The 144179-nt window shown below is 43.9% G+C and overlaps 1 protein-coding gene and 1 long non-coding RNA gene across 7 annotated transcripts; one reads left to right on the top strand and one right to left on the bottom strand.

Annotated features, from left to right (window-relative positions):
- Positions 1–24641: 24641 nt before the first annotated feature.
- Positions 24642–143012, top strand: Adra1b (adrenoceptor alpha 1B). 4 transcript variants are annotated; one of them, XM_063268387.1, is made up of 5 exons: positions 24642–24795; positions 84736–84802; positions 85322–86463; positions 89368–89435; positions 141867–141989. In XM_063268387.1, the coding sequence occupies exons 3-4, from the start codon at positions 85515–85517 to the stop codon at positions 89433–89435; spliced, it is 1017 nt and encodes a 338-aa protein (XP_063124457.1). In that variant the 5' UTR covers positions 24642–24795; positions 84736–84802; positions 85322–85514; the 3' UTR covers positions 141867–141989. The 4 variants fall into 4 exon arrangements, with proteins under 4 accessions (XP_063124457.1, XP_038941093.1, XP_063124458.1 ...); XM_039085165.2 differs by lacking the exon at positions 89368–89435 and having other exon boundaries at positions 141867–143012; XM_063268388.1 differs by lacking the exon at positions 141867–141989 and having other exon boundaries at positions 89368–104049.
- LOC108352076 (uncharacterized) lies at positions 36701–123061 on the bottom strand. Of its 3 annotated transcripts, none has more exons than XR_005490142.2 (5): positions 122162–123061; positions 120769–120904; positions 73832–73948; positions 59359–59501; positions 36701–40896 (listed from the first exon to the last, which is right to left on the bottom strand). It is a non-coding gene; the product is annotated as an uncharacterized LOC108352076 (long non-coding RNA). The 3 variants fall into 3 exon arrangements; XR_005490141.2 differs by having other exon boundaries at positions 122171–122993; XR_005490143.2 differs by lacking the exons at positions 36701–40896; positions 59359–59501; positions 73832–73948 and adding an exon at positions 98330–98472 and having other exon boundaries at positions 122171–122981.
- Positions 143013–144179: the final 1167 nt, after the last annotated feature.

Raw genomic sequence — 144179 nt, 5'->3', positions numbered from 1 at the left:
ATCAAAGCAAAAGACTTTGTACAATTAGAGGCTCTCACCTTTAATCCCAGAACTCAAGAAGCAGAGGTAGGTGTGTGTGTCTCTATGAGTTCTAGGCCCTGGTACCACCAAAAGAACACATGTTGTGGCCATTGTGATTTGTTGCTCACAAGAACTAGATGACAAGACCCTTTCGCTGACGAGACTCTACACTCTGGTTACAGGACATTGAGAAATCAAGATGGGATTGAGATATAAGCTTCCTCTCTAGTGGCTAGTTTTCACAGGACCAGAAGGGACTGCGCATGTTCATAGGGAAGAAAAAGTCATAAATGGTCTTCTGTGATAAACCCTGCATGTTACGACACTGTCCTGCTGGACAATGAGTACACTGGTCCAATAGTGGCATGAATGGTATGGGTGCAACCAAACACATCCTTGCTATATTGGAGGTCCTCTACACAGGAATGAACTTAGGCCTGGTACTGTAAACCCAATCAAAGCCTATAGCTGGGGAAGCCAGAGTCATGACAGAGGAACCTACTGCTCCTGTTTTACCAAACAGACAGGTTTCTCCTGTCAAACTGCCTTCTCAATATTTGAGTTCATACCCGCTGATTTTGTCACTACCATCTTTGATCAGAGAAGCTCCTTTTTGCTGTGGACAGTGGTTACTGCAAAAGCTCAAAGCCTGGTCACAGTGCATTTAGGATTATTGATGGCTCAGCCCTAAACGCACATCTATGTCACAGAAGAGGGATGGAAAAGAATGAATGAACCAGAGGCAGGGGTAGAGCTCTATTGAATGCTATGGTCTAGGCCTGACGTGACTGATGCACTCATGAACTTGTAGTAACTTTGATTACCTTCATGAGGCTGAGCCTATAAATATTTTTTTTCATAGGCGATGGGGAAGCTGGCTAGGCCCTACTCCTTTTTAGGGATCTGTAGGTGATTAATGGTTACAAGTTACCAGTGGAGAGGTATTTTCTTCAGTGGTGTAGCCATTGGTGAGTTGCCCATGTTCCTGCAAATAACCCCTTACCCATGTTCCTGTGAGTAACCCTAATGAGTCTCTTGGGTCACATACACTCAAAGAACATGGAGGCAGAAGAAGAACTAATTGAAAAAGGATGGAGATCAGAGGGAGTTGGGGAGGGCCAGAGAAACACATTATTATGTATAATTAATATGAACTAATAAGGAATCAGAGAGAAGGCTCAGTAGGTAAAGGCGCCTGTTGCCAAGTTTGGTCCCTGTGCCCCATGTAGAAGAAGGAGAGAACCATGAGACATCCTCTGCCCTCCACACACATACACCGTGGCCTACGCATACCTACATGCATATAAATAAATAAAATATAATAATATATACTACTAAAAATGAAATAAACACATAAACAAACAAACAAATAAATAAACAAATCTAACGAAACAGCTCAATGGACAAAGCACTTGGCACATAAACATAAAGAGCAGAGTCTGGATTCTCAGAACCCATATCAAAACCAAACGGATATGACAGCTGCCTGTAATTCCTGTACAAGGTATCATGGAGCAATCTGGCTTGCTAGATTAACTGGGATAAGTGAGTTTTAGTGAGGTTCAGTGAGAGACCCTGCCTCAGTAAAATACAAAGTGATTGAAGAAGACACCTTAATGCCAACTTTAGGCCTCACAGGAAAGTACACACAGATGTTAACACTATATATGAAAACATATACACAAACACAACACACACAAACACACACACACACCCTAACCCTCCACAAACACAACACACACACATATACACAACACACCTACATACACAGACAGACACAACACACACACACACACACACACACACACACACACTTTAATAAGTAGCATCCCTGGAAATGAATGTCCACCCCTATAAGGCCCTAGAACAAAGGATAGCTACCAGGAGGTCATCAGCTACAATGAGCCACTCTGCCTCACAAAGTAAATAAATAAATAAGGAAATTAGATCATTTTCAGGGTTTTCAAAGAACTCAGGCAAGGCACGAAAACAACTCAGAACTCTGAATAGTGTTTGCTTTGGCGCATGTGCAAGACATGCCTTTGGGTTCCCTTTTTTTTTTTCATGAAAGCATCCTCAGGAGGAAGAAGAAATCACTTTGATGACTTTTCACAGAAGCAAAAAGGGCAATGGGAGAGCATCTGTCCACTGCAGAGCAAAGGTTGAATTTGTGTGGTCATGAAGTAGCCTTTGCTTAACAAGATTACATCTCAGAGTGAGATCAGTCCAACAGAACTAACTAATAACAAACAAATAGTTTTCTGCCCACATTGAGTGGCTACCAGCCCCTGGTGTAAACATTATACTCCCAGTCCTTCTCTATTTTGTTCCTTAGTAGTCTTGTTTTCAATTGCCTGCTTGAGTAATTGACTGGTCCGTTGGTTTGTCGATTGATTGATTGATGATTGATGGTTGATTGATTGATTGATTTTTGAGATCACTCTGGAAACTGAGCACCGGACTCAAAGCTTTAGTATGAGTGAACAGTCTCCCCCACTCCCCATTTGCAACTTCTACAGTATCCATCCTTGTAGGGAGACCAGGGACCAGGGAAAAGAGAAGAATTTGAGAAAAAAAGAAATTTCTACCTCGGAGTAGACTTCAGAAAATGCAGGTATAACCAGGCTGGGACACTGTTCTTGAGAATCCCAAATGTGCACATTTTCAGCAACCAGGGAGGTTTAGGAGTAAGAGGAATGGGCCTCTAGGGACATCTGGGAATCAAGAGACTACTGTTCCCATCCCTCAGAGGACTGCTGAGCCCCCATCACCTGTTTCCTTGTGATTCAGGCATATCATCAAATAGTCCCAAAGCTAGCACTGTGCCTCCAATGGCAGGATGCTTGCCTAGCATGCACAAAGCACCCTAACTACTACATAAATCAGGTGTGATGGTGCAAGACTGGAATCCCAACACTTGGGAAGTAGAGGCAGGAGGATCAAATGTTCAAGTTTGAGATCAGTCTGGGCTACCTAAGACTCTGTATCAAAAGACTCAAGAGAAGGAGGAGGATAAAAGAAAGATTAAGGAGGAGAAGAAGGAATAGGAGGGGAAGAGGAAGAGAAGAAGTAGGAGGAGGAAGAGAAGAAGAAGAAGAAGAAGAAGAAGAAGAAGAAGAAGAAGAAGAAGAAGAAGAAGAAGAAGAAGAAGAAGAAGAAGAAGAAGAAGAAGAAGAAGAAGAAGAAGAGGAGGAGGAGGAGGAGGAGGAGGAGGAGGAAGAGGAGGAGGAGGAAGAGGAGGAGGAAGAGGAGGAGGAGGAGGAGGAGGAGGAGGAAGCCAAGAACCTAGATTTGGTTTGCATTTAAACAGTTTAATTTTTAAATTATAGTGACTAGTTGGTTTTTTCTAAACTTCAAAAAGCTCCACAGAAACCTATTCATGCATCTGCAGTCTGCAGGAGCTCTGTACCCTGTCCCTGCAGTAACTTCAATCACCAAGCTTGAGCCATGACTCCACAGTCGACACTCCAATCTGTTTCTCCCAAAAGCTATAGATCTGACCTTGTCCACCCAAGTCCTGCTCTCTGCTTGAGGAGGAGCAGTGTTTTGGTTTTTTTTTTCAGGTTTTGTTTTTGTTTTTCTTAAGATAGGACAAATAGGATTTAAGACCCTAAAAAGCAGTAGAAGGAATCAACAACAAAGACGAGAGGAAATCAAGTAAGTTTCTCCTGCCTGATAAGTAAGCCATGTGAACTCAAATCCCTCCTTTTAGCCTAGGCTTAAACTCAGTGTCAAGTACACAGTAGACAGTAAATGTCAGGGAAGTAATGACACAATGGATGGACAGGCTTGCAGGATCATGTAGTTGTCATGCCATCTGTTCTGTAACGAATAATGCCCAGGCTCTATAGGAGAAATGGTCAGCCTCAGAAACGGACAGGCTGAAGCTGATGAAGTCGGGGTCAGATTGGGAGAGGGGGAAGATAGAGAATTTCAAATCACTTTGTCTGAGTCAGAGTTAGGGTATGTCACTTGGAGACAGAAAGTCTGTATTTGAGTCATTGCTCTCCTAATTAGGAACTCTGAGATTTGGGACCAATCGTGAATTCCACATGGATGCAATTTCTGCATCTGGAGACAGAGACCAGGAGTACAGAGTTACCAGGGGTGGTGGGGGTGGGGTGGGGGAGTGAGTAAGAGAAAGGATTTTAAAGTGCTTTGTAAACAGAAAATCAGCCCAGGCAGGAGAGAGGGGAACAAGAGAGTCCAGTCACGCAGAAGCTGGTGAGTCAGAGGGACAGTTTGGGGCCAGAATGTTTCCTGAGCCATCTGCATCACTGAACTGTCAAGACAGCTGTTGGTTGAGCCTTGCCTTGAGTCACCCGAGTAACAGGTGTCTGGTTCATCCAAGGCTTGACTCCAACCTCGTTGGTTGGATGGCCTAGTGGGGATAAGCTCAGGAGTTTGGCCAGTAAGTAAAGTGAGATATGACCGAAACCAAAAGAGAAAGCAACGTTTCTCCACCTGGCCCAAAGACATCTGGAGCATGTGTGAAACTCAACCGATCATCTGTCTCCAAGGTCCACCTGTAATGATTCTACCTGGGCCTCCATGTTGGAGAGGAAGGCTCACAAAGGCACAAGTGCATCCAGAGTATGAATTATTCATGTTCACAGCATGTGAGTTTACACAGATTGTTTAACAAAAATTACGTCTGGCAAGCACTTTTAAACAATCACAGAATCTCTGGTTTTCAGTAGGAAACCAGGCAATAAAAGTCAGCAGCAGGTTGAATCCCTCTGCCCTTAGCATCAGCAGCCAGAGGCCAGATAAATGATAAAGGACATGAGTCATCATCAGAGCGGTGTCACTTTGGGCCACTTAACCTCTCTAAGTCTCAGCTTCCTCATGAGAATATGGAAATAATAATGGTCGCTTTCGAGAAAGGTTGCTGGGACTAATGTGTCTGCAAGATGCAAGCTACAAAGCTTGTCTCGGGGGAAATCTTAGCTGCCAGCTAACATGTCTACTTCTACAGAAACCTAAGAAGCCAAGCTTAGGTCTAGGCCCTTTCTTATGGAGATACAGAATATTCTAGATGGTTAAAAGTGGAACTTCCACCTAATCAAAACTATTTAGAATGGGACCTGGAAGGATAGTTCAATGGTTAAGAGTGCATACTGTTCCTGCCAAGGACCTGGGTTTGGTTCTCAGCACCAACACCATCTGACTCACAACCACCAATAACTCCAGTTCCAAGAGATCTGACACCCTCTTCTGGCTACCAGAGGCACCATAGTTACATGCATGCACGTGCACACATGCACACACACACACACACACACAAGCATACATATATACATATAATTTTTTAATGGTCTGGTTAATTTTGTATGATATTTTTATATACTTCCAAGATTTCTTTATAATGAGGTAAAAAATGAATAAATAAATCTTTAAAAGAATATGATGAGGAGTGACTAAGAAAAACATCTTCAAATCCCCAGTAAGACATACACACTGTCACGCACATGAATGCATACACACACACACACACACACACACACACACACACACACTCTCACAGACACACATATACACATACACACACTTACACACATACACACATACACTCACACACATATCACATGCACACACATACATACACACATACACACCACACATATACACTCACACACATACATACACACATACACTCACACATACATACACACATACATACACATATACACACACATACACACATACCCTCACACATACATACACACACACACATATACACCACACACGTACACTCACATACACACCACACACATACACTCACATACACATATACACACACATACACACATACCCTCACACATACATACACACACACACATATACACCACACACGTACACTCACATACACATACACACCACACACATACACTCACACAAACACACACACACACAGCTCATTTCCTTTGAAGCCACACCCTATTTGGAAGGCCTGCCATAAGTTCCTGGGAGACCACGAGGACCTCTTTTTTGGAGAGTGACAAGCCCCCCAGGGTGGCTGGGCTGCATCTGTTTTGCTTTGCTTCCTATTCGTCTTGTTCCTATTCGTTCTCTCGCAGGAGGGTTTGGGACTTTACTTGATGAAAGGTTTTTCTGTTAATAAAAACAAAAGATTCACTCAACCTCTTCACTGTAAAAACTCAGAAGTTAAAACCTACAGAGTAGTAACTGGTTCAAGGACACACTAGAACCATCCAAGACAGAAGCCTGTCTCTGAATGCTTGTTAAGCATAAATTACAATTAGTTTGAATTATTAATTATTGTGCAATTATTGCCTCTGATGCAACCCTTCTGTTCTCAGGTCAGGGCTCCTGTTTTGTGCAGTCTATTCTTTCTCTTATAATACACAGGTAGAAAATGTCTTTGTCCCATCCAGAGGGAAAGGGAGACCCTTCCCCACAACCCTGTGAACTCACTTGCCTGGGATCTGTAATATAAACCAAGAGACTTCATCCTATTGGTTTTCACTGATATTCAAGCTGGTTCACATACATACAAACCACAATAAATAAAGGAGGGAGAAAAGAAAGGTTGGGAAGAAACCATGAAATCCTGAACAGAAGGGTTCTGTGTTCACACTGTATTTACTCCCAAGAAAGTCATTAAATTTTCAATGTAATATTCCCACATGTGTATCCCAGGCAGATGTTGAATATTTATCTAAGCCAGGACCTGGCCCCAGCGCTGAGCACCTGTCTTCTCAGGTAAGTCTCTCAAGAAGCCAAACAGGTAAATAGGATTATTTCCACTTTTTTTTTTTCAGACAAGAAAAGGCAGAGACTGAAGCAAGTAGTCAAGGTCATAAGACAGGAAAAGACACCATTATTTGGAAATGGTATCCTCACTCTTAATCATCCTGTTGGTCAACTTTCTGTTGCTGTAATGAAATGCCAGAGGTAATAAACCTAAGTGGAAGAAAGCTTTATTCGGGCTCACAGTGTTGAAAGTTTCAGTTCAGGAGAGCTGGCCCTGTTGCTGTCCATGGGAGCACTGAGTAGAAGAGACCCAGGAGTCTTGCAGTTGTGTACAAAAGAAAGAGAAAGAGGAGACCAGCGTCCCACAATCTCTTTCAATGGTACCCCACTCACCAAAGACTTCCTCCAAGCATTTTTAAAGGTTATACCGCCTCTCAATGGGAGCCAAGCTGCAGACCATATTTTTAATATATAGACCTTTGAGGATAATAAGATTCAAACTGTAGGGTGCCAGCAACATGGTTCAGCAAGTAAAGGTCCCTGCTGCACAAATCTGGTAGCAAGGAATACTTTTTCACTGCACTTAGATGTGAGCTAGGTATGTCGCCAGGGATCCAAGAAGTTGCAAAGATCTGGTCCAATACTGGAAGAAAAGTAGCCATATCTATCTCCAAGAGCTCTACTTGGAGGGGATGCTCAGAGGAAGTTTGAACCCTTCTATTCTTCTTAGCTATTCACCTTAGAAGCCATCTCCCCAAACTGTGTCTTCTGTCTCCTGACTATTAATGGTGGGGAAAAAGCTTGCTCTTCAGGTCCTGCACCTCACCTAGGCAGCACAGTAGAGCTCACCATGATGATAGGGGCATGGGTGGCCCTAAGAGTGTGAGCATGGGAGAGCTGGCCCCACAAGTTTGTCTGCTGTGTGGTGACATGGGCAAGGGAAAGATGCTTCCCCTCTGGTCCCTTGCCATCAATGGCAGAAGGAGAGCTGACCCTGAGATCATGAGACTGGAAGAGCTGGCCCTGCCCTGCACATGCTGAGATGAGCTGCGTAATTATGGGAGAGCCAGCCCTGCCTCTTCTCTGCTAGGCACTGTTGCGGATGAGGGGGAGATACTCTCCTCCCCTACTTCATCTCTTGCCATCTATGGCAGGCAGAAGACCTGAACCCCAGGTTATAAGATGCTAAAACTGGCCACATCCCTCACCTGTTGCAACACTCAGGAGAATGGGTCCTGCACCTTGCCTGTGCAGCAGGATAGAACTGGCCCTGGTAGTAGGAGTTGCTGGTAAGTAGGCCCTGAGGACAAGAGAGTAAGTAGGATGGCAGGCAGACTGACTAGCTCGGATATCTTTCAGGCCAGATCAAGGGCTTTAAATTGACCCATTCAACATCTACCTCATTGATTAACTGCTGGGGTGCATGAAAGTGTCAGTCCTACATCTCCAAAACTACAAAATCTCCATGACACAAGGGCAACAAGATATCTGAGAGGAATCCCAAAGAGCGCAGAAACCAAGAGGCCTCATATCAGACCAACAAGCCATGGCAATGAACGTTTGCAAGCAAAGAAGTGTGACCCAAAGGGTATACTGTGGGACACACTTTGACACACTACAGTTTCCACAAGATTCTTTTTCTCTGTTGCGGGGTAGGTGAAGGGCAGGTATGAAGTGAGGGGACAACAGGAGGATTGGGGTGCATGATGTGAAATTCACAAAGAACCAATAAATAGCTTAAATCATAAAATAAAAAATCTTGCTTTTGCTCTTGTTCCTTGCTCTGTCATCAAATGGATGAAGACAAGGGATGGAGAGGTAGCTCAGTGGTTAAGAACACTTATGGGTCTTCCACAACCCCCTGTAACTCCAATTTCAGGGGGTTCATCACCCTCTTCTGATCTCTACCAGCATTGCAAGCACATGGTACACATGCAGACAAACTTGAGTATGCACATAAAGTTAAAATTTAACTAATTTCTTAATGGAAGGAAAAACTACCTCTCTCCTAAAGTGATCACTAATGTATACAATTGTTTCAGAAGCTGTCACTTTGAACATGGCCCTACAGCCTGTGGGAACTGAACTCACTAGGGGACCATCTCCAAACCCTCAGGAGACTCCAGTCACATGGCATAAACCCACCAGCTTCCTTCCAAGAAACACTGTGTTATCTAGATCTTCTTCCTGCTTCCATGAAGGCGATTGGGAAAAAAATGCTTCTTGACACATCAGGGATGGAGCCTAGACACAGACATAAGGCCCTCTCCAACCAAATAGCCAGCGCTCCTCCTCAACCCCAGCAATTGGCTACTTGATAACCCATGTCTCTACAACATACAAACAGTGGCAGGACCTGAGAAAAGGGCAGCAATCCTTTCCAGCCAACTTAATGCAGCTTCTTTCATTAAAACTAAAAGAGGAGCATGGGGGAGGGGGACAAAGGGAGGGAGAGCGTAGTTAGGAGTGCACATTGAAGGGCTTCAGGTGAACGACTTCCTCCTTCCCCCAGCAGTTTGGGTCTGCGTCATGCATAACAACCATTCACGTTGTCTTCCTGCTCTTGAAATGAATCGACCTGTTTCCTTGAGCAAACAGAGCAATTGCTGCCACACCTGGCAGCATAGCCTTTCATATTCCACCGCAGCTTGACAAAGTCTCTCACAGAACAGCCTTGCATGCCTGTCTGGCTGATGAAAACATGCAGCATAAATGCAGAGGCCATGAGTCAATGGGACTGCTGGAAGAGGAAGTCAAACATAACATTCTCTGTGTAACGAAGGTCCAAGGCCCTCCGATCTTAATGGAAAACAGCTCTCTCTGGAGCTGGACTCAATCACAGTGGTTAGCTCATCCCCTAGTGGAATTCCACTCACAAGGACTGGGAGGCTTAGACCAGCGGTTCTCAACCTTCCTAATGCCCTGACCGTTTAATACAGTTTCTTGTGCCGTGCTGGCCCCATCTATACATTTTTTTTTGGTTGCTACTTCAGAACTATAATTTTGCTACTATTATGAATCATAATGTAAATATCCTTGTTTTCTGATGGTCTTAGGTGACCTTTGGTAAAAGGTTGTTCAACCCCAAAGGGGTTGGGATCCACAGGGTGAGTGAGGTCCTCTGCTCTAGAGAAACTCCTACTCCTATTCAGTTTTCTCACTTTGTGGCATGATATGCCCTGACTCCTGTGGCCTGTGACTTCCTGTGAGAGTGACTTCATGCTCCTAACTAGGATCCTCTGATGGCCAGCTTGCTTAGCTGTGACTGAAGACCCAAGGCCCTCCACGCTTCCAAAGACTGAAACACGTATCTGCTGACACGCATATGTCTGATTATGCATATGTCCTTAGTGACATAGTCATCTGTAAAGATATAAATCTATATCTTATACGTTATGCCTGTGAGGGATAATGCAACCAAGAACTTTCACCTCTCATTTGCACTTGTTACTTTGATCTTGCTGAGACAAAACCACTGACAGACACAACTTAAGAAAGGAAAGCTTGTGGTGGCTCTTGGTTTGAGGGGATACAAGCTCAATTTGCTGTCTGCTTTGTATTTGATCTGGGTGTGTTTGGTGGTGCTGCCTGTGTTTGGGCAGAATCATTTCTCCTCAGTCGAGCATCTCTGGAAATGCCCCTAAAGATATTCCCATAAGTGTGTTTCTTAGGTGATTTCAAATCTAGTCAAGTTGATGATGACGATAACCATCACAACAGATTTTTCTTTCCCTCTTTTCCCAGAGTTTATGTCTGGGATGCATAGATGTGCAATGGAACTAACTCTTCTGTCCTCAAATCAAGAAAACACCAGCCGATCCTAAGAGGATTTTACAGGAACCTTTTCTACTCGGAGGCTCGTCTTTCTGTCCCAGATCCCAGTGCAGGACTAGCTCGCACTTGGCACTTAGTAAGTATTTAGCAGCCTAGTCAGAAGCTTGATTAAAAGGCTGACTAGACTCAGAGACATTTTCAGGTCCTTGGCCCTGCTTCCTTGGTTAAGCAGAACTGGAAGGGACTGCAGCCATGACGAATAAGCATAGGCACCCATGACGCTGTAAGCTCCACAGAATGGATTAGGGTCCCTTGTCCCTAACCAAGCATTCAAGTGCAAACTCTTCATCTGGGCACGGACCCTAGAAAGCACCAGTGAAGGGATTTGGAAGAGAAGTAGCTAAAATAACATGCGTTAGTGTGCAACTCAGTGATACCCCCAACGGGCTTCCCAGGACGCAGTTTCACACAGGCCCCCTGGCTGCCTAAGCTAAGGGCCATTTTCTAGGAACTCCTACCTGTCTAGTGAAGGCTACTGCTGCACGAGCCAGCCTCCAGCATTTCCAGAGAGCCCTGCACATTGAATACAGTGTTGCTGCAGCACGAGGAATTTGAGGGGCAGGGTCCTGGGTATGTGCAATTAGAAGCTGCTGAGTAAATCACAGATCTCCAGAGGCCAGGGCAGGTTCACAGGCACAGCTAAGGCATCTGAACTCTCTAGGGTCTATAGACCACAGCCTGGTGTGCAACGCGTGCTATAAATAAATAAATAAATAAATAAATAAATAAATAAATAAGTATTGGTTGGTTTATAAACTTCTCTCGCTTAAAAATAAAACAGGAAGCCACTTCTTTCAAGGGAAATATGTAAGCAAAGTTCAAAACATAATAGAGATTAAAGAGGAATTCCCTGGGGTTGGAGAGATGCACCTGCGGTTAAGAGTGCTTGCTGCTCTTGCAGAAGACTAGAGTTCCGCTGTCAACCCCCACATTGGGCAATTCCAGGGGTTCTGGCTGCTTCTTCTAGTCTTCCAAAGCATGCAGACACACATGGCAAAAACTCACACAGACAAACACGTATACATAAATAAAAAAATAAAGAGGAGTTTCCTGAGCTAAAGCTAAGAGCCGGGTCACCCTCCCTCGGTACACAGAGCCCTAGGAGAGGAGCATGGAACAGTTCAGAGCACAGAGGGAAATCCCTCGCTAATTCGTTCTTCTCACTTTACAAATAGGACCTTGAGAGCTGCTATGAGTTCTTGCTAGAAGTTAATAGTAAGCCAGGAGAATGGAGCAATGAGGGTGGACACCACGTCTGAACTTGGAAAGGACAGCAGACTCCATGGAAGGTTCTTGGGAACCCTGTCTGGGCACTGAGAGGTTCCTATTCAAGCCAAAAGTCACAACCCTCCTTCATCTCCAGAAACATATCGTCATTCATGACAACATGCCAGGGCCACATGTTAGCAGCCATTCGTGTCAGCACAATCATTGTCAGCGTCGCAGCATCTCTTTTCTTAGGTGCCAGAGAGATGGTCACTTGGCCGGGAAGACTCCATCCACCCGTGTGGAAGTGGGTCTCCTCACACCCTCGGAAGGTGTGCTGAGCACGGCATCTTGCGAGAGTAGCCAGGAACGAGCTCCCAGAGAGCTTGGAGTCCACATGTTTGTCGGGCGAAAGCCAAGTTTGAGGTCAGGAAGCTGGAAAGGACAGTCTATTTTTCTGGACAAGGAAAGAGAGCAACATGGAAGGAGCTCGCCTTGCCTTCCAGGAGCTGTTAGGTTTCTGACGGCAACATCTGGATCAAAAACATGGCGCCCACCCACCCCTACCCCGTGAAGCCAGACCTTTCACTGCCAATACTGAAATTCTCAAGCCAGCTGCTCTTCTTCCAGGCCTGTCATTAGTCCAACTTGTGTGTGAGGCAGCTAAACCACCTACTGGTTTTACGGATCCATGGGTAGGGGAGAAATCACCTCACTTTGTCCTTACGCAAAGCCCAGGTGTTCCCTCCACTGACCTGGCAATTCTTTTTTTTTTTTTTTTTTTTTGGTTCTTTTTTTCGGAGCTGGGGATCGAACCCAGGGCCTTGCGCTTCCTATGACCTGGCAATTCTATAGACTTACTATAATGTGTGCTCCAGTGATGAACTAAAGTTATGTCTCAACCAAATATTTTTTTCAAAAGAAAAATAACAAGGAATGACTGTAACAAGGATAAGCCCCAGTGGGAATCAGCACAAAGAGCTCCATTCTCTGAAGGGAACACTGATGGCTCATCTCAAACAGAACAACTTTCCTGACCTTCACATTTTATTGATTTATTTTATTTTGGTGTGGGTCCATGGGTGCTGTGTGCATGAGCATGTATGAGTGTGCAGGCACACTCATTCAGACATACACGTGGCGGCATGAGTTTCACATTTTCTTCCTCAGTTGCTCTCCACATATTATTCAGTGAGATAATCTCTCACTGAACCTGGAGCATAGCATTTTAGAAAGTCTGGCCAGCCACTGGCCCTCAGGATCCACCTGTGGCCACACCCCCACTGCTGGAGTTACAGAGGCACACCTCTGCTCCTGGCTTTTATGTTAGTACTAGGCATCTGACTCAACTCTTCATGTTTGGACAGCAAACTCTTTACCCACTAAGCTCCAACCACAGTTCTCCTCTGCTTTTACAGATGGAACTTGGAAGCTTAAAGGAGGGTGTGGTAACCGTTCAAAGTGAATGGTCTCCATAGACTCATATATTTGAATGCTGTTTCCCCATGGGTGGAACTGTTTGGGAAGGATTAAGAGGTGTGGCCTTGGTAGAAAAGGTATGTCACTGAGGGCAGGCCTTTGAAGTTTCAAAAGTCTACACAATTTCCATTTTGAGTTCATTCTCTTGCTTGATCATTCATTCTCCCTCCCTCCCCACCCCCTGCCTTGTGCTTAAGGATAGAGATGTAAGTTTTCAACTATGGCTCCAGCCTAGCAGCTGCCATGCCCCACTCCATAATGTCATGGACTCTGACCCTCTGGACCTGTGAGCCCCAAATAAAGTACTTCTTTCTATAGGTTGCTTTGTAATGGTGTTTGTCACAGCAATAGAAGAGTAACTGAGACAGGGGTTCTTACTTGGTTGAGACCATGAAGATATTGAATGGAATGTTCACTGCTAAAATGCCAGCTTTCTCTCTTCCAGTCCTGCAGGTTTTTCTTTTCATACATGTATTATTAGTTCTTTGAGAATTCCATACAATGTGAACATTTCTCTATATCAAGTGAAAATGAAGCCTTTTCATTTATATTTTAGCTCTGCTTTTGTTGCTCTTTTTCTTTCTTTCTTTTCCCGTTTTCCTTTTAGCTCTGTGTCTAACCTATAGATTCTCACAGAATGCTTGCTAAATGGAAACTGTTGTTGTTTGAATGAGAATGGCTCCCAAGGTTCATAGGTTTAAATGCTTGACCTACAGTTAGTGGAACTGTTTGAGAAGAATTAGGAAGTGTGTCCTTGTTCAAGGAGATCTGTCACTTGGGGTACACATTGTGGTTTCAAAACTCCACAACAGGCACAATCACAGCCTCATATTCATATCCATTCTCTCTCTCTCTCTCTCTCTCTCTCTCTCTCTCTCTCTCTCTCTCTCAGATCAGATTTGAACTCTCAGCTACTGCTCAAGTTCCATGCCTGCCTGCCGTCTACCACACTCTCCATGATGATGGTCAGTCATGGACTAACTCTCTGAAACTTTTTTTTAAAAAAGCCCTCAATTAAATGATTCTTCTATAAGTTACCTCGGTTATGGTATTTTTCTTTTAGCAATAAAACAGTAGCTAAGAAAGTAGCTGAGGCAGGGGGATCAATCCTTTTTATTTGTTTTAAATTCAGTGGGGTTTTTAATTTGGAAAAATTTTGCATCTAACTTCAAGGATGTCCGTCTGTATTTCTTTTTGTTGTTGTGTATCCATCTGCTTTGGGTATTAGGGTAAAAATAGCTTCATGTTAATAGCTTGGTAATGTTCCCTTTCTGTTTTATGGAATAATCTGAATTGGTATCAGTTCAATATGATAAAAATTCACCAATGAATCTGTCTAAGCCTGAATTATTTTTAGGTTGGAGATTTCTAACTATGCTTCAATCTCAGTTTGTTATAGATACTTAAACTGTTTAATCTCATCCTACTCTAATTTTGGTAGGCCCTGTACATCTAGAAACTAATTCATTTCTTTTATACTTTCCAACTTGGAAGAACCAACAATTTTCTAAATTTCATTAGATCTGTTTTAATTGCCCTTTCATCTCTTATTTTTTTGGGCCTTCTCTCTATTTCTTTCATTAAATTTAACTAAGAGATTGTCAATCTTATCTTTTTGAAGAACTTTGTTTCATTGATTCATTGTAAATATTTTTCCATTTCATTAATGTTTGTTCTAATCCTATGACTTTATCCCTGCTTATTGATTTGAGGTTTAGCTTGCTCTTCTTTTTCTGGAAACATACTATGCATCATTAAGTTATTTATTTTAAATTTATCTGACTTCTTTCTTTATTTTATTACACATTGATGGTTTGCCTGCATGCGTTTCTGAATGAGGGTGTCAGGTCCCCTGGAACACGCATTACATACAGTTGTAAGCTGTGGTATAGGGGCTGGGAATTGAACCCAGGACCTCTGGAAGAGCAGCTAGTGCTCTTAACTACTGAGTCATCTCTCTAGCACTGTTCTGATTTCTTAATGCAGACACTTAGATCCATAAACTTCTCTCTTAGGACTGACTTTATCGTATCCCAAAAGTTTTGATGTGGTGCTTATATTTTTTTCCATTTGATTGTAGGGTTGTTTTTTATTCTTCAGCTGAGCTAGCAAGAAAGATTATTTATTGCACACAAGATACATTTGGGCACATTGAGAACAGAGCTACCCAATGCCACAAGTTCACAGCAAGGCTCATGGGGACTATTTGGGTTGTAAGCAAGACAATCATTCAGAGATGGTCTCACAAATGGTGAAGTTCAAGATCTATTGAGATATATTATCAGTAGCATACAGTCTGACAACTTATGTGTGCAGGCCTCCAACATCCTTTATTTCTGCTTCTTCAGCCTCTACAGGTGCACAAGCTGGTCTACTTGGACCTCTGCCTCACCTTTCTTCTCTTGCACATCAGCTTGCACATTATCTTCTTCATCCATTTTGCTCTCCTGGCACAGAAGTTTAATGGGAGGTAACACTAGGACAGAGAGTAAGCCGAAGTGTGTTATTTCCTTCTGGCTTCCTTCTAAAACCTATTTGTCATTTGGTGGCGTGTTATTTCATTTCCATGCGTTTGTAAATATTTGGGCTTTCTCTTGCTGCTGATTTGTGGTTTTATTCCATGTAATCAAATACAACACAAGGAATCACTTCAATTTTTCCATATTAGCTGAGACTCACCTTGTGCCCTCATCTATTATCTATTCTGGTGACAGTTCCATAGACTCCGGAAAAGAATATGCATCCTATAGTACTCAGATACAGTGTTCTAATATGACTGTTTTAAGTTCATTCGATCTATTGAACCATTTAATTCACATAACCCTATTATTTTTTGTCAGGATGTCTGTCAGTTAGTGAGAGTAGGTGTGGAGGTCATCTGCTATTGTTTGTGCTAAGGCTAACCTTTGGCTTTACAGCTAATAGACTTTGTTTTTATGAAACTGTATACATGGCGAATGTGTTTAGAAGTGTAGTATTCCTCTTAGTGGATTCCTCCTTAACTGTGGAGGTTCTGCCCTGACCTGCAAAGCAGGAGTTGCCACATCAGCTGTTTTTGCCATCACAGGGGGAATTTCACCTCCTGAGTTGGGAGTTGGCCTAATAATAAGAGAGATCTGGGCTGAGAAGTGGATTTACGTCATCAGTCACGTCTAGGGGTTGGGCTTACCGTTTTTGCCTTTATAAACCTGCTGCTTTGTAATAAAGTTGATCCTTGATCAGAGCTTTGTCTTGGCCCCATTCTTCTCTCATCCCTGTCCTTTAATTCCCCCCCTTCGAGGTACCTATGCTGACTGGTAGTCTTGGGACAACTACACTTAACCAGTATAAAGTGCCTGTGTTTATCTTTTCTTGCTAGTTTTGTTTTGAAGTCTATTTTTTATTCAGATACTATTCGATTTCTTTAGCATACTTTTTTTTTAGTGTACGACTCCAAGATAAAGTCTGTCTTCTGTGGTTAGGAGCTTTTACTGGAAACAGCAAATAGTTGGTTACTGGTTTTTTTAACTCTCTAAATGGAGTCTAAAGGTCTCCATCTTTTAGGATAATAGAGACTTTTAATATTGATAGTTATTACTGGGAGCTGTGTGTTTGGTTGCTTTCTTTCTCTTTTGCCTACCTACTATTCTAGCATGGTTTGTTCTTTCCTGTGACTTTATGGTTAGATTTATCTTTCCCTTCAATCTAAAGAATTCTTTCAATATTTTCTGTAGGACTGATTTAGTGGTCATTAATTCCTTTAGCCTATTTCTATCTTAGAAAGTTTTTTTTTTAACTATGACGTATAGTTTTGTTGGGTATAATAGTCTGAGTTGGTAGTTGCTGTCTTTAGAACTTTAAATAGATTTGCCAAGGTCCTCCTGACTAAACATTTCAGGTGAATAATGTGCTATTAGTCAATGAGTCTGCTTTATATATGACTCGGTTTCTCTCTCGCTGTTTTTAATATACTTTTACTGTTCTATATATTCAGAATTTTAATTATAATATGATGAGGCTAGGATTCTTCTTGATCTTATCTTTTTTTTATTTTTTATTTTTTTTATTAACTTGAGTATTTCTTATATACATTTGAAGTGTTATTCCCTTTCCTGGTATCCGGGCAAACATCCCCCTCCCCCCTCCCCTTCCTTATGGGTGTTCCCCTCCCAACCCTCCCCCCATTGCCGCCCTCCCCCCACGAGTCTAGTTCACTGGGGGTTCAGTCTTAGCAGGACCCAGGGCTTCCCCTTCCACTGGTGCTCTTACTAGGATATGCATTGCTACCTATGAGGTCAGAGTCCAGGGTCAGTCCATGTATAGTCTTTAGTTAGTGGCTTAGTCCCTGGAAGCTCTGGTTGCTTGGCATTGTTGTACATATGGGGTCTCGAGCCCCTTCAAGCTCTTCCAGTTCTTTCTCTGATTCCTTCAACGGGGGTCCTATTCTCAGTTCAGTGGTTTGCTGCTGGCATTCGCCTCTGTATTTGCTGTATTCTGGCTGTGTCTCTTAGGAGCGATCTACATCCGGCTCCTGTCAGTCTGCACTTCTTTGCTTCATCCATCTTGTCTAATTGGGTGGCTATATATGTATGGGCCACATGTGGGGCAGACTCTGAATGGGTGTTCCTTCAGTCTCTGTTTTAATCTTTGCCTCTCTCTTCCCTGCCAAGGGTATTCTTGTTCCCCTTTTAAAGAAGGAGTGAAGCATTCACATTTTGATCATCCGTCTTGAGTTTCATTTGCTCTAGGCATCTAGGGTAATTCAAGCATTTGGGCTAATAGCCACTTATCAATGAGTGCATACCATGTATGTCTTTCTGTGATTGGGTTAGCTCACTCAGGATGATGTTTTCCAGTTCCAACCATTTGCCTACGAATTTCATAAAGTCGTTGTTTTTGATAGCTGAGTAATAATCCATTGTGTAGATGTACCACATTTTCTATATCCATTCCTCTGTTGAAGGGCATCTGGGTTCTTTCCAGCTTCTGGCTATTATAAATAAGGCTGCAATGAACATAGTGGAGCACGTGTCTTTTTTATATGTTGGGGCATCTTTTGGGTATATGCCCAAGAGAGGTATAGCTGGATCCTCAGGCAGTTCAATGTCCAATTTTCTGAGGATTCTCCAGACTGATTTCCAGAATGGTTGTACCAGTTTGCAATCCCACCAACAATGGAGGAGTGTTCCTCTTCCTCCACATCCTCGCCAGCATCTGTTGTCCCCTGAGTTTTTGATCTTAGCCATTCTCACTGGTGTGAGGTGAAATCTCAGGGTTGTTTTGATTTGCATTTCCCTTATGACTAAAGATGTTGAACATTTCTTTAGGTGTTTCTCAGCCATTCGGCATTCCTCAGCTGTGAATTCTTTGTTTAGCTCTGAACCCCATTTTTTAATAGGGTTATTTGTTTCCCTGTGGTCTAACTTCTTGAGTTCTTTGTATATTTTGGATATAAGGCCTCTATCTGTTGTAGGATTGGTAAAGATCTTTTCCCAATCTGTTGGTTGCCGTTTTGTCCTAACCACCGTGTCCTTTGCCTTACAGAAGCTTTGTAGTTTTATGAGATCCCATTTGTCGATTCTTGATCTTAGAGCGTAAGCCATTGGTGTTTTGTTTAGGAAATTTTTTCCAGTGCCCATGTGTTCCAGATGCTTCCCTAGTTTTTCTTCTATTAGTTTGAGTGTGTCTGGTTTGATGTGGAGGTCCTTGATCCACTTGGACTTAAGCTTTGTACAGGGTGATAAGCATGGATCGATCTGCATTCTTCTACATGTTGACCTCCAGTTGAACCAGCACCATTTGCTGAAAATGCTATCTTTTTTCCATTTGATGGTTTTGGCTCCTTTGTCAAAAATCAAGTGACCATAGGTGTGTGGGTTCATTTCTGGGTCTTCAATTCTATTCCATTGGTCTATCTGTCTGTCTCTGTACCAATACCATGCAGTTTTTATCACTATTGCTCTGTAATACTGCTTGAGTTCAGGGATAGTGATTCCCCCTGAAGTCCTTTTATTATTGAGGATAGCTTTAGCTATCCTGGGTTTTTTGTTATTCCAGATGAATTTGCAAATTGTTCTGTCTAACTCTTTGAAGAATTTGATTGGTATTTTAATGGGGATTGCATTGAATCTGTAGATTGCTTTTGGTAAAATGGCCATTTTTACTATATTAATCCTGCCAATCCATGAGCATGGGAGATCTTTCCATCTTCTGAGGTCTTCTTCAATTTCCTTCTTCAGTGTCTTGTAGTTCTTATTGTACAGATCTTTTACTTGCTTGGTTAAAGTCACACCGAGGTACTTTATATTATTTGGGTCTATTATGAAGAGTGTCGTTTCCCTAATTTCTTTCTCGGCTTGTTTCTCTTTTGTGTAGAGGAAGGCTACTGATTTATTTGAGTTAATTTTATACCCAGCCACTTTGCTGAAGTTGTTTATCAGCTTTAGTAGTTCTCTGGTGGAACTTTTGGGATCACTTAAATACACTATCATATCATCTGCAAACAGTGATATTTTGACTTCTTCTTTTCCGATCTGTATCCCCTTGACCTCCTTTTGTTGTCTGATTGCTCTGGCTAGAACTTCAAGAACTATATTGAATAAGTAGGGAGAGAGTGGGCAGCCTTGTCTAGTCCCTGATTTTAGAGGGATTGCTTCGAGTTTCTCTCCATTTAGTTTAATGTTAGCAACTGGTTTGCTGTATATGGCTTTTACTATGTTCAGGTATGGGCCTTGAATTCCTATTCTTTCCAGGACTTTTATCATGAAGGGGTGTTGAATTTTGTCAAATGCTTTCTCAGCGTCTAATGAAATGATCATGTGGTTTTGTTCTTTCAGTTTGTTTATATAATGGATCACGTTGATGGTTTTCCGTATATTAAACCATCCCTACATGCCTGGGATGAAGCCTACTTGGTCATGGTGGATGATTGTTTTGATGTGCTCTTGGATTCGGTTTGCCAGAATTTTGTTGAGTATTTTTGCATCGATATTCATAAGGGAAATTGGTCTGAAGTTCTCTTTCTTTGTTGTGTCTTTGTGTGGTTTAGGTATAAGAGTAATTGTGGCTTCGTAGAAGGTATTCGGTAGTGATCCATCTGTTTCAATTTTGTGGAATAGTTTGGATAATATTGGTATGAGGTCTTCTATGAAGGTTTGGTAGAATTCTGCACTAAACCCGTCTGGACCTGGGCTCTTTTTGGTTGGGAGACCTTTAATGACTGCTTCTATTTCCTTAGGAGTTATGGGGTTGTTTAACTGGTTTATCGATCTTATCTGTTTAGTGCACCGAATACTCCCATTTCTGGGTTGACATCATGTTTCCTAATTCAGGGAATTTTTCTGTTATGATTCTTGGGGGTAGGGTTGAAACAAGATCTCTCTATGTAACCCTAGATGTCCTGAAACTCAATATGTACACTAGGCTGCCCTTTAGTTCACAGAGATCTGCCTGCTTCAGCTTCTCAAGTGCTTCAAGTACAGACATTGCAATGTCGTAATCTTTTAAAAACTCTTTTCTAAGCCGTTAAACCTAGGTTGCCCGCCTCCTTCCTACCTTTTATCCAGAGACTTGGTTGTTTGTTTGCTTGTTTGTTTGTTTTGTTTTGTTTTAGAGCTATGTATAGCTTGGAACTCCAACTGGTACATTCTTACTATCTTTTCATTGTTCAACTGATCCAGCTCTCCCACCATATCTTCAAGTTCTACTGTTCCATTCTTTCATGATTCTATTGGTGAGACTTACCAAAGATTTTTTTTAATTCACTGTTTTTCATTTCCAGAACATCAAATTTTTTTTCTGCATTTTGATCTCTGTATCTAATTCTTTCATATCTTTCATTGCCTTCCTTATCTAATTCACATGTTTGTGCTCTCAATGGGGAACATTATTTTCTTCTTTGATTTCTTTGAACGAATCACTATATAATCATATGTAAGTAATCATTCTTTTGAGTTCTTAGTCTGGGGTTTCACATAATTCATCATCACTAGATGTCATTGCTATAGGGTTAATAACCTTAGAAAGAATTTGCTGTCTGTCTTTTTTGTGTTTCTTGTGTCAGTGAGTTGGAATTTACACAGATGACAATGGTGTTCTCTGCTTGGTTTATTTTCGTCCGCCATATTCTTTCATTTGAAATATTTTCAGTGTTCACATAGGACCTTGAAGCAGTGGTGTTGAGTTTGCAGTACAAAAAATAGTTCTGTCTAAGACGGTAGTTCTCAGTCTCCATCTCAGTTCAGCACCCCTTTGGGCATTACGTATCAAATATCCTCATATTAGATATTTACATTACGATTCATAACCATTGCAAAAAAAAGTTTTGAAGTAACAGCAAAATAATTTTATGGTTGGGCTAATCCCAAGATGAGAAACCATATTAAAGGGTCGTAGTATTAGTTAGTTAAATAAATAATTATTTAATTAATTAACATCAATTAGGAAGGTAAAGAACCACTAGTCTGGAAGTGCAAGGTGCCTTGTGAAAATTCTATATTACTCCCTGCATAGACTATAGCCTAGAATGACAATCACAGCTAGTTAGAATACCTCTGTGCCAATGCCATACTTGCCAACTATAACGCTGGACCACTTTGACTTTGATAAAGGTTGAAGGATAAGCAACCAAGAACAAAATGGATTTTACTTGAATTTTAGTTAATAGATTAAAAGTGAGAGATGTTAGGTGTTGAGGATAATGATTATTAGATACAATTTGAAAAGAAAAGGTGGGTAAAGTGGTCAAAAAGAGGTTAGAATACTGCTAGGGTTCGTAGATTTTAGAGACTGTTAAAGCCATAGAAATTTATAACCAATAATTAGAGGGAAAGGTGATATAAGGATGAAAAAGAAAAGAAAAGAAAAAACTTGGGACTAAGAGAAGGAACATGTGAGGTGTGGCTACAGATACAGTCATAGACTGGATTATTCTGGATTTTCTCAGTAATAAACTGAGAAACACAATCAACAGACATAAGACCTTATGAAGCAATATACAAACGAATGCAAAAACCATCATGGGACAAAAGAGGGAGGACTGAATACTATAAAATAAGAAATAAAATGAGTATTTATGAAGTGTATTGCTGGCACGGTCATGCCAAGTTGAAAAGTAAAGTTCTCAGAGTCTTCTGGATCCAGCAGGCTTTCCGTGGCGCTGCGCCAGCTCCCTCTTTTATTCGCTTTCTCTGTGCCAGGCACTGTGCTCTGAGTCTCGGACCTTTACACCAAATCAATATAGCAGGTTTTATTGTATTGTTGAGAAACCCAATGCAAGAGGGAACTGACTGAGTGACAGTTCCCAGAATCACGCGGCTGATAAAGAGAGTCAATGGGGCTAGGATGACAGCCTCGTCAGTAAAATTTGAGGCATGAGCAAAGACCTGAATGCAATCCCTACAGCCCTCGTGGGGTACTAGAGAGGCTGAACCAGGAAGCCTTGAAGCTTGTGCACCAGCCAAACTTGGTGAGTTCCAGGCCAATGAGATGCTGTCTTGTTTGAAAGGGCATGGTCTGACACTTGAAAACAGCTGAGCTTGTTTTTTTGAGCCTCCGTGTATACATACAGGCACATTCTGATTCACACTGTACACCTCAACATACAAACATATACAGTACACATATTTCATACTCACACACAAGATGGGGGCAGGGGGCGGAAGGAAGAAACTGAACAGTGCTTCCTGACTCCTAAGTGGGCACTTTTAGGGGCCCTGCACACCACAGATTGAGGAAGAGTTAGGCATGAACAGGCTGACACTCTCCACCTTGTTCTGTAACGAGTCTGTTTTTTGCATAGGTAAAGACCTAAGAGTTCCAACCTGCAGGTTGGAGTAGCATGAACCTAGCCTGCTCCATTCCATCACTCCTTCTGACATTTCCCTAACACCTGTCCATGGAGTTCAAGCACACTGCCCTCATGAGAATCCTTTCCCACACCTCCAGTCTACTTTACATCTGTCATTCATACCTACCTGACAATCCAGGAACTTCGTCAGATCCCTGAGGAAGAGTTGGAGCAAACTGATGGTGAAGTGAGAATAATTATAGCGATTAGAAACAGTATTAGATTTCTATATTAGAGTTCTACAGTGTTAGACTTCAGTTTCTTATTTGCATGATTGATTGATTTTAATTTAAAACTTTTATATTTTATTTTATAAAATATTTTATATTTTGATCATGCCTCCCCCTTACCCATCTTGCCCCAGCTTTTACCCAGCTCCCTACCTGCCAAAGTCTCTCTCTTTCTCTAGACAAACAAACAAAAATTAAAACCCCATAAAACTGAAAGCCAAAACAAACAAGTGAAAGACCAATAAGACAAAAAAGTCAAAACAAAACAAAAAGTACACAATAAAATAAAATAAAAAGCATAGAGTGTGTTTTTTGTTGGCCAACTACTCCTGGGCACAGGAGAAAACTAGTTACTTTCCCATTTGGACATTTCTACCAAGACCTGAGGAAACACCTCACTGTACCTAGTCTGGCAACCAGTCCTCTAATCTTCAACACAACCTTGCTTTGCCAGTATTTGTGAGCAAGCCCTGACTCCCTCAACTGGCTCAGCCTTAGTCAAGAAGTCAGCAACAGACACTCGATCCAGTATGCTCCAAAACCTCTTGAGTTGAAAAATGCAATACAGGTCAGCTGTAATGGTGTGTAATCTTGTAATCCCAACTCGTGGGAGGAAGAGACAGGAAGAGCAGGAGTTCAAGGGCACTCTTACCTACTCTATGGGCTACATTAGACCCTGTCTCAAGAAAGAGAAGGGAAGAAGGTGAGAGGAGAAGAGAAAGGGGAGGGGAGTGGAGGAGAGGGAAGGAGAGGAGAGGAGAGAAATAACTGAAATAAAGAAGAAAGGAAAGGAAATATACAATGTTACCATTTCTCCGTAAACAAGGAGCTAGACCTTCCGTGGCAGGAAGCCCAGGCTGTGCTGAGGTTAACTTATCTAGCTCAGTGGTTCTCAACCTTCCTAGCTGCAACACTTTAATACAGTTCCTTATATTATAATGATCTCCAACCATTCAATTATTTCCATTGCTTCTTCATAACTGTAATTTTACTACTGTGATGAATCATAAAGTAAATGTCTGTGTTTTTCAATGAGCTGAGGTGACCTCTGTGAAAGGGTCGGCTAATCAACCCCCAGGTAGAGCACTACCGAACTAGTTTCTCCCATTCTAGCTGTGTGGCTTTGGGCAAGTCATTTCACCTCTCTTATCATCAACTTCTTTACCCATCAAACCATGCATAGAATAGATCAGCCCTGACTCTTGAATCACCGAAGTCCTATTTTCTTAGGACCTACTAAAGAAACAACCAGTTGGGTAGTGTTTCCTCCCATCGATGCTTTTGTCCAATCATTAACCAAGAGAGTGTTTCTGCAACCTAACAGCAAAGTTCACTTAGAGCGAAAAGAAGAACATTGGGGGGATAGCAGACATTATAGGACATCTCTGCGGACCTAACCCTGGGTTGGACTTAGCTTCGTGGCAACAGGGAATCTTCAGGATTGTCTCAGAAACAGAATTCTCTTTGGAATGAACACCTTCGGTGAGTGCAAAGCTGTCAGCTGGTTGGGGCAAAGACAAACCTACTTTTTGAAACTGGGTTTTTCGTTTGTTTTCTTATGAAATTCGTCTCAATCGCTTGCTTTTCTCTCTTCGTTATGTAACCTTGTGGGATGCGGTGGCACAACCAGAAGTGAACTCTGAAGAAAAAAGTCAGTGAGTACAGCAGGCAAGCTTCAGATGGAATGGGAGGTTTTGCATGAGACATAAAGGAGAAGTGTATTTACACATGGGTTGTCGCCACATGGGTCGTTAATTCCCACAGTTGCTGTCTGACTCTATCTCGTGGCCTGGTTTCTCATGCTGGACTCACCAGAGAGAGCTATACCCCTCACCACTGCAGTGTGCTTTCCCAGAAATCTTAGAAAGATACCATGGTCTTAGTGATTTCACGGATGATTTCACGGACAGTTGAAGATGGCAGCTTTTGTTTCCTGCTTAAATAAACTGAGAAAGCTTCCTCTTGGTCCCCAAATTCCTTATTTTCAATATGCTTGTCTGTGCTGCCTCTGACTCCTGTGTGTTAATTAAACTCCCCTTATGAAACATACTTTCCTCCTAAGTCCCACACAGGAAAATCCACATAGCCCCAACTGGGGCAAGCCACGAAGTGAATTCTCAAATAGGAGGCCCTTATTAAAATTGATTTATCTAAATTATTTCTAAGGTGGTAGCTAGGTGTGATGAGGTTTCTTATAAGCAGGCAAATTATCTTTTTCTAAAGCCATGACACAGCTAAGCTTCCCAGGAACAGCAAACAGAGTTTTGTGTTCACTCAAAAACTATAGACTTCCAAGCACCATGCTAGGCTGATAAAGCAACCCATAGATAATAACTCTACTTATCCTTGTGTCTGGTCATGTATACAGTGACAGGCACATAAAAACCATTTCAGAGATATAAACCAAAATGAGAGCTACTCTTAAATTATAAGGGCTTTGTCCTAAGTCCAACAGCAAGAAAGTTCCAGAAAAGAAGGTTTCTTCACAAGTCTGAGTTCAGATTACTTTTAAAGACACCCTACGGCTTTTAAAATTGGGAAGTTTTGACCAGGAAAAGTAAGGAAAGGAAATCTCCTTCACTGAAGTTCTACTGTGGGAGGAATCGGCTGGGTTGATTCCTGCAGGAACTGGTGAGCAGGTGGTAGAAGAGAGAGGGGTTTCCAAGCAGAGTCCATGAGAGGAGCAGTCCTACAGGTCAGCTTTAAAGTTCTCCCTGTCATAGCTGGAGAGGCAGCTCAGCGCTTAGTAACACTACCTGTGCTTCCACAGGAGCCAGCTTCTTTTCCCAGCGCCCACATGATAGCTCACAACTGTCTGTCACTCCAGTTCCAGGGTATCTGACACCTTTACACAAACACACATGCACAGAAAACACCAATGAACATATAAAACAATAAATAAATAAATCGTTAAAAAGGAAGTTCCCCCTGTCTGACCCAGGGATGCCTTGCAGAGGGTTGGCCCTCAAGAAATGTCTTCTTACTCTTTCTTCACTTCTGCTCAGAATCGTTACAACATCCTCTTAGAAATGTTACCAATAATAGACATTCACCTCACTGAAAAACTCACAATTTCAATGATGGTGCTTTGAACCCTGGGCTCTGGGATGCAGCAAAGTCTCAAATGGTCCTCAAGATCTTTGGCTTTTCTTAGGGTGGTGGCTCCTATTATCTACCTTGTTAATCTCATTTCACCACAGGTCCAAGAAACAGTCCTTTCTCCATTTTCTATTTGTGGGGTGGTGGGTGTGGCTCAATTGGTTGGTTGGATGCACAAGGCTCTGGGTTCAATTCCCAGCAGCACATCAACTAAGAATGATGGATACAGACCTGTATCCTCAGTACTTGAAATATGGAGGATGAAGGACCAGGAATTCAAGGGCACTCTTGGCTACATAGCAAGCTCAAGGGCAGCCGGGGCTGTGTGAGATGTGAAAATCTATGCTGAAGTTTTCGAATTCACTGATGACTGTCCAATGGCAGTCTGGGGGGTGATTACACAGAGCATAACATAGCCCAGCTGATTAGTTCACTCTTTGTGGCTCTACAATCCTCCCCTCGAATTACCCTTGTGCCTTCTGCACTGATGAACAGAATTTCCTCTCTGTTCAGACACAGTTAGACCTGAATCTCAGGATGGACTTGCCAAGGGCTTGTTCCTGCACCAAAGTGAATCTCTTCAGAAAGTCTTTTCTGATCAACTACTAAAACTAGAAAGTTTCCTCCTGTCTCCTGGTTCAATACTGAGATCAAAGATGAAGATCACTGCTTATTATCTGCAACATTTCTTTGGCAAAATGAAAAGCAGGGCCTGTGAGGATAGCTAAGTCAGCACAGTGTTTGTCGCTCACTATACTGGATGTGAGCAAGCTTGATTGGTATCTAGAATCCACATAAAAAACCACAGACACAGTAGTGGCACGTGTTTGCCAACCCAGAGCTGAGAAGGCAGAAAATGTGGCTCCCTGAGGCGCTCTGACCAGGCAGCTTAGCCAAATTGGCAATCTCTAGGTCAATGAAAGACCCTGTTTCAAAAAGAAACCAGGTAGATGGTTCCTGAGGAAAAAGCAATGGAGGCTGATCTTTAGCATCTGTGTGCACATACATGTACCCAAACATGCATGTACACATGCAATAGATGGATGGATGGATGGATGGATGGATGGATGGATGGATGGATCTATGGCAAAAAAATCTAACCTAGAATGCTATAGAGGATATTTTTATTCTGCTCCAGGAGTTATGTGTAAGTATTCCTTTTTTCTAAGTTCCCCAAATTCCTCAGCACTTCTCTTTAGACAGCAGATATTCTTATCTCTCATGTAAGGAACCATCCAGGGATCTATTTCCATTCTACCATGAATTGCATGGGGTCATTCAATGAATACTTTTTGACTCAGGAGCCTTTATGCCTGAGTTTAAATACCAACTTCTTTTCAAAACTTCCTAGCTATAAAATCTGAAGTGCAGTATCGTCAATGCATCTTGATTTCTTTATCTGTAAAATATGTTTTGAGGGGTTGGGAGCGGTGCTGGGGGTGAAACCAGAGCATCATATATTCTAGGCATGTGCTGTCGCTTAGTGATACACTCGACTCTCTTATTTATAAAAGGGAGGAACAGAAGTTTTAGCTTCATTGTGTTGTTGTGGAGCTGTAGAGAGGTGATCTATGAAAAGCATTTTGGGACCAGGATACACAATCCAGTGTTCTCACAGCAGTATCATGTGATCTGTGACCACTAAAATAGATAACAACAATGTATCTGAGCTGAACATTGGATCACCAGAATCAAGGACATAGGAATGAATATCACCTTTCCAGGGTTATAGTCAGTCAAAGGGCAAAAGGGCATAAAGGGTATTGAAAAGTGGCATGTGCACGCGTGCGCACACACACACACACACACACACACACACACACACACACACACACTGTGAAGGGAAAAGATTCCATGACAACACATGACAGAGATGGAGGGGCGGGTTCCTCTAGATTGGGAGGAATAAGAAGACCTCATCAAGGAACTGCTATTTAGCCTTTCTCCTTTCCATAAAGTTCAGGACCCAAGCCAAGGAAGTGGGGCTGCCCTAGGGTGGCTCTTCTTACCTCAATCAACCAAGTCAAGGTGGTCTCTCATGGGCATGTCCAGAGGCTTTTACACTATATGGATCTAGAGTATGTCAAGCTGACAAGCAGGATTAACCATCACAGTTGAATATTGATAAGGATTGAAGCGTAGTTTGTTTGCATCTGAGATCTGCAATCTTGTCACATTCTCTCAACCATCTCACGATGGATTTCACTGACTTTGTCCAACAGCTGTAGTCAAGAATTAGCCCAAGGTGCTAAGTGACAGTTTCACAAATAATTAGCAAAAAGGCCTACTGTGAATTCAGGATATGGACTCTGTACAGGATGTAGTGGTTCACCACTCATAACTCTCTTCAGAAAGGAGCACACAGCTAAAATTGCTGACAGCAAACACTTATGACATTTAAACTTAGTCATGTCAGCTGCAGACAGGGCCAGAATGGGACTATTCAACACTAGCCTTGGTCTGTAACTGCTAAAGATTTTGCCACAGAGGCCCACTGGGAGACAATTCTAGTGAGGATGTTGTCTCAACATCTTCCTCTGTCCTCTTTTGCATGCTCTTGTTCCTCCAGATCTCCATTCCTAATACCAAACCCTGCTCATAGCAAGCTTTGGTAATTTCACTGTTCCCATCTTAGCATAAACCCCTGCATCCACATACGGTTACAAGTGTTGCCCACTATGGTGGTGACCATGGTGGACATAGTTTCACCAGCTTTTATCTTTACACTGATGTTAAAGTTGATTTACACTGATGAATGACGATACCAGCAGATGGTAAGGCTTATGTTCTTGATGATTGTTTCCTGCTGCCCTCTCTGGAGAACAAAGCACCAAGAAGTACATAGAGCTGTTGGCTTTTGACCTTAGCACTTGTGGTTTTATGGAGAGAGAAAACTTGTCTTCTGAACAACTTGCTATGCTGGTGGCATGACTCCACTAACTTTGAAAACACTGTAGTCTCAGTGTAAAATGGACATTTGGCCCTCAGATGGTGATGATGAGTCTTGATTATAGCACAAGAACTTGGTACACATCATTAATGAGGTCATACCTGAATGGGTGATGTCTAGTGGGAGTAAGTGGGTTGTCGAGTACTTGGATTTCTAAAGGTCTATTTTGTTTCCCTCCCCTCTCCTCATCTTCCTCTCTGTTCCTCTCCTCTCTCCATCCTCCCGTCCCTTTTGTACACCACCAAGGAGGCCAGTATGCTCTACCACATGCCCCTTAACACAATGTTCAGCCTCACAATGCACAGTCCCAGAAGCAACAAATGACTGTGGATTGAAACCCCTGAAACTGAGTCAGAATAAATCTTACCTCTTACATGTCTTTTCTTTCAGTCACCTTGCCACAGTGACACGTGACCGATACAGATGTATTCTTGGGCTCCTTAGCAACTTTGACTTGTCCTTTAGACATAGCCAAGTTGTCCCTGAACCTCTATATAATGCTCCATCTGATAGTTCCAGGGTGCTTTCAGAAGTGCTCATATCCACTGGTACCTGTCACCTCCTATAGCCATGATTAAAAGCCCAGAGCCTGACAGAGTTTCTAGAAGCTGTCAAAACTATTCTCCTGCCCCTCAAGAAGGATTCACCTCCAGCTCCTGCACATAATATTCCTTCCCAATGGAAAAAAAATCTTCATTTTCTTCACTATTCCAGCTCACCATGATTGCATCATATGGCCACAAGCTGCTCAAACTCTGTAACCATATAGGGGAGCTGTGTCCCCCCCCACCCCCACTCTTCCTCCATGACAACTAGTACCTGCCCTTTGCCTTCTTTGGTGTCAGAACTGCACCCATTATTCAGAGATTCGTTGGCATTCCTTCCAAATTCCTGGAGCTGTTAGTGACTCATTCCCTCTTGTCATTGAGAACCATCACTGTGCTGTCCATGGTGCTCTCCATGAAGTTCCTATTAGCTGTTCTCTGATGCACAGTGTCATCAAGGGACTCTGAAGACTTCATCTGGTGACCCAGAGGCAAACCTGATGGTCTCCAGTATTATAACTGACAGGGTTAAATTAGACAACCTGCTTAGCCCCTCTTGGGAACCAGGTTCCTGGGTCATAGGACATTTCATTTGGGTAAGGGGATATCATGTCTCTAGCTACCCAGGCCTTCCTTAGAGAGACCTGGTTGAACTTTCCCACCAAAGTACTATTGACACAATGGCCCTTCAACACAGGCCTCTTACTGCAGTGTCTTTACATTCTCTGGGAATGTTTTCCTTTTTCTAGTAAAAAAAAAATACTATGTGTCTTCTTGGCACTGATAAAGCTGTAAAAAATAGAAAAGTCCTAGAAATTGCACTCAATGCCCTAGCTTCATAGCTGCTGTAGTTAATCTTCATTGACAATTTGACTGGGTTTAGGCTCATGGAAACATAGCTCTGGGTATTGGTATGAGGGTTTTTCCAGAGAGGTTTGACTAGGGTGGGAAGACCTTTGTGGTGGTTTGAATATGCTTGGCCCAGGAAGAGGCACTATTAGGAGGTGTGGCATTGTTGGAGTAGGTACGATCTTGTTGGAGGAAGTGTGTCACTGTAGGAGTGGGTAATGAGACCCTCCTCCTAACCACATGGGAACCAGTCTCCTCCTAGTGACCTTCAGATGAAGAGGTAGACCTCTCAGCATCTCCTGCACCATGCCTGTCTGGATGTTGTCATCCTCCCGCCTGGATGATAATGGACTGAACCTCCAAACCTATAAGCCAGCTTCAATTAAATGTTGTCCTGTTAAGAGTTGCCTTGGTCGTGGTGTCTCTTCACAGCAGTAAAACCCTAACTAAGACAACCTCTATTGAATGTGGGTGGTACCGTGCCATAAGCTGGGATCTCAGACTGAATATGGAGGAGAAAGAGAGCTGCATGCCAGCATCCATTTCTTTCTATCTCCTGATTATGGATGCAAAGTGACCAGAGACATCAAGCAAGCTCCTGTTTCCATGCCTTCCTTCCATGGTAGGCTCTAACCTTGAACTGTGAGTCAAAAGAATCCCTTCCTTCCTCAAGTTGCTTGTCAGTCACTTGGTCGCAGCAATGTTGGAATAGAGATACATTCCCTCCAACCCATTGTGTTACTCAGCAATTTGCACAGACACAAGGCTTGTTGTGACTCATGGTTTCAACCCACTATTGTTTGTCCTATTACTTTATTTTGTGGAGACATAGTTTACATGGAAGAAGTCTATGGCAATGGGTCTGGAATTAGGCAGATAAAGCCAAGTACAACTGTGATCTTTAAGCTAACAGTGCATGGACGTGTAGATTTGGTGCCCATAGTACCTCTTCCATGATAATTTAAACATGCACCTCAAAACTGGGAGACACCACACAAAATATCTAGCTTCTGGTTTCTTCTAAAATCTAAAAGCATCTGGTTTCAGTGGCGTACCATTCCAGAGTCAGAATCGACCCCACCAGCTGTAGGCACTCTTTGACAAGAGACTCCCAGTCTCCAACTAACCCCTTGTATACACTTATACAATATATATTGTCCTGACCCTACAGATATGTGCGTTTGAGTCTTTTGAATTAAGACAGAAAAGAAGGAAAGAGAGAGGACCAAATAAGGAAAGCTTTCTCCATGTGTCAGTTCAGCTGCTTTGGGACAGGTGTGATTATGGAATCCTGTTGCTTTATTTAACAAAAGTCAACGTATTGATGACCACAGGGTGAGAACGGGGTTTGAGAACACCAAAGCTCTGAATCTACTTCTCTATGCTTTTTGCTTTAACCTTGGCTGGCAGAGCAGCTGCCATAGCCTCAAACCCTATGTCCTTATATGACGATGTACAACAAAAAGGATCAGCGTATTTCTAGCCATTCCTTTGTCTTCTCTGGAAGCAGAAATTTTCCAGAACATTATAAAAGACTGTGACTCAGGTCCCATTGGCCAGAAGTGGACTGTCTGGCTATCCCTAAGTCAATCACTAGTGAATAAGAACAAGATTGCCGTGTGTGAATGAAAACACACAGAGTCCGTCCCTTGGATCTAACAGAGAGGTCCATCTTAGCACATGGCTGTATATACAATCTGGTGGAATGTGGAAGGTGGCAGATGCTTATGATACCTACCATTTGGGGAAGGCAGAGCCGTAGGGTGTCTTAATGTTCTATAACAATTGGGATCCTGGGGAAATCTGCAGAAGTTGAGAGACATGGTGGGATAGAGTTAAGGCCTCTTTGTCTTTTCTACATGACTTTCTATATGGTATAACCTCTTTTATTTTTTTTAATGAATTTGCCCACCCTTCCTTTCATCCTTGGGATCTGATGCTTGTTTCAGATATTTACCAGCCAGTAGAAAGCAGCTCCCCATTCTGTACCTGTTCTAGAATTTTCCATGTTTTCTTCCCCTAAGAGGTGGAAGACCTTTGGAGTAAGCCTGAGACTGTGCTTTGGTCTGAAGGTCAGTTTGTCTGCTTAAAATGCTTTTCCGAAAATACAGTAGATGTCTTAGAACAGGGGGGCTGAATCATTCACTGGGATTCGATGCCTGGCCCTATATCGTACCTCAGCTCACTCACCCTCAGGCAACCCAGAGCTTTGCATCCTAGGAAACAGTTGTCATATAAAGATATCACATCTGACACTACGTGTCACACATCTCCTTATCAAGTCACCCTTATAAGACGGAAGAACCCAGCAAAGCTGTTGGCTATGCAAGGCCCTGGGCAGCAGAAGGACTCATTCTGAACCCCTTCCTTCACACTGCACCAAACTGGAATGTTGTCCCAGGAGGCTGTCCTTAGGGAGCCCTCCAGACTCTCTGGCTGCTATGCACCCAAGCCAACAGCACATCCATCAAATTCCAAAAACTGAAAGAAAAAAAATGATTGTTTCCATGCTCTGTGTCAGCACCATGGTCTCTAGCTTCCAGGATTCAAATCCTTCATCTCATCAAATCCTCTTGACAAGCACGCAGCCACAAGGGCCAAAAATGGAATCCAATCGTAATTCTTTACTAGACGCTTAGATTCATGAACCTGTTTAAGACTCTCCTTAACTCTATAATGCAGGTCCCATACTAACTCCACTTTGTAAGCAGGGACCCAAAGGTGAGACAGCTCACCCAAGGCTGCCCAAAGTAGCCAGGAGCCAAGCCGTGTTGTAAGTTCAGATCTGCCTAGCACAAAATCTGAGCTAGAATTACTGTATTCTTCTCAGTCTAGGAAGAGCCCAAATAAAGGGTTTTTGAAACCCTGAAGGCAAATAATGGGCATTATGTCATTAAAGTGATTAGTCTCTGGCTGAGCATGTGACTCCATAGGGAAACTACTTTTTCCATGTACAAAGCCCTGGGTATGGTCTCCAGAACCACATAAATTGGACATAGCGATACATGACTATAGTCCCAGCACTCAGAAGGTGGAAACTGAGGATCAGAAGATAGATCATGCTCAACTACATAGCCTCAGCTGTTTAGCAAGTCTGAGGCCAGCCTATGCTACATGAGATCCTGGATATATATATATTCATATATTCATATATACATCTCTATATATTCTTATATTCTTTTGAGAAAAAAATATTGATTTGCTTTTGGGAAGGTGATTATTCTCCCCCTCCTGATTCTCCCTTCTCCCTAGAGCTTACCTTCCTGGCCCTCTTCATCTCTATTCTTCCTTGGGAACAACCTTAAGACACAAGGAGTCAGTTGAGTGTCCTATACCACAGATGAGTGAATTTAGGTATCTTCAGATGCTATGGCCAGGATCCTATGGTTTCATTAGGTCCTAAAATTAAAGGAGGAAACTTCCAGGCAAGTCCGAATGCCAGGGTGATCTCTAGGTCAAGGCTAACAGGCTCAGAGTGACCCATTGGGATCAACAGTCCAGAGTAAGTAGCAGAGTGTTGCCTAAGCCATGTTCATGGCTTGCAGCCAAAGTCATGGTCCAGGGTCACAGCTTGAAGCTTGCACTGAGCAGCTTGTGGCCAGTCCAAGAGTTTTCTGTCCTTGCTCAGAACACAGTTCATGGTACACATGAACCAACTAACAGCAATGAAAAGGGAAGAGCATGCACATCCTGAGCAGTCTTTTCTCATCACTAAGATAACATACATAGTTGGGTGTATAGTCCGTCATGGTGGGGAAGGCATGGCAGTGGGAGCATAAAGCACTTAATCACATTGCAGCCATAGTAAAGAAACGGTACTCAGTTCTCCCTCTCTCTCTCTCTCTCTCTCTCTCTCTCTCTCTCTCTCTCTCTCTCTCTCTCTCTCTCTCTCTCCTCTTTTAGCTTCAGTCCAGGACCAACAATTAGAGTTGGTCCTCTCAACTCAATTAGCCCAGTCAAGAAACTCCCTCATAAACATGCCCAGAAGTTTGTCTCCTAGGCAATTCTACATCTTGTAAAGTAGACAATGAACAATAACTGTCACAGCAATCAATGAACCAAAGTGTTACTGGATGACAGTGGCATCTCACTCCTCTTAGGCAGCATGTGTTATAGTGAGCTACCCGTGCTGGCATCATCTTTAATTTTTGCCATGATCCTCAGAAATCAATAGGTATCCATGACTCTCCATTTTATAGATGAACAAAATGAGGCTGCAGGGATTGGATGATCTGTCAAAGGTCTTATGGTGGAATAGGCAAGAGTAGAACCTTGGGCTGTGTCCTGAGAGAATATTGTTTTCTCTGTACTATATACCCTACCTAAGAGCTGGAGCTATGAGGCCTTTGTAACTAAGAAGTTGACAAGATGACATGTGTGTCCCTCCCTGAGCTAACCTCTTGAGTACCGCCTGTATCAGGAAGAGTCCTAAGCAATTATGAGTCATAATGTGTGAGGCCCAGGGCCTGCCCAAAATGCTCAATGCTCAACAGCCCACTCCTGATCTTCTAGAATTATTCAACATCTGACAGAGGATGGGGGAGACAGCTCATCCAGCAAAGAGCTTGCCTTAAAAGCATAAAATTAGAGTTCCATCCCCAGAATCCAAATAAAAGAAAAGCTAGGACGGTAGCACACATTTATGAATCCAGCCCTGAGACAAGCACCCACTGAACAGCTAGCCCAGCCTACTTGGCAAGTTCTGGACCAATGAGAAACCCTGTCTCAAAAAATAAAGTCATTGGCAGGAACAAGTAACAGATGTGGTTGTTCTCTGGCCTCTGCCTACACGTATACACATATATGCATACCTACCCCCAACACACCACACATACACATACACACACACACACACACACACACACACACACACACACACACACACACACAAAACCCAGCAAAAAGGCATCACCTCCTCAGGAAAGCAGGACAGGTCCCTGGGTGCATATTTCCCATGTCACGTGTTCTGTTTCTTTCAGAAGCAGGACAGAGGTAGGGCATCTGGATGTAGGATTAAACTGTGTCATTTTGAATCAAAATGGCATCCTTCCTGATCAGTGGCCTCTGTCAACCTAGAAAAAATTCTATTGTTTGAGTTTGGGAAAGATTTGCTCAGATTAGCATAGAGATTGCCTGGACCCTGGGGACAGGGGCTCAACAGCTGATAAAGGAGCAGCTGGAAGACAGTCAGCTCAGTTTCTACGCTTGGCTTCACCACCCTGGAGTGACACAGCAATTCTCCAGGTTCCAGCTCCTAGAGCAACAGGCGCCTGCCTGCAAGAGAGCACAGCAGTGGGAATGACATCTTTCGGTTATCCAATCACTCTTCATTGGTAGGACTCCTTGGGAATGATTTCCGACTCCCTCTTGAACAGCCAGGGCTATAAATAAAGATCCCCAGAGAGACTGAATCCTGCCCTTCATTCTGGTTGCCTCTATGACTCATCCCACAAGCCAGTTCTTCATTCATTCCCCTGATTCTGAGGGGAAAGTGAGTCAGGTGTGGAGGTCAGAGCCACATGTGACCATTGTCCCTGCATCCCATGAGCATCCACTTAGGTACAGGCCATGGGAACTCATGCGTGTGTCTGTGTGCACATCTGCGTCTCCTGTGACAGGTTGTTTAATTTTAAAGGAGCGTCTCTCACACAGATCCAGAATGACAACCATTAGCTAGGACTCCCTGTGACGTCACAGAACCTTCTCTGCAGAACTGCCCTATGCTAAGCAAGGTGAACAGGACGTGTTCTCTTGTGTCTCCATGGACTGCCGTTGCTTAAAACAAATAAAATCCCTGAGTGGGGCAGCAGAGCTCGAGGAAGCAATGCATCATGGAAAGCAGAGCCTCTTCTGAAATAGAACAAGGAAGGCCTTGATTCCTGGGACCTTCTTCCAGCCAGGCTCTCACTGAGCCCTGCACAACTATAACCTGTGTCTTGTCCCATTGTCCAAAGATGGCAAACCCATCCCAGAGAAACTAAACAACCTTCCTAAAATCCCTCAAGCTATAAGGGTTTGCAGTGAGCTCTCCAAGCAGGAATTTGGGGTAGAGTCCAAGTGACCCTTTCATCTCAATGTTCAACAAATGCTTTCTCTACCCCTCGGACCTGTGAACACCCATCATTCTGTTCCAGGGTAGAAAAAAGTGCAAAGCTCAAGGCAGGCCTTCCACCACTGGGATGGAATGAGTGCTTGAGGCAGGCTAGTTGCGAAGCATAGCAGTTGATTTCGCTCACAGCTTTAGAGAGCATGTCACCTTCGGTGGCTCAGCTCTAGCTAGTGGTACATGGACATGGTGGAGGGCAATAATGGAGGTCACTCATGCAGAATCGAGAAAAGGGAGACTAGGAGGGACCACTGCTGGTTTTTGTGACTCATTCTCCTGAAACTTTACCATAGGCTATGAGTGTCCTCGTAAAGAGTGTTCTCCCTCTTGAGTTGAAGACTTTCCTCCAAGCTCCACCTCTTAAAGGTACCATATCTCCAAAACTAGAAAGACACAAGCTTTCCATCCAGGAATCAGTAGGGAACAGTTAAACATACCCAAACTGCACCACCCCTCCATCTTTACTCATTGCTGAACTCCTGGAAGTGCTGATTCCCAATCTGCCCCCTTTACATCTCTACCCATAAGCTTTCTAATGTCCTCTGGCAAGAGAGACACCAACTCTAATTCCTTCCCCTTATCACTGCTTTTCAAATAGCCAGTGACAGCCACTGTGCCACTTCCTCCCTGAACCAGGCTCTCAACCATTTCACACGTGAAAAAATTTCAAATCTCCAAATATATTTGCTCATCACTGTATCCCTTGGACTGGGACACTGCTCCACACTGCTGTCCAGTTTAGGTTAGATAAATGCCAGTTGGGAGGATGAAGGGAAGAGCAAGCCCTTTCAGGGGTGGAGGGGGGAAGCTGGCGCCATGACTTACTGCATGAAGTCTTTTGTCTTAATTAAGGACTGGCTCGAGGCCAGAAGAAGAGAAGTCTCTCCTGGATGGTTCAGGAAAAGGTTCAGGTTGGGTGGAAGGAAGCATCGAGCTCAAAAGAAAGCTCTATGTGGGAAGATTCCACAGGCTTGCAGATCAGTATGAGAATGAGATCAGTAGGAGAAGCTGCCTCCCTCTCCTTTGCCACTCCCCCTCCCTCTTTCCCATTCCTGACTCTATCCCTGCACTCCCTGACTCTGTGTCTGTCTCTCAGCATGCTGCTCATTGTCCAACATGGCAGCTGTCCAAAAGCCATATCCCCACACAGCTGCATAGTCACCCAGATCTAACAAACAGAAGCTCTGTGTCTTAGGCAGGAGAAACTCCTTCTTTGGCCAGACGTGGCCCAGGTGTACCCCTAGACCAGTGAGGTGGGAAGAAATGACCTAGAAAAAAACATGACTGTATCTCATTAGCAAGGCTGGCTGTGTTACAGGAGAAGGGAGGTTTTCAGAGGGTATGTATGGATGAAAAATACTTCTTACAATTTGGGTCCATGTTTTGCCACACTGTTGGGGTACTGGGCAGACGCGAAACACTAGAGTACATTTACCATGAGCTGCCACTGTTGAGTGCTGGGCTTGAGCGAATACCCCGCTCAGGAGGTGGGAAACCGGAGCCTAGGATGTAGAAGGTTGAAGCTGGGGTTCCCAAGCTCCCAGGCATTCAGTCATGACTGAAAAACCACACAGAGGAGTCAAGAGCAAAGGGTTGGGGGCCCATGAGCCTATGACACTGGAAAAGGATGAAGACCAGGGCTGGGGGGATGGGGACTCCAGCTTGGCCCATTTATGATTGTCCTTAGCTTAGCAGCAGTTGTCTGGGAGCACAGAGCGGGCTTCTGCAGGAGACTTAGGCTGCAGCTCTGTAAGCAAAGGCCTGTTCCATGCTCCCCATGGCAGATCCTTGGTCATGGAAGAGACAGTCCTTGATTCCAAACTGTTTATTGATTGTTCATTGGAGAAAATGGGAGCATACCACCTCCTCAGAGTGGACCAGAGATTAAATACCTTTTGCAAGAAGGAATGTCTGAAAAAGGAAGCTTATTGGTTAAACCCTCAGGACATCTAGATACCTCATTAGCATGGAGAGCTCTGTTCTGATATTCATGGCCTACATGGGGAGTGTGCTCATGTGTCCCAGGCCAGGAATCTATTAAGGAACAGGGAGACACCTACTGTCTCAGGTGGGTGCCTGGATGTCCGGGACAGTCCACTGTCCCACCTTACAGAAGTTTCTTTTAAGACAGTCTCACTGCATCATCCAGGTTGGTCTCTACTTCAGGATCCTCCTGTCTGAGCCTCTTGAGTACAGAGATTCAGAAATGGCACCTCATTTCTGGGTCTTGTGTATTTTTTAAATCCCAGTATTGTAAATGGTTCTGGAGAGCTTATTATTATGACTGGATCTCAGAGAAACATTTTCCTTTAGCACATCCAGACATAAACCATGGGGGATTAGAAACTGTCCAAACCTCTTAAGTGTCTCAGATTTAGATTCAGGGGTCACATAGCCCTGAAAAACTTTACTGATGGCCGTAGGTAGCCTAGAGATGCCCTAGGTTCCCCACTTCTAGGACCACAATCTTCTGGACTTGTTTATAGCCCTTTAGCATTTTGTCAATAATCCTAAGGATCCCAAGAAACAAGCAGTGAATATAAAGCCCGCCCACATCCTTCTTTCCTGGATTTATAAACTGTGTGGGTGCACTCATGGATGGGGAGTGGGGTACATTATGTAAGGGACAATGAATACGTGACTGTTTCATCAAAGAAATTAATAGCATTATAAACTTCATGATACCTTAGACATTACTAGTCATGCTGTCACCAAAACATCAAACGCTTCCTCCGACCTTTGGAATCTCACAGAAGTACCACCAGGACCAAAAGTGAAGGAGACAGGAATCAGCAGGGATGCAAGTTTCCACCCTGGAGCATCCTTCTGGCTGTCCTATTGCTAGTCCTACATCTTTGGTTGCCACGTGTGGTTTTGCTATTTTATAGGCAAGGAAACTGACAGGGGAAAAATGAAGGAAGGTAAGCATAGTCACACAGCCAGCTAGGCTCTGGGTGGCATTGCTTCCCAGCTGTGCCAGCTCCCAAAGCTCCTTTTAGGCTAGCACAGGTCATATTGAGACAAGAAAGAGAACAGTGATTCTTGACAAGGACAAGTGTCGTGACAGCTAACCATCTGTGCCTTCCACCTGCGGCGAGGTTCCGGGCATTTACTTCTGATGTTTCCGTGGTTCAGTAGCCTGAGCACACAGCTGTACTTGGCAGTGTCCAAGCTGCTGGACAGTGAGGAATTGGAGGCTGTAAGTCTCTGTCTCCCTAAACTGTCAAGCTTGCTCCTTGAGAATCTGTTTTTCTTGCAGTTACTAGCTAACTGGTAAGCGGGATAATAGGATAATTGTGTTGCCATGAGCAGATTTCAATCCTAACAAGAGGAAAGAAGGAAATACCAATGAACACTGACTAAGAGGAAGTGTCAAGGAACTCTCCAAGCCCCATAGCAGGAAGGAATGATGACATCAGGTTAACATTGCAGAGATTCAAAGTCAGGGAGGGAGGGAGACAGACTAGTTGAACTCGTTCGCACAGCTACTTCGTAATAGATGCATATTCTCTGTTGGATTGGCTGCTGTTCGATTTAGGTTCTGTGGACCACCTTGTTTACTGTTGCTCTTGAGCCAAGTCTTGGATGCCATGACTACCAAAGCTGTCAATCAGAGGCTTCACTTCCAGTCCCACCTGTGCCTTCTCAGACCTCCACTTCAGCATCATAAGACCCAACTCCTATGAGTTCCCCAAGCAGAGTTTCTTTGTGTTATGGGGGTCTTGCCAGCTGATATTAGGATTCTTATATTTGACTCACACGTGCAATTTCTTACCACGAGTTCTTTTCCTGAGAGCTTTGGAGGGATATCTTTGGGGGTTGGAATTGAAGGAAAGATGCAGAAAGTGTAGCCTATAAAATTCATATCTCTGATGTGTCATCCAAGAATTGGACACAGTCTAGGTAATCCTTACCTCCATTGTGGTTGAAGGATTTTAGCTAGAGCCAACAGCCATTTCCAATATATTCCTTTACCAGTGCTCCTAAAAGGTCCATGGGGACTTCATATAAACAGAACCTCTGTCTCGGAGTTCCTGCAGCAGGACGAGAATTAGGCACATTCAGTGGACTTGGCTGTAAAATCATTCAAATCCATAAACCTCCAAAGTCACTCCTTATTTTAAAAGTTCACAATTCTTTGATGAAGCAAGTGGAATTTGTTTCCAAAAAGAGGTTACTAAGCATCTTACTCAATTCACTCCACCAGATTCTGGAGACTTCTGGCTGATTCTTGCAAGTAATCCCATGGTGCCGAATTTCTGCCACTTGCCTGGAAGTTTATGACATCAGAGTGCAGGGTCTGACCTGACCCCGTGAGGGAAAATGTTATCTAAACTATGAGGCAATACCATCACATCTACCCTGAAAGCCAAGCATCCCTTTCTGGGTGCCTCAGGCCAGTTGAACAGCAGACGATGGGGTTCTTTGCAGTTGACCAAACTGACTGCCACAGACAGAAGTGGTCTCAGCCATCTGCTCACCAAACAGCTTTCCCTGTGGCTGAAAGCCAACAATAAATTAAAAAGGAAAAAAATCAATTCAATTATCAGTGTGGATCTAAGTTATATCTCAGGGTGGGGTAGCAAAAACTAATAGGTTGTCCCATGCAACTGAGGAGTATTTATCCAACATTCAAATGGCATCCAATTCTGTTTAGGAGTTTTTATGCAAAAATGGGAAATGGTTTTTCATCAAGCCATCTACATTGATCCTTCTTAGAAAATATAAAAAGTAATTTTAAAAAAGAAGAAGAATGTGTTAACTATACAATCTGTGTCCATAGAACACAAAGGAACTAGTTCAGCGAGCTACAAATGTTCAAATACATACTCCTGCAACCAGAACTATTTGGGTCTAGGCTTGTCATCTCGGGTGGAGGGCAGATTTGCAAGCTAAGGTGGGAAAAGATAGTTTGTCACATACCCAATGGTATCATCAAATCGGTTACACAAGACACTGGTGTGAGTGACAGATGTTGAAATCTTAAAATTAATTCCCTTTGGCTGTTTCTTGAGTACTTGACTATTCCACCTAAGGTATTTCTAAGGGGATAAGAAACTTGGAAGCAAAAATGGTACATTTCGAGTCTTTTCTCATGAGAAGAGGCAGGGACCAAAATTAGCCCGGCCCACACTGAGAACTCTGAGTAAGATCCGAATCACGGACTTTTGAAAGTGAAAAGAGACTGAAAAGCAAGCCATCTGTGATGGTTAGTGTGAACTATCAATTTGATAAAATCTGGAATCATCAGGGTGATGAGCCCTATAAGCATATTTAAGAAAGATTATAATTATTGCACTAACAGAGGTGGGAGAGAATTGCATTGTGGGTGGTGCCATTCCCTAGGCAAGATCTTGGATTTCGTAAAAGAAAGCAAGTTGAGCCCTTGTTCACCATCCCATTCTTGATTATGAATGCCATGTGATCATTCCCATCAATCCCCTGCTGTTGTGCTTGTCCCTGCTGTGATGGGACTATCACCTGAAAGGATGATCCAAAAGAACTTGTTCTCATTAAGCTATTTCTCAGAGTATTTTATCAAATCAATGGAAAATGAAACTAAAACACAGCCTAATGCATAAATTGATTATAATAACAGTAGTAATAAAATAGTAGTCAACAATGTAATCCCAGATGCATGTATTCTAGCACTAGGGAGGCTGAGAAAGGCAGAATGCTTTGAGTTTGAGGCCAGCCTGGGCTACATAGCAGTGGTATACCAGTTTGGAATAGACTGTAAGAGCTTGTGTCAAAAAATATTATAATTATAATTAATAATAATAATAATAATAATAATACAAGTAATTTTATTGAAGAAAAGGCACAGTTAACCTAAAGCATTTCTACCACACAATCATGTCCTCAAAGCTTTCACAAAGGAAAAGAAGCAGAAATAGAGGAATCTCAAAACCTGAAAGGTGTTACCTCTCAAGAATACCAATGTCATCAGGGACAGGCTGAAGAATTGATTCTGACTAACCAGTATGAAAGAGAAATGTCTTCTGCAAATGCTGTTTGAGCCCATGAAAGGGAAGAATGGATGAACTCAGACTAAAACGATTAGTGAACTGTAAGTGTCTGCAGTGGGTACGGTATATATTTTAAACTAGTGATGATATATGCGATGTTCTTACATTTTAAACCAGACTTAAAAGGGCATCCACAAGCCTGTGAAAAGTACGCGCAGATATTGGCCAATGTGAATATCCTATCTGCAACTAATGTATAGTTCAGAAAACGAGGGACATGTATAAACAGAAATAAGAGGAGAGGAAAGGGAAGGAAGGGAACAGAAATGGGAGAGGGGAACACAGAGAGCAAGTCAGCCTGGATAAAAAGCAGATGAGATTATCTATATGGTTCTAAAATCATGTAAAAAATGAACAGAAAAATTGTCATCCTAATGCATGTGTAAGGAGTTCATGAAGATGTGCTGCATTTGGAAACACTTGGTGATTTCCAGTTCTAAACATTTGGACATTTCTTGAAGGAATGCAGGTACCCCTTACAGACAAAGTTTCCTGACTTCTGATACAAACTGACAAGTTGTATCTTCTGCTTCATGCACTGTCACTGTATCTGATTAGAACCAAGACCAGTCTAAACTTGAAAATGTTAATGTAAGAGATTAACTGAGATACATTAATTTAACCTATTATGAAAGGAACTCCACTGCATGTAAGATAAACATGCTCGCACAGCTCACACCTCAGAATCTAGCTTAAATGCAATAATAATTCAATGAGACATGGGTTGTACCACAAATTTATGATTTTTTAAAATGTATGAAGTCTTTGCTTCTTCGCTTCCACCTTTAACTTGGGTTCTAGATTGGGACCTAACTAGGGTTGCTAGGGTTGTATGGCAACCATCTTTTTCCATTGAGCCATCTTGCTGGCCCTAGGAAATCACACAGACTTTCAAAGATGAGGATTATTTTATAATCTTTAAATAGCTAGGGCTTAAGTAATGATGGCTCACCTATAACCCCAGCTGCAGGGGATCTGACTTCCTCTTCTGACCTCTCAGGCACCTGACATGCACATAGCCACATACAGACATGCATACACCCACATACAGGCGTGTAAAGAGACATGCATGCATGCACCCTTTAAAAACTCTAAGCAATTGTTTCTACTATTAACAATTATTAAAACAAGTTGAGAAATGCACACAGATGTTTCCTGGTGAGCGCTATGGTTTACAGTCTAGAAATAGACAACTAATATTTAAAATCAACAGGACTTTATCTTGGCTTCACTTCATTTAAACAGAAACAAGAGAAAATATGTATTATGTGAAATCAACTGAAATCTCTTTGATGTAATGAGTTTTATGCCAACTGAAAAAAACCATTGGTGATACCAATAAAATTATAGTAAAAATATAGTAATTTCTATATACTCGAAATTGCAATGCAATTAAAGTCTGAAGTTGGGAGCTGGAGAAAAGGTAAACCAGAGTCTCATATTCCACCCCAGGCAGAGGTCAGTAACATCAGCAAAAACAGCAACCAGTGGATCTCATCTAGACAACGCCAGTGTGTAAGATGATCATGGGGCCTACCTAAAACTCTGAGATTCTTGTTAAGAATAGGAAGAAACCATCTCACAAAGGATAGCAAAACTGGTGCACAGGGAGACTCAGCTAGAAAACCTTGTTATCCTCTGAGATGCCATAAAGGTATCTGTGGACGTTAACTATGCTACGAATGCATAAAAGTCTCTTCCATTTGCAAAGTAAAATGTGAATAAAAATACAACAAAAACGTGATATACGATGTGGGATACTAGATACACTAACAACAGAGTACTTGCCAAAAGCATGTCACTTCTATTTCCTGGAAGTCTTCTATATGAGTTGTGAGAATAGATGGGTAGAATAGAACCCTAGAAAGAATAAATGATAGCTGTTTGAGAAATGGAGGACAAAAACTCTTCAGAGAGGATATTTGATGCATTTGTCAAGATGGCCACCACCTGTAGCAGATGTTTCTCTGATACTTGCTTTTAACAGAAGCCTTTTCTGTTATTGAGATGGAGAGATGGCTCAGTGTGGCTGCCAGGTTGACTTCACCCTTGTCATCCTCCCATGTTAGTCTCCTCAGTAGCTAGGACTAGAGTTGCACAACACTCTTGCTGGATTACATGTAAGCCCATTCTTGAGGTTGTATAGGAAGACTCAATTTTAAGAAATCTATTCTCACCCACATAATCTATTAAGTGTGGTACAAGTTAAATTAAAAGCCCATTTTCCCCCAACTTAGCAAATAACTGTAAGTGCCCACTGGGCAGAAAACTGTGACAGCACGAAGGAAATGATTCATGAAGCAGTGAGATAGATGAAGCCAATGTCAATCCCACCATTCTGTTTGCCTCCATGTAGGCATGTCCCGTCACTCCAGTGTCCAAGTTAGAACAACAGCAAAGGAAACAACGAGGTAGTCTTTAAAATACTCTTTTCAAAGACACAGCAACAACAAAGTCCTTACGAGTATAGAATACTGTTTTCAAAGACACCTTACAAGCGTTCACTTTGATTTATTGGTTTCATTTATTGATTGTAGAGATTTCTATCATGTGTCTAGCCAGCAGCCATATCCTAATCAATTTCCCAAAAGCTCATCTGTTTTGTTTAGGCCTCCAACCTCCCTCCTCACAAACCTCTGGCAAAGCGATGGCGGCTTCTAATTGCAGGGTGAGCACTAGTGCTCAAACGTCTTTTGCCAATGATAGGTTAGAATAAGCACATGACACACTGGTCAGTGAGGCACAAAAAGGTATTTGTGCTTGGGTTCCTATTTTCTACGAAATGTTTCTTTGTTCCGAATAGAGTCCTAAGGGAGACAAGCTGCCCCTTCCGATTCATATAGACATAGCTAAAAGCCATGCTCAGGACTCGTGTGAGCATCCTGCTACCAACTGAAGTTGTGCTGCTGAGGCTCAGGATTATAAACTAGAAACAGAGGAAGATGAGGGCTCTGTGTATGTGTGTGTTCATGTGTATATGGGGGAGGATGGGAGTGCATGCACCACAGCGTGTGTGTGTGTGTGTGTGTGTGTGTGTGTGTGTGTGTGTGTGTGTGTGTGTTCATGGCATAGTACACATTTGGCATTCAGAGTGTTTGTCCAGCCTTGGGTGCTTGTCCTCACTTTCCACAATATTGAAAATTGGGTCTCTCTGTTGTCTGTCCCTGTGTACACCAGCTTTGCTGGTCTGCAAGCATCCAGAGATCTCCTGTCTTGCCTCCCATCTTTTTGTAGGAGTACTAGGATTGCAGGCACAATGACCTCATTGAATCTAAATTTACGTGGGTCCTGGGGATTTGAACTTAGGTCTTCACAAGTACTTTACTCTTAAGCCATCTCCCCAGTCCAGACACAGGCTCTTAATAGCATCACTGTGACAGTAACTTAACCAACCCTAGAGATGGCTTCTTCTTCAACCTCTGCTCACACAAAGTCACCACACTTGCATTTTGAAGCCACTTGGAGTAGAAGGTTTGACTGCAGCCAAAAAGCAGCCTAAATTAGATGATGTCGTGTACCAATTACTACACTTGGTACTCTACAAACATCCTTCCTTAACCCTTGTGACAACCATGTGAGATGGGTAATATACTGTCCCTATTCTATACAGGGCAAATCTACAACCATACTGCTCTGAATATATCCCATCTCTTTCTTCTATGCTGGTGGGAATAGACACACAAAGCTTGAAGAGATTAAATAATTTTGCCCTCAACCTGCTGGTCAGTGGTGGAAATGAGGTTCAAAACTGAAACGGAATGCCTCGAGGATCACCCTCTTAGCCTCCACTCTACACAGCCACAAGATGGGAGGAGGGAGCTTGTCACAGGAAGCACTATCAGTCAATGTCATCTGAGGATGGAAACCAGATGCAGTGTCCCTCTAATGTTCCTGTGACCATGATCTCACTTTGACATGCCCTACCCTGAAGCCTAAGCAGCCCTTCTCATGAGGCCCAGAGCTTTGTGGCTTGGCCTGCTCTGCAGTCATTTCCCTATCCACTTGTTCTGTGTTCACCTCTCTTTTACCGTCTTTTCTTCTTCTGCCTCTACAACTATTCATTGACTTTTTGAGGCTAGTGGATAGACAAGTCGCTCTTTCTGGAGAGTACCTGTAGCAGCAGCATTGAGCATTCTGCCTATGGGAAGTTCTTACCAGCTAGGGCCTGGAAGAGAAGCTGGCAAGTTTCCCATGCTAATTGGCTTCCGTCTTGATTCAGCGGGTCTCCTGAGCTGTCCAACAGACAGCCCAACAATCTCAAGCATAGAAAGAAAGCAAACGAAGGCCTAGTTGTCAAGAGCTCCACTCTGGAAACCTCAAAGACCTTGGGTTGTTCCTGAGCGAAGGGACATACTGATGCTGGTACTATCACTATGCTAATATGATAAAAGCATGGTGCATTAACCTTGCATTGTGGAGTTCTTAAGATGGTGTTACAGTACCAGGGCTTATAATTGAGGTATGGCTTCACTCTCATGCCTGCTTTCAGTTCAGCTACTAGCTAGATGATAAATCCAAAGCCAGCTGGAGAGATGACTCCATTACAAAAGCATGAGGACCTGAGTTCTATCCCCAGAAGCCACATGAAAAGCTGCTGTGTGCCAGCATGGTACACACAGCTTGTGCCCTCAGTGGTGGGAGGTTGAAACAAACAGATCTAGGGTCTAGAGCCAGATGTCTATCCCAAGCAGAAGCTCCAAACAAGTGAGAGACTCTGTCTCAAAGGAGGTAGATAGCATCCCTTAAAATGATATCTGAAGGTGTCCTTGTCCTAACACACACACACACACACACACACACACACACACACACACAAAGGGGGAGGGAGGGGGAAAGAGAGAGAGAGAGAGAGAGAGAGAGAGAGAGAGAGAGAGAGACTTCTCTATGCCTACTTAGAGGCAGGATCTAGGAATGTAGCCTGGCTGGTGGAAAGTTTGCCTAGCTCAAATGAAGCCCTTCCTCATGAACCAGTTTGATCGTGCACATTTGTAGCCCCTGTGTTCAGGAGGCAAAGGCAGAAAGATCAGAGATTCAAGGTTATCCCCAGGTATATAGTTAGTTTGAGGCCAGCCTGGACTACACGAGGCCCTGTCTCAAAGCAAAGAATTAACAATTATAAGAGTAGTGGAATAGTCAGTGTTAGCTCTAAGCATACTACGTGACACAGTGATGTACCAGGGCCTTCAAAGATAGCAGTATTGACTGGATGAAAGACAGTGATAATGGTGGTAATGGCTGGTGATGATGATGATGATGATGATGATGATGATGATGACGATGACGATGACAATGATAAATTTAATGGACCAGAAAACAAGTGATAGTCCGTATGGTCAACATTTCTCCTCATTAGCAACTTAGAGCAAGTCTCGGCCTCATTAGAAGAGATTCTGTCTCTCATTTGTCTCGTGGCCTATGTTTCTTCACTCCTTAATGAAAGCACAATTCGGTACAGAAACACACCCCCCCCAAAAAAAAGTCAAATGTTTCCTCTGTGGCTGCCTGCAAAAGTAATCCCCATTGTGTCACACCGACGATCACCCATCAGCACTCAAAGGAGTCGATCAGTCAGCTGATGAGCCAACCCAGATAGGGCTCATTTCAAGAGACCTTGTTGCCAACAGGAAAACCAAGCCAAGTGCTCAAAGACATTGTGCTCAAGTTCATGGAGAAAAGATGTGTTCTGTCTTACACAGATCCCCCAGTATCTCATTTACACACATCACTGAGTTTTGTACTTAGAAGAACAAAATATGTGTGTCTTTTTTTAACATGATTTTGGGGAAAATTTGCATGCAGATTTATAAATCTACTAATAGTTAGAAGGCCATGTTCCAACTACCATTTGAGTGATGTATGGCAACGTATTGAGCGGCTTTCATCCTCACTGTGTATGACTGAGATGTTCATCCTCTGGGGAGACCTTGAGATTTGGCAGACATGTCAGCAAATACTTGGGAGTTAAGGAGCAGTGGACCTAATTCTACAATGTCCACCCTTCACAGTAATGAGCATATCTAGTTCTCTTTTCGAAACTGAACATTCAAGTCAGTCTACATGCAACTTTTGAAAGTTCAGAAATCACAGTCCTAATGAAACACACTAACTCCTGCACCCCAGAGGAATCAACTTATTTGCCCAAGATTATAGAGCTAAATACTAGCCAATGTTGGCTAGAACCTCTGATGTCAAGATTAGCACACTGGCCTAAGAAAAGCTATCAGAGGGCTGACAAGATGGCTCAGAAGGTAAAGATGATTGCCACCAAACCTTACTATCTGAGTTCAATCCTTAAAACCCACTCAATGGAAATGGAGCACTGATTCCCCCGAGTTGTCCTCTGACCTCCACACATGGCCATGACATATGTGCCCACATATATACACAAAGATAAATAGGTAGGTAAGTTTATGATAGATAGATAGATAGATAGATAGATAGATAGATAGATAATAGATTAATAGATTAGCTAGATTGATAGATAATAAATAGATAAAAATAGATAGATGATAGATAGATAGATAGATAGATAGATAGATAGATAGATAGATAGATAGATGATAGATAGATAGATAGATAGATAGATAGATAGATAGATAGATAGACAGACAGACAGACAGACTGATAGATAAATGATAGATTATAGATAGATGGTATCTGATATAGATAGATGTTATATAGATAAATAGATGATAGATTGATAGATACATAGATAGACAGACAGATGAGAGGGGAGAAATGCTATTCAATGTGTCTTCTTTAACACATACACTTGTAGTCTTCATAACCCGCAATGTAAACAAGCTCTCCTATCACCTCCCACTGTAAGTGTGTGATGCTGCTTTTGATCCTGTCGGGTGAGAGTAGTATCAGAAAAAATTATCATTGGAGAAGTGATACCAAAGTTAGGTTTTACATATGTTTTATACGAGTTCATCAGATAGAGGTGAGGCAGACAAGCATTCTAGACATACTTTTTGCTATTAAGAACTATGCTACAGAAGGATATTGTTTTGAACCAAATTGGGATATATATCAGAATGTACTTAGGATACTGGAACCATACTGGGAATTTCAAGTAGAGGGGATTTGTTCCAAGTAACTAGTTGCAAAGTCTTGAACATAAGAACGTAAAGAGGAGAGGATCCGGAACCAAAGACTGGGGTGCCCGGAATGCAGCCAGAGCAGAATAAACACAAGACCATGCCATTCTGCATGCTCATAGTGTCAGAAAGGGAGATGGAGCAGGTAAGTCAGAACAATATGCATGACTTCTCAGACCAGCACCAAGTCCTTGTGGCTAACACTGAAACTATCCGAGTCAGTCATTCCCAGAGCCCACATAAGGAACAGCAGCACAGAAAAGCCTTCAACTTTCTGGGATCTGTGAGTTACAGTAATTCAGGACTCAATACAACACAAGACATGGAAGGCAAGAAAGGCAACTAACTAACACATTCATATTTTCTAAGTGCAACATTCCTCCTAGTACTGTCCCTGGAGTTCTCAAATTCAAGGCCTGATTTCCATTTCACCTCACAACCGCACGTCAATAGACAAATGTACCCAAAATCACAAGTCCAGAACAACGCAGAAGTGGACACGTGACATTTCTGTCTGCCTAGTACTTGACGATCCTAGGAGTCTCCACTTCCCAGCTTCCTTACAGCCGGGAGATGGCACACCACCCATGTTCCACCAATCACACACATCTGTCCCTGGTGACCAAAAATAGTAGAGGTGGGGAAGTTCTATACCAACGGAGAAGCCACACCCAGGTTCTTAGGACCACAGTGGTGGTCATTCCGGTGACTCCATCTGGGACTCAGAGATACCCACATTCTAGGTCTATAACAAAATCTCACATGCTGGTTCTTTCTCTAGTTTTCCCAATGAAAAGCATTTCAGTAATCTCATCTTCTGCCTGAATCGTAGAGAACTGTGCATTTACAAAGAGCCTTACTGAGCATGACGTCTTTGTTTCCGGCCACACATATGGCATCTTGAAGCCCAAAGCTGTGGTTCCCTAAGGGATAATGAAGGTCCATCTCCAACATCAGCAAAGACAAATGAGCAGTAGCAGAGGACTAGGTAATGCCATGGAATTTCCACAAGTTCAAGCTATGGGAATGTGCAGGTTTCTTTCAGCATCCAGGGATCTAGGCCCATGCTGTTTCAGCCATGACCGCAGGGAAGAGTCCTTAGGACATTGAGAGGCATCTCAAAACCTAATGGCACTTTTGAGTTGTCTTCCTGTCAGACTCACAAGGATTTCACCCACCTAGAAAGTTCTTAACTATATACTCCTACTTCTCTCCCAGACCCTATCTGGCCACAAACTATTCCCTTCAAACTCTGAGCCCCAAATTCCTTCCAATATCAACCAAGGATTGTTTGAGGAACAAGATCCTTTCCACCCCCCACACTATCCTGATATGAGATATCATCTATTAAATTGTTCCTTTGTAGCTCTACCATGTATATGCCCAGTGGTTGATGCTATCTGGAAGAGAGTGGCTCAGCTGAAGGCAGCTACTGAAACATTCATGTGTGGGCCCTAGATTCCCTACAAGATGGCTACTGGCTTCCAAGAGCCAATAGATGCTGCATTTCCTTCTATAGTCTACCCTCAGAAGGCGCTACTTCTGTAGTTTCTATTAGACAAGCCAGTTGCAAAGATCTGCCCTTATCCAAGAGAATGGAGACCCCTGCCTCTCTGGCAAAATACAAGTCATGTGATAAAAACAAGCCTTTAGAGTGAGAGTCAGTCAATGCCACCATCTTGGATAGATATTTCTGCATAGTCATTTTCAGTAATCTCCAGGCTAAAAAAGACCATTTTGAGCTCACTGTCCTTGGTTCATGTGACAATTCACTCTTGCCTGTCTTCACATATGCACCCCACCACCAGAGTCCAGAATTCCTGATACCTAACTGCCTTCTAAGTGGTTGGGGTGGGGGTGGGGGGTAAGGAGGAGTTTTCTGCTCAGTGAGATTTATATGGTCTCCTGGCTTCTTCTGAACAAAAACAAATAAATGTCATAAAGCAAATGTCATCTCAAAGGGCTCCCTGTTACAAGCATTAACTCAACAATCCTCATTTCAATAACCCTCCGAGCCATACACTGCTTTATAGTTCACACCACACTTCAGCTTGCCTATGCCCCTTCAATCAATAAACTCCAAGATGACTTTTCTGATGGAAAGGTAAGTAAATAAAAATGCATGTGATGTTAAGTACAAACGTGGCTCAAAAATCGCTCACACTGTACTTCCTCTGCTCAACTTCTGCCTTCCGAGTTATATTCATTAAGACCCAATCCCTCAGGGGTGGACACCTCGACATAAACAGTTCCAACAACTTTGCTGAGGAGGGGAGGGAACCAGGTGAGTCAGTGGTTTATACCACCTCACAGGGGCCGTTTGGCCACAATATAGCTAATGCTCCCGAGCTAAGAATCCTGCAGGAAGTGGATAATTTGAAGGTGGAAAAGCACCAAATAAATTGACTTCTCTTTTAGCCCTCAGGCAAAGCATTGGTGATTCATTACTTAGGGGTTTCAGAACTCTCTGCAGTCTCGAGAGGTCAGTTCCTCCACTGCAGACTAGGCCTGCCTCCCAGGAAGACAAGGGCAAAGCTGTGCTCGGAGGGGCCAGTAGTGAGTCCAGACTCCCAACTCTTCACCCAGTGTAGACACGCCAGGTCCTGATTATGTGGGGAAGAGCAGCTTTGGGTCTCGCTTACTTGCCTAAGAGCTTAAGCATTTGAAAGAGGTTCCTTTCAATGACACAAGTAGTATTCCTTGAGCATACTTGGTGTGGGCCGTCACTGAACTGAGGGCTTCTCCCTCGGGCATTATTTGTTCTGAGAAGAATTAATTAAGCAAACACATGTCTTTGAATACCTACCAGGATTATTATTTGATGTATTATTTAATGCTATTAAAAATGTAACAGAGAAACAGCTGTGGGGGAGGGGGGTTTCAGAGTCTGGGGCAGTCACAGAATCCCACATTGGCGATTCTAGTGTCTTTGATGACTTGAGGTGCTAATGCATGTCCAAAAGTTTGGCAGGTCAAGCTGAGTTTGGTGTCTGCCTTGGTAATCTGTGGACTAACTGGAAAGAGAAAAAAGTGGAGGGCCTTGAAAGTACCCAAGCTACTCAGAGGAGTGTCAGGCCTGGGTTTTACATCCAGCTCTGCTTCTTCCTAGCTGTGTGTCCTTGGGTGTCCTTCACCTCTCGGATAAGAAGGAATGATTTGTGAGATCATGCTTCTGACCACAGGAAGTAGATACTCAATGCTTACTGAGAGTAAAGATAAAGAGGAGAAGGTTGGGTGAAAGCAAACAATATCTGCCTTACATTCTTTTCCCGGTGTTGTAACAAAACACCCTGACCAAAGCAGCTATGGGAAAAAGGCTCTTTTTAGCACACAGTCCCATAACAATGAGGAAATCAAGGCAGAGGGAGCTTGAAGCAGCTAGTCATGTTATATTTGCAAGCAGAAGTGAGTGATAAATGCAAGCTACTGCCAGCATTCCTACATTTTTACAGGTAAGGATTCTGGTCAGGGAATGACTCTGCCCATGGTGGGCAGCTCTTCCCACATTAGTTAATATAATCATGGTAACCCTCACCGGTATGCCCAGAGGTCCACCTGCCAGATGGTTCTAGGTCCTGTTAAGCTGATAATTCACACTAACCATCACAGTGTCTGACTTACCAAATATTTTTCTTTATGATAATATTGAGTAAGACAAGCTCAGTAGAAACTGTACTTTGATTTTTACTTGTAATCATTTCTCAGGATGATGATATACTATGTAATACCCTCTTAATACTCTGAAGTGGAACTATCCAGAACTCAGTCTCTTTGTATCAAGGAGTAAAGTCACTGATCTTCTGCACATGCCTTGTTGCTAAGTGATGGTGGTCCATAGGTTACATGTATCAGATGCATTTCAACTTACAATAGTTTCAACTCAAATTTGGTTTTTTGGGATGTAACCCCATTCTAAACTGTGGAGTATCAGTTTATTACAAAACAAAATGGGAAGTCAATATGAGCCAACACCTCACAGATAAAGACTAAGGATTATACAAAGGCAGAAAGACATGACACTAAATGTCAAGAAAGATGAAGTTCATTCATTCATTCACTCATTCATTCATTCATCCACCTATACATCCTTCTATTCAGTAAATATTTCCCAGGTCCTTGCTCCATACAAGACACCTGTTGTACTGAACAGGGTATGGGGGCAGGACTATCTAAGAAAGTTGGACTGACTGACAGCACAACTATCATTCCAGAAGGAAAGTTCTGGAAATACAAGTCCAGAGATTTGGAGGCTGTACTTATGGGTCAGAAATCAAGCTGGGGGTTTGCAGTTTCCTACAGTTGTAATACCCCAGCTGGCACAGAATCTGCACTAGGAATAGGGACCTTAAGAGGCAGATGGATGGGATTAGAGCGGGCTCTCTGGGTGATTGTCTCCAGTCAAAACTGCGCCCCACCCCCCATGGACCCATACCAAATCTTCACATAGCCCAAACAGATAATACAATAGGCTAGCCTGACAAAAGCAGCAGCTTGCTGAGCTACCAGTGTACCCCTTTTACCACCAACGGACATGAAGCTCTGTAGAAACATGCCTACTGAATGGCTCCAGTCACAGATGCAAAGTGCCTGCTTTAGGCCAGCTCTGCTGGGGCCCTCAAGATACAGCCTTAAGTCAGCAAACAAGACCCCTGCCATCTTTGTTCACTTGTCTGGGAAAACAAACAACGTAGAAGAAGCTGCAGCATCTTATCAGGAGACCTTGTCACCAGTTGTTTGGGAGATAAAGACTTTTCCCAGCCTTTGAGAGACTGCCTGATATGTTCAATACTAACTCATGTGTCCTATGCTGTAGCATCTGGGTCAGCACTCCAGTCAGATGTGTTAGCAGTTCTGCAACTGTGCGTGGAAATATTTACCCTGCAAGGAACGAAATCAGAAAACAGAGAGTTTCACACCTATGAGGTCTGATTTTTGCTACACAGACTGCAAATGGATGGATTGGAGAAGTAGCTCAGTTGATAAAGTGCTTGCCTTGCATGTGTAAGAATCTGAGTTCAAATCCCCTGAACTTGTGTAGAATAAAGTGAGGCCCAGAGGAAGTAGGCAGAGATAGGACAGTCTCTAGAAGTGCATGTACCAAGTAGACTGACCTACATGACAAAGTTTCATTTCATTGAGAGACCCTAATTCAAACCAAAAATGAAAGGGGCCTGAGAAGAAACACTCGAAGTTGTCCTCTGACTTCCATGAATGCACACACCCACAGGCACATGTGTGGCACACACACACACACACACACACACACACACACATACACACACACATATATATATACACACACATATATATATATACATATATATATATCCAAAACCATGAAAATTTATATTCATGTCATCTTTATATTCCTAACATCTAATTTTCAAGGCATTTGGAATTTCTCAGCATCATGGAGCGCAACTGTAAAAGAGAGAGTGTTAAATAACGGTATAAGAAACGGACAGTATGAGGAGGTAACACCGTTGTGATAAGGTGGACTGGAAGCATCATGCAGCATGCTCCCCTCATGTCGCCCTCTAGGTGCCTACACGGTCATGTGCTCACTGTCCACTTGCAATGTCGGAAAGAGGCTGATACCACTCAGAACCTCATTCTAGGTCCGAGCTCCCTAAGCCTCCAATCTGAGCGTGCACCATGGAACACTCCTATGCAGCTCTTTGCCAGGCCTCATGATTCCCCTTTAAGTTCTAAGGCAGGGGAAAGGGAGTCAGCTAGAGCAGGGAAGGGATCTGTGGAGGGCAGCGGGGAAGAATTGAACACACAATGACACGTGTGTGCGTGTGATGACACCGTGACAGAATCCATTACTTTGTGCTCTGACCTACACAGCTCAATTCCCTTTTAAATTAAATCCTTTTATTTCCAATTTGCAAAATTTGTTTTAAAAGGAAATAGGACTGAAAGAAATGCCACAAATAGAAAGATGGTATCTTTGCAAAACACTTAAAAATATACACAGCCTTATAAAACTTCAGTCCTTTCCTGGCACTGCCTCCGTGTTATCAATGCAGACCACACTGTGAGGACTCCTGGCACAGGCCAGCAAGTGGATTGGGCCAAGGTGAGTCTAATGTCACAAAGCTAGCTGAGATCCACACCGTGCTACTCCACACCATAGGCTGCCTCCTTCCCTCCCATCTTCCCCACATCAGAGGGGCAGAGAAGCCCCAGGCCAGGCAATTCCACTGCCTCCAACTCTCATGTAAGGAAGCCAGTCATGCAAGGGTCTCAGTGGTTACCAAATACAGCCAATTGGCTGCCTCTAAAGCTTCAGTGTCAACCACCTGACACCTTGACATCAGCACCCTGTGTTCTGTGAACCCAGACAACAGAAGGGAGACCAAGGACCAGAGACAGAAAGAGAGACAAAGAGACTCTTCACACAGCTATAAGTCTCTGCCCCACCCCCTGCATTGTTAAAAACTACAAATCCTGAGATTCAAAAGGAGTGTGTGTGTGTGTGCACGTGCAATCGAGTGTATGTGATGTTTGTATATGTGTGTATGTGATGTTTGTATATACGTGTATGTGTGTATAAGCATATGTGTGCATGTATGTGTGTATGTGTCTATGCATGCATATATGTGTATATGTGTGTCTGTGTGTATTGTGGTATGTGTATGTGTATATGTGTGTAAGTGTGTATATGTGTGTATATGATATGTATGTATATGTATGTTTCTATGCATGTATATGTGTGTATATGTGTGTCTGTGTATATATGTGTGTCTGTGTGTAAGTGTGTGTATGTGGTATGGGTGTATGAGTGTGTATTATGTATGTGGTCTGTGTATGTGTGTACATGTGTGTATGTGTGTGTATGCGTGTGATGTGTATGCATATATGTGTATGTGTCTATGTATGTATATGTGTGTATGTGGTGTGTGTGTGTGTGTGTGTGTGTGTGTGTGTGTGTAAGAGAGGGGATGATGGGGGTCACTGTGTGTCTGAAAGTAAACTAAAATACCGATAAATATCTGTCAGTATATTTCTCTTAATTTATTTTTGTAACTTAGGGGATAGACTGCGAATACAAACACTGGGACCTGAATATATTTACAACTTCTAACAAGATAACTTTAAAGACACTGGGCTTTTTAGATGTCTGTTATTTAAAATACCAATCATTGGCCATTTATGAGGTGCTAATCACTTTCTATAGGCTCTATTTGTTTTCTCTCGTATAATCCTAGGGAGTAGATAGAGACTCAGGAGAAGATCATTCTGAGGATGGACTCAGCCTACTGACTGAGAGCAAGAGCTGACTAGGTTTAGGCTCAGGTGTTTGGTATTGCTAAACTCTGGCAAGAAATCAGAGGACTGGATGAGAAAGCTCTTGAGGCCAAGCCTGGACTAACAGGAAAGAGTGTTGTGATTGATAGGCAATGCCTTTCATAGTACTCGAGGCAAAAGTGTCACTACACGTAACAAGCATTTGCCATCTTAACTGAAGAACTGATCCATCTTCCAGAACGCCTAAGGGTGCCCATACAGGCTACACTCTGCACAGTTTTAGTGGATGCCATTCATACAGCGCTTGACATCTATGAAAACTGGGCTTGTATCTACACAGCCGTACATGGTGGCCCTGCCTTCACGATCCCTCATGAAGACTAAACCTGGTATAGAAATGTTGAACTAGGCCGTAGAGATGATCTCTTGAAGAAGCAGTTCTCAATCTGTGGGTCATGGCCCCTCTTAGGAGTCAACCTACCCTTTCACAGGGGTCACCTAAGAACATCGGAAAACACAGATCTTTATATTATGATTCTTAACTGTAGAAAAAAAATTGCAGGGGTTGGGGATTTAGCTCAGTGGTAGAGCGCTTGCCTAGGAAGCGCAAGGCCCTGGGTTCGGTCCCAGCTCTGAAAAAAAAGAACCAAAAAAAAAATTGCAGTTATAAGTAACAACAAAAATAATTTTATGGCCGGGGTTCACCACAACATGAAGAACTGTATTAAAGGGTCACAGCATTAGGAAGGTTGAGAACCACTGCCATAAAGGGACATGCTCAGTGCAAAGAGCCTACAGTGGAATCTGTAGGACCCTCATCCTCACTTAATGTGTTCTCTGTCTTCCAGAAAGTTCCTTCCCCTTTCTGGACCTCAGTTTTATAGACTGTGAGATAACAGTGCCCTCAGAATTGCTGCCAAACATGTATACGGTGAACTTTAACACTGGCACTGCCACTACACGGTCCCTACCCCTCTGGTACCATCACATGTGTATGGAGTTGCCCTCTCTACCTTCAGCGTTTTAGCTTCATCCCAGTGGTGACCATGTGGCCAGCTAGATCAAGCACTGTGTGACTCAACCACACCTGTCCACAGAGACTCTTAGAGCCAGACCCACAGCCCAGTGAGATACACAAGCCTGGGATCTTCTTAATGCTTAGAGGGGAATCTAATATCTCCCACTGGCTGGGAATCTGGGAGGATGTAGCCCCACCCCCCAAGAAGTGTGGACAGTACTTCAGGTGACAATGAGCAAGAAGCCTGAAAATAGGACCCTTATCAGAGAGTCGTGGTCCACAAATAGAGAAAACACATCCTGGCCACGTGGTGCGAGCTGTGTGGCCAGCTTCACCTGAGCCAGGCATTCGGTCCTTTTGCTTCATCCGTTTTGGGTGTTATGTATGCGTAAGATCTAAAGAGTGAATTTCTTCTAACTCCGGATGAAATGCAACCTTGCTGTCACCGACAAGAGCCACACAGAGGGGAAAGTATGTGATGCGCTGCTCTGTGCCGCCCAGACGCATCTCAGATCTTCCCATGATGGGTAATGAGGATGGGAATGAAATGCACACTTCCCATCCACCGAGACTTTCGCCTCCAAACGCCATCAAAGTTATCACTGGGAAGGGGACTATAAATTTAACTTTTCTTATTACACATTCTACCAGCACTCTTTGGAAGGCCTTCAGATCTAGTCCGCAGAACCTGCCAATAGGAAACTGTAGATCAAAAGCCAGGCACGGAGAACCATGCTTATAATCCCAGGGCTGCGAAGGTAATGACCAATGGATGCCTGGGGCTTCCTCAATAGCCAATCTAGCCTAACTGCTAAGCTCCGGACCATACAGAAAACCCTTCCCAAAATGCAAAGTGGGCAATTGCCGAGGTTCAACACCCAGGGCGATCGGTGCCCTCTAATATATGTGCACACTAGCACACACAATACCCTCACAATGCAGACTCAACCAAAACTACAGTCAACTCTTCTGACTACCCATCAAGTGGTAGGATCTATTTACAGGCACCAGGAGATGGGCGGGGAGTACATATCCACTTTGTCCACGCAGTTGACTGGTCTGTGTGGCCACCCCTAGATCAACCAGACTTACCCAACTCCTCGTGCTTGTGCACAGACTCCCTTGGGAATGTGGAGAAAGGAGGTGGGCTTTTGGTGGCTCCTTCCATTCTGAGATGCACAGCTTGGGACTTGGTGGTCATCATTCTCAATGCAGGAACCTGGGAAGGTTTTGTTCTGTACGGTGAAAACAAGAAACAGAAACAAGGTATCTATCTATGTGAAGTTTGCGGGAATCCCAGGTTCCTATTGCTAAGCAAGCCCAGATACACAATAGCTTTCAAACTGCACATTATCCACCATCGACTTAGAATAAATTCTGATAAACGAGAAAGCATAAAATCACTTAGAAGCCGAAGTTACCCCTCCCCAGACATGATTTCAGCCAATGTGCTCATGCACACATCACTTAGAGGTGGAAATACCTTCTGATAAATGCACCATCTGATAATTTAGCTACTGTTTAAGTATCATAGAGGTTGACTGGTTTAAACGTTCAGGGTCTCACCCGCTACCCCACATGGACTATTCAATGTGGCCTACTGCTGCTAGGCTACAAAAATATACAGTACATAGCTGTCCTGACTACAGTAATTTATTGTAACAGAATGATGTGTGTGTGTGTGTGTGTGTGTGTGTGTGTGTGTGTGTGTGTGTGTGTGTAAATATACAGAAGACAGTTCTAAAATAACATGCTAGTGATAGAGACTTTTCGGTTCTCTGGCAACCCCATGGGATGATGGTCTGTGCCATTGACTGCTCCTTACACATTGCATCCTGCTCTTTCTCTCCGCAAGGTGACATAAAAACCCAGACATCTCTGATATGTGGTTTCCATCTACTTTTACTGGTTTTTTTTTTATGCAGCTGCGAATATTTTTCACATTTTTGTTTGGGTCCTTATTCTCTTTTTCATGATTGATTGCTAAGGGCTTTTCCTAATATCACAATGATAAGAGCCATGCTGCTCACGACATACTTTAATGTAACCTTTGCGCTTTAACTTGGTGATGTAGGAGTTTTGAAATATGAGATGTATTTTTTAAGACTTATTTTGTGTTTGTTTGAGAGTTTGCATACATGCCTCTGCCCTGCCTTTATGCAGTGTCCTCAAAGGACAGAAGAGGGCATCAGATGCCTTGTAACTGGAATCACAGAGTGTTTTGAACCGTTATGTGGGTGCTAGGAGCTGAACCTAGGTCCCCAGGTCCTCTGCAAGAGAAGCCAGTTCTCTTAACTGCTAAGCTAGCTCTCCAGCCCCAATATATTTTTATTTATATTTTTGGCTTTTCATAGTTGGTCCCATGGTTTTAAAAAATGATTTCCTGAATTTAAAAAATATTTACTTATACTTTCTTACTTTTATGATTTATTTGTTTATATTTAAATCTCTAATTTATATGACATATATGTATGTGCATGTGTAGATGTATATGATGAATATGTATATGTGTATACATATGGTATATATATGTATGTGTATGTGTAGATGTGTGTTGTGTGTGCATGTGTGTATGTATATATGTGTATATGTATATGTATATATGTTTGTATGTATATGTGTATGTTTGTATGCATGTATATGTAAACACATATGAGGAATAATGCCAGAATCATACACATAATTAAGTTCTATGTCTAAGCAACACATACAGCCTAGGCTTCACAGTTTGTGCAGGGTAGGAAGCAAGTAGGGCCTTGACTTTAACTCTTCAAGTATCCAAAATCAGCATCACTGTAGCAAATAGATGTTACCTGCACACATATGTTGCATCTCACCCACAGCCGACCATTTAGATAGATCATCCATTCCAGCCACCAAGCGAGCCTCTCAGCACTACTGTCTCAGGACTTCACCTTATCAAAATTCTAATCCAGCAGGATATTTCCTCTCTAACCTTTTTTTCCCCAAATTTTATGTTCTCTCTTTAAGCATTTATTGCAGAAGTATTTTGGAATCGTTTTGCTAAGCTCCTTCCAAATTCTTCTGGTATTTCCTATGGAGCGGCAATAAACGGATAAATTGAATTGTAGGCCATTGACATCTTCTCGATGCCTCCAGAATGTGTCTTTCCATTTGCTCAAGTCTTCTTTAATGCCTCTGAGTAAAGTTTTATCATATAGGTCCTTTATGTCCCTTATTAAAATTATTTCTGCATAATATATAGAGCTACTATTGTATTCTGTTTTATAGTGAATCCGTGCTGGTGTACAGCAAGCCATTGACATACACCACTGTCTACAGGCCTCATAATGCAAGAGAGCCATGGAGGTGGGCGAGCTGGGTCAGACGAGCCCAAAGCAGAGAGGAAAAAGATGGGGTAGAGAAGAGGAAGCAGAGGAGAGAGGAGATGAGGACGAGGACATCACTTCCCCTGTCTTCTCCTGCTGTACCCCCACTGAAAACCCAGTAGAAACTGATGAATGAGAGGCAGCAGAGTTACTGAAAGCCTCAGACATATAAGTAAGGGAAGCCATAGGACAGAGCTGGGACAGACCCAAGGTTCAACTCGTGTTGTCTCCATAAAGACTCCTGGTGCCTCTAAGATTATGCCTGCTCTCAAAGCCAGCGCTGTTTCCACAGGATAGCTACCCGAATGCTCAAAGGTGCATAATGGGATGGCTGAAGCAAGCTTGTCCCTTCCAAGGGTGTGTTAATATGATTATTTGGTTGAAACAGAAATGTAGTTATTGACTGTGTAAATATGCGTGTCGCTTTAAGAGTCTCCCAAAGACTGGAGACCTCAGAGGTCTTATTCTGGAGAAGCCCAGTGAATGTGACTTCCCTCCTTTCCTTCTTAGAGTCACAGGGTCACATTCCTCAGAGGATAAAGGCTGGGGAGGGGGATTCTCAGCAGAACCATCTCCTTACTACACTCACCCTAGGCTGCCAGGCAAAGGACAAGAACCCCCAGCAGGATCAATACTGTTTTCAAAGTCTTTCTGACACCACTGCAAACTGATAAAACTTCTAGGATGCAACTCCAATACTAGAGGACACAGTTAGCTATATCTTGTTGAGGAAGACCCCCCGCCTACCCCACTGACAAAGCCTTCAGAAAGGCTTCGTGGGAATTTCAAAGTCGTCTCAACTCCCCTCAGAAGTAAAAACTCAAAGAATATGTGTGGTGACGGATAACTCAGTTTTATAGTCAGTGAAATGATTCAAAGATGATGCATAAATGACTGACGATTAAAAGATGCTTGTATCACTCATCATCAGGGAAGCCATGAGATATCACCACACACCCATTGGAGAAGCACCATGATGATTAAAAAGTAATTTTTTTTAAAGGCGGCAGAATTGATAAAATACTTGCCACACAGGCCGAAGGATCTGAGTTCAATCTCCAAAACCTAAATTTTTAAAAATTCTGGGTGCTGGGGCTAGTGAGTAAGTTTAATGTTTAAGGGTCTTTGCTGCTCTTGAGAGAACCTAGATTCAGCTCCCACCTGTTAGTGCACGGCCATCTGTATCACAGGTCTAACGCCCTCTTCTGGCCTTTCTGGGCACTGCACACATGCATTGCACAAACACACGGGCAGGTAAAAATACCTATATCCATAAAATAAAATGAAAATGAATAAATCTTTTTTTTAGTCTAGGTGTGGTGGCATATGCAATCTCAGTACTGTGAAAACAGAGAAAGACAAATTTCGGGGGCTCACTGGCCAGACATCGTAGCTAAGTCAGTGCGTTCTAGAACGGTGAGAGACCAACCGTATCATCAACAGTAACCTCAGAAACAATAAGACTGGCATCTGGCCTCCACTAACACGCATATACATGTGTGCGTGCACATACACACACAAGAATAAGTAAATAAATATTTAAACCCACGGGGAAATAGAAATAACAAGTGGTTATGACAAGAATTTCTCGTCATCGTCAGTGGGGTTGTAACAAGAACACCACTGTTACCTTATAGGCGTTTCCGATAGGCTCCTCCCAGGGACCTAGCAACAGCTTACATCATCGCCTGTCACCATACCTGCCACTGCTAGGTGCAAGTAGCCTGACGTATAAAAGAACTGCTTGGCACCCCAAGTCTCTCTCTTTTCCTCTCTCTCTTCCCATGTGTTCCCAGCCAGTCCCCTACCCTTATGTCCTTTCTGTCCTTCTCTGCCCTTATGACACTGTTCCCAGCCAGTCCCCCATCCTTATGTCCTTTCTGTCCTTCTCTGCCCTCATGACTCTGTTCCCATCTGTCTGCCTCTACCCCTTCTCCAGATCCTCACTCCCCTTCCTTCCCCCAAATAAATCTCCTTTCTATTAGGTCTGTTGTGTGGCATGACTTCTCAGGGGACACCTTGGTGAGGGTCTGACTGGCATCCCCACCACCACTGCCACATTACGTTTCATAACAACCACTGCTATAGGACACACTGTGGAAGTTCTCTCGAAAGACTGAAGCTGTCATAAAAGCAAGCACTCCTCCCTCTGGGTACAAGATCTCAGAGAGATATTTCTACTGTCTTGTTCACAACAGCCAAGTAGTAGGAGCAACCTGAGTGTCTATCCATGCATGGATGGGTAGAGAGAAGATCATGTTTAATACAGAGAAGATCGTGTGTATGACAATAGAATATTACCGACCGTCAGAAAGGGAGATGTCGTCAGATGACACAAAGGGTATGTGCCTCGGGGACGGTGTGTTCAATATAGTACACCAGTGACAAAAAATGAGAAATGTCACACAATTTGCTCATGCGAGGCATGCAAACCAGGTGAGGTCACGGGAATGGAAAATTGGAGAATTCTGTTGACCACCAGAATGTATCAAGAATTGTTTAATAGGCACAGAGTTTCTGTCAAGTCAGATGGAAAATTTTAGGGCACACAGTTCACTGTGACTGTTTATAAATTAAGAGGGTAATTTTGCGCCGTGAGCTTTTACTAAAGTGAAGGAGAGTAGGAGGGGGAGGGGGGAGAGGGAGGGGAGGGGAAGGGGAGGGAAGAGATACAGAGGAAGAAATGGAATGAGGAAGAGAAGATGGAGAAGGGAAAGGATATGGCATGGTGACACTTGCAGGGAAGATGCACACACAACCCCCTGACAGGTCCACTCTTGGGGTCTGCACCTCTCCTCACAGACCCCTATTGCTGTATCTTCCTCCCTCCCCACTTAGTCAATCACACTGCTGATGGTCAGCCTGTGTTTGCTTATGTTTCTATCTGCCACACAGTCTAACTCTGTACCTGGCACACGTCCACTACTCCGTCAGTGTTCCTCAAAATAAATATATTAACTAATTAATTGATTTTTTTTAAATGGAGGAGCTTTGGGAATGGGCCTCAGTTTCTCCATGTATAAAGAGTCTTCAGCACCTGCCTTTATAAAAGTCCGTGTGCTGGAGAAATCCCCTCAGGTCCCCTTTGACGGTGGGAAGTGAGAATGTGGGGGATATCCTTCCTCCCACACACCAGCTTGTGTCTGCTTCCAACCTGATGAGTCACCTGGGACCAGACACTGTCTCTCTTGGACAGAGCATGTCAAGTAGCTGCTGGGAGCAGCAGGCACATAAATCTCTATGTCCCCCACTGTTACCTAGGGAACACTAAGGCACAGTCAAGGGGAGGGGGGTTCTTCAGACACAGAGGGTTCTGGCCAGTGTCTCAGCTCTGTCCCATGATGGCCGGACAGCCGCTTCCTCTTTCTATGTCAGTCAGAGTTCTGTTCCTGTGGAAGGCTTTTAAAAGGAGATCCCAGCCAAGAGGCCCTGAAAAGTGCCAAGGTCTCCATTCCAAAACCAGAAGGACTCGAAGCAATCACTTAGCAAAATGATAGCCCTCAGCCACAGGGCTGTGGGGGTCAGTCTGCTTTTGCCTGGCCATTTTCTGTCAGGATTATAGAGTCAGGTACTTTCTCTTCCACTTTTCATGGGTGTGAAAAGCAAGTGGGACATTTGTAAGCTGCTTGGCCGGAGTCCTGACATAGAACAAGTAGTTAACAGACATAGCTGTAAATGTAATTATTCGAGTTGTCCACAGACACACTAATACCAGTAAGCACACACTAACCTCACCCTACTCTCACAAGTGTTATCTCACTTTACAGATGAGGAAAGCAGGCTCAGAGAGGTTAAGCAATTTGCTCCAAGGCCTTCAGCTAAGAAGCAGCTCTGGTAATAATAGCCAGATAGCTGTTTTAAGTTTAGTCTGACCATTCCTAAGGGAAGGGGTTGGGGAAACAGCTGGAGTCTCCAAGGTGCTCAGCTCCACTCAGCTCCACTCACCGGAACGGGCCCCTTCTTATGTAACACCTCCAGAGCTTGTTTCAAATGTGTCTTTTCTAGTCTCCAAGTCTTCATTAATAGAGTCTTGGGCACTGGTGAGCTCTGGGTGAGACATGTATTCACCCCTAGGTCTAAAGTGTGTGTGTGTGTGTGTGTGTGTGTGTGTGTGTGTGTGTGTGTGTGTGGTGTGTGTGTGTGTCTGTACTTGGGTATGTTTGTATAAAAGTGAGTGTGCATCTATATGTGTGTTTGTTTTCCAGTGTGTATATTTGTGAATGAGTGTATGTATGTGTTTGTGAGTATGTGTGTTTGTGAGAGCATGTGTGGGTACATGTGTGTAGCCTAGAAAACATCTTTTGAATTGTTAGCAATGGTATTCTCAGCGTGGGGGATAAAGACTTCCTATCAGCTTCCTCTGCCTTCTCATAGGTCCCTGTAGCTACAGTCTGCCTCGGTGACTCTGCTGTTGTTCGTTTAGTATTTAAGTAATGAAGATCACATGGTGATAACTTGAATGCACCTGCTTTTGTGACTATTGGCTAGAAATCAGTAACCTTAGTTCGGCTCCGGCCCTGGATGACCTCGGTCAAGGCATTTGCCTGACCTCAATTTCCTTGCCTGTGACATAAAGGAAGGGCCACCCGACTTCTACAACCCCCACCAGCTGTGACGCTGAGCACTTCTTTCCTATAGACACCCAAGCAAAGTAAAAAGCATAGCTAAGGAATCCCTCGTGAATGTGAATAGACTCATTTGCAAGCCCTGAAGATTTCATCAGGAGGTGAATGTGCTGCCCTGAACTCAGAGATTACTCCTCAGTAAAGAGGAGCTAACCAGGCAATCCAGGAAGTCTCCCCAGTCCTTCTACTGGGAGGGAGAATTAGCATTACTGAGTGGGCCTACTGTGTGGCTAGGGCTGGCATGGGGTGCGTTATCTACAGTCTAATAATCCATAGCACTAGCTATCATCAAGTCTATTGCGGTTCCTGTGTATGTATTCAGTCACCGGCATTCCATAATCAGGGCTTCTTGGGCGCTGTAGTCATTGGTGCACGTGACTCTTTCACAAAGAGCCATTCCAGGCCAGATTAATAATCGAGGAGCGGGGGAGCAATAGAAAGACATCGTCTGTCACTGGCAAGGATCCAACCCTGTAAAGGGTTCCTGACACTCCCCGAGCCTTGAGAACACAGGACATTAGGCTGACATACATTGTTTGGGAACAGGTTAGAAAAGGTCACAATTTAAGAGTTTCTGGAGGCAGCACGAGCAAGACCTTCGGATTCACCGGCTCTTGCTAATGAGAGGGAGGAAGGTTACAGAGAACAGAATCCATTCCCAACACAAAACCTCACCACAGAAATGCAAAGTTTATTAGCGAGTCAAGCTAAGCGAGCATCGTCCTGTCCAATTTTACAGCTGACAAACTGTGGTTTCAGGTACAGGGTATACAGGTGGCATGAAAGTACTGGGCCAGAAAAAAAGAAAAGACCCTCAGCTTCAAAAAAAAATCTATACATGGGGCGCTGGAGAGATTGCTCAGTGCTTAAAAGTACTTGGTGCTCTTACAGACAACCTGGGTTCACCTGCTGGCAGCCATACATAGGAACTATCAACCATCAGTAACTCGAGTTCCAGAACACCCATGGGCACCAGGCACATGCATGGTACACAGATAAGTAGATAGATAGATAGATAGATAGATAGATAGATAGATAGATAGATAGATAGATAGATAGAGATATCACATATGCACACCCATAAAATAAATAAATCTTTTAAAATATCTACACACATTCAGGCATGGTGGCTCACACCGTAGTCTCAGTGGTTAGGAGGCTGAGGAAGCCAGCAGTATAAATTTGAGGCCAGCCTTTGTCGTATGGTGAGAGCCAAGACAGACTATTGTTAGTTATAGTATGAGATGCTGTAGAAAATCCAAAACAGTGGGCTGAGGATATAACCCAGTTGATAGAGTGCTTGCCTGGGTTTGAAACTCTGGGGTTGGGTCCACAGCATGGGACAAACCAGATACAGTGGCAAACACCTGTGATGCCAGCGTTCCGAAGGTGGAGGCAGGAAGATCATAAATTCAAGATCATTCTCAGGGTCCTCATGAGTTAGAAGGCTAGGATACATCGACCTTGTCTCAAAAAGAAAATGTTAATTAAGTGAATCTAGAACATAAAAATAAACACATATGGGCTGGAGAGATGGCTCAGTGGTTAAGAGCACTGGCTGTTCTTCCAGAGGTCCTGAATTCAATTCCCAGCAACCACATGGTGACTCACAACCATCTGTAATGGAATCCAATGCCCTCTTCTGGTGTGTCTGAAGACAGCAACAGTGTACTTGTAATAAAAATAAATAAATAATTTAATAATATTTTATTTATTATTATTTAGTAATAATAAATAAAAATAATTCTTTAAAAGGAATAAATAAACATGAATAAAAATATTTATAAGTGGGACACCACTGAAAGTCAGAAGTTTTCACATGCACCTTGATGTATTTTAACTCTCAGTCAAAACTGACATCAACCTGGTATCATTGGCTCATATCCATTCACTCACTCATTTACCGTTTCTTGTCCATCCAGCGCTCAACTGGACTTCTGGATGAACAAACAGAAATGCTTCCCCATCCCATGTAGAGTCTGAGTCTAGGGAGAGAGGCAGGTGGCGCTGAAATAAATAAATGGAGAAGTGTGTGAGCACAGACCAAGATCAGTGCTACGATAGATGCGGAGAACAGAGAAACCTCTCCTAGCCTGCATTTGGGAGGGAGGGAAAAACAGACATCCAAAGGTCATAGGGTAGCATCATAAAAGACATGGGCATCATGAGACAGGAGGTGCACTGTTAGAAAAAGGGCAAGGACCAGAAGAGAAGGACCACAAAAGTAGTGGGAGGGGCAGATGAGATGTCTGAGTGGATAGAGATGACTACCAAGGAGTCTGACACCTGAGTTTAATCTCCAGCACACACACACACACACACACACACACACACACACACACACACACACACACACATGAATTAACTATTTAAAAGTCATGAATGGGTAAATATGAGCAAAGTGCGATGTCGATATGTATGACACCGGCATAATGGAATCTAGTATTTTATATGCTAAAGATTTTAGTTAAAGAAATAAGTAAGTAGAAAACATGAAAAGTAGCCATTGCTGAGTGAATGAGTGGCAATGTGGGATGCATGAAGGTGGGGTACATGACGGGACTAAAGAGCAGCATGTAGTCAAGGCCACCTGTCATGGGTTCCTCCAGAGACAAGAATACTAGGACTGTCTTTTCTGAGTTTAAGACCTTGGCCCTTCAAAAGCCCTGTGTCAAAGACCTTCAGCAAAGTCATTTTTATTTTCTGAGCCTCTATTATATCGTCTGTAAAATGAGTACACTGGACAAAATGATGTCTTCCAAACATGGTCCACCAGTCTGTTGTAAAAGAACTACTTAGGTTATCTGTGTGCAAACTCCTGGACCCCGCATTAGAGGTTCAGAATCAGAATGCCCAGAAATCTGATTTTAGGTCTTATTGTAGGCGAGTTGTGGCTGTCATGTTTGGGCCACATTGCCTACACTGTCAAACCTTTCCAGAGACTCTCTCTGTAATTCTTTTAATTTCCTATATCCCTGGGGAACTAGTGCCACCCCAGATTGAACAGAGAGGAAATTATAGTCTTGGGGTGAGAACAAAGAGCCAATCTTTCATGCGCTACAGATGATCCATCGGTGTTGTCAGTTCCCAGCTTGACTAGAGAACTCTACTCAGTCCCTGGAATTTAACTAAAAGTACATATTCACAGCATTTATTTTTTCTGCTTTTTGTCCCCTCCTCTTGGCCCCTTTCCTTCTCAGGGTCCTGGTCCTCTCAAGGTTGGAACCAGGGAGTGTGCACATGGGTATCTCCCTCCTTCCTTCCCTGTGTTCCTAGGGTGTGAATGGTCTCCCTGACTGAAGGGTTATTATCTATGAGCCTCTTTGGCCTGGCACACAAGGAAAATTCCTGTTGACATAATTGTTCCAGTGGCCAAGAATCACAAGCCGAGGGCTTGCTGCCCTGCTTGTGGAGTTGAGCTGGGTTTCTCTTTCTCTCTGCACAGCAAGCTCCATTGGGCCAACTGCCCACCATACTCCACTCCCTGAGATCGCCAACACCCACACTGGCTTTGCCTCCAGTCCAGGAATTCTTTCTGCATGCAGAATGATTTCCAAAGAGCTCTGGGCCGTCTGAATATGGCCATTTGAAAAGCAATGGCAGATAGATTATTTCTGTGTGCCTGGTAGGATTTTTGTCTTAAAATAAGAGGGGCTGTGGCCTGGGATGATGGGTCCATTGGTAATGTATCTGCCCTGCAAAACAATGAGGACCTGAGTTCAATCCCTACCCCCACATAAAAACGCTGGGTGTGGTATGCTGGGTGGTGGCATAAGATTCTAATCAAAGTACTACAACCTAGAAACAGAGTGATCCCTGGGACTCAGTGTGGCCAGTCAGCCTTGTCAATGACCCCCAAATCCCAGTGAGAGATCTTGTCTCAAAAGAACAGGTGAATGGTACCTAAAGATAAATGATGTCTGAGGCTGTCCTTCACACACACACACACACACACACACACACACACTGTACGTGTGCATATATACACTGTATATACACCATTACCTATACAAACACATGGAGGGAGGTAATCTTTATAAAGCACTCAATGTATATATCCTAGGATACAAGTTCTCAACAAATGTTATCTATTCCCTGTGTTTCTGTTTCTTCAGCTACTGTTTCTTCATGGGAATTTATCTCGGAAAAAAAATCAACAAATAGAAAGAATACACCAGTTATATCAATTGGCAATCAAAAGCCAGCTGAGAGCCTGGCTCAGAGGGTGCACACCTAAAGCCTTCGGGACTGAGGAATCTGTTGTGTACTTTTAAGATTATACAAAAGTATCAACAACAACTAACATTTGTTGAAAGCTTTCTAGGTTCCAGGCACAGTTCCATTTAATCCTCTCAACAACCTGATGTGGTAAATATTATTAAAAGCCCCATTTTATAGACAAACAGATGGGAGGTTAAACAAATGAAGGAGTTTTTCCAGATCACAAAGCCCAGAAGAGGCAGAAGTGAGACTCTGATCTGTCCAGATGAAACCAGTCTGGTGTGTAACCAGCTACTTCCTTAAGGCTAACTGGCATCTTGTGCTGTCACTGGAGGCTATATCAGCATGAGCGCTCTCTCTCTCTCTCTCTCTCTCTCTCTCTCTCTCTCTCTCTCTCTCTCTCCCTCCCTCCCTCCCTCCCTCCCTCCCTCCCTCCTCCCTCCCTTCGCCCTCCTCACAATCTCTCATGATCTCTCTTGCTTAATCACTCTTGTTAGTTAGCAACATATAACAAGCAATCATTACAATCCTTAAAAAGACAATTACTTAGTTGGGTCTCTCATATCAGTAAAGGTTCTTTGGATAAACAGAACTAATAGAATGGATGATAGATAGATAGATAGATAGATAGATAGATAGATAGATAGATGGAGCTTATAGATTATAGACTTTATAAATATATTAAGCGAATTTGTTATATTGTCTTACAAAATAGGGTCTGAGTAGTCCAACAATAGCTGTCTCATACCAAAGAGTCCAATAATCTGGTAGTTGGTCAGTTCAGAAGCCTGGATATCTTAACAGCCCCAGTCAGGTAGAGAAAGCCTAGAGGATACTTGGTAAGCTGATGGTCTTCAATGTATGTTGGGAACCAGGAGAAATTAATTCTAGTACCAGTAGCAGCATAAGAGTGGATAAATTTTCCCATAAGATTGAGGGCAAGCCAGCAAAAGAACTTCCAAATCCTTCTATCTATGCTGCCATGAAGATGCCACACACATTTAAGGAGGTTCCTCCTACTTCAAATAATCTTATCAAGAAAGTCTCTCATGGATGTTCACAGTGGCTTCTGTTTTGGTTGGTTCCAGATTTCTGTCAAGCTGACAACCAAAATTAGCCACCACTGTCCTCACCATTTGTGGAGACGTTGAGGCACTAGCCTGGTATGAGCTTACTTGAGGTGCCCAGAAGAAGTAAGAGAAGAATATTTTCAAGTAAAAACATACTATTTCTGGGGTACACTCTGATAATCTAGTGAACATACCTAGTGTGATGACCTTTTCATGACAACTAGCATCTCTACCTCCTGAATTGTGTGTCCTATTCTGTGCTGAAAGACTTCAGACGCCTGGTTATGATACATTGTTGCTAGCCATACAAACTCTACTGAGCCCTGAAAGGCTTCACACTCTCCTGGTTATGATACATTGTTGCTAGCTACACAAACTCTACTGTGCCCTAAAATTACTTCTTCCTACTTCAGCTCCTGCTACCCAGACTCCCTCTGCCCTTCCTGGTCCCTAGTGACTACTCTGATGCTCTCTTCTCCCACAGAATTGTTTTTTATAATTCCCACAGATGAGTGATGTCACTGCTTTTTAACCCTTCTATGCCTGGCTTAGTTTGCTTAACATGAAACCATCTAGCTCCTTCTATGTTGTCCATAAGTGAGATTTCAATTTTCTGTACAATTGTTTTTTTTAAGATTTGTTTATTTTCACTCTATTTGAGTGTTTTCCCCTTGAGGGGAACACTGAGTATGTGCCTGCTTCCCATAGAGATGGAAAAGGGGCATCAGATCCCATGAAACTGGAGTTAAGCCTTATATACTAATTACTACCTCATGGGTTCTGGAAACTAAACGAGGCATTCTACAGAAGCATCAAGTACTCTTAATGACTGAGCCATCTCTTCTACCCAAGATTTCAAATTTCAATTTTCATTCATTTGTCTTTGTTGTTGTTGTTGTTGTTGTTGTTGTTGTTGTTGTTGTTGTGCATTTTCCAGACCAGCTTCTAATTTGTTTTATAAGAGAGGCAAACCTTGAACTCCTGATCCTCCTGCCTCCTCCTCCTCCTTCATGCTGGAATGGCTGGCGGGCATTACCACACTTGGTCCAAGATTTCTATTTTTTTATGGCTGAAAATATTTCATTTGTACATATAACACATTTTCTTTATAGGTAGAGAGATGTAATCCTTGGGTCCTATAAAGAAAGATCGGCATTTGTGCGTTACTGTAACACAACCCCAAATATGTGTGTTTCCATAGATCAGTATCCCTGGTCTACTGAGTCTTGCCCAGAACTTTCTGTAGTGTTCATGCTGTTAATATTTGTCAGCACCAACATTAAACCACAGCCAAATATGGGATACCACAGAGATGATAAGTATCAGCTCTCTCATCAGATGGCCTATATTCCAACCCTATGCTTGAATAATTCCAGACAAGTTACTGAATCTCTCCCATTCTCAGTTTCTTCACCTATGAAATAGAGCCAACCATATGTGTCACGGAAAAGTGATGTAGTGGGACTAGATTCAGTGGCTCACGTAGATGACCTCAGCATAATGCTAGTACCTATGGGCACCAAAGTCACAGTTTGTGTAAATGGGGCAAAAGGAAGCAGGCCAAGCCCACCATGTCATGCCTTTAGTGGGCAGAGGAGATCAACGGGGTCCTCCTGGGAATGTGCATCATGGAGTGAATTTCCATTATCCCAGATTTCTCTTGTCTAGACGTTCCTAAAACAGTGTCCACTCACGAGTAGAGTCCCTATAAGAAGCAGAAAGACCAGGATACCTCCTCTTTCTCCGGTCATCTTTTAAAGACTCTTTGGGCTCATTTCCAAATCTTTTAATTTGGTGTCCAGTAAACAGCTGAGAATTTCTGGGCATTTCCTGTCTCCTTACTCAGTGCTCCAGCATCTTTACTTGGCGCTGCAGAGGAAACAGCCTCTTTCTCACCCTTGTCCCCCTCACCATGTCCCTGTAACCAAAGTGATGCCACACGCAATTGCCAAGCTTGTCCATACTTCTCCCAAGGTCCCACCCAGAGACACTCAAAAATAGAGAAAGAAGGCAGAAAACAGTCCAAGTTCTCTCCTCTGTCTAAATCCCTTGGGACCTGGTCTGTCCCCTCCAAAGCTGGGCCCTAACTCTTTGTCCAAGTACAATTTTAGATGCCTCCAAGGAAAAGAGTCCCACCACTTCCTTTAGAACTCTTTGAAGTTGGTGACCACAATTGAAAAAAAAATCCCCCAAAAGGCTTGTGTGGTTTGGATCAGAAAGCACGAGAGAGGAAGAAGAGGAAAGATGGAGAAATTTGAGCCCTGTATTCTGTATTTCTTTCTTTCCTTCTTTAACTCACACCCTTGTCCAGTGTCAGGCAAAATCCTCTTCAACCTCAGTAGTCATCTCAGATGGCAGAGTCCGTGGGGACCAGCGAGGCCAGCATCAGTTCACCTGATTCAGTTCGAGTTGTGTTCTATGAGAAATGATAAACAGTAAAACAGTGGATTCATTCTGTTGCCCCAAAGTCAAGGAGAGAGGAGGGGAAGGAGACAGAGATAGAGAATAGGAGAGACTCACAGTTATAAGTAATAGGATAGAAATATTTGTCAACTCCCAAACCCCGTGGGGGAGAGACCTCACCGCCTGATCAGGTGGGCACTCCTGAGGCTGCAGAGCGGAGGAGACCACCAACACTGCCCACCCCTGCCCACATCCCTGGCCCAAGAGGCAACTGTATAAGGCCTCTGGGTTCCCGTAGGGGAAGGCCCAGGAGCGGCAGGATCCCTGCGCCTGAGACACCGTCGGAACCTGAAGGAAACAGACCGGATAAACAGTTCTCTGCACCCAAATCCCGTGGGAGGGAGAGCTAAACCTTCAGAGAGGCGGACACGCCTGGGAAACCAGAAGAGACTGCACTCTGTACACATCCAGACGCCAGAGGAAAACACCAAACGCCATCTGGAACCCTGGTGCACGGAGGCTCCTGGAAAGAGCGGCGCAGATCTTCCCGGTTGCGGCCACCGCGGAGAGGACTTAGGCAGTACCCCACGAGCAAACTTGAGCCTTGGAACCACAGGTAGGACCAACTTTTCCCCTGCAAGAAACCTGCCTGGTGAACTCAAGACACAGGCCCACAGGAACAGCTGAAGACCTGTAGAGAGGAAAAACTACACGCCCGAAAGCAGAACACTCTGTCCCCATAACTGGCTGAAAGAAAACAGGAAAACAGGTCTACAGCACTCCTGACACACAGGCTTATAGGACAGTCTAGCCACGGTCAGAAATAGCAGAACAAAGTAACACTAGAGATAATCTGATGGCAAGAGGCAAGCGCAGGAACCCAAGCAACAGAAACCAAGACTACATGGCATCATCGGAGCCCAATTCTCCCACAAAGCAAACACGGAATATCCAAACACACCAGAAAAGCAAGATCTAGTTTCAAAATCATATTTGATCATGATGCTGGAGGACTTCAAGAAAGACATAAAGAACTCCCTTAGAGAACGAGTAGAAGCCTACAGAGAGGAATCGCAAAAATCCCTGAAAGAATTCCAGGAAAACACAATCAAACAGTTGAAGGAATTAAAAATGGAAATAGAAGCAATCAACAAAGAACACATGGAAACAACCCTGGACATAGAAAATCAAAAGAAAAGACAAGGAGCTGTAGATACAAGCTTCACCAACAGAATACAAGAGATGGAAGAGAGAATCTCGGGAGCAGAAGATTCCATAGAAATCATTGACACAACGGTCAAAGATAATGTAAAACAGAAAAAGCTACTGGTCCAAAACATACAGGAAATCCAGGACTCAATGAGAAGATCAAACCTAAGGATAATAGGTATAGAAGAGAGTGAAGACTCCCAGCTCAAAGGACCAGTAAATATCTTCAACAAAATCATAGAAGAAAACTTCCCTAACCTAAAAAAAGAGATACCCATAGGCATACAAGAAGCCTACAGAACTCCAAATAGATTGGACCAGAAAAGAAACACCTCCCGTCACATAATTGTCAAAACACCAAACGCACAAAATAAAGAAAGAATATTAAAAGCAGTAAGGGAAAAAGGTCAAGTAACATATAAAGGCAGACCTATCAGAATCACACCAGACTTTTCACCAGAAACTATGAAGGCCAGAAGATCCTGGACAGATGTCATACAGACCCTAAGAGAACACAAATGCCAGCCCAGGTTACTGTATCCTGCAAAACTCTCAATTAACATAGATGGAGAAACCAAGATATTCCATGACAAAACCAAATTTGCACAATATCTTTCTACAAATCCAGCACTACAAAGGATAATAAAGGGTAAAGCCCAACATAAGGAGGCAAGCTATACCCTAGAAGAAGCAAGAAACTAATCGTCTTGGCAACAAAACAAAGAGAATGAAAGCACACAAACATAACCTCACATCCAAATATGAATATAACAGGAAGCAATAATCACTATTCCTTAATATCTCTCAACATCAATGGCCTCAACTCCCCAATAAAAAGACATAGATTAACAAACTGGATACGCAATGAGGACCCTGCATTCTGCTGCCTACAGGAAACACACCTCAGAGACAAAGACAGACACTACCTCAGAGTGAAAGGCTGGAAATCAACTTTCCAAGCAAATGGTCAGAAGAAGCAAGCTGGAGTAGCCATTCTAATATCAAATAAAATCAATTTTCAATTAAAAGTCATCAAAAAAGATAAGGAAGGACACTTCATATTCATCAAAGGAAAAATCCACCAAGATAAACTCTCAATCCTCATCTTCGATTGGTTTATATACAAGTGTGCAATTTCTAGGCTTGAAAGTAAAATGATACTATCTGGTGCTGGATAGAGGAGCCTTATTTTTTATTATGGCAGCTTGCTATTTTTGTAACATGGTGATTTGGTTGAACACAATAAAGTACAGTAGTAACTGATCTCCCCCTCTTCCTGGATGAGTGAGGAGATGATTAAATGTTGATGTCAGCATCCATGAGCATATTCAGATGAGCTTCTGCTTCTGTTGAAAAGGATGCTGTGTTTGATTGTGGTCCGAAGCTTTGAAGCACTACTTGGCATCTCCTTCCTTGGAGGTCTCACTGTTTAAACATAACAGATTTGATAGCTTGTTGGTAAGGTGAGGTCCAGCTTGTCTCCACTAGGTCATCTTCATGTGAATCTGGTGGTTATACGGTTTTGTTCTAGGGATATTTCATTTTTTTAATAACGGTTTTAGCTGACATTCATGGAGAGAATGAATCCTTAGAACTGTGCCACTAGTGAAAGGAAATCCTGTCTAGAGTATGTTTCTTTACAAAGCTGTGTCACACCATCCTTTGGGCCCTCTGCTGGAAAAGTAGAATCAAGTCTCAAATAATGCCTTTTAAATTGTATCCTCTAGTATTATAGATGTAGGACAGTACTGTATCATACCTCTGTGGATGTAAAATAGCTTGTACCTGCTTTATGATACGTAGTAGTGACCGTGCTTTATCAGAGCTGTTTTTAATGATGTTGCTCAGAATGTTTTCTTTCCAGATGATGATTGAGAAGCTAATTTAAAAAAAAAAATGGTGCCAGGTACCACAAGAGTAACAGAACTGTGCTGTTTTCTCGGGTTTTGTTTTTTTACTTTTTTTTTTTTAATGGAGTATGCTGGATGTCTCTACAGTTTTGTTCAGATGACTGCAGAACCTGGAAAAGCTGTTGCTGCTGTTGATGCATAACACTGCTATTATTGGTCTTTTTATATAAATATAAATATATATATACAGATATATAATTTGAAAAAAAAAGAAATATTTGTCAAGGGTCCTAGCAAGGATTTGACCCTGAGGAAGTCACAATAAAGAATTAAGGAAGCAGGCAGTGGTGGCCCATGCCTTTAATGCCAGCACTTGGGCAGCAGAGGCAGGTGCATCTCTGAGTTTGAGGCCAACCAGGTCTACAGAATGAGTTCAGGACAGCCAGGGCCACAGAGAGAAATGCCGCTTCCAGAAAAAGAGGCAAGAGGAGGAATTAAGGAAAATCATATGACAAAGCAGTAGACAAAGCAAGTAAACACATGCATACATACATGCATACATACATATGTGATAGGTAAATTGTGGCACACACACATGATAGATACACACTTGTGATAGGTAATTGACAAATGGTAAGTACACAGATGCACAGATCATGATACTATGCATACATGCATACTTAGATTATAAATATAAAATTATAGAGAATATGAATGTAATAACAGTGGCAGTCTTTTATTGGGGGAGGGGTATAGCCAGCTTTCAGCCTAAATATTACAGACCAGAGCATCTTTCATCTGTACAACCCCCTAGCCTGTGCACTGTCTCAGGGAAAGGAAAGCATTGTTTCTAGGGCACACATGAGTTAAGGGATGGAAATTACTTACACGGCTGGTCCAAAGGTCACCCAGCTGAGCGGCTAAAACTAGGATTCAAACTCAGAGCCTGTGGCATGATGCAGAAACATGATATCCGTGGCAACGGAGTTATGAGCATGAAGTCAGTCCTCTTGACTACTGACACTGACTCTGTCTCAGGCAAGCCCCATCTTCTTCCAGGGCCTTTGTGTCCCCACACGGAAAATAAGAAAGTCGGACTAGATAAAGGGTTTTCTACAAAGTTTCACAGGGTAAACACTCGAGGCTGGATAGACCAGATGACCCAACTGCTATAACTACTTGACTTTGCTACTATGGCATGAAAACTGCCACACCCTCCACACCAACAAAACGGACATGGCTGGGTTTCAATAAAACCTTATTATAAAAATAAAATCAAATAAAACACAGGCACAAAGTTTAATTTAATGCACAGGCTACAGTTTGCATGTCCTGGACTAGTGTTTTGTTTTTGCTTTGTTTTGTTTTGTTAGGGGTCACTGTTGTTGTTGTAGTTGTTGTTGTTGATGATGATGATGATGACGGTGGTGGTGGTGGTGGTGGTGGTGGTGGTGGTGGTGGTGGTGGTGGTGGTGGTGGTGTGACATTTTAGAAGTTCCTCGTCCTGAATTGTGGTGGTAGAGCTCAGAGAGGCCAGGGCACTGAAGAGGCAGCTGTAGCACATGTTGTTAGAGTGACTCTGGCCTCGTTTTCTAGTAGCTAGCTGGCGTAAAAGAAAACGGACATGTTCTTCAAACATACAGAAAGAAGAACCGTCATGTTACATGCGTAGGCATCCCAGGCTTACACCCTGGCCTCCCAGACTCTCTCCCAATGTGGGACATAAATTTAGCCCCTGGATGACTTAGCAGTTCATCCTCCCCGCCACTTGCTGCTGAGGGTTGCTATAGAGCCCTCCCAGCTCACCAGGGCTGGATGCTGGATTAGGGAAACTAAGCTCATCAAAGCTTATCATAAACAAAAGCAGCCCTGCACAGAGGAAGCTGAGATTCCTCACTCTTGGGAGCCTCTGACATGTATGCTGTCTTAAGAAGTAATAGGTACGCCTGCAACAGCCAGCCATCCCCTGCCCAGAAGAAAGGCTGGGACAGTATTTTGGCCCTCTGACCTAGAGGTACAAAAGTACAAAAATTCTCCTTCGAGGGTCCACAGCCCCCAGGGTGCCTTGTGGAGTAAACGCCTCACACCATCAGCACCTTCTTCTTTTTAGCCTCATTAACGGGGTGTTTTGCAGACAATCTATGCCAGTCCTATTGCCTTGGGCAGATCATTTAAACACTGAACTTCAGTTTCTCTATCTATCAGATATCTACAACAGCAGCATCTACCTAATGTCATTATCAGGATTAAATAAGATGTAGTGAGTCAAGCATTTTGGCCCCATGCCGAGCACCTCCTAAATGTCTTGCAGTCCCTGGCTAATAGATGTTACTGTCGCCCAGCACTTGGCACTTGTCACATATTATCACAGTCCTCACCATGGCCTTGTGAACAGGAACCATGCTGACCCTCCTCTCACTGGTTAGGAAGCCAGGAGCCCAAGTGGTTATGGGATTTACCCAAGATCATAATTTATGAAAGTAGGGCATAAACCCGGGTCAGCAAGATGCCAGACATCTGGCTCTTCATACTTCCCCTATCCAAGGCCACAGTCGTTGCTCTTTAAGGATACAGAGGGTTCATAATGAATCCCAGCCAGTCCTCCTCTCCCCGGCAGAACGACTCCTAGAGGTAGGGCAGGCTGGCCCGAGGAGTGCCTCTGCAGAACCTTCTAGGGAAAATGGTTCTGTCTTCCCACCTCCCTGACCTCTGCTCACTCACAACCCTGGTCACATTTTGGTTTCTGCTGTAATTTCCTTCAGCTAACATGGAGCCTTTGGCTGCCTTTTTTTTTTTTTTAAAGCAATCTCAGTCTGGTGCAGAGAGAAGGTTGCAATGCAACTTTCAAAGCACTTGACAATGCTAGGAGTACCGAGGCCAACTACTCACTGTACAGCCTTGGTTATATCCAGAACCTATCTGAGCCTCAGTTTTCTCATTTGTAAAATGGGTCCTCATTTGAACTTTTATGAGGAGTGTCTGGCACACGGAAGGTTCTCTCTGAAAGGTGTTTTGCCTTCATTCCTTATGCTCAGTGGATGGTGAGTGCTAGGTTATCAGTCGCTTAGTTTTTTTAATTGGATTTGATCTTTGATAACCCACAACACTTAGTGTGGTGCCTCTCATGAAACAGATACACCAAGCGATATCTGGTTGGATTGCGACTAGAAAGAGCTAGACAGAGTAAACCAGAAAGATAAGTAAATGATAGATAGATAGATAGATAGATAGATAGATAGATAGATAGATGGATGATAGATAGATGATTGATAGATGATAGATAGATAGATAGATAGATGATAGATAGATAGTTAGATGATACATAGATAGATGACAGATAGATAGATGATTGATAGATGATAGATAGATAGATAGATAGATAGATAGATAGATGATAGATAGATAGGTAGATAGATAGATAGATAGATGATTGACAGATAGATAGATAGATAGATGATAGATGATAGATAGATGACAGATATAGATAGTTAGATGATAAATAGATAGATAGATGATAGATAGATGACAGATAGATAGATAGATAGGTGATAAATAGGTAGATAGATAGATAGATAGATAGGTGATAAATAGGTAGATAGATCGATGATAGATAGATAGATAGATAGATAGATAGATAGATAGATAGATAGATTGTATAATTCCAGGAGAAAGACCACCTTCCATAAATGTCCTAAGTAAATCACTTCCAGCCTCAGTTTCCCCTCTGTTCAGATTCAGTGGCAGCTTCTCCTAGAGGGCTCACATAAATGGAAGTCTGCACCATCAGAGGTTTCTAATGCAATAAGATGGGTAATGAAAAGATTCTTCTTCTCCAAGCCTCCAATGAGTCAGAGCTCTGTGCTTGGCTTTGCCCCAGGGAGTACCGAGAAAATGAAATATTGTCTGTATCCTCATGACACCTAAACAAATCCATGGGTCAAAACGCAGCCAGAAGGGCAAAGAGGCATCTGCAGTGAGGCTAGGGACAGCGGAGAGCAAAGAAGCAGCCATCGGCAGGACTTGATTAGTGGGGGCCCTGCCTCGTATCTGCTGTTAAGGCTACTACCTGTCTGCTTTGTGCTGGGACATGTTTGTTCTGCCTATGTGAAAGATGCTGGCGAATGAATGACAGCACGTCAGAAATCTGCAAGGATATTTGACTCCCCTCAATGCCTCGATAAGCTCTTCCACATCCTGACACCCGAATGGAGACACAAGTTCTCAAGCTATTCTCTTTGGTAATAAAGATAAGCCAATTTGAATCTCAGATTTGTTCTTTATGACATGTGCATGCGTGAGCGCGTGTATGCGTGCATGTGTGTTTCTTCCCTTTCGGTCTTTTGCCTTCATAAGAAAAAATGATATTGGATACACCAGGCTTTCACATTTCAGACACTGGCCGTGACTATGCAGACACAGCCCCAGAGACTGTGGCGTGCTGTTGGCTGTTAATTAATGCCCAAGGAAGTGAGAAATGGGACACTAAACTCGAAAACATGGCCAGGAGCTTGTTCTTCCTTCTGCCTCTCACTTCCTGTCTCCACATCCCTGAGTTTGTACAAACCATCAGTTTTACCCCAGCTTATCAGTATTCTCCTCTTGCCAGACATCACCCCTGAGAGGAAACAGCTCCAGGAAAGCTCCCTCCTCCTAGCACTCAGGTTGTGTAGGTACCGGGGATGCTCTCTTAGTGCCACATCCCATCCTGGAAGATCAATAAAGGGAGAGCAGCAGAGTGGATTCAGGGCCTTGTCAATCCAGTCAGCACACAAGGGTATCTCAAAAGATCATCTGGACCAGCCTCTCTCTCCATACAAAATAATACGAGAGGCCTCTGAGACCAAGGACAGTCTCTCCTTCCCATTAAGATCTCTGACAGATGGCTGCAGGCAGGCACTGTCCTGGTCCACATTCCACTGTGTAAGTCAGTAGTGGCCATGTTGGTCTTTTTTCTACATCAGAAGACACCCCACATTCTGTGAGCCAGAGAAAAGGAGTCAATGGCCTGACCACCTGTGGCAGCTGCCCAGGGCCCTTTGCCTCCACACCATCTTCACGATGGCAAAATCAATGAGTTAAGGTACCAGGAGCTCCTACAGGACCACACTACCACCAACCTTAAAAACAGGCATCTCTTATTTTTAAATCTCTAAAGGCAGCTTAGGTCAGATCATTGAAACAGGGGCTGGGACTGTTTTCAGGGCTATCTGCATCCCTGTTTGTTTGAAATCTCATAGAAACTCCTTAAAATTGTATATTTTGTGCAACTGGAGAGCCTGTGTAGTTTTGTAGGAGATTAAGATTTTTAAACATAGAGTGGGGGATACATGCTTGCAACGCCAACAGTTAAGAGCCTGGGGCAAGAGGAAGATTATCATGATTTGGGGGCCATCCTGGGCTAACAATAAGTTCTAGGGCAGCCTGGGCCACCTCTCAAGCCTAAGACCACCTCTCAAACAAGCAATCAAAGGCTGCTCAGCAGTTAGAGGCATTTGCTGCTCTTGCAGAGGACTCAGGTTCAATGCCCATCACCCAAATGGTGGCTCACAACCATCCCAATTCCAGCTCCAGAGGACCCCATGCCATCTCTCAACCGTCACAGGCAGCAGGCATGAATGTAACACACAGGTACGATAATTTTAAAAAACACAAATAAACGAAAAGCTTAATCTTCTCCAAAAAGTATAAATAAAAAGACCTGAAGAGCCCAGCTTTATGTTGAAGGCCCTGCACGGGGACCGCCTTGCATGGCACCTGCTTCTTCACCCCTTAATCAAACTACAGTGATTAGCAAAAGCAGAAATGAGAAGCCTGGGTCACGGCTTGTGGACTGGAAGAAATGGGTATCAGGTGTCTAATTCAGCAGCCCCTGCCCTGTCCCCTGCTTTATGTCACTACCATATGAGTAACTCTCTAATCCACTGTTTTCCCATGTATCCACAAAGAATAGTTATGCCTCTCTTAAAGACCTGTTAAAGAATAAAAAAGAAAATAAGCGAGCTGAGTGTAGTGTCTTGTGTCTGTAATCCAAGCACTGGGGAGGCAGGGGACAGAGGATTTTGGAGTTTGGAGCAGTCTTGGCCTACATAATGAGTTCAAGACTAGTGTGAGTGACACAGCAAGACCCAGTTCAAGAAGAAGAAGAAAAGAAGAAGAAGAAGAAGAAGAAGAAGAAGAAGAAGAAGAAGAAGAAGAAGAGAAGAAAAGAAGAAGAAGAAGAAAAGAAGAAGAAGAAAAGAAGAAGAAAAGAAGAAGAAGAAGAAGAAGAAGAAGAAGAAGAAGAAGAAGAAGAAGAAGAAGAAGAAGAAGAAGAAGAAGAAGAAGAAGAAAGGGGGAGGGGGAGAAGGGCAGGGAAATAAGTAAATGTTTGACTATCAGCAGGAGCTCAGCAAATATGGGTCCCTTCCCAGTAGCAGTACCTTGGATCCTGAAATGTGCCATTTAAAAAGGATCCCGAGCTACACCATCCACTCTGTCCCCTATTTTGCTCCTGTAGGAACAGTGACTCTTTTGCAGCTCAGTACTCAGCACTGGAATTGGGAGACCCAGTAACGGGATTCAACTCTGACTCCTAGTTCCTCTCCTCAGTAGGTATATGTACTTGATAAAGGGGGCTCAACTTCCTTTATAACCCAGTCCCATGCTCAAAGCAGAAATCAAAATGAGACTAGCTCTCTCATTGAGTCATGAAAAAAAGGCAACATGAACTTAGCACACAGTCTACTATCTTAGTGTTGGGAGACAGAGAATCTTGAGTTCAAAACCAACCTGAAGATCTTGTTTGCAAAAAAAAAAAAAAATCAAGAAAATTCTTCCCTGGTTTCACACTTTTTTTTTTGTCCTTTTTATAATTATCTACCATTACCCACATCTGGAAATAGGCCTTTGTAGCTTAAGATCCAACATGAGTACAAGGTAATACAAGAAAAGAGCCAACGGACAACAAAATCCCCCAAGCCCCTTCCCCAGGGTGTGACAATCTGTTTGCCCTCTCTCTACTCCCAGAGAGCTAACTAGCTCCCTCTCACCTTTCCCTCCCTCACACTCAACTATCTCTTTAGTGACACTCCCAAGCCCCTACTTAAAATGTCAAGTTCAGACTGGAGATGTTCTCAGTTGGTAGAGAGTATGTGCTTGTCTAGAATGCATGAGGCCCTTGGTTCCATCCCCAGTATTAAAGAAACCGACAATGGTGATACATGCCTGTAATTCCAGCACTCAGGAGGTGGCCACAGGAAAATCGAGAGTTCAAAGTTATCCTTATGCTATATAGTAAGCTATGGGGGCAACCTGAGTTACATCATACTCTGTCATTAAAAGAAAAGAAAATCCAATTCATATTCCTGCATACCCTGTCCTCAATTAATCTTCTCCTTAACTCCTGTCCTTAGATGTCATGCTTCAGATTCTGCTTGTTTGGTAAGCTCCCACTTACAGGTCAGGAATCTGGCTACCCTCCAACTGTTGGAGAACAGTGCCTAGAACAGACCCACTGTCTGCAGGCGGACATTAACAACCGGTGAAGGAATAAGTGAACAACTGAACGGATGGATGGATGGATGGATGGATGGATGGATGGATGGATGGATGGATGGATGAATGAATGAATGAGCAAACAGAAGTTTCTGGGTTTTATCAAGGCCAAAGAGGTTGCAAGGGGGAACTAAAGTATATCCCTGGTCTTGGATGTGACTCAAGTCTCTGCCACCTGCCTAACGCAGGGATTTTCTTCCTTTTGTAGAAACCAGTTGTGTAGAAGTTGCACATCCCTCTGAACCCATGGCTGACTCCAGGGGTCCCCATTAGAGGTAAGCATCCCCACCCTACCTTTTAACTGAAGCGTGAACAGGAGGGAAAATAATCCCAGCGGGGCCCCTGGGGTGTATGAACCCGGATGCCCACACCCGGATCCCCTGCTCTGCTCCCAGCCCCATCCCCGCAGAGGGAGCGGTGCGGGGCGCGGCTGATCTCCAGGCCGACCCGGCTGGCGCTGGCGTCGGGGCTGCGCGCCTTGGCTGGACCCGCATTGCCCCCTAGTGCCGCACAGAGTCAGGGCGCCCGGGCTTCCCCGCCTGATGTCACCGCCGTGCAGTCAGCCCAGAGGCGGCTCATTGAAAGCAGACCCTCTTCGCGATCGCTGGGCGGAGAAGGCACCGCGGTCCGCAGACCCGCTGCGGGCCGGGCACAGCCGGGCACCCCCGGCCCCGCGCCTGCTCCTCCCAGCGCTCCCGCGCCAGCCGGGCCAGGCGCGCCTGACGTGGACCATTAAACTTGGAGCTGCCGCCTCGTCCCCTCTCTCCTCCTCCTCCTCCTCCTCCTTCTGACAGGCGAGCGAGCCGCTGGGTGCAGGCAGGCGACGTGCTGCCGGGCTAGGCTGCCCGGGGGAGATGACTTCTCGCCAGGAGGACGCCTCTGGAAAGAAGACCACGGAGGGAGCAAAGTTTCAGGGTAGCTGAGGTGCCTTGGTCGCAGCCCTTCCGAGCCCAATCTCCTCCCTGGCTATGGAGGGCGGACTTTAAAATGAATCCCGATCTGGACACCGGCCACAACACATCAGCACCTGCCCACTGGGGAGAGTTGAAAGATGACAACTTCACTGGCCCCAACCAGACCTCGAGCAACTCCACACTGCCCCAGCTGGACGTCACCAGGGCCATCTCTGTGGGCCTGGTGCTGGGCGCCTTCATCCTCTTTGCCATCGTGGGCAACATCTTGGTCATCCTGTCGGTGGCCTGCAACCGGCACCTGCGGACGCCCACCAACTACTTTATCGTCAACCTGGCCATTGCTGACCTGCTGTTGAGTTTCACAGTACTGCCCTTCTCCGCTACCCTAGAAGTGCTTGGCTACTGGGTGCTGGGGCGCATCTTCTGTGACATCTGGGCAGCGGTAGATGTCCTGTGCTGTACGGCCTCCATCCTGAGCCTATGTGCCATCTCCATTGACCGCTACATTGGGGTGCGATACTCTCTGCAGTACCCCACGCTGGTCACCCGCAGGAAGGCCATCTTGGCGCTCCTCAGTGTGTGGGTCTTGTCCACGGTCATCTCCATCGGGCCTCTCCTTGGATGGAAAGAACCTGCGCCCAATGATGACAAAGAATGTGGGGTCACCGAAGAACCCTTCTACGCCCTCTTTTCCTCCCTGGGCTCCTTCTACATCCCGCTCGCGGTCATCCTGGTCATGTACTGCCGGGTCTACATCGTGGCCAAGAGGACCACCAAGAATCTGGAGGCGGGAGTCATGAAGGAAATGTCCAACTCCAAGGAGCTGACCCTGAGGATCCACTCCAAGAACTTTCATGAGGACACCCTCAGCAGTACCAAGGCCAAGGGCCACAACCCCAGGAGTTCCATAGCTGTCAAACTTTTTAAGTTCTCCAGGGAAAAGAAAGCAGCCAAAACCTTGGGCATTGTAGTCGGAATGTTCATCTTATGTTGGCTCCCCTTCTTCATCGCTCTCCCGCTTGGTAAGTTGGGGGTTAGCAAATGGGAGATAGACCTTTTCCTATCTTGGTTTTCCTGATGATCTCACCCTAAAGTTTTTTTGTGTGGGTTTGGTTATTTTTATGCCATCAGTGTGTGTTTGGAGATTGGATAATACTATTTGTTCTGCAAGGGCTTTGCAGATTGGGTAACTGGCTAAGAACCAACTCAGGTGTAGGTGAAAAAAAAAAAAAAGCTAAGATACTAGGCACTTGAAATAGAAGCACAGGAGGAGAATCTGGGATGTGGAATGACTCAGTCACTGGCCTCAGTTTAATAATTAAAAAGGACACTGGGCTCCAACATCACGCCAGTGTTATTTCGGTAGTAACGATATATCTGAGAAGGCAGCGTCACTAACGCAGCATACCAAATAGTTTGTAGTTACTGCAGACGCGGCACTGGGGAAGCAGGGAGGCGGCTCCTACAGAGAGAGGCAGTGTTCATTCAATATTTGCAGGGACCACATTTCTCAGCCTTGCAGAGGCTGCGGTTTCCCCCTCCTCCCCCCCCCCCCCCCCCCGCTAGCTCTCTCCTTTCTGCACTGTCCTCGTTCTTACCAGATAATAGGAGCATCTTACAGCCAGCCACACAGCTTCCAAGGGCCTTTAAGTTTCTGAAGCTTGGGATTTCAAAGAGAAACATTCTCAGTTTTCGCCTCCACAATGCTCCCAACTCCAGCGGTTTATGAAATGTTCAGAATTTAATTATAGCTGACCCTCACCTTCAGCGATACGATGCCAAGCCCAGGCAAGATGGAACTCAGTCCCCCGCCCCCACCGTCTACAAAAATGTGTCCGTCTTATTTGGCTTGATAGTCCAAGCCGTGATAAGTGAATTGTTCAAAAGGCTTCCTGATTCCTGACAGGGGGGAAAACAAGGTCCGGCTAGACGGTAAACAGAGAGGAAGGTGCGGTTCACATGGCTTGGGAAATCCTTGTCCCTTCTCTGGTGCATTGATCTGCTTTGATTTCTTCTCCTATCCCTGATGAGAACTGGAGGGAAATGAATGGAAGGATGTGCTCGGGGCGGGCTATCAGAAGAGGGGGCACTACCGAGTACCACAGACCTCATGTACCAGTCATGCCTGCAGGGTCTCAGAGGTGGCCAAGCCCCTCCAGCAGCTTTGACTCCAAAGTCACACTGCTTCTGAGAGAAAAAGATGAATGAAGAGGAAGTAAGTGTTTACCAAGAGTTTCCTTTTTTTTTTTTTTAAGGGAAAAAAAAAAACTCTCCAACATACTGTCTGTGTGATCTTTCCTAAAGAAGTCTGGCAGGCTACTGCCATTCAGAAAAAAATTTTCCCAATGTTGTTAAATAGGAAGAGCTTTCACCAGTGATTGCGTCCCAGTGCAGAATGATTTGCCTTCTCAAGGTCTTGGGACCTTTGGCAGTCTTGTTCTATTAACCATGGGTGACAGCTGTACCGGATCGTCACAAAGATCATGGTTCTGTGTAGGTGTGATTTGGTCTCTTACCGCCATATGACCTTGAGGTAAGCCCTGTTCCTGTGTGAGCCTCGGTTTCCTCATCTACAAAAGGGATTAATTAGTATTCACCCTGGGGAGCTGTGTGGATGTAAGGAGGAAGCAGTGTAAAGTGTGAACCACAGCAAGTATTTAATCAAAATTAGGTGTGAGCACTCTAAGCCAAGCCCCGCTCCACTGGAGGTAGCCAGTAGCTGTGAGTTTCCTCTGTTTACTCTTGCCAATCCAGCACCTGTTAACTTCCTCCCGGATCTACCCACCAACATACAGAGGCTATAGCCAGAGCATGTTTAAGAAGAAAAATAGCCCAGTTGTACTCAGAAATCATCATAGCCACAATCCTTGGCCCTGAGATTCAAGGGAAATAAAAAGCTCCCAACAGGTTGGAAAGAAGAGTCTCAGCTCAAGTGGTACAGGCTACTGAGTTCTACTTTGATCTTGGGCATCAGCTTTGTGACCCTGGGCTTGTTGCTGTGCCTCTCTGGGCCTCCAATCTCATGTGTGGAAAAGAACACAGTTAAGTGAGATGAATGGGGTGTACTGAACACAACACCTGAGAAACTCCATAGTAACATAGCCCCCCTGAGTCCAACCTACAGAGGCTCTGATCCAGTAAATCAGATGGAATCAGGTTCTATATGTTACATCAGACCCCAGGAGACTCTGAAGGGCTGGATCACAATGGAGACCTTGAAAGTCATTGGTCAGAGCATCTCTTGGACCCCTTTAGAGCCCAGCATCCTTAAATGTTGCTAGTTTGAATCTTCCCCAGCTACCAGTGGTGTGAGATGGTATGACTTCTCTCCGTATCGTCTGCTTCAAGTTGTCAAGTCTACCTTCGGGGTCTTCCCTTGGCTTTTCTGTTCACGCCTGTTGAGATCCTGTCCTCCTAGTCTCTGGGGCCCTTCATGTCCATGCAATAGCAGCAAAAGGTCATCTATGTCCCCAGCCCACAGTGTTCTCAGAGCTTGCTTCTCCTCTCCTACCAGTGGAAATTCTGATTAGCTATGCCACAATCACCTGGGAGCCCTCCAATATGTTGTCTTTAAATGAGCCCGATGAGTATCCTTCCATGGAAGCCAACAGATGAGGTAATCCATGTAGGGGAGCTGTGGGTTTACAGTGGCTGCAGAAAGGTAGTCCAAAACTCAGTCAGAAGGCACACAATCCATGCTTGCTTTCTCACTAATTTAAGAGCACCAGAGCAAGATGGAGCTGTAGTTCCTCTAGGTAACAACATCCGGTGAGAAGTAGTATGTTAGGCAATAGGAGCTCTTTGGGTTTTTTGGGGTTGTTGTTGTTGTTGTTGCTGTTGTTGTTGTTGTTGTTTTGGTTTTGGTTTTGGGTTTTTTTTTTTTTTGACATCTGAAGATGATTCCTAATTCTAAATTTTCCATCAAGGACTTTTGACTCAGAGAAGGCAGAAGCAGATGTGCGGAAGGCTATGCCGGACAAGCAGGAAAGTGTAGGTAGGAGTATCTCCCAATCCAGCCAGACTCTCAGGTGCCTGGGTGCCATGAGATTTCCATAGCTGTTTTTGTTTTCTCCATAGGAGAGAAGGGTTGGGATTCCTTCTAGAAGGAGGGAAAGTAGACATGGCCCTACAGGACCCTGCTCTGAGGCCCCATTGTTTTTCTTCCTCCCTTATTTTCATTTTTGGGAGCAGGGTTGGGCCACCTGCAGCGAAGGCTCCTGCAGAGCCCTCCCCACGTGTGCTAGCCCACTCATCTCTCTCCACCCTTTCCCTGTGGCCTCAGACTAAGTTGCGCCAGGGACCAGTGATCACTTATTCCGGATCAGAAATGCGTGTCATCAAACAAGAACCTCTTTCTTCGGCCCCTGGAAATGAGCCAGGGAGTGACAGAGAATCTAGACTAGAATATAGAAGGGTTTCTATCTTGTTGACCATGTATTATGTCCAAGAGAACCTCCAGCTGCTTAGTATGACAATGAAGACCAGCTCCCAGCAGAGGGGAGACAGCCTGGTCAAGGTCTGATGAAGTGGCAGGACTCCTGAGGGAGTGTGTGTTTCAGTATGGGATGTGAGGAGGGGCAGTAGGAAGTGCCAGGCAGCCAACTAGTGGCTGGGACTAGAGGGCTGTTTAGAAAACACTGGAAACTTGCCTTGCTCCAAATCTTTCTTCCGCCTTTTAAAATGCTGAAAGGCACTAGGAAGCCATTATTGAACCAACTGCTCTCCCCTCTAAATAAATGAAGGTCAGTTTCAAAGAAACAGTTGTGCTCCATATAGTACTGAACCAAATAGCGACTGATTGGGCACTTCTCATTCAAATCGTAGCTGAGGAATTTCCACCTATTGTGAGCACAAGTGAGAATGAGGGTCTCAGGACCTAGAACAGAGTCACCCCCATGGATGTGTGTGAATCCTCCAACTCAGCCTTTGAGATTCCTTCAAGGAAAGCAATTGCTTTGAGAACTCCGAGGGAAAAAATTAAAAGTAGAATCCTTCCCAAAAGAAGGAAATATTACTGAGGTAACATACTTTTGGCCATGTATTAAATGTTTAACCAAAGACTTCTTAAAGTACCTACTATGTGTATGTCCCTGCTTCTGTACTAGAAGCTGAATTTTTGAACTAAAACTCAACATGGACTGTATGTGCCTACTCAACATATGGGTATTGAGTACATATTTTGTATAGACATTCTACTGGGCATCTTATGACATTACCCCCAATATCCCTGGCAGATATGCAGTGTGTGGTAACTGCTACCTCTTCGTATATGACTATACCGAAGTTCAATGCAGTTAGATCCTTACCCAGGGTCACACAGCATGTCAGTGACAAGTCCAAGGACTGAGTCCGGCTCTGTCAGAAAAGACCATACCTCATACGCCGCACCTGGCCCTTTCTGTTCACTGATAGCAATGGGCTATCATAGCGAATGTTCACCGTAAACCACCCTGTCACCACTCTGTCAGAAGACAGGAAGGACAAAGTCATTGTAAAATCCTGTCCATGCCTGATAGGAGAAAGAAAAAGTCCAACTGATAAAGTGTCAGCTCAGACCACCCACGTTCAAACTTAAAGCTAGGTTTTCTCCAAGCCTACTGCATTGTGGGTGCTGAGTATCCATAGGAACAAGGCTCTTGCCCATCAGTCAGCTAAGCTGAAGGAAAGGTTGGGAGGAAACCCGCCTTCCTTCGAGGTCTGTGGGTCTCATCTTTAACCATGCATGCGTCCACTAAGTAAATATTTATTTACCACATGGATACTATATCTGGGAATTTTCCTAGAGAAACTATGCTAAGGAAGAAAATTAAGCACCATGGAACGTACTTCAAATGAGGCAAACATGTATTTGAAAAAAAACACAAAAGGAAACACAAATGCATCTGCGATGAGAGACTAGAATCTAATAGGGATCAGTATATCATGAGGTCCCAGGGGAGTAACATGCAGGTAGAAGGCTGAAGAGTGCAGCTTACAGTAGCTACTTTGGTAATGTTGGGAGGAAAGAGATCCATGCAGTGGGAAAGTCTCCTGTAGTAGGGAATGATGGTGAACTCCCAGAGCTTAGGATGAGAACAGGCATGGGTAAGACAGACTGCAGACAAGGACAGAAGCCTGGCCATGATGGGACGTTGGGAGCCATATTACAGAATTTAATTTGGGGATTTTGTACTTGGGGTTAGGTTTCTATTTAGGTGGTGGTGGTGGTTGTTTTTGTTTGTTCTTTGATACAGGGTCTTAGGTAGCCCATTCTGCCGAAAACCTGGCTATGTAGCTGAGGATGACCTTGAACTCCTGATCCTCCTGCCTTCACTTCCCAAATGCTGATGTTACAGACATGCACCACCACATCTGGTTTATGCACTGCTTGGATAAAACCTGGGACTTTGTGAACACCAGGCAGGCACCAACAGAGCTACATTTTCAGGCCTAGATTTTTTCTTAACTGTGTTGGCAACTATGGAAGGAGTTGAAGCACACCGAAGCTCTCTCTGAATCCTATCCCGAAAATGCTGTAGGGCTGAAGAGATGGTTCAGCAGGTAAGAGCACTTGCTGCTCTTACAGAGGACCACAGCTTGATTCCCAGCACCCACTCGCATGGAGCTGCTCAGAACCACCAACTCCAGCAGGCGATCTGATGTTCTTGCTCTCTTCTGGCCTCAAGAGCATCTACACACACACACACACACACACACACACACACACACACACACACACACCACATCATATATATGCAAGGATTTTGGAAGAGGCCACTCTGGCCAACATATAAAACAGACTGGATATGGGACCAGTAAGAGGTCTCAAAAGTGTTGTGAACAGAAACAGTGATTTAGATCATGCTGATGACAATGGAAGTAGCAAGAAGCAGACATATTTGAGGACTTGGTATGGGATGGCATAGGAAGGCTAATGGGAAAAGTATGTCCAGAATAACCCAGATGTTGGCAGAGAACCACCTGGGTATCACTTGTTGAGCTGGAGGATGTGGGGAACAGGGAGGGCTGAGCAGAAGCAACAGGATTCCTTCCAGAGACTTCCTCAGACAATGTCCAGGCCTGGTTAACCATCACAATGGGTAGGATCTTATTATGATTTGGGCAAAAAACATCTGACCTAAGGCCAAGAGTCCCTGTAAGCAGCCCCAGATACCCATGAGAGACATCTGACAGGAACAGTTTTAACAGCCCAAACCTTGGGCCCCAGAAGAAACCCATCATATCAGAATCTCTTGTGAGGCCAAGAATCTTCAGCCCTTAACAAGTTTTCCTGGGTGAATTTTCATACATCCAGCACAACCTAGTCCTCCTAGGCAGCCATAGATCAGATACCTTATAGAAATCCAAAAAAGTATATGCTTAAGGTTCCAATGTACAACCAGAAGTATCCTCAGTCCTACTCAGGACTTTGGTCCAATCCATGGGGAGGAGGGGAGGAAGGGACGGCAGTGTGCCCTGGATGGTGGTGTCTTTGAACTAGAGCCCCTGACTATGGAAACAGGATGAGCATTATGGAAGCATCCTCACCACACAGGGCATAGTGTGTAGAGCTGCAACCCTAAAGGCAAGTCATGTCATCCTTGTCTCCACAGATGAAAGCCACCAAGTTCAGAGAGGCTCAATAACTTGCCCAAGGTCACACACCTAGTAAATGGTAGACTCCATCAGACTCTGCGCTGGTAATCAGTGAACATTCATTGTACCATCCCTATTGTTAGAATACTGCTTCCCCAGAATTTGTCAGAGATCCGATGCTCAAAGTTTCCACTGGCTCATGGCAAAATGAGAAAAACATTGTGTTCTTTCAAAAACTGAAATGTATTCAATCTAAATGACTGTCCTTTCAATCCAAAGACTATATCCTTTCTATTTTAAGGCATCAAAATAGCATTTCTAGATGGAACGATGATAATGAATGGTAATAGTTGTGTGTAGGGTGGGGGGGTAAAGTCCTATTTGATAACATTTTTTAAAAAATAGCAACCCTCTGTCAGTTGCCTCTTTAAAAAAGAACTCTGAAATTTGAGTTTCCTAAGATTTTGGAGTCACAGACAATACATAAATAATGGGGAAAGGAAGGAAAGAAGGGAGAAAGGAAGGAGGGCTGGAGTCAACCTCAGTCTTCCAACCAAACCAAGTGGGCTGGGAAGAGGATCCAGGAGAGAAGGATAGCCTGTGCATAAGAATAGACCAGGTATACAGACAAGAGCCAATGGTGGAGGTGGCCAAGTCTGCTGGGGCACAGAGGATGATATAAGTACCAGAGGGTCACCAAGGGCCCCATGAAGGCTTTATGTGAGTATGTGTGAAGCTGTAAAAAATCATGGATGACTGCCAACCTCCATCTGGAAATTGCTTTCTCCCATATCTGCAGGCCTTGTCTTCAGCCATTGTATTCCCTGACCACCTCAGATGATACACTACTGACCCCGATACTTTATACCTTGACACTTTGTTCTGGGGGTAAGAGTTACCCCACAGCCTCTGCCCTGTCTTCTCTCCATAAGCATGTGAGGTAGCTTTTGAAAATATCCCTGTTGCACAGTTAGGGATATGAACTCAGGAGAGATGGGGGAGCTTTGCTTCAGATGAGTTGGCTGACCGTGAATTCAAATCCAAGTCATCAGATGGGCTTCTCATTAAAGAAATGTTGGGTGGAAGTGTATGACCAAAACACAGAAACTTCTATTCTTAGAAGGAGGAAAGAAAGGGCAGATGGCCACTGGTCACAACCTCACGAAGATACAAAGATCATAAAAATAATTGGGTCGTTTCCTGGCAAAATGAACCGAAACCTCTCTTTTACTGTTGACACTTTTGGAAGACTTTTCAACTTCATGGCTTATGGTTGCTAATAACAAGCACATTTCATCAGATTTCTAGCAAATTTTAGAAAAGACATATTTAGAAAAACGTCTCCCCAGTGTTGTTTCTGGCTTCTTTACCTTTGAGACTGGATTTACCGCCTCCATCCACCTTCAAATGATGCCTGCACCACAGGACACTTCTCCATCACGGGTCATCCTATGCCCTTCCCTTGATGTCCCAGGCCAGGCAAGCTGGCATTGTGGATAGGAGTATTTCTAGACTCTGTGTTCCGCAGCAACTGGCTGGTGATGACCTAGCTATGCAGAAGGAAAGGCTATGAAGTGCATACATTGAGTGAAGAGAATTGCAACCGGACAGAATGTAGTCAGAGTCTAATGGCCCTTGTACCAACACCTGCAAAAGGGAAGGCAAAGTGGGGGGAAGGACCACTCAGCAAAACAGAGGGGTCTCTGTTGATCTCAGTTAACGGACCTCATTTTGGAAAACTACGTAATGGTCTTGGGTCTCTGAGGTTTCTTCCTAGGTTTTAGAAAATCCATCTTTTCAGAATTTACCTGAACACACATGTTCTTGAGGGTTTCATCCTTCCAATGACCAGGTTGGCAATCAAATAAAACCCCTCCTCAAAGCAGACAGGTACATAGGAAGTCAAGGCTAACCAATTATTCTGAAATGCAGTTATTATTATGTTGAAAAGCAAATTGATTGTTGAGTAGGAAAGGCGCTCCTTAGCATATTAAATAAAAAAGGTCTGGCAGCCAGTCAAATAAGCAAGGACTGTAATTTGGAAGTGGTGACAAGTGGAAACATTTCATGAGCTCTGCAACAAATAGAACAAGATGGTGTAGACCTGACTTCTATTAGTGACAGCCCCTGAAGAGTTGTCTGTGGCCCCTGACCTGTACTACTCCGTATGTGTGTGTGTGTGTGTGTGTGTGTGTGTGTGTGTGTGTGTGTGTAAGTAAAATCTTAGGATCACAGACAATTTAGACTGTGTCATAGCACTTTCTGTTGTATGGCGACTTTTAGCAATTGATTTGGTAAGCTTTTCTTTTTCTCTCATACATAACATACATAACATCCTGACCACAGTTTCCCTTCCCTCCACTCCTCCCTGTCTCCCCTGCTCCATTTCCCTTCAGAAAAGAGGAGTACCCCCAGAAATATCAACCAAATGGGGCATAACAATATGCAATAAGACTAGGTACAAACTATTATATCAAGGCTAGACAGAGCAACCCAGGAGGAGGAAAAGAGTTCCAAGCTCAGGCAAAAAAGTCAGAGACAGCCCCTACTCCTACTGTTAGGAGTCTCACAAGAAAACCAAGCTATTTGACCACAACCTATATAGAGGAACCTAGGCAAACCCAGGCAGGCTGTGACTGTTAATTCTATGAACCCTATTTAGTTGATTCTGTGGGCAGTGTTCTTATGCTATCCTTGACCCCTCTGGCTCCTGTAATCCTTCTTTCCCTCTTCCTCAAGATTCCTAATCTCTAGCTAATGTTTAGCTGTGGGTCTCTGCATCTGTTCCTATCTGTTGCTGAATGAGGCCTCTCTGATGACAATTATGCTAGGCTCTTGGTCTATGAGTATAGCAGAATATCATTAGAAATTATTTCATTGGCTTTTCTTAATTTTGATTAAGTCAGAAGAATGAAAAAAATGAAAAAAATCAGTTTCTTCCAGTGCCAGAGTTCACATACGCCCAGTACACTCTCCCCTCCACAGTGAAACCACTGGTAAATTTACTACTGGTATTTAGCCTTTGATATGTTCAATTTTATTGAGCAATCAATTTAAAGCATAGGAAAATATAATGTGATGTTATAAACAAAGTTGGTTAAATATAGGTCTATTCATTCATTGTGACACAGCCATATCTGCACAAGAAAGGCAAGTCTTTGATTAATGTGCAATCCCACTTTTATTTTTATTACGTTTTATTTATTTTGTGTGGTAGGGAGGTACATGTGCTAGAGAGCAGAGGTCAGAGGACAACTACAGAAGTCAGTCATTTCCTGCCCACTCAGGCAGCAGAGATGGAACTCAAGTAATCAGCCCTTGCAGAAGGCACTTTACCTACTGAGCCATCTTGCCAATCAGCAGTCCCACTCTCAAAAACAAGGAACTGGTCTGAGGAGATGACTCAGTGGGTGAAGGGCTTGGTGAAGAAGTGTGAGAATATGGGTTTGGAACCCTAGAACTCATGTAAAGCCAGACTCAGTATGTCCCGCCTATCACCCAATGCTTGTGCAGCAAGGTAGATAATCGAGGCACAAGAATCATGGGTCAGCTAGCCTGGTAAGCACAGAACTTAGCAAGAGACCCTGTCCCAAACAAGGTGTGGAGGGAAAGGACCATGCCAGAGGTTGTTTTCAGACCTAAACACACACACACACACACACACACACACACACACACACTCACACACACACACACACACACACACACACACTCATTCACCCACTCACTCATGACCCATGCACACATGCATTCCCCAAAAAAGCAAAAACTAAAGCTTTTGCCTACTCACTTCCAGGGGCCACTTTAAAGAGAAGTAGGAGTAGACTATTAACTTTTTCTATCCTCTTACGAGTTCCCATACTGCAAAAAAGGAAACAGTCCATTTGTAATTAAAGACATCAGATTAAGAACATTAACAGGATGGAAATCAGGTTTTAATAGAGTTATTGTTTGGATGTCCATGCTGTCTAATGAGTTCAGAAGAAAAACCATCAAAAGAAAAGGTTTCCATCTATCCTTGGCCGTTTCTTTAACCACGAGCATGTGCCCGTTCACAATCCACCTTATTTGAGACTGGGTCAATCATGTTGTTTGCGGTTGTGTACTCAGGCTATCTGGTCCTCCAAGTTTCTGAGGACTTCCTCTCTCTATGTCCTATCTTGTCATAGGGTCACTGTGATAACAGTTCATAGCTGCCTCAGCCACCTTGATACGGGTACTGAGGATTTGAACTCAGATCCTTGGACAGCAAACATTAGCTCATCATTTTCACTGTAATTTTGCTCCTATACCTGCTCGCTGCTTCTCAGCCTTGGGAACACTTACAAATGCTCCTGGTTCTTCCTGACGCTGCTACAGCCCTGTCCACTCTTCCATTCAAAAAAAAAAAAAACACGGCAGATATTGTTTGGAATTTTTTTTCCTCTCGTATTCTTTTCAAAATGAGAATTCTTCTCACAATTCTCAACAGCAAATAGTCATTCATTCATACATAATATCATAAATGAGAAAGACAAGAAAAGTAGACTTTCTCATAAAACGGCTCAGCCTTTGGTCATTAATAAACAATGGAAATTTATTGCTCATGGCTTTAGAGGCCGGGAGAGTCCAAGATCAAGATTGTTGTGGATTCACTCCCAGCCCTCACAGATAGCAGCATCCACGAGGAAGAGCACCAGTGAGCTCCCCCAGGTCTCTTCCAGGAGGACACTAATCCCAGTCATAATGGCTTTGTTCCTGTGACCTTCTCTTCCCAGCCACCCTTCCCAGTGTTACTGACAGGAACTTTTAACATGCAAATTAGAAGATAGCAAAACTCAGGCATCCAGACCACAGGACCATACTTTTCTATGGACTTTCCAGGACTGTGTGTGTGTGCCCGTGTGTGTCTGTGTCTCTGTGTGTGTGTATGTGTGTGTGTGTGTGTGTGTGTGTGTGTGTGTGTGGTGTCTGTGTATCTGTGTGTGTGATGTGTGTCTGTGTATTTGTGTGTCTGTGTGTCCCTGTTGTGCGTGTCTGTGCATCTATGTGTGTCTGTGTGTCTGTGTGTTTGTGTATCTTTGTGTATGTCTGTGCATCCGTGTGTTTGTGTGTGTGTGTGCGTGCGTGTGTGTGTGTGTGTGTATCTGTGTGTGTGATGTGTATCTGTGTATTTGTGTGTCTGTATGTCCATGTTGTGTGTGTGTGTCTGTGCATCTATGTGTGTCTGTGTCTGTGTGTTTGTGTATCTGTGTGTATATCTGTGCATCTGTGTGTCTGTGTGTCCATGTGTCTGTGTCCGTGTGTGTGTGTGTGTGTGTGTGTGTGTGTGTGTGTGTGTGCATGTATGTGTCAGAGATCGCATTACCCCAGGCTTTTTTCAACACTCATCACACACAGAATTCTTGCTATACCTCAGTATAAATCCTCAGTCTTCTCATTTTCTTTCTTTGTGTTTTTTCTTATCTTTTCGGGTTCTATAACAAAAGATACCATAACATGCCTAGTTAACCTCATTACATAAGCAGACCGTTTAAGTAAATAGGCAATGCACACACACAAGGCTACTTGGCTCACAAGGTATGAGTGTACAGTAAGAGTATGTCCCTCCCATATCCCTAGCCCTGATCATCCCTTTTCACTGGTTTCTGGTATATCTTTTCAGGATTATTCTATGTATATGGATGAAATGTGTTCATATGTCCCTTTCCATGGAAATAGCGTTCTATAAACACTATGTCACACCTGCTTTCTTCATTATACAGTGTATGTGGCTGACCTTTCCACTCCTGTAAAAGCAGAGCAGCCTTGTTCATAGCTGCATACTATTCTCTTTTCTCCAACTAGATCCCTGCCGAAAGCATTCAGGTGCCTCTACCGTTTTTGCTTTTACAAAATCATATTCTTACTTCCACGTATACTTCACCATCTTCTACCTTGGTAAGTTTGTATACTATAAAACCCTTGAAATGAAAGTGGAAATACTCAGGGAGGGAGGCACAGGTAAGACAGGATCTCATGGAGTCCAGGCTGATCTTGAACTTGATATGAAGCTGAACTTCTGATCCTCCTGCCTTTACCTCCTGAGTACTGAGGCTAAAGATGTGTGTCACCAGTTTTATGCAGTACTAGAGATGGAGCCTGGGGCTTTAGGCATGAAAGGTAAGTGTTCTACCAACTTAGCTAAATCCCAGGCCACAAGAAGCTGCTTTTGAACTGAGAGCTCCTTTGCTGTTCAGGGGTCCAGAAATTCTCAGGTGTCAAAGTAACAAGTCAGCATCCTCACTGGGACTCCCAGACAGCTTGAATGCCTCCGATCCTTCCAGTTACGTTAGTACAGCTTCCCGGAGTCCAAGCCGGACTTCCGCCCTCTTGGAATGCAGCAGCCTTCTGCCAAGGAAGCAGAAGCCTGGAATGTGTGCATTTCACCCAAAAGCTAGGAGTAAAACGCAGCAGCCTATGGTGCAAAACAGATTCAACTTTTCACTTGGCACCCAAGTCCATCACGGTCCACACCAGTGGCCCCAGGCTCCAGAAGTGGCGTCCCAATTTAAAAACATGAGGAAGTAAAATTCTCATCCCGGGCTGATGTTCTGCCTGAATTGACAGTGTTTGCCTAGTAGGAACTGAGTTTCATTCCCAGTACCAAATGGCCGAAGAGTGGTAGTTCAGGTCTACAATCCCAACATCAGTGAGGTGGGGGCAGAAGGACCAGTCAGCTAGCCGGGGAGTTTGAGGTCAGCCTGGTCTAGAGACCAAGGAATAAGAAAATGCTGTATTTGTAACCCCCAGTATCAAGGGGCTGTGTGAGTAAGAAAAGACTCCTAGGGCATCCATACCCACCCCACCCCACCGTGAGGGCCTGAGTGGCCGGAATGCAGTGGATAGTCTATATTTAGGCAAGAGGATGACACGCGCACTCCACATTTTACTTTCAGTATTTAAGCTGTCCCCCGAAGAGCTTAGCCTCACATGCTGGACACTCACTTAAACACAGCTCCGCTCCTTGTAAAGGGGGCTTTTCAAGACATGGATGGGATATGGCTGGGCAAGGGCGTAATTTGATTTTGACCTTGAACTGCTGATTGGGAAAGAGAAGCAGGGTTATTTTCAGACCACACTAAATGTAGAGTTGTCGGGACCGGCTGCTAGATGGACTGGGAAGAGGTAAACTTTGACACACTCCCACAAAACCAGGATTTCAGACTATGCTGAGGCAAGAGCCCAGCCAATGGAGACTCAGATCCAGACTAGGGAGCCAGTCTTGTCATTGTCACCATTGCTACCCAGATACTCCTTACCTTGGTGAAGGGGGCAGTGCCCCCTCCTCAGAGACAGCCTCTCTTCTTTAAGTTCCCTGGCTGCCTAGAGTAATAGCAAAACCAGAGTGGAAAAGTCAAACAAATCCAGGTCTTTAGTCCTGTCTCCACCCTATCTCACTGAACCTTGACTAATCCATCTATTAAAGGGGACTGAATCATCCCCCTTGGAGGAGTGCAGTGAGGAATTGGTGAGAAATATACAGGAAGAATTCAGCCAGGCCAAAACACTAGTACATAACCCACAGGCATCAGCTATTAACACAGGAAGACTCAAGTTGAGCCTCGGCCTAGGAAAGATGGTAACAACCTGTCCATATTGCTAAGGCCACCATGGATCCTAAAACAGGAATACATCTTTGGACAAAAGGGGGGTAAATGGTGGTGTTTCAAGCCCATAGTACCAGCACTAGGGTTTGGTAAAGGAACCAAGTTGTGTCCCTAGGACCTACATAGGGGCAGGGGAGAGGACCTATAACTACAAGTTGCCCTCTAATCTGCACATGCGTACTTTTGTGTAGATGCTCACACAAACACTAAACTAATTAATTAATTTTACAGCAAAACCGAACCGTTAGTGCTGTAAATTAGTCTAATCTGTCTGAGATGCTCCACATTTATTATCTCAGTGATATCAACCAGGTGACCCTTCTTGGCAAAGAACAGCGGAAGTCTGGCACCGTTTCTTCCGCGTGTCTAAGGTTTATTCTATTTATTAAATCAAAGTATAATCCTCTCCTAAAAACATCAAATCGTAGGCTAATAAATTAACTGGAAGCTTTTTCTCAGCGTCTGTCTGCTTCTTACTCTCTGTACAAAAGTAATTGTATCATCACTTTCAACCTCAGAATTGGTTCACTTAAACCACAAATGTTCCTCCAACCCAAATGAGCCCAGGGTCTGGCATGGTAATATGTAAATAAATAAGGCTTTTTAATTAAGTCAACTTCTTGGCTCCTGATTTCAAGGCCTGGCTCAGGAAGTCAGAGCAATGGAGGTAGAAAATGGGTAAGAGGGAAGAAGGAAAGACTCAGCCTCTCTGTTTCACCCCAGGCTTAGAAGGACCCAGAATATTCTGCTTCTGGCTGTCCTAAGAATTCTGGCCTTGAGCAATCTCCTCTGGGATTCAACAGCATCATCAGCAACTTGTTCCAGTGGTGGATGCTGAGGCCTACCCAAAGGAACTAAGTCAGAACTGTAGGTGCAGTCAAGAATATCTGGGTTCCTCCCCCTAGAGGCTACATTGATGAAGGCCCAAGAACCAACAATGAAGTATGGTTAGGCCACACCCCCTGAATCTGCTCCTATTCAAAGCAACTCAACACAGCTCAGAAGCTGAGGGACCATATTCTGACTACTACAGTTGACACATACTCCTTTACTGTCACAGCATGAGTATTAAGTTCCTCATGAGATGAGAAAAGCACTGTTTAGCATTTAAACAATGTTCACCATGCCATCCCTATAGAAAATGACTGGGAGCAGAGCTTGAACTGGACCAGCCTGATACCGAATTCTACCTTCTTAAGAATAACTTCCCCCAACCAGTAACGATGAAAAATACAAAAAGTGAATGTCCTTGTTAGGGTTATTTTTGCAATGATGAAACCATACCCAAAACTAAGTTGAGGAGAAAAGGATTTATTTGACTTATACGTCCAAAACATAGCTCATCATTAAAAGAAGTCAGGACCTAAACTCAAGAAACAAGTAGAAAACTGGAGGCGGAAACTGATGCAGAGGACATGGAGGGATGCTACTTAGTGGCTTGCTCCTCATGGCTTGCTCGACCGGCTTTCTTAAAGAACCATAGGATCGCCAGTCCATGATGGTACCACTTGCAACAGGCTTGCTCTCACATCATATCACTAGTTAAGAAAACTCTCTACAAGCTTGCCTACAGCCCAGTCTTATGGAGGCATCCTCTCAGTTGAAACTCTCTCCTTCCTCTCTGATGACACTAACATCTCCAATTGACATAAAACTAGCCAACACAGTGAACCAGTGAGATGCCTCATTGGGTAACGGCACCTACCATCAACTCTGAAGACTTAAGCTCGGTCCTCATGACCCACATGGCAGAAGGAGAGAACTGAGTCTTGCAAGTTGCCTTCTAACAGAGATGGGGGAGCACAAATCAATAAACCAGCACTCCCCAAAGGACCAAACTATGAGCCTTGTCATCACTTAGTGTTCCTTGGTCATCTGTTCTGACATTCTTGGGCCCCCACTTCTCACCTATAAGCCAATAATAATAATGCATTCATATCCAGCTTGTTGTGAGAGTTAATCAGGACACCAAAGACAATCATCTCTAACCCAGTCCCTAGAGCACAGTAAAGACTAATGAGCTGTTGGTTTTCTTGTTTCTCCTCCACTATCAAAACTACCCCATCCAGGGTTGATTCTCTGAGAGTGGTGTTTATTGACCAATTAGCTAATATGATGAGTTAATCCTCACGGAGGTGTGAATTTATGATAATGGTTTTCTGTGTTAGCCTCCAAATACCATTTGCCTCACAACCTGGGGCCTTACGGTTTTACCATTAAGGTATGATTAAGGATGGAAATAAAAGGAGGGGTGAATGCAGAAAGACTCTCCTGCACAGGGAGACTTTTCCCCACTTCTAATCATTAACCATCAGGTCTCCAGAATCAGAGTGAGAGAATCCCCAGGGATTAGCAACCAGACAAGAAAGGGAGTATGCCTTTAAAGCTGCAAGTGGCTATTTAAAAAAAGAAGAAGAAGCTCAGGCATCTGGGTTTTAGGATAGGTGTGAACAACACCAGATTGAAATCAAAGACTGATGGGTCATTTGCCAGTGTTTAATACAATTGCTTGAAATCTGTGGAGTTGAATGTAATAAGGCTTCATTAAAAAGTAGTTATAACAACTAATAAGACCCTAATTAAATTAGCTTTCACTGGGCAAGCTGCTTGTGCGGTCCTAATTAGGTTATTTGCTGCCATTGGCTGTGCCTGAAGACAAAAGGTGGCTGGGTTGTGTCTTCAGTGATACTTGGAAAGCTGGGCCTCAGGCTGTGCAAGACACAGTGAGAAAGCCCTCATTGGCCAGGAATGTAGCTCCATATGTAGATTGCTTGGCCAGCATGCATGAAGTCCTGGGTTAATCCCTAATACTGCATGAACTGAGCACGGAGGTACATGTGTATAATCCTGGCACTCTGGAGATGAAGGCAGAAAAATTAGAAGTTCACGGTCATCCTCAGCTATGTAGAGAATTTGAAGCCCTCCTGAGTTATATGAGACCCTCTTTCAAAGTGAATGAGTAAAAAGACACACAAAGAGGCCATCCATTTTGGAACAACCAAGCCTCAATAGCTCCCAAAATAACCATGGTACTAGGCCAGAGTGAGCCTATTCCTCTGAAGAGCTGATGGTGAAGACAGAAGGTGCAGTTAATGCCAAGGCTTCCCTGGTAGATGAGGAAACTGCACTCCTTTGAGACAAGAATATCCTCCTGTCCTGTCTTCTGGAACTAGGACAGATCAGGGACTCCCATGCTGACCTCCACTTGGGAAATGAGAGAAAAACAAGAAGGGATGGATTCTCAGAGGCTCTAGCTAGCTAGTTGGTTGGTTGGTTGGTTGGTTGGTTGGTTGGTTGGTTGGTTGGTTGTAGAGAGAGAAAGAATAAGACTATGCCTCTGTGTGTGTGTGTGTGTGTGTGTGTGTGTGTGTGTGTGTGTGTGTGTGTACATATTTGTGATGCAAATACATTGCTGAAGGAGTCTACTCACTGTGACCACCACACCCTTCCTGGGACATAACGATAGTCTGGCTGGTGCCCTGCTGTGCTGCCATGGGTGACTGTTGAAGTTCCGCACATGTAGGAGCATCTGTCACATTTGGAGTCTAACTTACGGCATTACTTATTTTTCTTATTGATGTGATTAAAAAAACAGAGAAAAGTGACTTAAGGAAGGCTTATTTTGACTCCCAATTTGAGGATGCACTCCCAGCCTGAGACATCAACGGCTAGGATATCAAATGAATGCCGATGCCCAGACGGCTTTCTCCTTCGCATCCAGCCTAGGCCCGCAGCCCACTGTACCACCCACAAGTGGCATGCATCTTCCAACCTCAGTCAGTCTAACCTAGAAAATCGCTCACGTTTCTGCCCAGAGGCTTATCTTCTAAGTGATTCTAGAGCCTGTTAAGTTGAGTGACAAAATTAACCATCACACCTACCTCGTGTGCCTTTGCGCTTTGTCCCTCACTGTCTGTACTGTTGAAGTCCCTTGTTTTTGGTTATTCTTCTAGACAAGGGTCCCTCCTGGGCCCATTACTTGATCTCTCTTCACTTCTACTCCTTGCCTATCAAGGGGTGGCGCTTTACTTACCTCACTGTGTCAATAAGAGGTAGTCAGGTAACCTGTGAATGGCTTACTTATACCCTTCCAGCCAGAGGAGCAGTGATGTCCCCTGATCAGACATACCTGAAGCTTCTACACCTGGGGCCCATTTTACACTTCCCCCTCTCTATCATATATTCTAGTTTTGTTTGCTCTTGATTTTTGACAGCATAGGGTATCAGATATCCCAGGCTTACTTCAAACTTGCCGTGAAGCCAAGGTTGGCCTGGACCTCCCAATTCTCCTACCTCTGCCTCCTGTAAGCTGGGATTGTAAGCACGGACCTCCACACCCAGCTCTGCACCATGACTTCCTGCAGCTGTAATGTGGATTCTCCTTTGCAAATCTGCCACAATGCTCCGGGGAGGGGCCTCTACCTCTCCTGTGCTTTCTCTGCCCAGTGACACCCCTACTTTACCACTCAGGGCTCAGGTGAGCTTTCGGGTGTCCATCTCCCTTAGGATACAGGGCCTCACCTTGCAGAATCCCACAGTAAGGACTCATAACATAGAAGGAAGGCAATCAAAAGAACTACAAGGAAGGGGCAAGACTGGTTACAACATCTGTCCAGCTTTGGAGCCAGCTGCAGTATGGACATCCAGTATTTTGACAGATTCCTTATCGGATCAAATCTCCTAGACCTTCTCTTAGACTGACCTTGTCACTTCCTCATATAGTCCAGTTTTAGCAAGAACCTAGATAATCAGTCTAAACGTAAAGTCTACACCACTCTCAGTATCTGCCTAACCAGACATCCATCTTCTACCCATCCCTAGAACACCGTTACTCTGGCCTGTCTTCAACAAGAATTCTACATAGGTTAGTGCAGCACAATTTCATCCACCTGACATTGCCTCCTGATGATTTCCTTTCAGCACCCCTCACACACCTACTTCACCCTGGCTAGGTGTTCTCAATAGCCCATGGGAAGTCCAGCCATCTCTCTCTGCACCACAAAATCCCATTGCGGCCATCCTTATTCCTATCATGGTGGTCCTGGAGGAAGTCTCCCCTCTCACCCTTTCAGAATACCATTGAACTTTTTTCATTTTATTTAATTTTCTATTATTTTGATAATTTAATACATACTTGTAGCTAAATATTTGATAAATGTATGATTAATGATTTAATGATGGTTAAATGATAATTTTTTTTTTTGGTTCTTTTTTTCGGAGCTGGGGATCGAACCCAGGGCCTTGCGCTTCCTAGGTAAGCGCTCTACCACTGAGCTAAATCCCCAGCCCCAAATGATAATTTAATATACATCATTCACACCCTTTTCTCTCCCTCTTCAACTCTTCCCATGCCTTCTTCCACTTCCTCTAAAATTTATGACCTCTTCTTTGTTAATTGTTATGGCCACATATGTGTGTGTGTATGTGTATATATATATATATATATATATATATATATATATATATATATATACATACCAGTGTTTAAGGATAACCACTTACTATTGAATAACTATCAAGGAGGTTGTCCTTAAGACACTGATATATTCTCTCTCTCTCTCTCTCTCTCTCTCTCTCTCTCTCTAGCCATTAATTGCCTTCATCTAGGAGTGGGGACCTGAGAGTTCATTCCATCCACATGGCATCATTAAGACAGGTCTTTAAGTAAGCGTATTGTTGAGCTTTCACAAGTGCAGCTTCTTTGCCAAGTCTAGAAGACACGGCCTCAAGCAGGTGTGCTGGTCTTCTGGTTCTTGCGATCTATTTTTAATATCCCAACTGCAGGTTCTCCTCCCTCCCCTTCTCCAAGCCCCTATCCTCAGCTCCCATCTCCCCCACTCTCTACTTTGATTATGGAATAATATGTGTATGTGTGTGTGTGTGTGTGTGTACAGCACTACGACCGTGGCTATAAGCATCTACAGTCGGTTTTATTCTTTTATCATGTTCTCGGACAAACATGTATATTGCTTTAATCAGAAGAAACAAAACAGAAAAGACAGTTATTTGGGCAGGTCAGCTAGGTCTAGCAGAATGCCTTAGCCAGTAAAGGCCACACAAGCCTATGACCCGAGTTTGACCCCTGGAACCTATCTATCTAAAAGCTGGAAAGACAGAGTTGACCTCTCCGCAGAATTGTCCCCTGACTTCTCCATGTGTCCTGGAGGCACACACACACACACACATACACACACACTATCCACGTGTGTACAATAATAAAAGTAAATGCCTTCAAGAAGAACAAACAGGTAAGCTTGGGAGAGCTACATAGCTCGCCAACTTTGCCACACATGTCTCTCCTGATACTGGAGTCCCTGAACCTTACTGTTATGCAGCTCCAGCTGGAGGTCTGGCACTCTTTGGTTGATTTCCTGTGACATCTGTGACAAAAGCTTCTTTATAGCTGCAAAGTCCCTTCAGGAAAGCTGATTACTGCGCACACACACACACACACACACACACACACACAGAGAGAGAGAGAGAGAGAGAGAGAGAGAGAGAGAGAGAGAGAGAGAGAGAGAGCGCTACTCATCTGAACGGAGGGAAAAAGCTGGAGGAAAGTATGGGTAAGAATTAAGAACAGGAGGGAAGGGGTCGAGGGCATATGAATGAGGCCCGCTGTGGTAGTCATTCAGCTGCCTGCACTGGAAGAAAACCATAGTGGAATTTCAGCTACACGAGAAAGTGGTCTTCTGTGTGTTCTTTTAACAATATTCCTTTTCCCCTTACAAGAGAATAAAAAACCGAGGGGAAAAGAGAAACTGGTGACAAATCAAAGGACAGACAAAGCTCTTCCTGTCCCCAGGCATGAAAAAGAGAAAGCCTTTCCTAAGTAAGTCACATAATAGACCCTCAATCCTCTCTGAGTTCAAGGTTCCAGAAACATAAACAAATTGGAGGTAGGTGCTACAAGGTGAGGGAAAGGTGACAGCTGGCAACACGGGCAGGACACCATAGCCTGACTCACCACCTAGAATGTCCGGAGTTAGATGTTCGGGTCTGGACTCCTTCGGTAGAGTGCTGACCAGAGTAACCTCCCCATGGGTGTGCTTTCAGCTCTAGAGAGTTCTAGGCTAAGAGAAACTTAAGAGTTAAGCCTGAAACCCGGGCACAGTGGTTCATACCGGGAATCATTGCAATTGGGAGGCAGAGGCAGGATGATTGCTACTTCTGGCCAGCCTGGGATACAAAATGAGTTCAGGGCTAGCCTAGGCTATTGTTGGGCACTTGAGGGAAATCCTCAGCTAACAACTGGGAGTAACTGATGTTGCTTAGGTATTTTGGTTCTTTAAAATTTATTATATTCCTGCAGCAGGGATGATCCAATGTATATCTATACTCTAATAAGAAAGCTTTAAAATGTTAGTTATAGTGCAGTAAATCAATTCTTTTAAAATGAATTGTACCTCATAACTTGTATCCTTTATTTCACGGCAGTTCTTCCTGGTTTAGATGACGCACTACTGACTATCCTGATTTAAAAGAGGTCACCATGATTGACACACACACACACACACACACACACACACACAAACACACGCATGAGTCAGAGGACAACTCTCAGGACATTTCTCTTCCTCAGGCTTGGTGATAGCTCCCTTACCACTCAGCCAGTTCTAAGGTCCTTGAGTCAAGTCTTTGTCCAAGAATCGCTGGTTTACTTCAGCACCTCTTGGTGTGTGCTTTCACCTGTGCAAACTCCTATTTGTGTAGGAGGCAGGTCATGTTTTGTTAACTTTTTGTTAGTGGGACATTTCTATAGTTAACAATTTACTTAGGATGTCCCAGGAACAAACAGCCCTATTCGTTACAGCTCTGTCTCTGTGCCTCCTTGTGGTTCCCATCTCCTGGTCAGGAGGCCAGGCCTCCATTCCTTCTCCTGGACAGAAGGTTGTGCTGTGTTGTTGCCACACACATGACCACAGGGCAATGCCCCAGGGATGCTTATCCTCCCACATCCAGATACCCTATCTTTCAATCAATGATCCGAAGTAGCAGAGGCCTCTATCCGTCAGCCATTACACATCACACCATACCACATTGTGACTGACACCTAGCCAAAGAAACGTGAGGATAATGCTGATAAATCCAGTCTCTCCACAGGCCCTGTTACCGTTTTGTCAAAATGCCCTTAATAACGATTGATTCCAAGCTTGTGATAGCTGAATTAGAGAGGTATCCAGTGGATGTAAGTCTATCAAAGGCTCACTGAAAAGCCCATCCACCTCATCATCTTTAAACTTCATAAGACTCCTGGGGGCATGGGAGTGGCTTTTCGCCAGCCTCGCTTTCCAGATGTGGAAACTGCAGTTCAGAGAGTGAGAGGTGTTGAGGACCTCACAGTCAGATCTCCACCCAGATGGTAAGAAGTGCTCTAGAGATGGGATGAGCAGAAGGATCTCAGATCCCCACTTTGATTTAGTAAAGTCTCAGACCAATATTGGGTGCCTGTAAGCCTTAGGCTTACAGGAAGGAAAAAGAAGTAGGCCAGCCTTGGCTACTTAGCAAGTACAGTGTTAGCCTGAGTTGACCCCGCCTCAAGAAGTGCAAAACCAATAAATCGAAAAGTATCAGTGAGGGAGAGGGAGGAACGTCAGCAGTCCAAAGCCTTGGCTATATGAGACAAAGAAAAAGCAACAACAACAAAAAGAAGTAGTGAGCTTCTTGTCACACTGGGTTATATATATTCTGAGACCTGACTTTAAAAGCTCAAAAGAGGAGATGGGCAGTGGTAGTTCCTTTCATCCCAGTACTCAGGAGACAGAGGCAGGCAGATCTCTGAATTCAAGGCCACCCTGGTCTACAGAAGAGTTCCAGGACAGCCTGGACTACACAGAGAAACCCTGTCTGAAAAAAACAAAACAAACAAAAAATGAACTAATGAGCTGGAGGGGGCAAGTAAGAAAACACAGAGATGCGGGGTGGGGTGACTTGGCGCTGTCCTGCAGGGATCTAGGGGACAGTATCCCAGGCATCAGACACCACTGATACAAAGGTCCTAAGATGAGTTTGTGTTCCTAGTGGCTGTCATATAAAACGGCGGCACAGTGGAGAGAGAGAAGAAGGGAGAGAGAGAGGGGGTCGGGGGAGGACAGATTGTGTCAGATAAGAAGGTGCCATGGACATCTCCTAATGCCTAACGTCACGATAAAGAGGTTTGAGTTTTCTCTAAGGAAAGGAGAAAAGTTGCTGGAGGTCTCTTGAAAGGCAAAACAATGTAATCTGGTTCACAAAGACCTCATTGGACTAGGGTTGGCTAGCACCTGTGATGCCAGCATTTGGGAGGTGGAGGCAGGAAAGATCATTAAGACTTGTAGCCTGAGTTACTTCTATCATTACTGTGAGTAAATATCCAACAAAATGAGACTTGAGTGAGGGAGGGAGGGAGAGAAGGAGGGAGGAAGGGAGGAGGAAGGGAAGGAAGAGGAAGGAAAGGAGGAGGTAGGGAGAAAGGGAGGAAGGAGGGAGGACTTGCTTTGGCTTACAGGTTTGAGGGAACACATTCCATCTTGAAGAGAAAGACATGGGAACAGGTGTCTCCATGGTGGCAGGAATGTGCTACTGGGACTCCCCACCTTCTCACATCTTGGTGGAAAAGGAAGTAACGATGAGTGTAAAACCTCAAGGCCTACCCACATTGACCCACTTTCTCTAATAACTCTCCACTTCCTAAAGGTTCCACAATCTTCCAAAACAATAACACTAGCTAGTAAACAAAAATGTTCAAACACGTGTGCCTATACATTGAAACTACAATATAGATCTACTATCAAAAAAACATTAAAATGTGGTGACTAGGAATACAGCAGAGTTAGTGATAAAGTGTTCAACTAGGATATGCAAAGCCTTGAGTCTGATCCCTGACACTACATAAGCCAGATGTGTTGGTGCACATCTGCAATTCTAGCACTCAAGAGATAGAAGCAGGAGGATGAGAAACTAAAGATCAATTTTGCCTGCATGAGTTTGACCAGTCTGAGCTATGAAGGTTAAGGGGAGTCGGGGAAGAGGAAGAACAACAAACTTCTCTCAGGATAAATGAGAATGGATGGTAGAGGCTTTAGAGAAGCTGAAGAAGTAGCCCAAGCAGAAAAGATGGCAGCATGAGATGGCCTTCTGCTCTTGAACAGAAAAATCTGGATCACTAAGGAAAAAGCATGATCCAAGATTTGTGAGGAATTCCAGCCTTTATTTCTTTCCTTAGGTTCTGCTGTGGGAATAATGCAGAAAAGCATGTTGACCATAGTATATCGCTCTTACCAAGTGAGCATGTCTCTGTAAATAATGTCCAAAATGAGACAGAAATGGGTCCAAATGAGACAATATCACCTTCAGACCAACCTCTACCATATACCTTTCTAGTGTATCTGTACATGGTTTGCTAAGACCTTTCTACAAATCTGTTCTCCCCATCTTACTTAAGCCATTCTCCCTTTTACAGTGAAAGCTGACTTGCCTCTCCTATAGGGATTCTCATATACTGCCATCTAAAAACATTTTAATTTTACATTCATATATATACATATATATTAATACTGTCATATTAAAAATACCAAGTATTCTATTTTCAAACCTTGCATGAGATCCTACTCCAGGATTCTGTTTAGCCCCCTGTTAAGATTCAGAACTTACCCTGTTGGGTGGAACATACCAGAATCCCATCACTAAGGAAACCAAAGAAGGAGATTGGTGAGTTCAAGCCTAGCTTGGACTATCCAGGAAGTTGAAGGCCAGACTCAGATGTCCCATGAGACCACATTTCAAAAAGAAAGAAAGTCAGAGCTCACATACATGTGTCACAAACTCTGTCAATCTGGTAGGGACCCTTGTGCAGAAGAATAACCCAAAACTAGGAACTCCAGCAGCATGGGCTGTGATCGTGAGATGCATGAGCCCGTAACACAGAATGAAGACTGGATTGCATGACTCTCTTCAGAGGGAAAGACATGGGTAGAAAGCTAATATTTACCCAGACCTGCACTGGCTGTTTCTCTGTTATCTTATTAATCTTCACAACCCTTTGAGGCTGATTTAATTCTCTCCATTCTACCAATAAGAAAACCAAGGTTCTGAAAGGTGAAGTCATGGCCCCCTCTTCTCAGGGCTCACAAACAGCAAGGCTGAGTTTACGATCAGCCTTTGGATCCCCCAAATCCCACACTCACATCACTCAACCAAGGCCGCCTCTTGTGCGTTTCTTCCTTTGATCTGCACAAAGCAGACTAGAAATGCAGGCCCTGATACTTGGCTGCTTCGATAAGCGCAATTTCCTCCAGTGCTTTCCACTTTTGTTCCCTTTTTTATACGTTGGCTTTCCAATTAACGGCAGAGCCATTCATAAATACAGTAGGGAACCCCCAGCTATCCTTCCTTTCAGAGTGCAATGGCTCTTTAAGGCTGATGAAGTTTAATGCTTGCCATAAATCCAGGAAAGGAATGAATGAGCGCTATTTAAATGGTCCAAGCCTGGAATCGGACCCCATGAGAGAGTCATGCAAAAGCACCATATTGTCTGTCACTGAGAAAGGAGCCAGCAGTTAGCAAGGCAATCCAGACTGACAACAGTATCTTCTCAGGGAGGAGTCATGCTTTTGGGTTACCTGGAAGCTGGCACAAGCTGTTACTGAGTTCCTTGGCTTTGCGTCATGAGAGGAACTGATTTGATCAATTACACTGCTGCTGTCTAATTAGCAAGCATAACCACGCTCCTGCATCAGTTTCACAAAGATTAAACTTGGAATCCTGACTGCAGGCCAATGTCCGCAGCTGAATGTCATAGTCCCTGACATCTTCAATCCATAGGAGGTTCCCTAGAGTCATTACAGCTCTCTAGCCCAGGGCTGGGGATGCCTTTTCAAAGTCCAGCTAGCTGGGACTCTGCAGTGCATGGGCTCACAAACCAGATGGTTTTGTGAAAGCCAGGAAAGTGAAGGAGTCTTGCTTCCCTGTGACTGCCATCACCACCTGAACAAAGGCATTTTTTGTCTTTGTTATTTAGAACCCCAGCCATAAGGAAGCTGAGGCTTGAGAATCAAGGGCTCCATCCCCATCCCAGGCAATCAACAAGCCACCACCTCAAAAACAAAACTTATTTTTCATATAAGAAAAAAAAAAACCTGCTCCAAAGTGGTCACAGCCCTGACATATTTCTCAACAGTGATTAGTCATCATTTTTTCATAGAATGATTTTATTAAGTCAGTTTTGTCTTCTTGCAAAAAGCTACCTGTGTTCACTACAGAAGATTTAGAAGACACAGGAAAGAAAGGTGAATATCACAAAAGTCCATGCCCCAAATAAAGCCACCAAAAAGCCTAGAATTTTTACTGAGCCATTTTTCTGTGGAATGCCATACACTACAAACATTTTAATATATTTACCAACTCTTTGAGAATTTCATACAAGGTATTTTTTATCATAATCATCCCTGAGTCCCCCCTCAGGATGACCCCACCTCACCACCCACTCCCAATTCCACGACCCTTTTTCTAATTTATTTTTAATAACCCACCAGTTCCAACTTGTGCTGCCCATATACTCACAAATGTGTTGTTGATCTGACAAGGCTACAGCCTTCAAGAAAATTAAAGCTTCCTCTTCTAGAGGCTATCAACTACCAATAGTTCCTCAATAGGGACATGATTCATGAGCCCCTCCACCTCCATGCTTTAGTGATGACTAGCTTGATCTTGTGCAAGCCATGGGCAAGCAACAACAGCTGTTGAGTTCATATACAGAAGACACTATTTAACTCCAGTCCTCCCTGGCCTCTGGCTGCTACAATATTTCTTCTCCCTCTTACACAATGACTTTAAGGTGAGAGAAGTCCCATTTGTGGTTGTGTACACCACTGCCATTTAGCCTCAGCACTTTGATCAGCTGTGTGTTTCTGTATTAATCACCTCCCACTGAACAAATAGACTCCTCTAACGGTGTCTGAGGGCCGCACTCATCCATGGGTACAGAGATGTAACTACAGAAGGCAGTTTAGAATATGTACAGTTAAGAAAATAGAAGGTTCACCGCTGATACCTGTAAGCTTCTTATCCATGGGATCTGGCCAAATTTACAGCACCAAGCACAATGTCCTCCAATGGAATGAATGGATTCAGAGAGCAGTTGGTTACCTCTATAACATCTGAGCCACTCTTGTACCCACATCACACTGGTCATTACTGCGGTTCACAGGATTCAGAGATGGATGCAACTGTTCATAACTTTTTTCCAACAACAGCCTAGATAGAACCTTTCAGTTAATAACTAGCTGGCAAATAGAAGCTTCCTTGTTAATAACAATTTGATTCTTCCATGCCCAGTGAACAATGTATGGGGTGTCTTCAGCAATAGGATTTTATCAAGTTCTTGTTGACAACCAAGACCAGTGGTGAGTGCCTATACTGTTTTGAGGGTCTCCAGGATATCCTGACCAACAATTTAAGGCAAGGTGTCCCACACCTAGCACTGAACTTTTGTTTAGCAACCTGTGGCTGCTCAGAGGAGAATTTTCCCTCTGTATAAGTGTGTGTGTGTGTGTGTGTGTGTGTGTACATGTATATGTATATATATATGTGTGTGTGTGTGTGTGTGTGTGTGTGTGTGTGTGTGCATATATAGAAATTTTATAAATATACAAATGCTTTTCTGATCATACTCACTCCATTAATCTTAACTGGTTAAATGTCATTTAACTTTAATGGCTGAGGTTGGTTCCAACTTTAGCCATTATAAATAATATGGCAATCAAATCTTAGTATGCAAACAGTAATTAATATTTTTTGAGTCTCTCCTTCATTATGTGGGTCCCAGATAATGAACTCAGGTCACCAGGCTTGGCCACAGGTGCCTTTACATGGGTTTTTATTTGTTGGGTTTTCATGCTTTAGATGCACACTGTGTGTCTCACATGTATGTTTTCATTTAACCCTCCAAAGAACTCTACAGATAGATGATATCTCCATTTCATAGATGAGTAATCTGTAGTTTAGAGGGACTGAGTCCCCTACTGAGATAGAGACAATAACTCTAAGCCTCAACCTGTCAATCTGGCTCCAGAGTTAACAGCAGGAGCTGCTAAGGAACGTTCTCAGAACTGCCATTCCAGAGAACTCACATACATAATACTTTAAAGCTTTTCAGCCATCTCTCTCCATTTCCCTCCAGAAATCATGAACCAATTTATACTCCCACAATCAGGGCATAATAGTCTCCTTCACCCGCATCCTAACCAACACTATTAGCTTCGAATTGTTCGTTAGAGGAATGGAAACCAGGCTTTCTTAGAGCTTGGTCCTGCATGTGAACAACCGGCTCTTGATTGAAACAGTGATTTTCTTTAAATCAATGGTTCTTACCCCTTTTTTTAGTACAGGGCTCTTTGGAAAGCCTGACGGAAGCTACGAAACAGTCACAAAGAAATTGCACATCCGAGCATCAGGCCATGCTTTTTTTCTCTGTGGTTCACAGACGTGGGTTTTTTAGAGGCTTGATGCATTAACATCACAGAAAGTGGGGCTAATAAACCCAGTCTTCAAATGCTGGTTTTACCAAACTCCTTTTCCTTTAACAAATCCATAGGGTAAAGATGCAGATCAAAGAGACCAGAATAAAGCACCTGGTTCTATAAAAGGAGCACGAAGAGGCAGGTGGCCGGGTCAAGGCTTTTTCCTAAGGTCATACTGTCCTCTCCTAAGCCAGCAAGAGCTCGGAGCAGATGGGCTAGCCTGCCTCCATTCATGCGTGTAAGCGACCTCGGAAGAATGAGTCTGAGATGCTCTTGCCAAACTTGTTTGTTCACAGGCTGGACTTTTAGCTGTCCTCTCCTTATATCCTACTCTGTTGGCATTTGCAAAACCTTGAGCCATCAGAGACTGCTATCAACCCTCCTAGAATGATCGATGGGTTAGAATATGGGTGAGAGGCATGAGGGAAAATGAAGACCAGAACACAGCCTGTCACCTGTCCCCTCTGCTATGCAGCCAGGTGGATTTTTCTGTGTGCCCTCATTGTAAGCATGCACCTCTGGAAGAAATAGGGCCATTTTTCAGAATGAGCCATTGAGGCTCAGTGGCATTGTTAGGTTTGGGGTTGAACATCGGGTTGGGACTGCAAGGAAGGAAGCAGACAGAAAAGTTAGCAAGCTGACGTAAGTAAGTCCTTTGGAGTGACCCAGAGCAGAGTTATGTTACATTTGAACAGGAAAAATAGACCACCAGTAAACAGAATGCAGTAACTTCTCAGACTGAAATCCAAAATGCCCTGGCTTCACCGCCCAACCACAGCCACCATTCAGGTCTCATTGTACGCAAGACCCTTTTATCCAAGTCAAAAATACGAGAAGAAAGTGATGGGAACAAGGATTATGGGATCTTTTTAACAGCACCTCAGTTCCAACTTTCCATCTCTCTTCCCTTTCTCCATTCTACCGACACACCTTGTGCTATCCTCTGGTTCTCTTTCATGGCATTGCCAATCTGCAGAAAAATCTGCAACTTAAACATCCCTGGTCTCTCCACCTTCATGTGCACCCCAGTCTGTGAAGTCTGAACAGGGGCAAAAATGATTTTTTCAATTCTAAATAGTTTCTCCCAATTTTCTTGAGAAGAAAGGTTATCTGAAAACTAACACAGTCATACCCTAACGTGGCTCCCCCACCCCTCCGTTATATACATTCCTTTGTGGGTTCAATTCTACCTTTTGTTTTGGGTCTTTGAAAGCCTCAAGCTTCTAATCCTCCTGCTTCCACTTCCCAAGTGCCTACAGTTACATGTCCACCCAGTTCTCTCTCCTTTCTCTTTGCCTATTTTGCTTTCTCTATATGCAAAGCCTCTGGTGTCTTCAGCATAGAGCTTTACCATAGACTTCCGGTGGGCAGCCAAGAGTGGTGGTAATCATCTATATTGCTATTGGTTTTTAGGGGTGGGGGAATGTTCTCCAGGAGACTCCTAACCACAACTCAAAGGATACTATTCCACACCTGACGTTGGACTTTTTATTTGCCAACCCACATCTCTGGAAGGAGTATTAGACTCTGTGTAGGGTGACTCCATTTCAACTCCTTTGTGAAAATAGGAAAGGAGGAGGGGTGGCGAACTTTTAAAATAGGTTTCCACTTGGCTTTTTCAGACATCCTTAGTGTGAGTTACACCTCCCCTTGTCCCCTTCTATATCCTACCCTCCCATCACTTTCCCTACTTAAACCTCCCTCACCATTATTTCCCCTCCTTCCCCATGTTCTACCATCCCCCACCTACCTTAAGCTCTTTCTTTCTCATGTTCACCAGTGGCCCCTTTGCTCAACACATACCCAGAGAGAAAACACACAGTCTAAAGATCCCACACTAGGATCCTCACATGAGTTTGGGAGCATGAGATGTTTGTCTTTCTGGATCTGGATGAAGTCACTCAATATAATGTTTCCCAGCTCTATCCATTTACCTACAAATTCCACAATTTTATTTGTTTATTATTTGCAGCTGAATATGACTTCACTGTATACAGGTAACACATTTTTATTAGCTTCTTCAGCTGCTGGGCATCTAGGCAGTTTCCATGTCCTAGATATTATGAAATGGGCTATGAACATGGCTGAGCATATGTCTCTGTATCCGAAGAATAGAGTCCTTTGGGTCTATGCCCAAGAGAGGTGCCTTGGTTTGGGTTTTACTGCTGTGAGCAGACACCATGACCAAGCCAACTCTCATAAGGACATTTAATTGGGCTGGCTTGCAGGTTCAGAGGTTCAGTCCATTATCATCAAGGCAGGAGCACGGCAGCATCCAGGCAGGCTTGGTGCAGGAGGAGCTGAGTGTTCTATATCTTCATCTGAAGGCTGCTAGCAGACACTGATTCCCAAGCAGCTAGGATGAGGTCTTAAAGCCCACATCCGGGGTTGGGGATTTAGCTCAGTGGTAGAGCACTTGCCTAGCAAGCGCAAGGCCCTGGGGTTCGGTCCCCAGCTCCGAAAAAAAGAAAAAAGAAAAAAAAAGAAAAAAGAAAAAGCCCACATCCACAGTGACACACCTACTCCAACTTGGCCACACCTACTCCAACAGAGCCAAACCTTCTAACAGTGTCACTCCCTGGGCCAAGCATATACAAACCATCACAAGAGGTATAGCTCAGTCATGTGATTCACCTATCTCCAGTGTTTTGAGGAATCTCCACACTGATTTCCACGGTCGTTGCACCAATTCACACTACTTTCTAAAACTTCCTTGATACCTTAGTACTAGAGTCGTACATAGAAACCACAGAAGATGGGAACAGAAGATTGTTGACTTGGGTCTTCAGAAATTACCTCTCTACCTTAACATCTGTGAAGGGAGCTGAGCCTGGTGACGTAAGCCTGTAATCTCTGCTAGTCAGGGAACTGAAGCTGGAGGATCAAAAATTTGAGGGCAGCTGGGCAGCTTGGTGAGACCTTGCCTCAAAATAAAAGTCAAAAACAGGGCTGGGGATATAGCTGTGTGATAGAATGCTTAGCTGGAGTGTGTGAACCCCTAAGTTCAAATCCTCATATCACAAAGAAACTAACAAAAAATAAATCTGTGAAATGGGAACAATTAATAGTAGCTCCCACATATAACTTTTTGAGTACTGAACAGGATGATGCATAATGAGGTTAGTCAGAGCACCTGCCTGCTAAAGTTGATGGTAACTGATCTTGTTGTTGCTTTGTTGTTATTTGGATCGGAACAGCATCTTCTCATCATGAACCAGTGACTTGCCTTGTTGCTACGGCAACACACCTGACAAAAGCAACTGGGTGTTGGAGTGGTTTGTTTTGGCTCACCGTGCCAGGGCTCCATTGATTGTGACACCAGGTAGCTTGGGGCAGCTTAGTCCCACAGCATCCACAGGCAGGAAGTAAAGAGTAACGATTGCTGGTACTCAGCTTGCTTTTCTCCATCTCGTTCAGTCCAGTATCCAAGAAGAGTGTTACCACCAGCTAGGGGTAGGTCTCCTCCCAAGTTAGCAGTCTAGATGACCCCTTGCGGGCATGCCCGGACACTGATCTCCTCTGTGAGTCCATGCTCCGTTAGGTTGATAAGCAAGAGTAGCCATCACAAAGAATGTTTCTAAGTATTGTGAGGGTCTGTACCTGCTCCCTACCTCTGAAATCGGGAACTCAGGCTCCTCTCAGGAGCTAAACAGCCTTCCTAAACTATAGGCCTTACTGAAACACACTTATTCAGTTGCTCTTATGCCTTCTCGGGTGAAGCAGGTACTCTGCCCTGCCGTTCCAATCCATCTCGCCAACATTTTCAAAGATGAAACACGTTTTGAAAGCAAAAGCAGCAAAAAACTGCCTCACTGCCAAGCAGTCTTCCGTAAGTCGCTCCTTCGCTGTGTGTTATCAGTACCTCTGGTTCTTTCCCAGACACCCCCATATCAAATGTTCCACAGGGCATACAAGTCTCTAGAAGCAGAGGTTCTCAATGTGTAGGTTGCAAACCCTTTGGGGGTTGAACAACCCTTTTCACAGAGGTCAAATATCAATATCGTGCATATCGGATATCTATCTACATTGTGATTCATAAAAGTAGCAAACTTGGGCCAGAGACTGCTTGCACCGACTGCTCTTCCAGAGGTCCTGAGTTCAATTCCCAGCAACCACATGGGGGCTCACAACCATCTGTAATGAGATCCGATGCCCTCTTCTGGTATGTCTGTGGATGGCTATAGTGTACTCATAAAAATAAATCTTTTTTAAAAAAAGTATCAAACTTACAGTATCAAACTGTATTAAAGTATCAAAGCATTGGGAAGGATGGAAACCATGGCTCTCGACTAAAAGAGACGAGGGTAGAAGGGGGTCATAGGTACCTGGTCTTTCCAGGTGACATATCAGTGAAGAGCACTTGTTGCTCTTGCAAAGGACCTAGGTTCTGTTTCCGGCATCCACAGGGTGGTTCAAAACCATTTGTAAATCTAGTTCTAAGGACACAACATCTCCAGCATCTATGAGTGCCAGGCATGTGCACGGTATATGGGTATGAACCCCATGTTTGCCACTGGGCGGTTTTGAACAACTTGCTTAATAGCTGAGCTGATGTTTTCTATTGTGGCTGTTGTTAATATGTAAACTACACATAATTATGGTGCTCGCCTCCTAAGCCTGGGAATGCTGAACAAAATAATCAGTGAAATCTTCTTGATTCCAGGATCAATATTAATCTCCCTGATTAAATGCTCAACCAGCTGCAGGTGTCTAGGAGATGTTCGACTGAGGCTCACTGCAAAGCCTGGGGACTTCCTGCTGACACCGACAGTCCAAAAGCCAACATCCAAAAGCCCATTTGAGAATAGAATCCCAGTGCTTTAGGGGTCAAGGGAGGAAGATCAGGAGGGAGTTCAGGGCCATTCTTGGCCACACAGTAAGTTTGGGGCCAGCCTGGGCTGCATAGAACCCTGTCTCAAAAATAATAATTCGAACCTTCCAGAGACAACAGAAGAACAGAGATGGGAGAGGATGAGCAGGCCAGGGAGTCCAACATCCAGCAGCTTCTCAATATGTTTTGTGTCTCAGTCCCCTCAGACTGCTCCAAGAACCATAGGCCAGAACTGTTAGGTTGATTGATTTTGAGTAAAGATGGGTTTTTGTTTCTCTTTTTAATTCTTTATTTCATTGTATGTGTGTTTTGCCTGCAAATATATATATATATATATACACATATATACATATAGATAGATAGATAGATAGATAGATAGATAGATAGATAGATATGTATCTCATGGATATCTGGCTCCTGTAAGGGCATCAGATCCCTTAGAACTAGAGTTACAGAAAGTTATGAGCCACCATATGCATACTAAACTTGCGTATTCTACAAGAGCAACGAGTGGACCACCGAGCCATCTCTCTGACTTTGGGGTTTTATTTCATCAGTACAATCCAGCTCTTTTTTATTGGCCTCCTCCAGATAGCAAGTTGACTGTTCTATCCTCACATGGAGGGTAAGCGAGTTCTCTGGAGACCCCTAATTTTTTGATATGCTTGGGATGGAAGCCAGGCTGTTATAGATACTAAGCAATCCCTTCCCTGCCCCCTCTAGAGTCCTACTTATAAGGGTAGCCTTCTTATTTTTGAGGATCCCACCTTCACACTGAGTCCCCAAAGGCCTCACCTCTCAATTCGGTCACACCAAGAGTTATCGTTGTAAGCTATTAAGTTCAGGATCCATACACTAAGCATGGTGTGAGAGATTCTTCCCTCCAGGGACCATTGCCACATGGGATATAAGCAAAGCGATCATCAAGAACCTGGAAACAAAGAGGCCAGAAAGACCAGGCTGAGGTCAGACAACCCCCAGGAATCCTGAGAGTCTATGGGGCTGTGGCGGGGGGGAGGGGGAGGCTTTAAATTGAAAGACTGTGGAGAAGGGACCTAGGAGACAATCTCACCTACTTTTCAAGAGGAGTGCCCCTTACTGGTGTCTGAGTGACACATTTATACATAACATGTTCTATAACAAATAGAGTTTTCACTGAAACGCTCAGAGAGTCTCGTGTGGCCACAGAAAACCCACCCAGCTCTGTATCTATCCTACAGCCTGCCAGCTGAGGAAGGAATTGTATCCCAGGCCCCTCCCTCCAGAACACTGCCCATCTGTGAGCAACCCTTAAACCATAATGATCAGGAATTTCAGGGGCTTTTTCATTGATTTTTTTTTCAATGAAACATAAAAACATAAAGTCTGTAGTAATGGGATACAATGGGATACTTCGATACAGTCATACACTACATAATCTCTAAATTATAGCGAACATGTTTTATCTCCTCAGAGACTGAGCTTGCCATAAATATCTTTTTCCTCTCTTGCACGTTTTTTATGATTTATTATTTGTATACATGTTAATGTTTTACTAAAACGTATGTACATATATGGTGCACATGCCTGGCACTCATAGATGCTGGAGATGTTCTATCCCTTAGAACTGGATTTACAAATGGTTTTGAACCACCCTGTGGGTGCCGGAAACAGAACCTAGGTTCTTTGCAAGAGCAACAAGTGCTTTCCACTGATATGTCACCTGTCTCTCTCCCGTCATCTTTTCCTATTTTTTGAGATAGAAACTTACTAAGCACCACCACCCCCGACCCAGAACTCACAAATCTACCTGTTTGCTTCTCTCCCCAAAGTACTAAAATTACAAGCATAAACCACCATGTACGATTTTGCTCATTTCTTTTCCGTAAAAACTTTCGAAAACCCCTTCCTTCCAGCTTTTGGAAATGTGCCGTGCTTTCTCATTATCCAGTCAGGTTTCCACCGAGCGGCACCCAGAACTTCTTGCTCCTGTCTCACTGACACAGTACCCCAAGTCATTTTTGGGCATGCTCACAGACTTAGCCTAAGAGCCAAATGAGTTCTTTTCTTAGAACCTGGAGAGCGAGAGCAAAGAACATTCATCGTATAAAATTTCACAACGCCAAGCAGCTTGCTTGGCTCTCAGGACGTGAGAAGGCAAGAGGGGGGCTCTGGTGAGAAGACAGCACACCCTGGAGCTGGGACTGACATCACTCACGCTGCCGTCAAAGACCATGAAGAGCTCCAGATGAAAAAGTCATCACAATCTCCAGACATAGGCCCTGAGGGAACAGTGTGTCCTGGATGGGGCCAAACAGGTGGAAAGGAGATATACCAAGCCTCGTGGGGGTCCAGAGCCGAGCGAAACATGGAAGACTAGTTTGGAGCTGGGGAAAGTTTGATCCCATCAGCCAAATGACGGAACAAAGGGATGAGTCAGAAAGAAAACTCCAATGAGCCAACAGCTGCTGGGAGACCGGATGAAAGGCATCTTGTGGAGCCTAATGGCCTAAGTGGCCCAATCTGGCTGGTTTCCCATCTGGCTCCCCAAGGCCAGTAATTGCCCCTGTTCTGTCGTGGAGCCTTTCATCAGAGACACGTGGGCCTTTCAGCCCGCCGACAGGCTCATCTACCACCTTGTAAGGAAGAATCAAGTCCTGGGTGGCCTGTTTGTTCTGGGCTCAGAGAAACTCGGGCCAAAAGACCATGTACTTTCTCCCCTAACTTCAGGCCCGTTTCAAAATGGTGGGCACAGACTTAGAGTGAGAGTGAGAAGAGAAGAGACCCTAGGAGTTCATCACCCTCTTACTTCATACCTCATAAGCAAAGCCAGGCTTCCGTGTCCACCATGTGTTCTTTCTGTGTAGACTTCAAAACACACACACACACACACACACACACACACACACACACACTGTTTTCAGCCTATCTCTCACACACACGCTCCAGCAAAGCAGTATTTGTTTATTACAAAAAAAATAGATGAAAAGTGAAATTTTTCATACAGCCCATCTTTCAGAAATAAGCACTTTCAACAATTCAGTCTTTATTCACTCAGATTGTTTTTGTTATAAATTAACACTGTATCCATAGAGAGAGGGGGAAGAGAGGGACAGAGGGAGAGAGAGTTTATTTAAATCAGACTGGGGGAGAGATAGCTCAGCCATGAAGAACAGGTCATTCTTACAGAGGATCCAAGTTCTACTCTTAGCATCCCTCTGGTTGCCTGCAAACCTCTCTAACTCCAGTTCTAGGGGATCTGATGCCATCTTCTGTCCTTGGTAGCACCAGGTATCCATACAGTGCACACAGATACAAGCAGGCAAAACACTCACATGCATAAAATAAAATAGATAAATCTTTTAAAAAGTAGGTTGTAGTCCTGATCAGCTGGAACTTGCTACCTTTTCCTTTTTAATATTATTACGTAAGTCGCTTTAGACCAAGCTTACCATTTTAGAAAGATGTGGTTCTTCACGGCATGAGTGCTGCGTGGTTTATTTTACAATCCCCTATTGTTGGGAATCTGGGTTATTTCTCAGTTTGGGGGAACACTGCTTTGGCTCCCTACTCTTTTCATCTTGCTTTGTTTCAAGAACACTTCCAGGGGACAAGTTCCTGGGTGTCATACATAAGTCGAACACCATGGTCATTTGATCTTATTAGGTAATGCCTCTTTGCTTTGCCAAAGTCACTTCCTCCATGGGAGCACACAAAAATGTCTTCCCTCCTATACCCCTGGCAAACTGAACATTGGCGCTTTGTCCCAGTAAGATTTGTGTGTGTGACTGCGTGTGTGACCGAGTGTGCGTGTGTGTGTGTGTGTGTGTGTGTGTGTGTGTGTGTGTGTGTTCCAAATGAGTTCAGAAGAGGGCAATAGATTCCCTGGAGCTTCAGTTGACTCTGGTCTGCTACAAGAACAGCAAATGCTCTAGTCTCCTAGTCATCACTCCAACGCCCTCCCCCCAGCACTTTTTAAGCTCTCATCTCAACTGTTAGCTCTCCAACATTTCACATTGTTTGTTTGCAGAGGAATTTTACTTTTCACAAATTCCTGAGCTGACCACTGTCCCGATCCTCTTTGTTTATCCCTCTGATTTGCCTGGTTTTCTACTGATTTGTTTTTCTCCAGTTGATTTCAAAGAGAGCTTTGCTATATCCGAGGTACCATTCCTTTCTCTGTCACTTAAGTTACAGATATTTGCCTTGGGCTGGAAATATAGCTCAACAGCAGAATATTTGACTCACATATGCAAAGTCCTGGGTTCAACCCCCAGCACCTCAAAATCAAAAACAAAATTAGTATTCCTCTCAATTCTTCTTACATCTTTGGTTTTAAAGTTCACAACTTTTGGGAAAGAGACATCGTTCAGGTGATAGGGTACTTGCCTAGCAAGCATGAAGTCCTGGTTCTTCTCCCTTGTACCACTTAAACCATATGTGGTCATGCATGTCTGTAATCTAAGCACTCAAAGAGACAGAAACAGGGGATTCAGAAGTTCAAGGCCATCACTGGCTATACACAAAGTTCAAAGCCATATCTTGTCCCTCAAAGTAAGAAAATAAAAAGACGAATCTGTGATCTTATACACATACCTCAATAAATTCATCATCTACATTTCCTCCTTAGCAGTCCTGAAATTCTGCCACACCTTAAAATCTTTCTTTTTTCCAAACCATTAAAATACATGTGTATATTCTCTTCTGATTTTTTTTTTCAATATTGAGAACTAAACTAGGTGTCTTAGTTAGGGTTTTACTTCTGGGAACAGACACCATGACCAGTGCAAGTCTTATAAAGGACAGCATTTAATTGGGGCTGGCTTTCAGGTTCAGAGGCTCAGTCCATTATCATCAAGGCAAGAACATGGCAGTGACCAGGCAGGCAGAACTGAGAGGTCTGCGTCTTCATCTGAAGGCTGCTAGCAGAATATTCACTTCCAGGCAGCTAGGATGAGGGTTTTATAGCCCATACCCTCAGTGGTACTCCTACTCTGACAGGGCCACACCTTGTCATAGTGCCACTCCCTGGACAGAGCATATACAAACCATCACACTAGGACCTCATGCACCCTGGACAAACACTCTACCTCTGAGTTAAACTGCCAGTCCCATGCTTAGTTTTTCTTTCCTGTTGTTGTGGTTGTTGCTGTTGTGGTGATATGACTCCTACTTCCTCAGTCTCCTTAGAGCACAGCATTACAGATCTGTGGCAGCAGGCCCAGCTCTTCTCTAGTATTTTAATGGGGTTTTTGAATACTTACAATCTTAAAATCATTACAAGTTTATGTATTAGAAAAAAATGGATGAAGTAAGGACCCGACTTCATTTCTTTCTAATTGGCCCAACATTGTTTACAAATAACCTATCTTTCCTGAGAGCATTGAATGACACATAAAATTTCATGAGTATTTAGTTTTTTTACCTAAACTATTTAACTTTATGGATCTTTCTACCTTTTCCTTATTTCCTGCCCTAATATATTATGGACAGCATTAATTAATATACATAGGCAATAAGCTAACTCATCCTCTCCATAGTCACTCCATCATCTTTTTTCAAATTTCCTGGACATCTCATAATTTCTCTTTTATACTTCATAGTTATGCATGTTTCATTTTGGATTTTAAAAAAATCCTACCCCTCCCAAAAACAAGATTTTTTAAAGGATTTATTTATTATATATAAACACACCAGAAAAGGGCATCAGATCTCATTACAGATGGTTGTGAGCCACCATGTGGTTGCTGGGATTTGAACTCAGGACCTCGGGAAGAGCCATCTCTCCAGCCCCAAAAGCAGGATTTTAATAAGGTTGTTTTGGATCTCCTGAGGAATCTGGGGAGAAATAGATTTATAATCGATAGAGACTTCTGTTCAAAAAGCAAGCTATGTCTTACCATTTATATATGTCTTCTTTTTATACCCCCTTTATAAAGTTTTATAGCTGCCTCCACATAAATCTCACCAATGCTCAGTCTGTGAAAGCCTTCCACCAGGCAAATCACTATTCCCCATGAAGTCAAAGAATAGAACCTTCACGGGATACGGAAGAGTCCCCTTTACATGCTGTAGTGACACTCCACCCACCTACTCCCTCCTTTGGGCTTATGCCAGCATGAGGATCACCTCTTGGACATTCAAATAGGCACATCAATTAATCAACAGTTAATCCATAGGAGTTGACTATATGTCCAGACCCACGATAGCGGTATGAAACATAGACCCCATCTTATAAAGAGTTCATAAGATGCCTAAAGAGATCCAAGGTATCATCTGTAAATAATAATCTTATGTTGGCCTGTGCACTATGGGCCCTCCTTGTGAGAAACTGAAGCATTGTTGTCTGGAGCAGTCAGGGAAGCTCTCAAGGCAGAGACGAGAACTGAGCTGGGTTCAGTTAGGGAAGGAAGAGGAATAAAGACAGACTTGATGGAGCCTGACTGTGTCTCCAGTATTCAAGAGGCTGAGGCAGGCAAATTGCCATGAGTTCAAGGACAACCTGAGCTATGTAGTTATAGCCAAGATATCCTGGAGCTATAGTGTGAGATCATGTCTCAAACAAACAGGGGGAGGGGAGACTAGAGAGATTGCTTAGTGGTTAAGAGCAATTGCTGCTCTTCCAGAGGACCCAAGTTCAATTCCTAGAACCTTTACAGTGTCTCAGAGTGATCTCTAACTCCAGCTCCAGGGTATCTGATGCCTCTGGCCTCCAAGAGTACTTGCACTCAAGTGTGCTTACCCACATGCAGAAACAGCAGATATACTTAATCTGGGGGCTCTGTGTTTTGTAGGTAACTAAAGAGGAGACTAATGGACCTGTGTGTCCCTGGAACCATATGATGCTAAGTTATCTGCTTATCCAGTATTGTCAGCTAAAAAGAATCCTCTTGGCTTCTAGAAACATGCAAAGGTTTTAATGGCTAAACACAAAATATATAATGAATACAATGTTAAGAAGACCCAAGTAGGGGTTGGGGATTTAGCTCAGTGGTAGAGCACTTGCCTAGCAAGCGCAAGGCCCTGGGTTCGGTCCCCAGCTCCGAAAAAAAGAAAAAAAAAAGACCCAAGTAAAAAAAAAAAAGATTAAAACAAAAAAAGAGACATAAGTAAACAATATTGGCTTTCCCTTAATCCCAAAAAATGTGCTAAAGCAGAAAAATAATTATTGTGTGTTATGGAAGTGTGCCCAGCTTTGCGGCCAGAGATGCTTGAAATTGAGTCTTAGTTCCATCAGTTAAGAGCTGCTTGTGATACTAGATGAACCCTATATGCCCAGAGCCCAATATGTACCTGTGAAAATTGAGACTACAGAGCCATCCCTCCTGCCGGACCGCTGCTGGCTGCTGCCAGGTCTTAGCAGAGTTTCTCTGTGCTAGCTTCTTCCTCTGTTTTCACACCCCAGAAGAAAGGAGTTGTAAGAAGGAGGAATCCATCCGGGCCAGGTTTGGAAAGGAAGGGCAGGAAAAGAGAGCCATCTCAGGCCCTCGGACAGCAGGCATGAGGAGAAGGAAAGAGGCCAGAGAATGTTGCAGAGGATCAGCTCACTGCAGCCAAGTTCAATGGGTCTTAAATTCCAGCCCGGGCAGTTTGAACTTTATCCTACTAATGACCGGAGCCATAAGAGAACGGAATACAAGGGAGCCAATCCCGTGCTTTTCCCTGAGAACCAAGAGACTCAAGACAACACATTTTAAAAATAAATTTGTACGCCTGGGGCTATACCCCAGTTGGCAGAGTGCTTGCCTGGTACACATGAAAACCCAATTCCATTTCGATACACTTAGAGTTGTGGCCTGCCTACCTGTAATCCTAGGACTCAGAACGTGAGAGGAGAGGGGTCAAAAGTTCAAGGCCATCCTCAGCTACATACTGAAGGTGGGGTGTTGATGTGGCTATTATTGTTGACATAGTGGGTTTTTTTATTTTCTGTCATTTTCATACATTTATATATGTATTGATCTATCTACTGCTTTCTCCCTCCAACTTCCTCTCAATCTTCTTCCTGGCTTTATGTTCTTCTTTAATCTTTGGTTTACAAATTGAGTTTGAAGTCAGCCTGGACTGCACGAGACTATTCTCAAAAGTGAAATAAGATAGTTGCAGAGGAATGCCTCAGTCAGTGATGTGCTTGCTACACAAGCATAAGAACCTTAGCTTGACTCCCATCACGCACACTAAAGAGTCAGGTGTAGTTGCATGTGCTTGCTGGATAGGCAGAGAGAGAAGGAGCCCTGGAGGTCGCTAGCTGGGTGCACAGTCTAGTCTAAAAGCAGGTCCCAGTGAGAGATCTCGTCACAAAAAATTAAGTGAATGACTCCCATGAATGGCACCTATAGTCTTAACAATTGAGTGCCTATGTGTACTTGCACAAATAAATGAGTACATCAGGGTAGCATGGGATGACATTTCTCACTTTAGAGCCTTGCTTGGAAGCAGAGCTGATGCACTGGATCATAGAATCTATGTTTTGGGTTTTTCCCATGTGTGTGTGTGTGTGTGTGTGTGTGTGTGTGTATTTGCATGTTTAAGAGTATGTGTGCATGTGGGCATGGGCATGTATATAGAAATGCATGCATGTGTGTACAAGAACATGTAGAGACACAAGATTGATGGTGGGAATTATTCTCCATCATTCTTCTGCTTTACTCACTGAAGTGGTGTAACTCAATCAAACCAATAGCTCACTCGCTCGTGGCTAGTCTTACTAGCCAGTTGGCTCTGGGTATACCCTCTCTCCGTCTTCAAACGCTGCATTTACAGGCAGGTCACAATGCCTATCCAGCATATATGTGGGTTCTAGGGATTGGAAAGCCCAACGTCACACTTGTACAATAAGCATTTCAACTACTGAGCCATGTCCTCAGACAAGGTATTGTAGGTATGTATGTATTATGTATGTATGTAGGTATGCATGCATGCATGCATGTCTTGTGGATTCTTGGAGCTTTTTTGCTTTTTGTTTGTTTTAGTTTGGGTTTGGAGGTGTTTGTTTCTTGAGACAGTGTTTCTCTATGTGCCTCTGCCTCTGAGGGCAGTGATTAAAGGCGTGTGCCACCACCACCTGGCCAGATATTCATTTCTAACACAGGTCTGGGTATTGCTTATCCAGAAGTTTCACTTCTTTGAATAGCTAAAGACTAACATGCTCCTATTTTATTGTGTTTAATCTCAACTGTTATCTGTGTAATGCATGTTAACTAAGTGCCTATCGTAAGCATCGGGCCCTATGTTAGCCTCTGAACAGAGACAGAAGAGTCAAATCCAAACTCTCTTTTCTAGAAGTTCATAGAGACAAAGATGAGGCATAGACCAGGAAACTGAAATGAGGGTAGAGAGTGACAGAGGGCACATCGTAGGTACTGAGAAGGCACTTGGAATGTTCTGGGTGGTAATTGTTGGTTAAGGGGGACCCATCTTGTATTTAAGATCGTGAGCAGAAGCACTCATGAATGAAGTGCTGAGCCATCAGAGGGATGTCCACAGAGGACGTCTGTAAACACGGCAGTCAATGATTACTTTAGGAACCAGTTACTGTAAACAGCTACTCTGCTCACTCTTATCTCCAATTTGTTTTGAAACTTAACATGAGTCTATTGGCTCCAAAGACATTGTATTTGCTGGATGAGTTTATGATCTCGACAAATGGAGATGGAAAAACCTCAAAGGGGGATTTCCAAATCCAAAAGGGCTTCCTTTTTACAGAGCCAGTGCTGACAGAATTAGCAAGCGTTTTATATTTTTCTAGTTTTTATTGGGCCAGACCATTTCTTGCTAGGGAGGCGCTGTTTGGCTGAAGGTGTAGCCACACGCTGCTAGTAAGAGGATGGACAAAATGAGCCCCGCTCCATTTACAAGTTGATTTCGCCACCCACTGGCTCCCCGGAGATCATGGGTTTGCCTGGTGATAACTGTGAATAAGTCAAATCTGAATTTACGGTCTAAGAGCCTGTGAATGTCACTGCCTAGCGGGGTGCTCAAACCAGAGTTCAATATTGGTGCTCCGTACACCAAATAAATGATGTCACAGGTGCTGATAGGCTCATAGCAGTCTTCAAGCATGGTTGCTGGTTCCATTTTTGTGCCAGTGTTAGGTAAAGGCTTTTGGTTATGCATAGCAAGGAATATGGGAAGAATAAAAAAGACACACACACACCCTTTCATCCCCGTAGTAACATAAGGTCAGCAGGGTATAGGCACAATGGGACTAACAGAAAAGGTTTCTGGGGTCAGCAGTGAAATATTTCCTTTCAATGTCTCTATCCCTTACCTGCAGGGATCTCCTACAGGCTCCAAAGGTAAAGCTTTAGATCTGTGACGCTATGGTGTCCACTTTAACACAGCGACAAATCAGCTTGATCATCAAGTTGTCCGGGGAATTACACAAACTAGGATAATTTTTAAAACGGGCTAGTATGCAATTTAACGTAATACCTTGTGGCTTGTTCGGATTTTTCCGTGTTTTAACCGAGTCCACAATTAGTGTGTATGGGGGAGGAGTTGGAAAACACCAAAAAGCACCAAAAGGAAAATTCACCCACAATTCCCTGAGGATAAGGAGTGTTGACAGATGCTGATTGTCCGTTCTTCCTATCTTTATATTGGTCAACATATATATTCTGTTTTCCTGTGTGCTGTTCTGCCAATTCAGGGCCTTTATTTGAGGTTGCCTAGATTCAAAGATTCAACTTTTAAACTCTATTTTTCACCTGCTCTGTGACCTCTGGAAACTTATTTGTAGAATCTGGGCTTCTGTCTGTCATCATAGAGTAATCATGGTCTTTAGACCAGAAATGCAGGCTGGTGATACACATTACGGTGTGATTAGTACCCTTTGGATCTCAACCTTGCATGGCTAAGTGGAGCTGTCCTAAGATCAGGGATGAGGAATCTATCATAGTTTCTTATCCAGTTGCCCTGGTAAAATCCACTGACAAAAGTAACTTAATGGAAAGAGGGCTTTATTTAAGCTCAGTCCATCACTGCAGGGAAGTCAAAGCAGCAGGAACACGAAGCTGCTATTCATACCTACAGTCAAGAGCAGGGAGAGAGCAAACACATGCACACTTGTGCTCAGCAGCATTCTCCACTCTTGCACAGTTCAGACGCCTCTACCAAGGGAATGGTGACACCCACAGTGGGCCTATCTCAACCAATGTAATCAAGGCAATCCTGCACCGATGGTCCAGATGCTGATAGAAAAACCTTCTCTAGACAGTCCCTCGTTGAAGCTCACTTCCAGATTGCATCAAGCTGACAGTTAAAACTAACTACTATGGGGTTGGGGATTTAGCTCAGTGGTAGAGCGCTTGCCTAGCAAGTGCAAGGCCCTGGGTTCGGTCCCCAGCTCAGAAAAAAGAAAAAAAAAAAACTAACTACTACACAGGCAAAAAGGGTACATGTTTCTAGCTCAGTGATTGGTACAAAGAAGGAATTTTTTTTTTATCTCTTCTTGAGACATCCCTAACTCTTTTTTTTTTATTAACATGAGTATTTCTTATTTACATTTCAAGTGTTATTCCCTTTCCCTGTTTCCGGGCCAACATCCCCCAACCCCTCTCCCTCCCCTTCTTTATGGGTGTTCCCCTCCCCATCCTTCCCCCATTGCTGCCCTCCCCTCAACAATCATGTTCACTGGGGGTTCAGTCTTAGCAGGACCCAGGGCTTCCCCTTCCACTGGTGGTCTTACTAGGATATTCAATGCTACCTATGAGGTCAGAGTCCAGGGTCAGTCCATGTATAGTCTTTAGGTAGACAAAGAAGGAATTTTGTTGATGTGATTCTACAAGGATGCCCTGTGGCCGTGATGAGTGTTGTTGGCTCACAGCAAGTTGAGTGTTCAGTGTTTACACTTCAGAGTTGTGGAATAGACCCTACAGGATGACCTCCTTGGAACATGTCCAACCAACAAATGCTTCTCTCTGTACAGGCCCTGTTGGGTGTTAGCCTTTGATCCTTACACTACACAACCCCCCTAAATCACTCAAATTCCCTTAAGAGCCAATTGACGTAAGTGGGTTTACTATAACATCTGTTCCCCAACTTTATCCCTTATCTAAGCCATACCTCCCCCTCCTAGCACCCAACAGAAGGTAGAAGAAAATAATAGAATACAAGTGGTAAGGCCTCACCCCCTCAGCCCTTTCAGAGGCTGTCTCATTAGATCTTCTTAATAAGCCTGATCCTAAGACTGCCGAGTAAATCAGTGTGGGCCATGAGGTCATGAACACAGTGCTTCCCAGGGATATCTCTGCTGCTGGTCAAATCAAATCGGATGTACGTTTGCACGGTCTAAGCAATGGCTTCAAATTACAGCTATAAATGGCACAGGAACCTCTCAGTTACATATTCAGCCATTAATCAAATATTTATGAAGCATCTACTATGTGCCAGGGACTGAGCTCCCCAAGGAGAAAGGGATTCTCAGTTCACATCTTCCAATGCTTTAGGTCCCTCAAACAGGAATGCCTCTCACTTTAAGGCCAAAATGTCAACCTACCTCTACCTGTCCTAACTTCTCCTTTCTGAGGAAGAGAGAGCAAACCTGAGGCCTGTCAGTCTGAAGCAATCCAAAAGGTACTAAGACTGTTGTATTTCTATCTTATTTTTTAAAAAAAGAAAAAAAAAATGGCTTTCCATTTATAGCAAATGGTTCGTATTTCCAGCTAGTAATAAAAGCTCCTCTCAAGAGTATAGTTCAGGGCTGGGGAGATGGCTCAGTGAGTAAGAGTGCTTGCTGTGCAAGCATGAAGACCTGCGTTCCAATCCCCAGCAGCTATGCAAAAAGTCAAACCATGATCCCACGCACCTTTAACCCCACTCCTTGAAGGGAAGGGCAAAGCCAAACTTCCTGGGGCTTACTGGTCACCAGTCTAGTCCTAGGTTCATGGAGAAATGTTGTCTTGATAGAACAAGGTATAAGGGGAGCAGAGGACGGTGCGTGCCCTCCACTGGCCTCCATGTGCATCCTCAATGATATACATACACCATAAACACAAACACAAAAGCAGAGTTTATGAATTTATGTCTCATTAAAGTAATGATCAATCAAGCACATCTTGTGTATGCATCTATTAGACTATATATTTTTAATTATCCTACGAAGTAATATGTTTCCTTGTGGAAATTTTATATTTTTTTAATTAATCTTCCTGCCTTCTTCTTGTAACCTATAGTTTAGGTACCAAAAGTGAATGGATTTAAAGAAGAGCATTAAGTAAGTGGTGGCTCAGATTCACATTAATTAGTAAGCCTAGTCTTGAGGTCAGGAGTCTCAGCGTTTGGAGAGTTCCTGGTCCTTTTACAACTTCCATGACAGCTGTAGACTATTTATTGAAAAGAAAAATGCAGGAAGGTTTCCATGAAGATCCAGCAGCTCAGAGATCACATGGACTCAGCACAGGGCCTAAGTGAGAAAAAGCACTATGGTGAGAATCCTTGCCTGTGAAGTGCAACCACTGTCCCCTTCCTGGTGGCAGCCTCATAACAGAGCCACAGCTGTGTGTCAATATGCTCACAGCATCCATGAGAGTTGAACTTTATGGAGAGCTTCCAGTTCACCTAGCCCTCAGCAAACATAAAGTCACTTATCCCTGCAGAAAGCAACTCCCATTTTCCAGGTATCTGAGCCTCTCACTCTCAGGGAGCTTCTCTCTCCCCATTCCTGAAAATGCAGATCTGCCTATCTGTGACCCGGGAAAAGAACCTCAAATCCTCAACTCCACTGCTCCATAAACATGTCTTGGATCCAATCAAGAGGAACAGGTCCTAGTGGCTCTCTGCTATTCACCAAGCTGAGTGGCCTTGAGTGAGTCACTCTCCCTCACTTAGTAGGCATAGTTAGGAGATTTGCCAAGGCCCGGCAATCTAAGGTGCAGAGCCTGTAGCACTGGAATTGCCTCACTAGCTCAGAGACTATGGATACATAGTAATTTATTTAACACGTTCCCTAATGCCAGTCAAGCAGGTTTATTTCCAGTATTTAACTCGCTGCTCTCACAGTGAGTTAGTGACATTGTCAAAGAACCCTCTGCAGCCTGACGCACAGCACAGAGCACCTGCCTTCCAGGAACCTAGTCTCCCTATTGTGTTTATTCCTGTCTCCTGGCTGCCTAGTCTGAGGAAGGATCTGTTTGGGTGCCCCAGGGAAAAGATCCACATGGCCCTTCTTCTCTCACGCCAAAGAGGCTTAGCACCTTCTCCAATTAACTATGGTTTTATGCAACCTGTCAGGGCATGGACCGGCCAGCAAATCGAGCTTTCGTCCTCCTATGTGTCTGGAGTGGAGGTGGGGAATGGGGCTTGAGCATGAAGCTCTTGAGGGAAGGAGTCAAAATATTCCTGGAATTTGTAACAGGGGCCAAGCAGTCCCGGACTCACAGTGCCCCCTTGTGGTAGGCCAAGGGACGCCCATACTCAACCCCACCCCCAACAAGGAGTAGTATCCGAATTCAGAGATGCTGAACTTTGAGGACGCCAAGTACTCAGTCAGAGCTGCTATACGGAAGAAGGAAAACTGAAGCCCCAGATGGGAAAATAACTAAACCAAAATTATATGTAACGATATCAAACATAGGTCCCAAGGGGTTGGTTTGTTTGTTTGTTTGTTTGTTTATTTATTTATTTATTTATCTATCATTTTTGGTGAGATTCCAAGACCCACCAGTACAGAATAATTACATGGCAAACGACTATTACTTTAAAGTTGGTCGCGGGGCGGAGACCTCGTTGACAGCGCAGTTGACCTACAGACTTAACAAGTTGCATCCGGTTTAATCCTAAACAACACTGGGGGAGGCGGGTGCCACTAACTCCATGTTAACTGATGAGAACCTGAGGTCCCTAGGGACAGTACGGAAGTTGACCTACCAGGCAGAAGATTCAGGGTTCCACCCCTGAAACAATCACACACACGCACACGCACACGCACGCACACAGGACTCCCTGTCCGAAATCTCTGAGGTTGTGGTGGCACACACCTGCAGTCCCAGCCCTAGAGAGGTAAACATAGAAGGATTCAGAGTTCAAGGTTGCCCTCAGTTACGTAATGAGCTTAGGCTATCTGAGACTCTGTCTTTAAAAATTAACAAACAACAACAACAAAAAAAAAAAAAATCACCACAGGACTCAAACATGCTGGCGAACGCCCCCGCTGTGGAGACTAAGGGTCGTGTATTTAAAGCCAGTCTATATCCTTCCTAGCAAGCTGGAGGACAGCCAGAATAGAAGGACGAAGGTTCTGTCTCAGAAACAGAAGTGCTTGTTGGAGAGCATGGTGCTACCATGCTAAGGTCTGAAGGAGGAGAAAATAAAACAGTACACAGTACGGAGGGGACAAGAAGGACCAGAACAGCTACAGGAACCCAGAGTGGCACTGTATGGAGGATGTCACACCACACAGGCCAGCAGGAGGGAAGCTCGGGACAGCCTTTAAGAAGCCAATGCTCAGGACAGCCCTTGCTGTCAGAGCTTACCGTGCAGTTGGCCCAGCCACTCCTCACCGGGGAGTTTAGCCTACAGATGTGGGGAGAACGAGTGCCTGAGGCTTTTTAATCGTTACAGATTGGAGCAGTTAGATACTGGAAATAAATGACCTGCTTGACCGGCATTAGGGAACGTGTTAAATAAATTCCTGTGCATCCAGATCAGAGTGAGGTAAAGTAACAACATAGACCCAGACAAGGAGAAGTGACAGAGAACAGCAGTTTAGGGAAAGAGTAGGACCCCATTTAAGAAAGAAAATATCCCAAAAGAAAACCACAACTGGGGTTGGGGATTTAGCTCAGTGGTAGAGCGCTTGCCTAGGAAGCGCAAGGCCCTGGGTTCAGTCCCCAGCTCCGAAAAAAAGAACCAAAAAAAAAGAAAACCACAACTCTTAACACTTGACTGGATAAAGATTTTCATATCCCTTTACACATTTATCTTTATAACCAGTCGTTTTTACGTTCACATTATCATTTTTATAATAAAATATGTAAATCTGGAGGGGAGATGAAAATAATGTTTCCTCTCCAGAAGGAATTTACAATCTAGCTAGTGAACAAGGCCTCAGCCAGCCCCGGGACACGGCTTAACAATGTTAACAAGCAATTAGGTGGGAAAATGATTATATGAGTTCAATACCCCAGAACACATGGAAGAAGGAAATAACTGGTTCCCCAAAGATGTCCTTTGAACTGTATACCTGCTCCTTGGCATGTGGCCCCCTCACACAAAAATAAATAAATAAATACATTTACATGGATATTTGAGGGCAAACGTTGCCACTGTACTCGAGAGATACAGCTTTTTTTTTCTTGCTGCTCCCTAAACACTGTAGAGTATAACAGCCATTTATTGTCATTTATATCATACTAGATATTATAAGATATTGACTTGTTATCAGTCACCTAAGGATGTTGCAAATTGCATGGGAGGCCACAGGTAGATCGGATGCAAACCTCGAACCGTTTTTCTTTTTTAATTTTATTTATTTTATGTATGTGAGTACACTGCAGCTGTCTTCATACACACCGGAAGAGGGCGTCAGATCCCATTACAGATGATTGTGAGCCACCATGTGGTTGCTGGGAATTGAACTCAGGACCTCTGGAAGAGCAGCCAGTGCTCTTAACCACTAAGCCATCTCTCCAGCCCCCTCAGACCGTTTTAAAGAAGCATAAAGCCACAGATCTGTGTATTTACAGGAGCTGGAACCCACCTCCTGCTGATATGAGGAGCACGTGCATTTCAAAAGGCCCGTCATTTGTTATTAGTTTTAAAGTGCCAGCTCGTAGATTAAGGGGTTTACATGCGTACTTTCTTTCCTTCTATTTTCTCATTTATTTCTTCCTTTTTATCATTATTATTTTTGGCATTGTTGATGTTGATGATAATGTTGTTGTTGATATTGACTTGAAATGGGGCTTTCTGTAGCCCAGACTGACCTTGAAACTGGATATATAGCTGGCAATGACCTTGAGCCCTTACTCCTCCTACTTCTACCTCCCAAGAGCTGGAATTTTCAATGTGTGCCACCACACCACACCGTGTGTACATCGATACTCTCACGTACTCAAAAACAAATCTATGAAACAATTACCATTCCCATTTTACAGATGAATAACTGGTAAATTCCAATAGCCTATTCCTCACACCAGGCCAGGTCATTTTCATTCAGCCTTCTACTCATCTCTCACACTGCCCAAATTGTCTTGAGGGGGAAGAATGCTTTCTACTCACAGGAATAAATAGCACAAGACCTCAGATTTGCATGAAAAAAAAATCCATCCTCAGGTCTTTGCCCAGACTTTACAAGGCCATGGTCATAGGAAGGTGCTTTGTAATAAGGTTTCAGAACAGGACCTTGAACACAATACTCCCAGTGCAGATGATGGCTTTCACCAAAACCACTACTAGCCTTTAGCTTTATTGTGCTTCGTGTAGTTCTTAAAAGGAGCAATCCATTTATTGCTCAATTCACTGCTATCTTCAACAGGCTTGACACCAGGCAAGGTTACATATTTATCCTCAGAAAATAGGCTGTGTTGCTCTCTCCCACCTTTAGTCACATTGTGCCCGCAGCCGCCACCATACTGGTCTCTATATGTCCCCATGCAACAAGATATGCTGTCTGTCTTTGTTCTCATCAGCACATACCGCCCAGGGGAGTACATAGGCCTCCAAGATCCATCACTCTTATTCCTTCTCCTACTTAGTCAAGACCTGTTTCTAGACCCCGCCCCCCAGACTCAGTCTTGGAAAGAAGCCCACAGCCTTAGACATAAAGCTCATCCCATCAGGATGCTTCATGCTCACATACTTTAAGCTACATTTCAGTAGGAGCCTTGCACAGTCTTAATCCAAAGCCCTGTCTTTGGAGTAAGTAATGGGACACAAGTGTCTTTGGTGTAATATGTGTCAGAATTAAAACATGAAGCAGTGTCTTATTGGTCTTAGTACCACGCAGCTAGAATAAAGCTCACTTCCATGTTTCCACGGAATTTAAAGAAGACGTTAGTCAGCATTGACACATGGGTATGCATAGTCCTCTTTCCAAGTAGAAACTCCAGGCTAGCTTAGTCCAGGAGCCCAGCTAATACCACAACAGCCAGCACTACTGATTTGTTAAACTGAGAAGACAGCAATAGGGCGAACTTCAAGTTGTCGCAGGACATTTGAACCCTGAGATTGTGTTATTTACCAAAAAAAAAAAAAAAAAAAAAAAAAAAAACAAAACTGTTTCTAGTTGTGGTGTGGCTTAGCATACAACTTTAATCCCTCTGGCTGGAATACAGACACACCCTTAGTATACACCTCTAATCCCAAACCGTGAAGGTAAAGTTGTAGAAGGAAGCACCCATGCTTGAAGGTGATGTTGAATTGAGTAGCAGACGAAGTGACTAATCAGAGAAAGATTTGACAGGATAGGATATGCCCAACTCTCACAGGAAGAGAGAGAAAAGAGAGGCAACATAAGAGGAAGCAGCACAGAGGGAGAGAGGCAGGAGGCAGTTTTTACTGGGAGAGCGAAAAAGCTAGACTCAGGTGAAGACAGGATGAGCCAAGAAAATGAGAAGGAGCCAGAAGCTGAGAACAGATTACTAGAGTGTGTTTGAAGCCAAACAGCAATTCAGCCAGAAGCTGAGAGAGAAGTCCGATTGAATCAGTCAGCATGGAGAGAGGAGTAGGAGCTAGAACAGTTGAGTTGAATCAGCCAACCAGAGATCAGAAAGAACTAGGAAGGCGGGGATTCAGCAGCAAATCACAGAGGCTGAAAACATTCTAGGCTGGATAAGATTATACAAAGGCGGGTTGGGGATTTAGCTCAGTGGTAGAGCGCTTCCCTAGGAAGCGCAAGGCCCTGGGTTCGGTCCCCAGCTCCGAAAAAAAAGAACCAAAAAAAGATTATACAAAGGCTAGAAGCTTCCAGGAGTTAGGCCTAGGTTAACAGACTGAGGCAATAAGCCTCAGAGACAACAACTACTACAGGAGAAGAGTCGCTTTTGCATCAAATGACCAAGAAGGTGAAGTGTCCCCAAAAGGAATGCAAGCACAACGGAAGCTTAAAAATGGGTTGTTTTTTTTTTTTTAACTGCATTCTGTTTGTTTGGGTAGTGGTGCCCAGCATGCAAGTGAAGGCCAGAGAACAATTTTCAGGAGTTGGTCCTCTCCTTCATCCTTGTGAACCCTGAAGTAGAAACTCAGGTTATCAGACTTAGCAGCAAACAGCCTTACCCACTGAGCCACCTAGCCTGACTACGTTCAAGATCCTGTCTCAAAATTGTTTTTGTTTCAGTGTGATTTTTCTGCATTATAAGATTTTGCTTGTTTTTAAAAATACTTCTCTTTTCTCGTCTTTTTAAAAATGTCTTCTCATTCTTCTAAAAAAGTGCATTAACGATACGGCATCTTTTTATTTAAAAAAAAAAAAAACATGTATTTAGGTAAAATGTCAGCACAGTGCCGGCTAAATTACAGGCATGCTGTGTGGTCAGGGACGACCCACTTACCCACTCCAGGTCTCAGTTGCCTGGTATTTAAATTAAAAATTGTTTTTAATTTGATATAGCCATGAAATGATTTAGGGTCCCAAACTCAGAGGGTAAGTTAATCATGTGTACGGATCATAGCGCCTCGTCATCAGCCCGTGCCGAGCTCTCTCTTATTTTACTGGTTTATTACCTTCTATTCCCATCTATTATTGCATGTCCATCTGCCTTCGCCCCTAGGCAAACATTAAGTGTCTCATATCGTTTTGTGATGTGTTTTTTTTTTTAATTTGAAAATGTTTCTGCAAAACGCATATGGTTGTTTGGCGGATTGCTTAAATGAAGTCATTCATAAATCTCACTCTGTTTTGCATGTTTTCCCACGGAAAGAAATGGTGTAATTAGACTCTTTCCACGTGGCCATAAGGTGTGTTATCCTGAGACATAAGTGCTAACCGTGGTTCAGATTTACATATGCCTCCCTTCTCCTTTTCCCCAGGTTTCTTCCTATTCTCTGTGACCACAAACAACACTATCAAAAGCATCCTTCTGTATGCAACCTTATGGACCTATGTGAAATTCTTTGAGTGGTTTGCCCTGGAACAGAACGGCCCAGCTCAGATGTGTGCACACGCAGTGCCAGCATCTTCTCTTAAATGACTAGACAGCCTATGCCCTTAGCAGTCAAAGCCAGGGTCTCCCTGTGTCCCCACAGTTTTACTTGGCAGCTTTTCGTCACCTTAAAAAGGCATGGTTTGTCTCTTTATGGCTTCTGCTTCAATGTAGTTGACCTCCTGATACTCTGAGCCTCTTGTCTTCGTTCACGTGATTTACCTATTTTCTTTATCCACGTTGTCCCCCCCCCCCTCTGAGTATACTGCTACCTGGAATTCCACGTTCTTCTCAATTTCTTATTTTGTTTGGGTTTTGAGGTGGGAAGATGTTTTGCTCCTCTGACTGGTTACTTGGTTGTTTGGGAGATTTCTACTGTTGGTTTTGGCGGCAGTAGGGGTAAGGGGGCAGCGTGTGACTGTTTGCTTGCTTGCTTTTAGACAGACTCTCCTTTTGTACCTGACTCTGAAACCCAAGCCGGCCTAGAAATAGGTATTCCAAGATGACCTCAGATCTCTAACAATCCTCCCGCCTCAGCCCCCTGAGCACTAAGATTACAGGCATGAGCCACCATATAAACATTTTAATTTAACTTAATGCTTTTTTTAACTCATTGGAAGTGTTGCAGACATGGATGGAGGTCGGAGGCCAAACTAGGAATCCGTTGTCTCCTTTCACCATGTCGTTTCTAAGACTTGAACTTACGTTGCTTGGCTTGAACTGATCCCAAGGCCTCCCACACAAGGACTCTAATACTAAGATATATGCTCACCTCTTCTTTTCTTGTTAGTGTTTCTTATATTCTAAATAACCTTTTAGCTGTTTGAGAGAATATAAATAACTTCTATCCTTGCCTTTCGGACTGTCCTTTTGAAGCACTGAGTCATTTTTCTTCATTCCAAGATTTTCTTAAAGTCTTTTAAGTCATTTTCTTTTATTGTTAAGGGTCTGTTATGCCTTCTGGTCTTTAACATGGTTCCTGTTTCCCATGGGAACAAATCTGCCTGCCTCCCAAGCTTTTGAGAAAGATAAGATACTACAGGTAAAGGGCCTCACACAGGCAGCTCATTCCCTAAGAGGTGTGGTATTACAGGTGACTGTTAGGATCTCATGGGTTGAAGGAGTAAGTGTGAGGGATGAAGCCTACCGGTCAGGACTGTGACAGTTGTTTACCTAAATCAGGATATAATGAGGGAAGTTACTAAGTTGGACTTCATTTTTCTTTCTTTCATTCATTCATTCATTCATTCATTCATTCATTCATTTGTAAATCTGAAACTCACTATGGAACCAGGCTAGCCTTGAACTCTCAGAGATCCATACCTTTGTCTCCCAAATGCTGGGATTAAAAGTGAACATAATACCTGGTTCTTTTTTTTTTTTTTTTTTTTTTTTTTTTTTCTTTTAAGAGCATCGCGGCCCCTCCCTGTGCGCTCTGGCCGGGCTTCTTCTTCTTCTTTTTTTTTTAAATGTGTGTCTATATGTGTATCTGTGTGAGTGCATATGCATATGCTCACAGAGGCCAGAAGAGCATGTCAGCTCCCTTAGAGCTACAGACACAGACAATTGGAAATTTCTCCATGGGAGTGCTGGGATCCAAACTCTGGTCTTTGGGATAAAGCCGCAATGCCTCGAAACCAATGAACATATGTCCTAGCCCCGGGGTAATTCATTCATTTCAAATGAGAAAGGCTAGCCATTCAGGATAGAAAATCACCTGGGACGAGGCCTGGGGGAAGGAAAACTACCTACCGTAGAGCACAGCTTAGTAGGGGACTGAGTAGAGATTGTACTAACTAACTGCTGTCTGTCTTTCTGTCTGCACCCCTGCAGGCTCCCTGTTCTCCACCCTAAAGCCCCCGGACGCCGTGTTCAAGGTGGTGTTCTGGCTGGGCTACTTCAACAGCTGCCTCAATCCCATCATCTACCCGTGCTCCAGCAAGGAGTTCAAGCGCGCCTTCATGCGTATCCTTGGGTGCCAGTGCCGCGGTGGCCGCCGCCGCCGCCGCCGTCGCCGTCTAGGCGGCTGCGCTTACACCTACCGGCCGTGGACCCGCGGCGGCTCGCTGGAGAGATCACAGTCGCGGAAGGACTCTCTGGATGACAGCGGCAGCTGCATGAGCGGCAGCCAGAGGACCCTGCCCTCGGCGTCGCCCAGCCCGGGCTACCTGGGTCGAGGAACGCAGCCACCCGTGGAGCTGTGCGCCTTCCCCGAGTGGAAACCCGGGGCGCTGCTCAGCTTGCCAGAGCCTCCTGGCCGCCGCGGCCGTCTCGACTCTGGGCCACTCTTCACCTTCAAGCTCCTGGGCGATCCTGAGAGCCCGGGAACCGAAGGCGACACCAGCAACGGGGGCTGCGACACCACGACCGACCTGGCCAACGGGCAGCCCGGCTTCAAGAGCAACATGCCCCTGGCGCCCGGGCACTTTTAGGGTCCCTTTTCATCCTCCCCCTCAACACACTCACACATCGGGGTGGGGGAGAACACCATCGTAGGGGCGGGAGGGCGCGTGGGGGGAGTGTCAGCCCTAGGTAGACACAGGGTCGCAAGGGGACAAGGGGGGAGGGGGGCGGGGAGAGGGGCAGCTGCTTTTCTGGCAGGGGCATGGGTGCCAGGTACAGCGAAGAGCTGGGCTGAGCATGCTGAGAGCGTGGGGGGCCCCCCCGACGCCGGCCGGGACTTAAGTCTCTCTCTCTTCTCTCTCTGTATATACATAAAATGAGTTCCTCTATTCGTATTTATCTGTGGGTACACGTGCGTGTGTCTGTTCGGTGTACGTGTGGGCTGCATGGGTGTGAGTGTGAGGCCTGCCCGCACGCGCGTGCCGGGGCAGAGCGAGTGCGCCCCCTGGTGACGTCCAGGTGTGTTGTTTGTCTCTTGACTTTGTACCTCTCAAGCCCCTCCCTGTTCTCTAGTCAATGCTGGCACTTTGATAGGATCGGAAAACAAGTCAGATATTAAAGATCATTTCTCCTGTGCGACTTTGAGTGATTTGTGAAGGAGAGCCTTGCCCTTCCTCTTCCTTCAGGTCCAATCAAATCCTAGGACTTTTCTTTGGGGGCAGACAAGGGAACTACTATTATTCGTGACATTCTTAGTATTGTCATATTTATTATTACAATTATATTTATTATTTTATATATTTATGACGAGGTGAGCAGGTGCCACAACCGATGTGGAAGCCAGAGACAACTTGCAGGAGTCAATAGCACAAAAACTATAGACAAAACCATTCCAAAGGTACGTACACACACACACACACACACACACACACACACACACACACATTTGCAGACAGTTTAGGATCCCTTATCTAGGATCTCCTGAATTAATCACATGGGAGGTACAAGTATCATAAGCCAAACCAGAATTATCTCAGCCAAGTCTTGGTTTTTATAGATGGGTGACTGAGGTTAAGAATTTGGCAAGGGCCAGGGAGACCACTGAGTGGGTAAAGGTGTTCCCTGCCAAGCCTGAGGACCTGAGTTCGATCTCTGGGACACACAAGGTAAAGCAGAGGACCGACTCTTGCAAGTTATCCTCTGACCTCTTCTCATGCACGTGGTTCATGTGTACACACACACACACACACACACACACACACACACACACTTCTTTTGCTTGTGTCTCCAGGACTGTGTGTTTCCCTGCCGCAACTGATAACATTCTCCCAAATGCCTCTTCTTGTTCCTCCTAGAATAGGAGACCTATTAAGGGCCGGGAGGGAATGCTTAGACCTTAGTTCCAGGGAAGAAGAAATAACTTGGGTCCTCCAAAACTACTTTATTGGCAATGGAAACCTTGTTTCGAATTATTCTTACACGGAATCCTGATACAAATTAGCAAGAGCACATAGAGAGGACAGAGGCTGGCTGTCTCCCTTCCTCTTCCCTTCAGTTCCTTCCCAGGCCTGTCCAAGTCACCCTGGGAACTCACGGGTCTGGTAGAGAGAAAGCAAATTGGAGCAGCAGGGTCTGGGGTCAAGTCCTAGCTCTGCATGGCGTCGGGCACTTCATCTTGCTGCCCCTGCCCTTGTTTCTCACCTCACAAATCGATGTGATCCTGCAGCCCACTGAGAAGTAGCAAGGTTCTCTGAGGTTGTTCCCCAGTGTAAACACCGGCGTGTGCAGACGTCTGGACAGATT

The sequence above is a fragment of the Rattus norvegicus genome, chromosome 10 (genome assembly GCF_036323735.1).
Source record: "Rattus norvegicus strain BN/NHsdMcwi chromosome 10, GRCr8, whole genome shotgun sequence".
In the NCBI taxonomy this organism is placed as follows: domain Eukaryota; kingdom Metazoa; phylum Chordata; class Mammalia; order Rodentia; family Muridae; genus Rattus; species Rattus norvegicus.
The sequence above is the reverse complement of the archived record's forward strand: the minus strand, read 5'-3'. Positions and strand labels throughout refer to the sequence as shown.

What these genes read in the sequence shown, in the direction of transcription:
- Adra1b (XM_039085165.2), top strand. Translation starts at nt 85,515, where the DNA reads ATGAATCCCGATCTGGACACCGGCCACAACACATCAGCACCTGCCCAC. An exon ending in CTTCATCGCTCTCCCGCTTG is followed by an intron (nt 86,464 to 141,866) that starts GTAAGTTGGGGG and finishes GCACCCCTGCAG; the next exon opens with GCTCCCTGTTCTCCACCCTA.